Raw genomic sequence first — 138,860 nt, forward strand, 5'->3', positions numbered from 1 at the left:
CTTCCAATTAACAGAAAAAAGGAGAGGGGTTATTATTGCTGACACCAATGAAGTGATGATAGAGGTAGAGGGTTTATTATAGCTGATACCAATGCCAGTATCTTTATTATTATTGCAGCTATAACCAATGATGAAGACTTATTATTGCTGTATTTGCTATCAGCTGAATGCCACTTCCTAAAAACCGTTGCACAGCCCTGTGTGTGACAGTACATTAGTTCTGTTATGGTAGGTGAAAACTGGTAGTATTAAAGCAGAGGTACACACGTGTCTAAAGAGGCTCCCAAGCATGAAGTTTTCTAGAAGCGGGTTATTCATGTTATATATATTATTGTTCCTGATTTCCTTAAGGTGGAACCAAAGTTCCAGTTCAAATGTGTGACCAGGCAGGTCTTTATTGCAGAAAGGGACATGTGATATCCCTTCTGAAAAAACACATACCCACATGCCTAACTGCTCTCCTCATCTGTCTCTTCACCTGAAGCAACCTCATTTCCTTTTAGCCCTGGAACTGAATTAACTCCCACCTGCATGGCCACACAAGATGACCTAAGATCTAATCAAGGAAGAGAAGAAGATGGCTATGCCTGCAACAGAACAGGGACAGAATGTAAGAAGGGTTTAGATCTGCTTTAAGATCTGCATGGTGGTCACAGATTGAAAAACATGGGCAATTGATAATTGTCCCTCTTCTTGTCTTGTGTATACTTTGTGACTGTCAGGAACCTAAAAGTTCATGCGGAATTCAGTGCTATTATTCTGATGTGATCCTTCAACTTCAAATATAATTATCAATTTCATTGCACTAATCTGTCATAAAAGATATAGGGGGACAAACTGACTTTTCGGAGGGGGCAAATGGCATGTCGCAGCCTATCCATTCTGTTAAGAGGCTTGGATAGCTGGTGAAACATCTTTAACATTACAAAAACAAGTCCAGCTGAATGTGACTAACTACTACTAGATATGCAATGCCCTGGAAAAATGAGAGCCTCTACTGACAAAGTGGGACAAACATCTATGGAAATGCTTTTGTCTGGTTTTATGTCAACTTTTTCATTCGTATCTGCAGACTTATTCCAAGTTAGTGAGCTTTTTCATCAGAAATTTCAAGAAGGGTCAACAATAGCCATTATATTTTCCAGATTTTTCTAACCAATTTAATGTCAAATCTCCAAGCGTTTCTCATACAGACAAAATATACATTGTTCTAGATTTGTCAGATCTTATTTCTGAAACATTTGCTAAATGATTCCTGCTTGGAAAAAGAAAATGTAAGTAGATTTTGAAAGAAAATATGCTTAGAAGACAACAAACTGTAGACCAGAAATACATAAATGTAGTTTATTGTATTGAAACAAGCAATGTATATAGCATTAAAAACCTATTTAGTTTGCTACATGAATTGTAAACACATTCATATTCACCATAATAACAGTTTCATCCTGCAAATTGCTTTACATTTCTGTTGTCAGTTATATACATTAAGAGGGCACAGTGCAGACAGACTTTGTAGACAACACAGAAAAAATTAGTAAGTACCGACTGTAGAAAAAACAATATTGGCAAACTAATATGCATGTTTGGTGGGTGTGTTCAAAACATAAAACAATCTATATACATCACTTCTTAAAGGGTTTTAGACTCACACATTAAATAGCACAATCAAATACATTCTAACAGTTATATTACAAAATTAAAGACATTTAAAAGGGTAAATCCACACAAAAGCAACATTTGTAAGAGTTGTTAATGGATGCTGTGAAGTTAAAACTTTCTTCCTATATGTATGGGGAACTCCTGATAAAATTCACATATCCACAGCTCACAGTACATTAGTGTGGTAGTCAGTGGATAAGAGTGGGTCTTACATTGCTGGCCATTGGGAAGAATGTCACCCTTCCAGAAAGCCAAAAAGATCACTGGTATCACTTTTAACTGACCTGAGAGTCACACATTGCTCATTGATCAAGGAACCCAAGGCCTCCATGGGACCCTGGCTGAGAAACTCTGCGTCAATATCTTCTATTGACGCAAGCAAAAGAGTTTTGTTCCTTCTTGCCTTTGCCTAAAAAAGTAGAATCTCAATGGCCGTAGTAAGTGGGCAAAGCTAGGATGTCTACAGACCTATGAAAATTAGTTAAAAGGTGAAAAAAATATATAAAAAAATATAATAAAAAAAAATTGTGCCTACCTGCATTTTCTCAAATTCAAATTATAGTTTTATGTGGATTTAACCTTTAGGGAAATATATTTATTAGCAGACAAATACTTGTTTCTCAAATAATGTTGGAGAAGCCGTCAGTGACAAACCATAGGGAATTAGCTTGCAATATCTGAGCATACTAAAAATAAGCATAGCACATGTGCATTAAAGAAAACATGTCTACCATTTGCATTGCTTAAAAATAAGATTCCTGCAAAAGTGCCAGTAATACAACTATTTGTTTTTTATCTTTATCGGCCAGAAGCTTTGCTCCTTGTGCCTATCTGACTTTGTTTCACTTTGTAATCAGAGACTAAACTTTTCTGTTTTATGGACTAAGCTTGGTTTACCTGCTTGTACACCACCCAGTAGAAGTGTCTTTATTGGTTACTAGATTTCTCTTATTGGATAGCGGTTGAAGTTGGGTGGACATAGTCTGTAGGTACAAATAAATCCCAGGTAACAACATGCACAGAGAATAGTTTCCAAGCTAATAAAGCCATTCAGATTGCTTTAATGTCAAGACTGCATAAAGAGTAAAATGTTTTTAGCAAGGCACTAACAAATAGCATTAAAGTAGACAATGATATCTATTTTAAAGTCCTCCATAATGGAGTTTGCGTGATAGGCAAAAACCTCCTTTGCAGCCTTTTTTAAGCGGTAATGTTTTTAACATGCATCTATTGATCCTTTATCCACCGTGCTCTAAGGTTACTCCGTTGATTTGGTGTTACAGTCCTACTATTGGTATTTGGGTCAGACACTAAATTCTTACAGACAATAACACCATAAACAGGGTGAAAGGAACATCACAGCATGGACAATTAACACCTCTGCATGTTTGCTATGGACAAAAATATAATAATGTCCCAAAACTGATTATAGCCAAGTGCATTGGAATTGCCTATCTGAAAGTTCATCCAAAATGGAACTATGTCCAACACTCATATTACATGATTTGTCCATGTGTTATAGCAAAAATATACTGCTTGACAAAATTACTGTTGGGATTAAACCTGCAGAGCAGTTAGCGTTGCTTAATAGCCAGGGTTCATATTTTTCTAGCAACCTGCACGTCACAGCAAGCAGTAAGAAAGAACAGGTCTCTTTATCAACAAAGTGTAACAGAGCATTAGTAAAAATTTGAAGAATATTAAAGTCATCTTACTGGATCACTATCAGTGTCAGTATACAGTGCAGTATACAGTATAGAGACCTGCTGGTCAATGTACAACAACCTAGGACAGCTCAAACTGTCAGCATTTACTGGATATACCTCTTTACAGGAGGGGGTAACTAGGGAATAGGGATCCCCTATTACTAAATACTGTGGATTGTGAGATCTGAATGCAAACCAGTAATATTGATGACAATGATCTGCACCTTAAGAGCTATTCATCTAAAAGGAAAGAAGCCACAAGACAATCGGGAACATTAAAAACATGATTGTATTAAGCCAGTTATGATCCTAGTAAATAACGCTTTTTGCAAAATACCTTGAACCCCACAACAACAGTTTATAAATTATTACAATATGTATTTTGTATTTACACAAAGCTGCAACTTTAGGCAATTTGAAATAGGGCACCTTTGTCTTTAGACGTTTTTCTTGGCAGCTTGATTAGGTGTGACATGAATTCCAGGTTGTGAATACAGACAATTATTGGTTTCCTGGTATTAATAAAACCTACTTGAACCTTCAGTGTTGGTCCAGGCTCTAACGGAATGCTTAGAATCTGCAAAGCTAATATGGTATATGTAGATGTTACTAGGTGATATGGGTGGCTGATGAGTTCTTACTATTAGGAACTAATAGAACATTTACTCATATTAATAAGCCAACAAGAACTGTTTTTGTGGGTCTAGTAATATAGTCATTGTTTCTTTGCACATCTAATTCATATATAATGTACCACACTATTACCTTTATGGCTGAATATTTTAATGATGATGAATAAACATAACATCTAATTAAATATCTAAAGATATCAATTACAGTGTGAAATGTTTTTTTATGGTAATACCTGGAAACTCATCATTTAAGTTAATAAAAATAGGATGTATAAACAACTGCTTATTGTAATATAACCTAAGCATTGGTGAATATATAGATATTACTTATAATAGTCTAGACATTCCCAAGTTCTGACACAAATTAAAAATAAGACAGTTCAAAGTCACCAAAGACAAAATACTTGACAGATACCACTATGTTACTATAAATATAGTCTAGTACCATAATAAAGGTCCTTTTTCAAATTAGGCAATTGGCTATGGTATACATGACTCTTCAGTCTAAACAAAAAGTCAGATAATGTGCATTACTGATTTGTATCCCTGTACCAATCCCTATACATGCTTTCTATTTTTCTCTGCTGCATAACTGCCAATGTACCTTTAACACACATGTAGAAAATATGTATTATATTTTTGTTTGTTTTTTTGTTTAACAGCTGAAACAGATTTAAACTGATAATTTTTAAACATTGGGAAATATAAATACGAAAATGGAAAACCAACACACAATCATTTTATACTTCCAATCTCTAACAAGGGACCAGGTTGGCTGCTATGGGCACCAGCTTTACTTTTTGTTCCGGCTATCAAAACACAGTCCTTACATACTTGCATGCTGAAGAATAATGGGCCTGTTCCCCTCATTCAACTGAATAGTCACTGATTTAAAACATGCCTTGCCAAACACACTGTGCTTATGTACAAGCATTTAGCAACTTTAGTCACCTCAACTGTATTTTCAGATTTCTGTAGTGACCAATTGGTCCTGCCTTACCTTTCTTTAGATCACTAATGGATTTTTTTCTGTCAGTATTCTTGGCTTATCCACCAATGTCACTGTTACTAAGCAAAGCAAAAGAGTTTCCCTTTTCAGTTTCATGTAAACCCATAAGTGTAAAAATGCTTTGTGTTGCCAGGTTGGTGGAGTTGGGACCCCAAGACAAAACAGCTCACCACCAGTATGTTCTAGAGATATGACACGTATGGGTGATTCAAGTGTCAATATCCATAAAAATGTGAAGTGGTCAGACTAAATAGACCACTTGCTTATCTATAATTTTTCTTTATTTTATGGTTCTGCATTTTAATGTATGTCATTACACAATGATAAATGCTCCTTTAGGTAAAATCTGTAAACTAATAATGGCACTTGAAACATCTAATCAGATTTTTAGTCTGACATTTAGGATTGCATGGGGGTCGGGTGTAAATCCCTTTTATTACAACAAGCAATATATATAAGTACAGGTATAGTTCAGCTTTTCTGAAGCCAAGATAACCTTTTTATATAACATTTTAAAATAACTGAGAACATACAGAATTAAACCAATTTCTGTTTTACTATGGTAGATCATATTATAAAATGTGTGACAATGAAAGTACACAGTCTTAAACAAACATCCACCAACAGAGCTGACAGCAATGATATCAGCTACTGGCACATTAAAATTTATTGGAATTGTATGTAACAGCCACAGCAAGCTAAAAGCAAAGCTTTTCCTGATGACTCATGGATATGAACAGCAGGATTATTGTCAGCATTGAACTACTGCACAAAGGAGAGCTTTCATTACTTTCAGGTAGCGATGAATGTTGTAGTAATGTGATGGAAACAATTTCCCTTCAAAGAAAATATCCCCCTGTAGGTACTCCTGTAATTTCTCTATTCTTTTTGTTAAATTATTATGTTACAATTAATACTTTTTACTTTTAAATATTAGTAGGAATACTAGTATTTTTTTAAACTAACTTCACTTTTATGAGACCTTCTTAATTGTTTGCAGATTAAAAAAACATCTCGTAGCCAACCTATTACAATACTTTCTTATTTCTTTCTTATTCACATCAAACCATTGGGATCAATATTACACTAGGGTTGACTGGCCCAGTGATTGGAAAAAGGATTAGAACTATTATTGATATAATCAAAAGATCTTACCAAGCAGCAAAACCAAAATGGTTCATTTTTGGTAATTTTGTCCATGCTGACAGTAAAAACAATTAACGGTCATTTTTATTCTATCACTTCCACACTTTGTTCCATCCATTGGCAAATAAGCCATGTTTTTCCAACATCTGTGTTGGAATTTACATTGCGATGGCAAAGTTCTTGGCTGAACCCCATCAAGCAATACCCCAAACTCTTACCTAGGATCTGACATTCCGCAGATTTGGAAGGTCCTTTGATTTCTGCCAATATCGTCTACTTTTTGATCTCTCAAGCTTTTCCACTTTCATCAGATGGCATCCCACTAATTTAAATAGGAAAATTTGGTGTGCAGAGATGTAAAGCACACCAATTGAAATTTCATTTTACTCTAGCAGACTAACTTTAGAACATATTATTATATCTTCATATAAATTTCTGCATTAATGCAAGCTTAAAGAAAATGTTTACAGTGATAGGTTATGTGTGTGCTTTGACTTGAAATTTTTCAAATTATAATTTTATGTTCATCTGCCATCAGCTTTCCGCATTTGAGCTATGCAAACCCTTTCCCCATGAAATCTCCAAAACACTATGGGGTCTTTTATTAACTTAATGCAATGACTGATGATGAGCCGAAGCCCACAATATTCTGATTTTAGCATTCATCAGCAGTAGTCAGACTAATAAATTTAGATGCCCAACAGTTTGCTATGGACTGCAATGCAATATTTCTGTGCAATATATGACGACAGTATAAACATAAACTCATTAGGAGCCATCTTCTTTTGCATCCAGCAAATTGTCAACAAATTTAATTTATTTCCATGTTAATAAAAAAAATCAATAAATAAGGTGTAAAAATAGCTTCAGTTTATGGGAGCCCGAACAATATTAAAAAACACCAAAGCCGCAAGTAGGCAATATCATTGAATATGCCATTACTATAGAACGTGAAACGTTTGAGCTCTTAGTAAGAATGGAGAGGAACACTTAGGACTGAATGTTCTTTTGCTCTACTGAATATAAATATTTAATTGTATTTTTTATTTTCATACTTTTTCCTAGGTGACTTGTAACAAAATTTGAAATTCTGTGGCTGAAATCTTTAAAAAAAAATGCTTAAGACCCAGGCAACTGATTTCTTCGATTTCTACTTTTTCTGGTATTCAAGAGGACTTTTAATTTGCCATAATCTCCTTTAAGTTTTGGAACTTCTGACACCTGACTTTTTTTCTGTCTGCTTTCCTTGCAGTATTGGTTTATCATTTGCATCTCCGAATGACTAAATGATCCAGTGAGGTCCTTTGGATGGAACTGCAGTCCACTCAATGTACTGGCCCAGATCCACTGAGATTTGTCAGTCATAAAATTCACAAGCTCTGGTTCTAAGATTTTCAAGTTGATTTTGGCTACTGTTTGCTTAAAGCCATTTTCAGTTGCTATACAGTGATAAAGTCCTTGATCAGCGTCCTGGACAGAACGAATAAGAAGTCCTTGACCAGTTGAAATGATCCTTTCGTTTATTTTTACCTGTAAAAGAAAGATGAAGGATTTTAAGTTCAAGGCAAGTAAAAAGAAATAAAAAGAAAAACTAACACCACCTGAGAATTTTAAATTGGCATAGCCTCATCCCATGTCCCAATATCTGGTTATTAACCATTTTTTCAGTTTAAGCTAACTAACCCAAAATATAATGTTGCCCGTATCTACAGTGTACAATCAGACAGGGATTTAGCAGATAAAAAGATTTGAAGTATGAAATGAAATGTCTCTCATCCTAGTTAAAAATACATTTACATGGGATCGCCTATACCAGTGATTCTCAACCAGGGTCCTCCAGGAGGTTTGCTAGGGGTTCTTTAAACAATGAGCAATTTGTGCTTCTCAGGCCAATTTAACTGATACCAATAATCGTATTATTATAATATCTTAACATAATTCACACTGACCAGCTATATAAGAAGCATTCTTCCGACTGACTATCACGGTAATATATTGTAAGCTGTGAATAAAGCAGTCATAGTAGGGGTTCCCTGAAGACCTCAAAAATATTTTAAAGGATAAAAAGGTTAAGAAACACTTTATTACACAAACCACTGGGCATGAGTTATAGTTGCAGACTCTGCAAACAAGCACAAAGCAGCATTGCCTAGGTAGACTTCCAGTGACCCCACTCTCATCAATGTTTAATAAATATCATCAGGAACCCCAAATGTAAATACCATGAAACAAGACTGTCCAGTATGCTAATGTCATGACAATGAAGCTCTAATAGCATTACCCTGATATCAACTACTTGAAGGGTGCAAAAATACATTCTTACATTTTATATTAAACATTTGTAAATGCATTCAGTGAGAGTAGTGAATATATTTCTTTAAATCACCTGATTATAACCCACGGTGGAAACAATGGCTTTATAACAGTCTAAATGACACCAGAACAACATTTAGAAAATTTACACAACCAACCTGAATGATCACAGATCAATCTATATGTGTGCATAAAGACAGTTAGTTATACGGGGTTGAAGAACTATTATCCAGTTGGTGAAGAGATTTGATCTGAAGGCAAAATACATTGGCAAACCCATATCTTGTGGCTGATGGTCAGGGAAAATTGATTACATTTGAAAAGTTTTAGAGGTTTCTGACTGCATGAATGACTTCCTGACAATCCAATTCAGAAATAGTGTTTTAAAATAGCAAGTCTCAACCAGCCAGCTGCATGACTCTAATTATGTTTTTAAAGAAAGTATACTTGCCACCACTGTAAGGGGGCATTCTTTCTGTAAGGGGTTCTCTTAGATTCTCAGGAGTACAAAGGTTGAGAGAGGCTGTTTTAACAGTTCAAACACCTCACCTCAAAACACCTAAAAATATAACACCTGAAAACTACTAGTTTTATGGAAGAAAGAAAAACAGTATACAAGTGCTGTCACTTAACCACCAGCCATTGAAGTATAAAGGAAAAAATGGCAACTGGTAAATTGGTTGTTTTATTCACTGGAAATAAATATGTAATACCTCGTACAATGGTCTAAATTCAAAACATATCTATTTTATAGGATCATGGAAAAAAGTGCAAAGCAGAATTCGACTACTGACATAAGTGTAAAGATTCTGACTTTAAACTGTATATGCTGGAAGATTAAATGTTTGCGACCCTTCTGTACAAAGAACCTATTGTATGGTAGACAGGACTGACACGCTTAGTTTCACGTATTCCATCTGGTTCCAAATAGTTCTCAATCGTAACATTCACTCAGAAGATCGAAACACACTTGAATGTATTTTCCCCTGTAAAGTAAGCCAGTAACATTTGTTTCTTGGCAATCAGAAGACTAATTTCCAGACAATGATGCTGACATTGTCTAGAAGGAAAGTGCAGCTGCTGATTTGGGTCATACAGTAAGGTTAACAGCTCTAAATTGTAAGAATCACAAAAAAACTTCTATGGGAAATCAATAATAAAAGCAATTTAATGCTTAACTCAAATCTCAATGCAATTAAAATCAAAAGTAAAATTAGGGAGCAGCAAGTTATTAATATATTATTATTATTGTTATAGCATATATCAAATATAACCAGTTCAAATCAAAATATGTATCAAACTATAGCCAGTTTGTAAATGAATAACCTATATATATATATATATATATATATATATATATGCATTATATCTTGTAGTTTATTAGGTATAGTTAAAATAAATGTCGAAAACTATAAACAAACCCATACACGGTACCAATAACCGGGCCTATTATTAGAGCACTGTTACTTTGAATTACATTTACGTTTTCTATACTGAATGTCTATAATAGGTCCATGTTTATCTTATATGATGTTTCAATTGTGATCTGAAAATTCTTGCAGTGACAAATGTGCAAAACTTTAAACCAAAATCTGCACTGCAAAAGGAGAACAATTTCAGATTAAATGCACTGCACATGCAGTTCTCGGATTCTGAATAATATCAGAAGCATCTGAAACTAAACTCACAGTGTTGTGAATGAATGCTCCATCCTGCTCATTATGTCTTGGATGACTTAGTAATCACATGACTATGAACCACCAGTTGGTGAACTTAAGTTAATAGTAATGCCAATGCTGTGAATTTAAAATGGAGTTTGCAAGTGTTTCCCTAGAGGTGCACTCTATAATACTTACAGCTGCCCTCCCTCTAGACGAGTTCATGGATAACCTTTGAAATAATACTTGGACTTAAGAAGCTTGTCAGTAGGAACTTTCCGAAAGAATAATAAATGTGTTGAACTTGGTGAGTCACCTTCCTAGCACTGGATATTTGAGGGCTATAACTCACCTCTTTCCTTCGGTCATTATCCTTCTGAAGCAGCCACTTGACAGAGGCCTGTGGAGACTTTGAGCTGCACTCCAAGAAAGTTGTGTTATTTCTCACACCATACTGTATAATCTCCTCTGTGTTCCTGTAGCCTTGTAAGAGTAAAAAAGAAGAAAACAGTTCAAACTGTGCCAAACACATCCGTCTTCCAATACTCTTGAATATATTTAGCCATCTTGGAAAGGACCAAAGGAAAAAATATAATGCAGCCACATCACATGGGTGCAAACCTTTATGAGCTGGACAGCACCTTTAACTGAGGGCATATATCATCAATTATTACTGAACCATGACTTTACTCTGGAATAAATTAAATGTGAAATCAAATGCCAAGAGGAATGGAAATTGGAAACTATGCTCTATTTTCAGATTTTGTGGTGAACGCTACATAATAATTTGCTTTAAATTGGAAATACTATGCTCAGCCTCAGAAATAATGTCTTAAACATTTATAAAAAGCCTTAAAAGTGTTACTATTGTTTGTTAAACTGTTAAATAGTTTGTGGATAATGCACATAGCATGCTACTGGTTTTTATTTCATTTACAGTGGTTAGCAGTAGGATTATTGGCTTCTGGACTTTTGTATTGACTTACACTAAATATAGTAAGGCAACTGTACAGTCTGCAAGTGGTTGTATGCATTTCATTAAACCACATAAAGGAAACTATTCATGTGTACTAAGTAACACTTGCTATATTTCTTATTTAGTACTGGTGGCAATTTCATCTTAGCAGTAAAAATGACACTTTTAACTTTCAAAATTGTTGACTGTAACAGCACGGAAGAAAAGAGTACAAGTGATATGTCAGCTACATCCTAAATTAGAATCCTAAAAATAACCGGCAATTACTTATCCTGTTATTCCAGCATCACTGATTAGATATTTACTGCCACTGAAGGCATTCAACTTTAAACGGACTGATTCTTAAAATATAAAGTTTGGCTGTTTTACAAAGATTCATTAGCACAGTTCCATTAGCACTTCCACGTATGTGAGAGATGCTAAGGTCCATTCTGTTCTTCTTGCCAACAATCAGTAGTTTGATAGCCATTTTCCAGCAAAAGGATTTAGAACCGGGAAATGCTGACTGGTGTTGCATCTCCACTAATGTGGTGGCTTCCAAGCAATCATAACCTAAGTCTCCGCAGTACTTGTGCAGAAAACAACCAATAGCTGAAGAATAAAATGCTCTGTACTTGGGCTGGAATCTACCCTCTCATTGGCACCTGAACAAGGTGGTTTGGACACTGCACCTACCTTCTTGGCCTACCCACCTTCTTTCAGCAGATAATATCATTTATTAACTTCATGTTGTATATGAAATGAGAATAAGGTAGGTAAAACTAACACTAATAATAGATATATAAAATATGTGTACATTAAATGTCATTAGATTTCCAAGTGTTCTGAAACTACTCAATGAGCTAGTAAATATTAGTTATTGCTGAAAGATTTGGCCTAGCACTTAACTTACTAAAGGAAGTATAATATATTATAATTTCAACAAGAAAAAAAACCATATAAAAACAACATATTATTCACCTTTCAAGTTAAATCCACGGCACTGAGTAACAGGATTTCCATGTTTTATGTCCTGTCTCCTACTTCTCCTACAAAATAGAAGAACATCATTGGAGTCAATAAAGTTAATAAGTTAGTAATGTAAAGATCTAGAAATGCAAAGGTTTTAGTTAGCTTGAAGCTTTAGATGGTATGAATAGTGTTAGGAAATAGGTTGAGTGTAATGTTCAGAACGTATTGTTTAGGGTAAGGATCAATGTTTAGGATATCTGGGGACATCCATGGTTATATACTTGTACCTAGTGTATTCTGCTAGGCTCCTTCGGCCAAAAAGTTAACATGGTAAATTAGTAATATTAGACATTTGGAGCCACTTTATTATGAAGATAACCCTAGCTACACATATTACATAAGAATCAATGTTCATTATTATCTTTTAATAATTTAGCTAATTTAGCGTCTGTACAGCTGTCCTCCATTATGCTTGCTTGCAGCTTTCCAGTAAATGGTTTATTTGAAGTCTGACAATTTAATAGAGGGGGTTACTCTCTTAAAATAATAGGACCCCACAATTTCCAAAACAAACCAATGATTGGTGCAGTTATTTCATTGTTAAAGTTCAGCAGTGTGATGTCATCTTTGTTAACAAACTATTTTGTAATAATTTTTGATAACTATCTTAATTTCCATAGGATTCATTTCAGTTGATGCTAAAGAACTATTACTGCACTAGACCTCATTGCCCCAGGCCACTGTCAGAACTCCTTTAAACTCTAACAAAACCAAACTAATTGTTTAACCACCAGTGGTGATGTTTAGGTTAATCCTAATGCTGCTTTTTGTGCACATTACCTTTTCCCTGATGGATAAAATCTTGAACAATATTTTCCATCCCAGGCACAGTAGGGATCTCTGGCTAGGCAGCAGTCAGCGCAGGCAGTTCCATAGATATTGCAGCGATGTAAAGATACCTGAGTGACTCCTTCCTCTGAACTGACATACAGTTGTTGCTGTGAACAAAATGTGTATTATTAAACACACATACACACACTTAGCATTCCTTAATATTTAGGAAATTAGGAAGTTCAAAGATTACATTTAAAAATGTAAATATTTTGCTGAAAATAGGCTTTTGCTTTTGGCAGTTCTTTTTGCAGTGCATTGTTCAATGTTGGGAAAACAAAAGAAGAATACAACATTATTCTTTAATACAACTGTTTCCTATTTTTTTAGTGATCCTACAATTCTTGTGATATACACACCTCTGGTAGTTTGTAGGACTACTCTGCTACTTCCCAAGTTAGATTTAATGTTTCCTGAGCCAGCCAATGCTTACTGGACTAAAACCATACATACTCCGGTAACTTGTCGCCCCAGAATGATTAACATAAATTGTCTTGGATGACAACTATCTAGCATAGCAGTCCCCAATGCTGTTAAGCAATCTACTGTGCTGGATCAGTACATGTTGAAGTGCAGAAGACCATTGTCATTTTCTTCTGGAGGATGACACAATGGGGTGAAAATGGTACACAGCTTAGTGGGATGGTCCTGGTCAACTTTCCAATATCTCTTCTGCTCCCTCAAATATTTTGCATCACAGATCCTTCCCTTTCCTAAAATCCCCCCCATACAGATACCCCTCCTTTTAAATCTTCCAATGGAGAGACCCGTTGCAGTGACACCTGTATAAGATGTATGACATTTCCTTTCAGTTCCAGTTGCAATGTTATTTTTGTAAATACAAAGTCAAAACACAGAGTTTTTAGATTTTAATGTATTTCTTTAAAGTATTGTAAGATAGGGGAAAGGAATTATGTTTAAACAAATGCTAAATTAAAATATGGCCACTCTAGTAACTATTAGCGCTACACCTGTACACCTATGTGCAGCAAAAAAAACAGAATTAATTATTGGGATGACACTACATTTTAAATTCCACCTACTGAAATGATGTGCCTGGAATAAGATATATGTTTTCCTATTAATATAGTTCGGGGAATTAATTTTTCAAGCTCAGACTGTAATTATAGTCATCAGTTGCTGGCAAAAAATGAATTTAATCTGTCATGAGTAGTCATTAAATTAACAGAGAATCTTAGAGTTGTGTAATGCTAAGCTTGCGGGTATAGTTCCCACTACAAGAACATCAAATTAGATAAAGCTGTGTTGTGAAAGAGACATACAAAAAATTCAGGAACATCCAACATCAAGAAAATTAATGTGACTTTTACTCTACACAGTTTTGCTGCAAGTTTTAGACACAAAAATAAAATTCTATCCCCAATTTAATTTGAGCTACATTGAGGTGCTTTACCTTTTTAGAAGAAATCTTCATTGAGGTTACTGGAGCATGACTCTATATAATGAGAGAAAACAGCCTAATGAAAACTAAAGCCAAATAATATTAACATAAGAAATGAGGTTATGTACCTATAGCTACAACTATACAATAATAAGCACTGTGTACTTGTCTTTCAGGTCCAGAGGTTTCCCCAATGAAATCTGAGGCATATAAAAACTAGGAGAATGTAACAGAGACCCCTTTTGATCACCAGTAGCAAAAAATAGTTTGTGTGAGACAAACAACTGACACTGATGGGTTGATATACTAAAGATATAGAGAATAGTAACTTTTCAAATAAGTGTTGCTTTCACTGTGCTTCCAATGAGCACATCATCCTGAAACGTGGTGTTCAGTTATGATTAAGAGAATATTTTCCAGTCACTCATGGGATCTAATCATTTAAAAGAAGCCCCAGGTTTAACCTTTAAAGAAAACTTTTCCTTTACTGTTGTCATTCTTCTCTTGCCCATGGCCATTGGGGGAGAGATAACCAGAACTTCAAGGAATGGGCAAACTATCAATCACTCCCCTTCACTTATGTGACAGCGCTGGTGATTGAGCTTCTGGGGAGGGTGGACCCCTTTTGGGCTGAGGGTAATGTGAATTGCCCAAACTTTATTGTTTTAAAAAGTGCCTAAATGTGTTAGAAAGTTTTTTTTTGTTGTTGCCTGTGTTATAGAAGCTGGTGGCTTTTGGACAAATACACCTATGGATTTTAGTGCTTTTGGTGGAAAATTCTGGAAAATTACACCTATCCTGATAATTTCTTGTTCTGGTATCAAGGGAATAAATATAATTTATGTAGAGAAGAAAGCAATACCAAAAAAAAGAGATAATATATAACAGCATATTGCTAGGCATTGGGGGTCATTTTTGATATTTTATTTAAAGATAAAACAGGCTTTTTTTATTGTCTGCACCATGTAAAAGTATGGTTACATAATTGGCCATGAGTACCTTATTTGGTTTACGCATAATATTAACATAATAAAATATATTTAATCCGAATCATATTTCAGTAACAGCATGACTTCCATTGGTTACATACTAGTAAAAAAATCCTGTTTGCTTTTCTATGACAGCTATACACAGAGATAACCGAATTTATCTTGTCTGACTTTTCTAAGTCTGAATATGCTCACTGAGGTCATAGTTGTAGTTTACAAAACATTACGTTATTTCAAGGCCAGTTTCTTGTCTAAGTCAAACACACATTACAACACTACTTCTATAGTGTGATTTACAATGCCAAGAGTGTTAGATCAAAGCTGTATGTAAACATGTTCACTTTTAGAAAGAAAAGCTTGTGCCAAACCTTGAAAACCTCCAGCTCTTCCAGAATCAACTCGGTGCTTATGGAGCTGTTACCAGGAAGGACAACCACTTTCTGGACTGTTCCTTTGTCTAGAAGTGCAGAAAATACAAAAGAAAAGTATAAAGTATAAAACCTGTAATTTAAAATTTCAATAAATGTTTTATGTAGTAGGTGAAGCTAAAGCCAAAATCTCCCCTATGCTTTACTATATTTGCCACATCATTATACCACCTAGGAACAGGCTCCAAACAAAAAAAAGTACCTGAAATGGTTGAACTTTTTAGTTTCAAGTTTACATTTATGGGGAGCAGAATATAAGCTTTTAATTGCTATGCAAACTAAGAATATTCTGCACGACAAATCAACTGACTGTAAGCAAAATCCTTTTTTTTCATGTGTCCTAAAGCTCTCTTTGTGAACAGGATAGGACCTAACCATACACAATGGTAGCCTTTAGGAGTACTGTACTATGCAATATAGGGATTTGTGTTTTTTGGACAGATGACTTTCTTTTGACACAAAAGCAGGTAGTATATTTATATGGACAATAAGGAGTTAGGATTTCATACTCTATATTAGTGTTGGTCGAATAGCTCACTATTCGATTCGACAGCTATTCGGCCGAATAGAGCAAAATAATTGGGGTGGTCGAATTCGAATTCGAATCCCATTAAAGTCAATGGGAGAAAAATTCGGGTTTGTTTCAGCACTGTGTAGAGCTTCTACAGCCTCCAAACAGATGTAAAAAGATAAAAAAACAGAAACAAAATAAATAATTTAAAAAAAAAAAAAATTTTTTTTTTCCTCCCGAATTTTTGCTGTCGAATGCAGCAAAATTCGGTTCGGGTATACCCGAATTCGAACAGCCATATTCGGCTCGAATATAGGGACAACCCGAATTCGAACATCAACACTACTCTATATATGCCAGACTTTAATGGATCATAAACGTGAGGGGTGCCAGTGTGGTTACCTATGCCTGCTTTATTGGTTCAGAAATGTCACTGTCATCCCTGTAATCCCTGGCATACAATATACAATGCTGGAAAATACCAGTTAGACAAAGCAATTTTTATTGCAGTTTAACAAACCTTGACATGTAGAATGTCCTATGGCTACACCATCATGCTTGATAAGCCAATGCTCACAGTACTGAGTTTTTGTATTATGTAGCTTGTTACTCCTTTATATCCTATCCTATATCATAACCTAAGTAATGCTTGCCATTATATTTTTTGTTTCCTACTGTAAATTCAACATCTTATATCTACAACTATGCTATATTATAAAATATTGTACAGTATATGGTATAGGTGCCACTCTCACTTTAGCACTGGTGGATTCTACCTCAAACTTAGATGAAGAGAGTATGCTCTGGCAGAGACACCCCATCTCCAGCACACACATTGATCCTTCGCTTCTATGCATCCTCCAGTACACACATTCCTCAGTGTCCCTAGTCCTCCCCATAGAAATTCCCTACTAAGCCTGACACAAAGACTTATGCTGAAGAATAGTTTTGCAGCCCCCTCTCCCAGCAGGAGGAGGGATGGCTGTATTGGCAAGCTGGTATGTGAAAGTCTGTTGAGAAGCAATGCATGTATGGTTTAGGATTGTGTGTGTGCAATACTTAATTGTGTGTTATTTAATGAACAGTGTCATTTTTGTGTGTTGTCCATTTTGCCTGAAGCATGTCCATGCTCACCTAATGATGTTTTCCATACTGTGTGACCTCTCTGCTTCATCTCCATAGCTCTATATGCTCACATCATATAGGCACTGTTTTATAGTATTTTACAGAATCTCCCACTGATTGTGATATCAACTAAAATGACTGTATATAATCTGTCACTAACTATTGCACTGATGTCCCTGTATAATCAGTCGTGCCATCCTTTACACAGATTAATGTTACAGTATCTAATCTCATCTTGGCTGATGTCACTGTTCTGAAATTCCCACTGTCATAATGACAGATTGCGTTGTATATTAAGTGCTTCTATCTGTCACGCTTAATAATGTCTCATTAATGCCAACATGTTATCAGGACATCCTATACTATGTTCAGAGATTTAACACCCCCGTTTCACTCTTACACATTCTTTTACTGTAGTTATCATCTCATCAGACATTTATTCCATTACACGTACACACACAAAACACAAATCACATTTGCAAGTATGAATAGTGCATAAATTTAAACAAATGTTGCTTTGGGGCTGGGACTATTTTTTCCAGTTGTGTAATATCTGTATTTCCATGTCCATGTATCTGAACCCTTGACTATATCAATACTTTGTTTAAACAAGAACTGCAGTCAAAAATATCTGTCACAGTTTGCCTGGCACCAGGCTATCCAAACCAAAGCCTTCTGAAAGTTATTGGATCTATTCCCCTTGTGATTTTGGCAGCACTTCACCTCTTAATTCTATCACCATATTAGTCCACAAGCCTCAAAATGTCAGAAACCGTATAAACTAAGTTATCCTTGCTTGCTAGTGTAAAATCAGAACAGTTCATTTCACTTGTAAAATAAAAAGATTTTTTCTAATGTCATATTCTGTAAATTTAACATGCCATTTGCTGCATAGTTGAACAATATACTGGATTTTGCCAGAAGTCCTGTTACATTTTAAGAAATACAGATGCCATTGAAGTAAAACCAGAGGATGCTGTTCATGTAGTAACTGTCTCCATCACTGTAATTTAGTACACTTATCAGTACATTTGGATTTACACAAAATCACAAAAAAGTACTGCTAGATTTACCTAAACCTGGAAATTAGATTAATATGCTGCCAGGCTGGCAGGAAGTACCACTAATACATTGTTTCTTACTGGAAAAGACTAGTTTCCTTCTAGGTGCCAAAAATGCATAATCTCCTAAACTTGTTTAAAATATGTAATCAGTGTGGTGTTAAAGTCTCTTAATCAATCGAACCAGTTTGTGTTAGCACTGTAGACAATGTATGATTCATAGCCAATAAACCAATTACAGATCCACTAGACAGGGCTGATTTTAGAGTATGGCAAACTGGGCAAATGCCCCATTCCCCAACCTTCTCCTGCGCCCACTTCATATTTGCACAGAGCTTCAATTTGTCTAGAACCTCCCTTGCCACTAGAAGAACAGTTGATGATGGCTTTGAAACGTCTGTCCATTTCCATTGTCAGCAATTGCAGTAGTGCAAGGGTTTTCTGTATAGATCATACTTTTGCACATAGAAGGAGCAAGAAGCTATCAACAAGACCTGAATGTAATTCTGAAGTGTCTTCTAGAGTCTGTACATGACTATGGTTGTTTGGAAGTAGTAGAGATCGCCATAAGTAAATGTTTTGTGTACCAAGTAACGTTGGGTATTATGTGAATACTGATTCTATAAACACAGAGTACCTAGGTGTACTTGCCATTCCCCAAGTCTTGGTTTTCATATGTTGCACTGACAAACATTTGTAACAGTGGCATACTTGTTTTATAAATGATTTGGATTTAGGCTGTGTGTGTTACATAAATCAAGTTTTATATCATTTAATTCCATAGCTCTGCCCACTGTTCATATACAGGAAACAAACCTATTATATTATAACAAAGATTATTAAAGGGTAAGTTGAATAAACATTCAACTCAAAGTTTTTGGTAAAGGCTTGAGAATTAAACCCCTGATGGTTTCTCTTGAGGACATTATTTTAGAAATGGTTGTCTTCCTCATAAACCAACCCTGAAACATCAGTCTGTTTGCATGTTCCAAACAGAAGGTTGCAAAACATTACTATAATCAGAAATAATTTTCCACTCTACAATATCTATAAGGAAAGTAGATCTACCAATGCTCTTTTGCAAATGTATAAAAAAAGCTAACTAAAAGCTACCTCCTAACATTCGATAAATCTTCCACGTACCAAATTACATTTATTTTAATGAAATAAAAAAATAAATATTTTTATATTTGTAATTTTTCTCTTAAATAAAATCTATCAGATGCAGAAACCACGTACCATACCACATCTGTTACATACCAATGTTTAGTATTTAAAACTATATGCCTTTTGTTTATAATATATTTGAGAACCTTGTTTAGAGAAAAAAATGTTTCTTCTACTTCTTGTTTGCATTAAAGGATGTTAATCATTGTGCTACATTTGTGTGTAAAATCCTATGTGTTGAAGGGACTTCTTTGGAAGAAAGGGGATTATAACTGCTTTTGCAGAACACATAGCTTGTCATCACTTGATAAATTGTTGAGAAGTTCTTTCTACTCGAATCTTTTTGTGATAGCTATTCCATAAAACTTAAACAGTATGACACAGTATGATCCAACGCTATAAAGTTATCCAATAGGAATGTAAAGCTTAGCAGTGTTCTTATACTTTGGTACACACAGCAATAAATATGCCTAGCTAGCCATAAACCTAATGCAGCTGAAGATAGGAAATACACTCTTCACTTCATTCTTTGTCACTATCTGTTGTGGAATTACAACAGAAACAACTTAAATCCTTCTGTGATTAACTGCATTATGTAAAAAAAAGTAGCCAATACTGACATTGTTTTTATTGCAGGGAAACCTGCCTAAAATTAAAAAGTTCTCTATAAATGTAAGTATTCTGTAGTATCTCACACTCTTCATTTCATACACTTATATTTGCTGCAAATATAATAGTCGGCTCATATTTTTGCATAAAAGTTTCCCAATTGAGTAAAAAGCATCGTTTAACCAAACCTGGAGTTAGTTATGGATCTTCCATATTGTCTATTGTTCACTGATGGGACCTCAGTACAAGAAATCTCACCTACAGCAGGCACTAAGTCTAAAAAAAACATTTAGTGTATTCATTTTAGATTGCACAGGATAAAGGTAGGGTTGAAATAATTTTTGTTGGATATATGATAACTATAGAAGTAGGGTAGATCTTCCAGGTCCAACTGGATTTGGGGAGATATTGGGCATATTTTACGAATGTCCATTAAGCTGGGGTGATTAAAATAGGCTCAACACATTGAAAGGTTGAATTGCTTTCTTTCCTATAGGTCAAGTTCATACCAACTCTGTGCTGCTGTAAATTAGGTGAAAATGAAATATATGTATTTAAACAAACTTATAATGTGTCACTATGCCACTTTTTAAAACAAAACATACTTCAGTAGGGAAAACAAAATGAAGCATTTTGGCTTCTGCTCTGGAAAGAAATGCACATTGGTGAAACACATTAAAAAATGCATGCCAAAGCATGTTAACTCTGGTATGTTTAACACATGCCAAACAATGCTTCATAAAGGTTTTTTTTAAAACCAGTTCCCAACAGAATATTCTTTCCTTGTAACCTCCTGAAATTATAAAAGTGGAATCCCCTGAATGACCAGTGAACCAGGGGAATCCAACAAAGTGCTTCCCAGTTTGAGTAGGGATCCGCTGACCGCCTGCATTGCCTGGAGTGAGCTAACTTATGAACTCTCAGACAATTCAAAAAGTGAACCCTTTATACTAGTGCAGGTACTATACAGTATATATAATGTCCCTAAACAAATCTACAGTAGAATATATAACTGTAAGAAAGTTTTGGCACTGACAAGCAATGAGCTAAATTACTCACTTATTACTTACTAGCATATCATCCAAGTACTTTAGGATATTACACTATATTGGATCTCCAAGGGAATGTAGCTGTCTAGTAGTCTCGGCTGCTTTGTATAAACATCCAAACTCTATATTGCACAACATTGCTTGGTTCTGCAGTTTACAATATGGCAATAACAGGCCAGATCAAAAGTAGTAAATGGCAGAACATAAGAGAAACTTTCACTGTCTGATGTGATTAAAACTGTATTTCCATATGTAAATTTATCCTTAAATAAACTGAAAACTTGCATACTGTAAGCATATGTGTACAGGATGAACCTTGAGACAGCTACCAATCTTATAATTTTAAATGGCAACATATTATCTAGTTTAAACAACAAAACAGATGTGTGTAATGCAACATTTAAACTTGCCACACACAGAATACTGGCCCAATACTACAAATGTAATTCTAAACTGATTTAAAGAGACAGAATACCAGAAACAAACCAAAAGAAAACCTGTTATCAAGTTACATTGGAGTGTCTATCACCCAAAGCTTGAATTTGGAACAATAGTTCTTAGTTCCATCAGTTCTTTATTTTAAAAAAGGATATCTTTTAAGAAAATATATATTTATACTTTCAAAAATATAAAATTTGAGATTTTGCTAACGAACTCTATTAGCAATGTCTTTTTTTGTCCAACAAACAAACAAGGGAACTTGTAGAATAATCCAGCCTGTCAGCTAAAACACCTTTACTACCCAACCATCCAGATATGGTGATGTGTCATTTGTCACTGCTCTCCTTCTTTGTTCTTTTTATACCAAATGCATATTTACACATAACAAACGTTAATGATTAAATCATCAATGGCTAAGTACACACATATAAACATGTATTAAATCATAAATACTAATGTTTAGTACTGTTTACATTTCTCCTACCTGTTCCAAGAAATAGGACATGGTACTTTCCATCAGCTGCGTTTACTCTGTCCACTGCTATCTTTGTATACTTGTAGTCTGTTCCTGTCCTTACCAGAAGTGGCTTCTTATGTATTGGATAAATGGAGTTAAACATAAGTGGATGATTTCTTATAAATGTAACAACGTCATCTGGGAATTCCTTTGTTGTCAGTACGGTTGGTGTAAATGCACCTCCAGGACACTGCAGGGAAAAATATATTTATTACATCACTTCATACTTGTATTCTAGAAATGTAGACTCAAAGCAGAACTATAGCTATTGCAGAAATTTACAGATAATGTCCCTTCAGCAATAAAACAAACTTACCTGGCTATTCGCTGTCTTCTTTTTTTTAAAAAATGCTAAGTTGGGCATGGGCAGCTCAGTGAATGATGCAAAGTGGAACAACAGAAACATCCTCTAAAAGTCTATCTGTTGGACATGAGATATTCTAATATAAAATTAGGTTTCAATCCTGATTGTCTAAGATTAAAATGGAATAAAGAAGTGACGGGACTACTGCTCAGCCCTCTTACTATTGTATATTAATTCAAACAAAAGTGCCAAATCTTTGCACTGAGAAAAGTAAAAGCATTTCCTAGGTAGACTGAAAAAAGTGTTAGGCCTTCTGACAAATTGTATTTGCTGTCTCTTTAAAAGTTCAGCATTAAACCTTATTTCCTATTTGGTCATAAAGGTAGGAGGGTTGGCTGGGGGTGGGCACCGGCAGCAATGGTGTTCAACGTCAAAATTCGAGTTTTCTGGGTTTCAGGGTTACCACAGCAATAAATATCTATGTAACTACATGAGGGTGCCTGCATTACATTTATTATGCCAGGGGCTAAAAAAAAAAAAAACATCAGAAGACATAAAATGAATAACCAAGCACAGAAATAATATGCAGCAATTTTGGTTTTCCTCCTTTTTCTTCCACATGTCATAAACCATTAAAAATAATATAAAACCACAAAGATTTTCTAAGCCAATTTCCAACTTCCCCTTGGCATTACCAAACAAGAGTTGCTGTGAATGGCTATGGCCGTGTGCTGTTTTGTAATATGATTTCTAATTCCATGTTTGTTTAATTCCATGTTCCTAAAGGAAAGCTGCAGAATTTATGGAGGCTGCCTTCAATGACATCTCCTGGAAATGCTAGTTGTCAAACTATTTCAATGTGGCCAGATCATTTTTGCAATTTTTCACTATTTTTAACAACCAAAAGACCCACCAAACCATATATTTCCATCTAACATCTCTTTGTTAATTTGCAGGTTCTTTCAGAAAGGAGAAGAGTGTCTTTAAGCAGAAAAAGAGACCAGGAGAGAAGAAGCTTTAGCAGTAACAAGAGGGTTGCACCTCTATTTTTCTTCCTTACTGGATGCATAATTGACATTTATCGATGAGAACACCAATTGGAGAACAAAAATATCACAGTGTAATCGAAAAAAAGAAAAATGATCCTCAAATGATCATCATGATCGTATAAACTTACTGTTCCAGGCCTTGGGTATGGAATTCGACCCTGATAAGGAATCAGTTGGTGATTGGGTCCTTCTCTGTGAGCAAATGGTCCATTGAACACTGTCTGAATGTCAGACATGTGATATACACATACTGCAGATCCTTTAAACACTGAGCTAAAGAAAAGAGAAAGAAGAAACACTGCTATTAAAATCTATACAGTATATAGAGTCATAGATAAAAGAGACATGTAAAAATACTATAGTAATTATTATGTCTACTATTTGCCATTATTGCATACCACCAGCATAGGCACCCTGTAAAAAATTTTGAAAAATTTCACATGCTGTTACTAATAATTAGGGAAATATAGGCTTGGCAAATTAAAGTGAACTATACTTTAATATGAAATAATTGTAAGTAGGCAGATTGATAATTGCAAAAGGGACACACGATGGCAATCTACAAAAGAATAAACTGAGCTGAGCATTTACCTCTGCCAAGAATAAATGAATAACATCATTACAACCTGGCCAAACAAGATGGCTAAAGATCCTCAGGCTGAGGAGTAGAGGTAGAGTGTAGGTTAAAAAAAAAAATTGCGATCAGGCTGTCCCATTCGCAATAATCAATCTGCCTGCTCATAAGTTTTTACTAGTTAAGTTCCGCTTTAAAATTTTCTTGTCTGCTTGCAGGAGTATTCAATCAAGGCTGAGTGGTACATTTCATCAAATATAATTACCTGAAAACCCACTGTGAGTGACTCTTTGTCGATTAAACAAGCCTACATACAAATATCAATAGTCCTTCAATAAAATAAGTGATGAATTGTAATTTTTATTGAACCATCTCTATCTATAACAGGCAGGCCCTAAAATTTTGGAGCATAAAATTGTTAGTGTTATAAAGGACATGCAGTCAGTTTCTCGACAGTATGCTTTTGTTGTACCGTTTAATAAAAGAAGTCATAATTGGTTGCTCTACAGTTTTACAATATTTTCCTGCCTTCTGCTTCTCATAAAACCTTCCTATGTGATTTGTTTTTTTCTGGGTGCTGGATTTAAACTGTGCCCCAGATTTCAATTATTTTTCCCTATAAACTTGTCCTTGTATTTTCTCTTTAATGTGTTGCCCGTGCTTTAAAATCTAAACTCAAGAGGAACATTCATTCAACATGGCCTGTGGCACAGTTTGCCAAGGAATTTTATTCTCCCTTTTAAGCATGCGACAAAGCTTGTGTCTGGACACAGTAGCTTATTTCACTTTTTCTTTTCAGTTGTTTCACTTATAGGTGAATTCCCTCTAGGATTAAATCCACATGTCTAAAGGTTTTTATAACAAAACCTGAAATCCTATCTACTGGCTGGCAACCAGACCTCCGTTCTTAACAATTCAGTCTTTTCTCTACACTTTCTATTTACATTTGTAAAACTTTGGAGGCCTGCTCTCTTAAATAAACTCAAATTTTTAAACAGATACTGGAAAAGTACTGCCTTTTCTCCAGGCAGACACTGCTTAACAAAAGTAAAAACTAATACATTATGCTGTATATAATCTTATTATGAAGACCACACACAGCTAGAAGTATTGTGTGTAGCTGTCATGTCATTTATGTATTTGATAAGACTTCTGCACAGACTTCCATATGCACTTAAAGTAAAAAGAGAAAGGAAAAAAATGTATTTATTAAGCATTTTCCATAACATAGCTGGAAGGATGCCATGTAGCCCTTTTATATCTAATGACTGATGTTTTTATCCAGCCTCAGTATAGCTTTCAAGTGGATAACTAGGGAGACGTACATGAATGTATTTTTTTCATCAGAAAATAATTTTTTTTAAAGTGCATTTAAGATAATTATGCTGAAATGAAAGGGGCAAACATTGCTATTATGTATCGTATAAGTACTCTGAATGCCCATTTCCTACTTTTCCCACTTATCTCTTTAGAATAGATCATGGTATCAACAGACTTCTGTTCAAACTGCCAAATAAAACTGGAGTGTCGGCAGCTTTTGGAATGCATAAGTATCTGCCTAGAAACATCTTAATTATAGTGGACAGATAATATATGACATTTCACACAGCATAAGCCACCCACTGCTGAGGATACACAAAATCTTCTGGATGTATGAGCACAAAACACTGTTTAACAAGTAAAATGTTTGTAAATCATTACAAAGAAAGAAAACAAAAATGGAAAAGAGAAACTAAAAGGATAAACTCTTATATTCAGTAAGTAAACATAATTAATAAAAATAAATCCATAAAGAATTGCTATGACTATTGAATTGATTCTAAATGGATAAACAAGGCCTCTTGTTATGTATTATATCTGCAACACATAGACAGATTGCCGCATAAAAAATCCATTTTTATAACTAAAAAGATGCACTTTTACTGAAAATAAACTTTGTGCCTTTGATGACTGTTTTTTTCCATTGAGAGATGTAAAGCAATGCATACATAGTTACAGCCAGGTCAGGAGACATGGGTATCCCCCAAACTGTAGGCGTTTTTCATGGGAAGGGTTACATTTCTGAAACTATGGTATTGTTATGTAGGTCATTTGGATGCAAATAGGGATAAGCGGAGTATTTGTTTGGGTGCAGACACAAACTGTGGGTGTAATGATGAAATCACTATGTCCTAAAAATCACAAAGGACTTATTTATAAAAAACTGAAAGACAGAAAATTGTCTGAGTTGTCAGCCTCAAATAATTCCAGCTGTCGTCGTTCCAGTGCTGAACAAGGCAATGTGTAATTTCACTGTTTTCTTTGGGAAAGCAGGACATTTATGTTTGCTTATAGTAAAGTAGTTCCAATCAAGATAGGTGATAGCAAAATATGATTTATAGACTCACACAATTTCAACCATTCATAAAAAAACAATCATATTTTGGTTTACTGTTTTCACCCTTGTGAATTTCCATTGGACACCATTGCTTAGTCATTAGGTGGCATTATTCCCATGAGCATACAATGTTTTATATACTGTCACAAACTGGTAGTCCGCATTAAAATTTTGTTGGTTTCCAGCTCTGACCAGTGCACCCCTGAACAGGGTCAGGAGAAGGATCCCGCCTGAGGGGGCGCTATTGGACCATGCATGCAGTACGTATTGTAAGCTCAGGGCTTATTTTTCTAGACACAACCCACCCACTCTCCCATCAGAGGCTTAGACCTGCGATGGGAGAGTGAGGGGGTTCTGGCATTATGGGTAAAAAGGGGTAAATTTCTTCCCCTTTTGGTGACACCCAGCTCCCAGTGCATGCCCGGTTCGGAGCTGGTAAATTTAGTGGTTCGTGGGTCTGAAAAGGTTTGTAACCACTGTTATATACCATAATGAGCTAGATTGCCAGAATGACACTTATGTGATGCATAAAATATATTTTTCTGTTACAACTCTTCTATATCTGTCAAGCAACATAATTAGAAATATCACTGAACAGTCTGATCAATGCAGCTATTTAAGTTGCATGGTTGCATGGTTAACAATTAGGGAATGTCACACGCTAAACTAACTTTCAAAATAAAAAAAGCAAATCTTATGAAGAATCAAAGCAATGTAGTGTAACACATTGTAGTATATCCCTTATTGGCTTTAAGGAAGATCCAAAGATATGTTTTTACATTTTTCTACTGCAACACAATTCCTTATAGTTTACCTGGGTCTATTATTCCTGGCACCCTCCCTTCTCTTTTGTTCCCAGATCTGCTCCACCATACTCTCCTCCTCCACAAGCATAACTTTACCTCTCTTTAGCATTCAACCAAGAACATACTCAAAACATCCCTTTACTGACTGCCTGTTCCTATTTCTATTGCCAGTGACTAGAAGTTCCTTAAATCCAAACTGAAGTGTTTGTATTATCCCATTACTATGTATATTGTACTTGTACTGTTCTCAAGCTTTCGCCTAAAAAGATATATTTTCATTATGATTTATAAATTTAATTAAAAAAATTACCAATAGTAGTACCATACCTTGAGGTTGTGAAAATGCCATATACTAGAGTATTCCGAGGATTGTCTGCTTCCATTAGAAATACATCCTCTATAATAAAAAGTAAAAATGGAAGTTTACAATTTTTTAGAACATGAACACGATATGCATATTACAGACAACAGTATATTAAGATAATATAAATCTGTCTTTATTGATCACACTCTGGAATTGTGCTTTATATAGATTTGTGTGTAACAATAACATTATTATTCCATATGCTAAATGCAAGTGTCACTACTTGGATAAAATTAATTGACCTCCACAAATATGGACAGTGGACACTGACAAGCAAAGTGTTTATCTTTAGTAAGTATTTCCACACCCTGCACTCGTCAGTCCTAACCTCAGGGTTAGGTAAATGTTAAGCTCAGTGATCAGTAGGTGTTATATAAAATCAAACCCAGTAATATTTAGCAGTGCAGTCCTCTACAGTATTCCTGTAAGGAATATTAAGGTAACCATCTCAAGCTTTCTTAATATTTTAGGTTATTTACTGGATAACGGTCTATTCAACAGAAGCCAGGAATTAAAATGTGATATTCCCAAGGCAAGTATACAACTGCATTAACGTGGTACATTAAATGTATTACTGAACAATACATTTAAGAAATATCTGCAAATGTAAAATGCTCTAAATCCATGCAGAACATACGATCCTAATATTCATAGTGATCATACCCAATTCATCAAAATGGGTTTCAGTTCCATCATCATCCATCACTGAACACACAAGCCGTGCCTTTAAGAATGTTGTCCACTTGTTAACAAGACTTCTTTGTCCACCAATGTCATTCTAAAAACAAAACGGAAATAAGTGAATCTATAAGTAAAATGCCAACAGTCTCTAATTTTCAGGAAGTGATGTTTAAACTCTTCTTCTTAGCATCTCTGCTTTTCAATCTTGTAGCTAGAACAATGTCTATGAAGTGCAAATGTTGGTTTTTAATATGTTTTACTATTACTGACTTTTGACTTATGATTTTTTAAAACTGCTTCTTGATACAATATTTCTAAAAATGTAATTAATAACACTCAGAAGGAAGCAGACACTGCAAGAGAGATTTAAACTAAATAGATATAGGAGCATGAGTGCATGCCCTCATTTCTGCACTCATTAAGAACAGGAAATACACTTAAACTGTCCAAAGCAGATGTATTTAGTAGCCTTTATTATGTTATTGGGTCTGCTAGGAATAAACTAAACATAACCTACTGGGCAAACTCTTGCGATCATGGAGTGAATCTGCTTGGTGCTTCCACTGTTGTCAGTCAGCCTCTCTTTTAGAAAGAAATAAACTTTTGCATCATTTGGATCTGTTCCATCTGGAAGAAGCTGTGCATCCACAAAAATTGGTTCTAGAATAAAAATATTTCTAAATGAGTTAACCACATAGTTGTTAGGAAACCCTTTTATGTTTTTAAAAGGAAAATACTATTTAGACATACAAGAATCATCTCAGGAACACTATTAGGCAAACAACATGGTAAAATACACTACATTGGCAGTTGGTTGTTGGCAATCACACCTATACAAGCTTGTTGTACTAACCTTTAAAAGTAGGAAGGATTCTTCTGGGAAGAATTTAAGATTTTGGAATGTGTTGGGAGTATTTGTGCCCGGTCAGCTAATAGGAAATGTGTGAGATCAGTTACTGACGTTGGATGAAAAGCCCTGGCTCACAATCTGCATTCTGATATATCCGACAGGTGTTCCACCAGGTTTAGGTCAGGGCTCTATGCAGACTACTCAGGTTCCTCCATTCAGGAACAGAATGAAATAAGACCTTCCCCAAATTATTACCGCAAGGCAGAAAGTGAGCAACTGTCCAAAAAGACCTTGTAGGCTGTTCCCTTCAGGGAAACACTTGAACTCAATAATTACAAGACATGCCCACATACTTTGGCCAAATAGCAGGTGTGATGGGCAGAAGGTTTTAGGCATGCAGTACAATATAACTGCATTAGAATCCATTCTATTCAGACGATTCTCTATATTTATGTATTTTTCTGTTTAGAAAACACTCATCCAGTGATCTATTGCCTTCCATATTGTGGGTTATGGGGCTAGAACACCATGGACTAAAGAATCAACTGGATCAAGTAGCCTGATCATGAAAATAGTAATCAAACTGGTTGCTTGAAAGTGACAATATTTCTAAATCAAAGGTACATTTCATGCCACCTTGGTCACCCTACCAGACTATTGCCTCCTAGATCTTGGATTTTCAAATCTTAAACAAAATACACTGCAGTTCACTGCCATAGTACTTTATCTTTGTCTTAACTGCCCAGAAGAAAACAGTGAGGTGCTTTGGTGTCTGTGTTTTGGCAGTGGAAGCCAGAAAAATAGACTTTCCATTTGTTAAGGTCCACTTCAATGAAACAAAGTTTTCATTATGAAATTTTAAAAATTATACTGTAAGAGATCTTCACATTCCATTAGTTGAAGTGCCCAATAATGAACAAAACCTCTTTAAAACAAGTTTACAGGTTTGTATAGCTTTACATAATCACTAGATTTAACCCTAAAGTAATGCCCAGGTGGAGTTTCCTTTAAAAAAAAAAAGTAATAAAAAAAGCTTACCACTTAACCACTTTGAGTTGTGCTGATCAGTTCTTACAGCATTACGTTTTGTTAGACTTCGAAATATAGCTGAGTCGGTGCCCATGAAATCGATATACATTCCAGAAAACAACTCTTCATCTATAAAATAAAAAACAAATATGGCATTACCAATACAACTTGTGCATTTATTTGGAACTTGTATAGGCAAATGACTAAAACTCTAAATAATTTAATTTGTTGACAGTTTTTATTGAAACAAAGCATCTACAGATTGACTTTTTAAGGTATTTTTTGGTAACTAAATCACAAAAGGCTTGTGTAGCATTCTATCTATCTATCTATCTATCATCTATCTATCTATCTATCTATCTATCTATCTATCCCTCTATCTATCTATCTATCTATCTATCTATCATCTATCTATCTATCTATCTATCTATCTATCTATCTATCTATCTATCTATCTATCTATCTATCTACCATCTATCTTATCTATTTGATTTACCAAAGGTTACATTTTCCCTTAAGGTTGTCCTGGTTTTTAAACAGTTATTTTATTTTGGACTATGACATAAAAGGTATCTGTTACTATTTTATTGTTTGTCCATGATGCTCAAGACATCTGGCACTTTCCTCAAGCAATTAGTGATTTTAATGGTATGAGTGAACTTCTGCACCAATGTTCAATCCAGCAATAATATATCAATCAGGCTCTAAATCTTAACATAATATTACATGTCTGTGACCTGATATGTTATTTGTTCCAAACACAATTTAATCTGTTATCAAAGAATTTATTTTCATACATGTCTTTTCTTTTAACTTACAGTAACCCTTCAGTTACTATTTTCTTAATAACATTCATTTACATCCAGTGTTCCATGGGAAGTCTAGATTTCTTTTAAGCATTAGTGGGGTTAAAGGAAGTTTAAAGCTACAAGCCAGTGTGAAAGAAGCTATATAGGAGGATTTAATTTTACAAATGCAACCTAATTCAGGTCGAGTTAAAAAAAAAAAAGTCTGTCAATCTGAGCATTAAGCTGCGTACACACGTGCAATTTTTGTCATTGGAAAGGATCTTTCACGATCCTTTCCAACGACAAGGGGCTGCACGATTCATGCTCTATGGAGAGGGGAGGGGGAGAGCGACGGAGCGGCACCCTGCTGCGCGCTCTCCCCCTTTCCTTTCATTAGGATCGGATGTCGTCATCGTCCGTGGATCCGGCAGGACGGTCGTTCGGACGATGGACGACACCGACTGTACACACGGCAGATTTTCGCCCGATATTTGGCCGATGCCGATTATCGGGCGATAAAAATCTGACGTGTGTACGCAGCTTTACCCACAGGTTTTGAATTGTTCCCTGAATTTGGCTATTATAGGTTAGTTACAACCACAAAAACACCCAAATGGCAATTTGACAGATTCTACTGCTAATCTACTAATTATCCTGTTCTGAGAATAAATCTTGCTAGCCACTATTGTCTACAAATCTGTCTTGTCTGCACATCAAACCAGATATCTCCTAAAAGCATGTAACCTGCTACCCTGTCCTAATGAACTTGTAAAGGGGTCTCTAGGAACACTTCCTTGTTCATCTTTATTGTTGCTGAAAAATAGATCTATGCCATAAAGACAGAAGATGCCCACTGAATTCATTTTTGACTATTTACAGAACATAAACAGTATTTAAAGCCAACTCTTTTTAATATTCCTGGCCTTCACTGTCACTGGGACTGTGTGGAAGAATCTAAAACTGTTACTAAAATCTAAAAGTTGTTACCAGAAGGAATAGAGGGTAAATCTTACAATCTGGACTCCTTTTCCTGTGATAACTGCCACGTAGTTTAGAGAGCCCTCCTCTCTATTTGTATTCCACCTCCAAGCTAGGAAGTGAATAAAAATCTCTTCATGGCTAGCTATGGATGGCTTGGGAAAAAAAAAAACTTGACAAAGAGTTTGACCATTCTCTAACTAAAAATTACTAAACTAAAAAAATGTGGGCTTTGGATATACTTTCGCTTAAAAGTATCCGAACTACACCTTTACTTTCTGTGGAAAGCCATAAGTAGACTAACATATATGGCTGGTGTATCACACTGGGTAGAACTGCACATAGTTTTCTTTTATAGGCTATGCCAAAACAGGCAATAATGGCATGTCCGAAGCAGATAACATATTATCTGTGTGATTTCACGGTAGATCAAACCTAAGATTTAGCAGATTGATATAATGTACTTTGAAGAAGTGGCAACAGGAAGGGTAAATAGAGTATGTTTTCATTTAGTAGGTAAGTAATTCTGTACAAGTATCCATGTGATGTCACGGTCACTTCACACAATAGTCCCAATTAAATGTCTATTAAAATATCAGACAGGATATACAATGCAAAAGCATGCCTTTTAGACCAGCCATTTTTGGTAGTTTTGTACTGAGACAGATGGCCAATGTCATGCATACCTACCAAATTCAGATATCAGCTGTATAATGAGCTCCTAGTTACATTACCTTGCAAATGAAAACTCACACTTAGTGATGGTCACTAAACACAATTTTAATAAGTAATTACTTAATTTTCCTAATGATCAAATGTGTGATTACACCTTTATATAAAATGCCATTGATATGTGTTGCATAAAAACATAGGAAAACATAGGTGCTAGTTACTTACTGATCATAACAGAAACTGTGTTTACTTTTGGATTAAAAGAACATCTGCCTTTTCCAGATTCATTTTTGTAGTCGATTAAAAAAACACGATCCTGCAAAGAAACCATTTCATATATGTAAAAAATAATAAATAACTTGTATAACATAAATCTGGATAAAAGAGATTACTTTATATACCTATCTTCTGGATTTTCACTGCACATTTAACTGCTATATAACGATCGTGTGGAAATGGAAATCCCTAGTGATTTAATGTCACTGACTAGCTACAATGTTTAATAGGTTCTTGCAATCAAATCTGCAGCACATGCTTTTAAATAGCCTTCTGTTCTTTAAATTATGAATGGCGTCTTTGATTTTTAGCGTGACTGTGCAGAAAGAATGTTTCCTGTGACCTTTTTGTAGAATACATTCTTGTGCTGTCTACATGACCTAGTGCGGAGGACAGACTAGAAAATGCCTATCTATACATAATGGAGAACTGAAAACTCTGCAAAATATTGCAGCTATTTTAGATTCGATTTTAAATCAGCTTTTTTGTGTTTTTAAACAAAAGTGGATAACATGTTTATACTATGTTGCATCGATTACTATAGGAGTAATAATTTTTTATGTAATTTTATTTAAAACATTTGAATATTAGGTACATTAACATCATGTGAAAAGTATTACATTTAAAATAAACTAGAATTGTATATACTAGCATAAATTACAATTTCAATGCGTGTTTCTAATCTTGATCCAAATTTACATCACACTACACAGCCTTTAGTTGTGTCTATGTACCAACAAGCTTCTAAAGTAATGAAATGTGAAACCATGACATCATCATATAAATCACCTGTCACTACATTGTACTCTTCATAGAAGGAAATGGAGATGGTGAAAAATAGAATGAGTGAGAAAAAAATAATTGGGAAAAAAAGGATATAAAAAAAAGAAATAACAATGGCACTGTGACACACGGAGAGACAGGACCACAAGGGGGTGCTATGGCTTGCACGGAGATGGTGTGAGCCCTGAGAAGGGCCAAGGCGCAGGGTCTAAGCTGTAACCAGGTCTTCTCCAGAGCCTCTGATGGTGAGGATGTTGCGTGGCTGGTTACTGCCAGGTTGGGCACACCAAGGTGGTCAAAATACAGTACCAAATCACAAAGCAGAAGACACTAGTGGAACAGGGGCCACTGTGGGCACAGGAAACCCAGGAGACACTGGAAGCAACAGGAGGCACAACTCAGGGATATCCACAGACAGACAGACAGACAGGAAAACACTGGAACAGCACAGGGAAGTTGGCTGGGAACCAACAGAGTGGACAATGAGGGGTTAACGCAGGAGCTGGACAGCGGAAACACTGAATCAAGCACATGGTGAACAGGAACTAGCTCACAGAACTAGGGGCTCAGTACAATGGGGACACATTACACAAACACAGAGTGCAGTGTGTGAGCTAGCTAAATAGCCAGAACTGGTCAAGAGGCTAATTTATGATTGGCTGGTGAAGGTAATAAAGCTTGCTAGCATAGGCTTGCCCAGAGTCAGAACTGCCCGCATGCGCAGTAGAGACGCGCCTGCGCTTTAGGAAGGAAGAGGTAGTTGTGACAGGCACAATCACAACATATTGCATCATTTCAATAAAAGATCTTTTTCCCTTGGCCTTGTTCCTTTTTTGTAAAAAATCATTGAGGAATCTTTCCAAAGCAGCTGTGACTAACAGACATTGTAAAGCTATGTAATGAATGTATCTCCAGGTAAAATTATTCTTGTGCCTGAGAGGGCATCACCATTGGGATGAGCCCTGAGAAGGGCCAAGGCGCAGAGTCTAAGCAGTAACCAGGTCTTCTCCAGAGCCTCTGATGGTGAGGATGTTGTGCCGCTGGTTACTGCTGGGTTGGGCACACCAAGGTGGGCAAAATACAGTACCAAATCACAAAGCAGAAGACACTAGTGAAACAGGGGCCACTGTGGGCACAGGAAACACAGGAGACACTGGAAGCAACAGGAGGCACAAGTGACTCAGGGATATCCACAGACAGACAGACAGGAACACTGGAACAGCACAAGGAAGTTGGCTGGGAACCAACAGAGTGGACAATGAAGGGTTAACACAGGAGCTGGACAGAGGAAACACTGATTTAAGCACATGGTGAACAGGAACTAGCTCACAGAACTAGGGGCTCAGCACAATGGAGACACGCTGCGTGAACACAGAGTGCAATGTGTGAGCTAGCTAAATAGCCAGAACTGGTCAAGAGGCTATTTTCTGATTGGCTGGTGAAGGTGATAAAGCTTGCTAGCATAGGCTTGCCCAGAGTCAGAACTGCCCGCATGCGCAGTAGAGACGCGCCTGCGCTTTAGCAAGGAAGAGGTAGTTGTGACAGGCACAATCACAAATGATTGTATCATTTCAATAAAAGATCTTTTTCCCTTAGCCTTGTTCCTTATTTTAAAAAATCATTGAGGAATCTTTCTAAAGCAGCTGTGACTAACAGACATTGTAAAGCTATGTAATGAATGTATCTCCAGGTAAAATTATTCTTGTGCCTGAGAGGGCATCACCATTGGGAAGTATCCATATCACCCTGGCAGTGAAGTGGACACCTAGAAATGGATGCTGTACAAAGACAAAATACTACCTTAAGACTATAGATTTATTTATCTATAAATTTATATAAATTTATAAATCTATAAATCTATAGATTTAGGTAAGTATTTTTGATGTTTAGTTTTTGCTTATTTTTTTCAGTTAGACGGGGTGGAGGGTAAAGAGTGGGGTGGTGAAAGAGTGACAATTAAGAAACTTAAAGGCTTCTGTGTTCTATTGACTGTCTAGCGATCTCATGCTTTTCTTTGCCTTCCTGAAAGCTGATGTCTACCCTGAACATTCTGTAAAATAGTCACAACTTAAGATCATGTAATTCTTCTTCTTAGACATTTTGCACACACACTAGAATTAAAAAAGAAGTATGACTGATATGAAGAATTTTATGCATTGTACCTCGGATCTCCGGCCTCTGTTGACGTAAGTGCATATAGGACTGAACGCTCCACTTCCACAAACAAATAAGTGAGTTCGGTTGAAGCTCTGAATAACACGTACAAAATTACCACAGCCATGCTATAAAACAAAAACAAAAAAATAAACATACTCATATGTACATATTAAAATGCAATACAAATGTTGACTTATTAGTAATATTATAACTATATTGTGCAAACAGGATTGTTAGTATTATTACTTATCTGAGTATATACTATTTTTTGTTTTTTCATAGATAAAATAGACTACAGATGCCATACACCCCCTCCAGTTAACAGCTTGTCAGGAAGAATGTTTACCCCCCTGACACCAGAAGGTGATTAAAAAAGGTATCTCAAAAAAATAAAAATGCTGCTAATTAGCACAACTGAAGTCTGAACCTGAACTTTTTTGCTCGTTTCTATTCTGGTATAGTAGATATTCCCTGATACAGGAAAGTTTGATAAATTCATTGTGATTCGGGTAACTAGTTTTAAAGCAAATAACTAATTTTATGAGTAAAAGGCCTATTTGTAAAGAAGTGGTGATCATATAACAGATCACCATTTAATACTACTTAAAAAATGTGATCGCTACTTTTATTATTTCATATTTTTTTTAGTATTCTTTACGAGAGCAGAAAATATTTATCGGTGCTTTAATCGTCATATCTTTTTACCACTAAACCTACATACACACTTCCAATGGTTCTCACCCGATAATCGGCACAGGGCTGATATCAGACGGGAATCTGAAGTGTGTACAGAGCATGTCATTCCTGGCGGATCTACGGACGATGAATGACGAACGATCGTAATGCAAGGGAAGGGGGAGAGCGCGCAGCGGGCTGCCGCTCTGTCGTTCTCCCCCTCCCTTCTGCATAGAGCAGAACGGTGCTGTATGTACAACACTCGTTCATGCATCGTGCAGTGCATAGTCATTGGAAAGGATTGTGAAAGGTTATTTCCAATGACTATAGTTGGAAGTGTGTACGCGGCTTTAGTCATTCACAACTATTAGGCTGGCAAATGGTATCTGGTGTAACAAGTAAGAAGTATAGGTTTTATATATATATGTAGAAGCATATATATACATATTAGGCATTATTATATTATCACATACTAATTTTACTGGTTTGGTTGGCAAAAAAAGTTTAAAAATAAAAACCATTGTCTGTTTTCCAGCACTAATGTAAAAAAAAAGGTCAACAATCTCAATTTACATTCCATTAGGTGATAATATGTGCACTCCAGAAATATGTGTAAAAAATCCAAGCTTCATATTTACCGTATATTGTTTCAATGCCACGTTCCATATAGAAAATTAAATACAACTTTTTTTCACATAATAATTATATATACAGTATGTTAACATATACATATATTAACATATACAGTATGTTGGGATAATTTACCCAACATACTGTATATTCTGTATTTGCATATATACTCTATATTCTGTTTGAATATCCAGATTGTTAAAGCAGATAGCAGATGTAAATAAAACATGTCTACTAGGTGCTATTTGTCACATCCTTCAAGATAATGATGTAATTATCATTCACCCAAACATACGTGATATATTGCACTGTATCCATGGAACTATTCTGCTAAATTGGAATTTTATGATTTCCTTAGAAGAAGGAAAATTATACTCATTTTGGCTTTCTTCAAAGTCCTAGCCCTTCATAAGAAATTATCTGGAAATGTAATTGGAATTTTCCTAAGGTGAAATGCAAATGAAAAACCTGTGTGAAGACAGATGAGCAGAATTATCTGATTTCTAGGCTGCATACTTACCCCATGGAGCTGCACCAGGAATTACATTTGAACCCCAGAACTATAAAAGGATTTTTAAAAATTACATCCCTATTACATCCTCAGCAAAAATGTCCAAATAACCACATATTTATCATATGTACAAATCACAGTTTATTATAGCCTAGACTACAAGGGTCAGCACAGGAATTTCCATTCTCAAGGTTACGATTGTTTATGAAATCCAGCAAATACGCAAAGGTTGACTCCCTCTGTATTTAGATTAACACATTCACTAGGTATGGCCATTATTGTATACCTCATGATGGCAAATACCATAAAACAGCATATTTCTAAACTGCATAATTTTGGAATAAGGAAAGAAAAATTATCCACTCCGAGTCAACACCAACAAAGACAGTATTTTAAATCCAGTGTTGAGATACATGCCAAAAGGCTAATGCAAAAATAAAACAGCACCAACATTTCTGTGCTTAAAAGATAACCCATTACCTTCTTCTTAAACAGTGTGTTGGTAATATTATGTAAAGCTCTAAATAAGTATCCTGCATTTAAAAACATTTTATAATAACTGAAAGGCATTCTGCATGTTCCTATAATGTTATAAATACAATAATATATGTACTGTATAAATACTTTAGCAGTTAAACAAATAATCTGCAGTTCAATGCCTATCTGCTTTGGCACACATACAGTTATACTATGGATTCTGGCCAAGTATGTAGTGAATCCACAACAAATAGATTATGCAAGGGAGATATCTCTATGTTATGCAAAGCCTTTAAAACTACAAATGCCTTTTTAATGATCAAGTAACCCCTCAAATCTTTAAAACATAGTGGCATGGACAGAACCTCTATTTGACCGACCATTTAACTCTGGTGTTATCATCAATACGATTGTTCAAATATAATCCACCAATAGTGTACACACGCTAGATACGATCCTTTGAATGATGCAGGAAGAGACATGTAAAGGAGAAAGTGTACTGCAGAACCATCCATGATCACTAAATGACCATACACACATTGGATTGCAAACTATCGTCGCTCAATCAGATCCGCCGGGACGGTAGTTTGTTTCCAGCGACAATCCTCATTCGTCGGCGTCATTGGTCAGTCGTTGTGCACTTTTTTTGTTAACGATAATCGGACGATCGGTTGTTAGTCGTTCGTTTGCAACGATAATTATTGCAAGTGTGTACGCAGCTTTAGTGTCTACCAGGTTAGGTATATCAGCTTGTGATTGGGGGGTTAGGAATGGATTCTGTGTCTTGAAAAAGTCATATGTATGATAAGCCAGAGAGCACTGCATTACCAGTCTTGGAAGGTGTCATATTATCGGATAACAAAATGGAGTTATTGTATTATTAGCCCAGAGGTGGTAGTGAAGTATGGCTTTGGGAGGCAGGAATATTTTGGTATAATAAAGAGGGTGGGCAGAGATAATTAGTCTGGATGAAGATAAATTGTATCATCAGCTGTACAGACCATTGTACTAGGAATTGGGCAGTGGTGTTCCACTGTGCACACTATTTTATGTATACAAACACTAAAACTACAGTAATCCAAATTCCAGTAATTAGAATATAGCAAAGAGCACTATGCATGATTTACCATGAGTACTTCCTTGTTCGTAACAACCACAGTTCCCTGAATAAAAAGTGGAACACCAGTGCTGTTTTTGTGCACCATTATGTTACTAACAACACTAAACAAAATGTTTTCAGTAAATGAAGAACTTCAACTGCTTTGATAAGGAAAGTGTTTAAATGTGAAGCTAGTAGTTATTCTTATTCAACTGTTAAAATACACAATAAATTAACATTCAACTTGTAAAGGTAAAGATGTTTTACAGCTCATCCAAGCCATTTTTTCAGTTTCTACAAGAGTCAGGAAAATGCTGCAGCATTTACATCCACACAGGAAGAACATACACCTTAATCCGATTACCATGGAATGTACAAGGCAGATGTTGCTTGCCCAAGAGCATGATGAGAGGTGTGAAATCACCCAAGTAGAGATGTTAAAACATAAAAAATATAAAGAAAAATGTAAATGGAGTTAAGACCAACCATGCTCAGGTATGGTTGTTCCAGCTTTGGCCTCTTTGACACTTCTTTCAATAATTTGCAATAAAGCTCCAGAAACCACCCCTAACATCTGGAAAAAAACATCCTAACGCCAAAGAAGAGATTATGCATCTGGTACAGGTTGGCTTAAAAACTTGCATACCTCCAATCCTGGTCTTAGACAAGCGACATTTGCCTTCTAACACTGTGTGGTGATTGGAATAAATGTTACATGACACTCATTAGAACTGAAGAAATGACAAGCCTGGCTGAATGTGATAAACTACTATGTTCAAATGTTGAGTATAATCCAAATACTCAGGGCCATAATAGGAAAACACAGTTCTGTTGTAGGTTGAACCTAATCTGAATAAACCACTCTATCTATTCTACAAAGCTAATGTCCTACTCTTAGGACTCTGTTTAGACATCAGACATCCCCTCTTCCAGGTCCATGTATTTCAATGGTTGTAACTGATTCCCACCAGGCAATGTCAGATTCTCTTTTAATAAATAGACACCTTGGTGTTTCCTATATCAATCATCTTATTGGTAGATATAAATTCATAATCCTGACCATTCAGTAGCACAGAGCATTATCACTGTGGGAGAAGTTGGTTTTAACAGAAATGTTTGCCAGGGATAGATTACAAATCTGCTCTAAAAGATAATATTTTATCGTATGTCTAAGAGTAAACTGCTTTCATAAAAATAAATACAGCATGGATAAATAGTATAAATTATTAGTAAAGCTTAAAAAGTGCACGGGAAGTAAATGGGCTATATTTTATAATAACTGTCCACTGTTCAGTACATAAAAGTAAAGAGATTCAGCGGCAGTCATTTTAAAGCATATTTATAAAAACTTTAATGTGAAAGCACTTTAACATCAAGCAAGGCAATTAAAACTCCAACCTAAATCTTTCTCCAAATGCATTACATGTTTTATTTATTATACATCCCAAAGATTATGCTAATTTTGACTATTGGTTTATTTGGAACATAATTTAATATGAAATGTTTTTAGTTTTATTCTCAAACAAAAAACTGTGCTTTTCAAATGATGAAATCAGTCTGCCAAACTTGTTTGAAGTTGCATTCTGACCTAAGAAGCCAAATAACTCATAATTGTGGTATTTGCATGCACAGTGTACTTGTAAGCAGGAAACAGCAAGACTGGGTCATTTCTCATGTGTAAGTCATTGTTGGAAAATTTAATTAACATTTTATTTGATGTGAACACTTAAGCTCAAAACAAATTAAATGGTCTCTTTACTGTTGTACATCAAATAACAAATATACTGTTTAACTTCACAACGAGTTTTGATAAATAAAATAAAAAAATGGTATGACTAATGGTAATGAGAAAATATATACTGTCTGGTTTATGAAGAACTTTGCCTTTTCGGTATATATTGTAAGTAAATGCACTTATTACTTGTTATTATATATTATTATTCAATCATGTCTTTAGAGATATTTTGCCATCATCTGAATTCAGTAAAATAAAATCCAGTTCTGTTTTACAATCACATACATGTAGAGGAGCTTCATATAAATAAACTGTTAATAGTTATAAGTCTTCTGCCACCAGACCACATGAGAAATACCTATTACTTTGGCATATGGGGGAATGAATTTCAGTAACTGCCATCTTCTGAGAAGCCAACTGTCATGCCTAAACACTGGTACAAGGAGATAGGAGGAACATGAACCAAGGTAAGGCTAACCCAGGGGTATCTGGAGGACAGCAGCAGATTTTAGTTATGTAGAGTTTAATAAGAACACCCATTTGCAGGTTTTTAGTAATGAGCTGCTCCTTGTTGAGTACAGGATCGTTGCTAAATGTTCTTTGGTCATCCATTTACTTGGGCAGCTACAGCAGCTCTAGCATGCAGAGGTATGATGGGTTCAATGGTTCTTTGCATCACTATGTATGCCTGGGTCACAGTGACTCCCCTACCCCTTATAATCACTGTTGTACTGCCTGTCCCATTAAACAATTTTAGCTGGAGGCTGGGGAGGCAGCCTGACAGACAGGTGATGGAAGTACTTGCTGCTGATTTCTGCCACTATGGTTCCGCATTCTCAAAGCTTGCCCTAAGAGACTCACTGAAAGTGCAGGTCATGTTTTGACACACCACTGACCTAGCAGAACAGTAAAGCCGAACACTATTTTGTAAAAAAAATAAATAAATACTGTATTTATCTGGCCAATCACTTTTCCTATAATCTACAGATGTCTAACTGTTATAATAAAGCGTTAAAAAACCCCAAAGACAAAAATATTGAGAAACAGAAGATCACCCACTGTGAAATAATACATTTAGTGTGAGGTTCATTAACTTATTCCTAAAACAAACAGGTTGTATTCAAAAAACCAGAAGAATGGAATTGTTGGGGACTTCCAGACTTTTGTCAAGCAGACATAAACTATTATAGGCACAAATGATTTCTGGGACAGAAGATTAACTATAGCAGGTTGAGACAACATGTTATAGAGAATTCTGTGTATATAATTGATTGCAGTTTTGTATGAGAAAATAAATGTTTTGTATAAGCAACCACAAATGTACACAAGAGGCATATATAGTACTGAATATGATATTTACTAAACATTTACTGCCAGTAAATGAATCACTGACATTTAAAGAAAATGAAGCAGGAAAATACACCTGCAGTGATTGGTGGGGAATGTCTATCTATCTATCTATCTATCTATCTATCTATCTATCTATCTATCTATATATATATATATATATTCAGCAGGATTGGTTCAAATAAAAAGTATTGAGAGTAAAGAGTATTCATTGAGTATTTATTATTATTATTATTATTATTATTATTATTATATAGCACCAACATATTACGCAGCACTGTACATTAAATAGGAGGGGAGATATGGAATGGTGGGTAAGTAGTAAGGGTTTAGCAGACAGAAGAAGATGGGAAGGCAAGTTTGAAATAATGTGTTTTTCTTCTTTTAAAAGAGCAGAAAGTAGGCGCAAGCCAAATAGGACAAGGAAGACCATTCCAGAGAGTTGGGGCAGCTCTAGAAAAGTCTTGGAGCCATGCGTGTGATGAGGTAATTAGTAGGTCACTGGAGGAGTGAAGATAGCAGCTAAGGGAGGATTCATGAAGAGTACTCAATTGTGTTGCCATAAATGAACCAAATAAAATAAAAAAAAAAGCTGACCAATAACAAAAAAATTGTTTTCACTTTGTCACTTCAGCAGTAAAACTCTTTGTAAAAATAAATGATGGGGGTTTGCAGATTATGCTATTAAAAGGCCCATGAAAGATGCACAGTTGATTTTACCTCCATCCACATCAAAATATTGTATCTCCATAGGGAGACATTGTGAACAGCTTTCATAAATACGATCATGGAGGAAAAGAAAATATTTTGCTTCCTTTAAAATTACTACTTGAAGTTACAGGTTTTACGTAAAAGTAAAAACAGCTTCACGTGCATAAACAGACCATACAGTATGGGATAACAAACATACGTATTAATATTTATAAGAAACAAAGTACATTTTATAGGAATGTGTTCTGGAAATTTGTTGAAGAAATAACAAATTCCATCTGCTTTGGTTAATGTAAATACACATTAATTATATAGTGATGTTTGTAATCAAGGATTTGGACTTATACAGGTTCATTTGTAAATGCACGCAGTAATGCCATCACTCCACGGAGGATATCAAGTATGAACTACACCCTTTATTTATTGTTTTTTTTTAAATCTGGCTGCAAAGACCTCAACCTGACTCAAGCATTCCCCTCACTGACTTACTGTGGGATCTTTGCCAGCCATCTTGCACTCTTCAACTTTGTGTGGTGTAGCAGGCCAGAAAACCTGGTTGAAAAAGAAAACAACAGATATAATAACATTAGACAACAGCATAGATATAACACTTCAATTTTGTATGATCAGTATAATATTTTAAAAACATTGGTAAGTAAATAAGTAAAAATTCTCATTTAGTATTCTCTCCATTTTTATATTAACGCAGACACCTTAAGCTGTTGTAAAATGTGATTGGAATGTATTTTAATAGGTTCCACATGAGCTTAAGTTTAGTGTTTGAAAGGAATAAATGACAGATGTGTAAACAGCAAACTTGGAAACAACACAACACAATATAAAATAGACATTTTTTTACTTTTACTTATTGATCCTATCAATATAGTCAAAATTTTAAAATTAAGGTGCTAACAAAAGAAAAGTAAATGAGTAGATGACTGATCCCATTAGTATACTGCTGCTCTTTTACCATCTTGTCTACATACAGTCTATCATTTGCCAGGATGTGCTGTTTGGCATTGCTTCCTAACTCTCAGAACTAGATGGATACACATTTAAAAACTCTGGCAGACTATTTTACAATTCTATATAACTGTATACCTGAAGTCCAGATTAAATCCCAATGGATTGTGTTGCTTACCTTTATTTGTGGATAACAAAGATGCCCTAAATTTTATTGACCAAACATGCCAGAACATTGGCTAGAATACATATTTGAAGAGGCATGAGGGTTCCTTCAGCAATGGACTTTTGCTTTAAGAATATGTTTTTTTTCCTGGGGCTTTATTTTAGGCCACCCAGTGAAAAAGGCCAAATGGGCTGGTATCTGTGGACTTCATAGTTGAAAGCCTCTTAGTCCTAAAAATATCAGGCCATATGTTTACAGTGCTGGGGTGGTACTTACATTAGCGTTCTCCCTTCAAATCAGTGACTCCTCTTTGCATCAGACTACCCAACTTTACATCAGGGCCCCCTTTACATTAAAGTTCTGCTTTTACATCAGGAACGCACTTTTTATCATGGTACTACCTTAAAATCAGGAGTCCACCTTTAAATCAAAGTCTCTCCGTCTTTACTTGAGATTCCTACAGTCGTATCAGGAGCCCAGCTCTGTGTAAAGTAGTAAGCAGCTAGACAATGGACATGAGAAGGGTCCAACCCAGGCGCCCTGGAGTAAGGGATCGAACTTCTGCAAACCCTGACCAGTTGTTTAACTTAAATCAAATCCTTCTTTGTGAAAAGGAGCACTTTTGTTACACAAAAGCATTTCTTTCATTTCTGTAAATAATTTTTTGTATCTATATGACCAACCTATGAAACTGCTTCTAGAAAATAGGCTGCAAAACATAAACTATCATAGCATAATATCTGATTAACACACCTATTATGTAAATAGTGTGATATCTACATAAGACACCTACTGTGTAAATATGATCAATGCCACGCAAGGGAATTTACATTTTTTATTTCTTATTTAATAAGTATAAAAACAATTCACAATTGTACTTTTATAGGTTCCTAACCTTGAAAGTACACAATGCTACGCATTTTATTTTACTGGATCCACAGTGCTACACTACAGTGTTTAATATATAATTATCTCTTCCTGGCATTACTGTGTTTATTATCATAAATTTAATCCTTTACTATCCTCAGTAATATTAAACTATTGACCCAATAAACCAAAGTCATTTGAGGACAACACTGAGACCATTTAGTCATCAGAATCAATAGGCTGTTTATAGTTTATATTTCTGTTTTTAAACAATTCCAGAAGATGACTTCCAGGAACCTACATTACCATGTGTGTGTGGTTATGGTGTGATCAAATGTGAATAAAGCCATACATTCTGTTAGGAATAGTTCGACTCTAAAAGACTCCTATTTTCTCCTATACCATATATACATCCACTGAACTGTTTGTCACAATGCGATCCATACCCTGCACCAGGCAATGTTCATTTAATCAGCAAAAATAAGTTGCCCAAAATATTTCACCTATCCAGACAATGTTATAGTTGCTGTGGATTTTGTGTGATTTTTTCAACTCCATACACTGGTGTCTGATAAGTGTGTCAGTGCTATTGGATTATGTGACCATTCTATAGCTCATATGAGTGCTTATCAAAGTGTAACAGACTTACCCCAGTGCACCACAAAGATGTTCAGGTTCTTTGTAAACAGTTAATAAATGTAACTGAAAAATTAGTTGTTGTTTTTTACCTATATTCAAATTCCTTAATAAAATGAATAAAAGACTATTTTGTAATGAGATTGTTATTCACGGAAATTATGTTACTATACTAGTAAACAGGATAAATAGTTACTTGGCCCCTATTTGGAAACCATACCTGGTACCTATTTGCTGGATTGTGTTTTTTATAAGTTCCCTAGGGCTCCATGGGCCCAGGGTGAAATTGACCTTTGTGTAGTGTCACTGTTTCTTTTCTGCCACATGTTTTCTTGGTGGGCCAAATCAAGCAGCGCCAAAAACAGAATGTACTATATGAACTGCTTGAAATGAGTGATTTTGCATGGAGGCTTTCTAGTACTGTCCATGGTTTTATCTTTCAGGATACAAAAATGCACTGTTAACATTATTTGGCTTTACATTATTAATAAAACTAATAGATCTGTGGATACTCTTTCTAAAAGTTTCTATTTTAAATTTAATCTATTTTCTGCTAAAAATATCAACATGCCAGTTAAAACAAAGCCAGTATTGATCATTTAAACTAAGAAACATTATTAATAAACTGTATTTATATAGCACCAACATATTACACAGCAAATTAAATGGAGGGTAAGTAGTCAGGGTTTTAAGAGACAGAACAAGATGGGTAGACAAGTTTGAAAACATGGGTTTGAGCGCTCTTTTAAATGTGCAGAAAGTGGAAGCAAGCCAAATGGGATGAGGAAAACCATTCAAGAGAGTCGGTGCAGCTTTAGAAAAGTCTTGCAGCCATTCACGTGACAAGGTTATGAGTTAAGAAGTCATTATTAGGTCATTGGAAGAGCGAAGAGAATGGCTAAGGTTCTCTTCTTCTTTAGGGTCAGAAAGGTAAGTGGGACAAGAGCTGTGGAGAGATTTGAAGGCAATGCACAGAACCTCGAAATTGATTCTTAGGTGAAATAAAAGCAAATGAAGAGAACTACAGAGAGATGCAGCAGAAGAGGAGTGGTGGGAAGGATGGATGAGTCTGGCTGCAGAGTTCATAATAGATAGTAAAGGAGAGAGTTGGGTTAGTGGAATACCAGAGAGGAGGAGGTTACAGTAGTCCAGACGAGAGATGATAGGAGCGTGTACAAGGAGTTTGGTGGTCTCAGCTAGGGGCAGATTTTGGACATGTTGCACAGGTGAAAGTGGCAGGACTTTGAAATGTTCTGAATGTTGGGGGTAAATGAGGGGGCAGAATCGAAGGTGATGACAAGACAACGTGCCTGGGGGGAACAAATTACAGTGTTTTAACAGTTAGAAAAATGCCAGGGGGAGATTTGAGGGGGAGATGATGATGTTTTAGCCAGGTTGAGTTTCAGGAATTGGTCAGACATCCATGATGAGAGGGCCGAGAGACAGCATGAGACCTTATCCAGGACTGAGGGTGAAGAGTCAGGGGTGGACAGATAGATTTGAGTGTCATCAGCATACAGATGGTACTGTAAGCCAAAAGAGGATATGAGACTACCGAGAGGATATGAGACTACCAAGAGAGGATTGGACAGAGAAAAGAGAACCAGTCCAAGGACTAACCCCTGAGAAACAACAACAGATAGTAGAGGAGGTTGATGCTTTTGTTTTTTTTAAGGGTTTGTTTGACACCGTCAGGCATGTATTAGTGTCGTTAATTATAGCTGTCCCAGAAAAGAATGAGTCACTAAGAAACAAGGGATCTTGTCTAAACTATGTAGTGGGACTGTCTTTTTGGCATTGCTCAAGAGGGCTGTGTATGTGTAGATTGTGAGGTATGAATGCAGCCTCCTTTCAATGATCTGAAGTTTTAACTGGAATGCATAGAAAATTGCATATGGATTGTGAAGGTATATGGCATGACAATGTACAATAAAGAGGACCATTAGATACTTGGGCAAAACTCTTTTGTACACTTGAAGTGGTTCCCCTGCACTTTCCAATGGGTAAATGCTTGGGGATGATGCTGTAGGAGTATAACTAATTTAAGTCTTCACTCCCTCAATTAATACAATTGGTACCTCTGCTATTAAAAAAAATAAGTATAAAACAGCCAAAACAGTGTACTTATACCATTTTTTTTTGCATTTTGATGGAATAAGTTTTTGATAGAATAAGTTACAGTTAAATCCCTTGTTAAGTTTTTTTGTGCTATCTGTACACCACTAGGGAAATCTAACTTCACTTCCTGCCCAAGTAACAATTCTCCAAAACAGGATTTCGGTTTCGACAACTCTAAAACTTTGAGTTCTCCTTCAGTTTCTACCAGGACACATAAAGAGGGTATATATCCTGATTGGGGGTACAGACAATTAAAAAATATAGGGGTCTAACCTTCCCCCACTCTATATAACCAAAAAAAAAAGTTTGCCTAGAGCTATGCTTATAAGCTTGTATCTGGTCATAGACAATAAATGACAGTTATTTGCTGGGAAATACTGTAGATCGCTGAGATCACAGAAAAATTCCCCCACCACAAACATACACACATTCATATTGCGTATGCTCTGAATTTCATACTTTGTACGCCATATCCTGGAAAATGAAAACACACTGCCGTGGGTAAATGCATTAAAGAATCTAAATATAAAACCAATCTTATCTTATTGACTTACGTTGAGAGGATCATGACTAATGTTGTTAATGTTCAAAGACAGGATATGATCCTTGCTGCCCACATAGATTCTGTCCTGGTCTTCATCCATTAGCAAAATCCTGTAGTCTAGGGGACTTTGTGATATACTGTAGTATTCAGATGTCATTGTGTCTTTGAGTTCTGAAATAAAGGAAAAGAAAAAGATTCCTGTAAATATCATATGATGGTATTTATGATAAAATGTCACAAAAATAGAAACAAACTCTTTAAAGAGAAACAGAAAAAAAGACACAATAGACCTTATTAATTAAAGCTCCCCAAAGCTGATTTGCTGGATCACCCAGGTTCACTGATGAAAGTGTATCCTCTCCAGCATTAGAGAGCTTTAATAAATCAAGCCCGATATTTATTAACAGGAATGACCTGTAAATACCTATTTCATATTCAGGTTTGTGTATTTGAATACATCAGTTAGAAAACAGTTTCTTTTTTGTTTCTAAATAAAATAACTCCAAAAAGCAGCACATTACCCAGAAAAATACACATGTCAAGGTGCATTAACCTTTATCTCAGTTTATTTTTCATCACATCAACTGATTACCCCCAACTACAATGCCTACAATACCCTCAATACATTAGGAGTCCAACCTCCCATACTAAAAACTACTTTATTGCTGCAAAACATTAAACCTGTAAAGGAAAATTATAAAATATACATTGGGGAACAATTCTGAACAAATTTTTGTTGACTTCAATTTTTAAGCTTATTTACACTAAAATAGGTAAGCTGATTCTGAAAGTGCAGTTAGTATTCTTCTGTCATGTCAGGTTACTGTAAAAAAAACATCACAGAGTAACAATAAATCCTTTGTAGGAACAAAAAAAATTTAAATAAACAGTACATTCAAAATACAACAAGTTATTATCATTGTATGTCACATTTGTATGTTTTTTGACAAAAATGGAGGGTACCTTGTATCATAAAAACTGGATGGGATGGCAAAAAACTGGGGACATTTCTGGATTCAACACCCAAAAATTAGTAAAAAAAACAATTGTAAGATCCAACTGAACAAAAATGCATTCCCCAGTGATATATTTACCTTCCACCACAATTCTGCCCTACAGGATCTAGATAAAAGTGACATTGCAATCCATCTGGGGAGATCTTGGATATCATGAAGATTCCAAACTTCATCGATGCTCTTGTGCAGTTTTAGCTCATCTTTGCATGAGACCTAGGAGCATTTTTCCTATGATCTCCCCAAACGGATTGCGTTCTCACCCTTTCCAGTGCAGAAGCTGATGTTAAAAATAAGTAAGTAGGTTTTCCACATTTTGTTTTTTTCAAAAAAAATGTTTTTGAGCATTAATGCAACTCTTGAAGGGCTGGAAAAGATAGAAGGCCTGATGTATGAAGATGACCTTGTACGTTTTAAATAGGACATAACAAAAATAAAAAAAAAAACAAAAAGCATAAATATCAATTGCCAAATATTCTATGCATGCAAATGTTCTATGCCTGATTCACTGTAATATTCACATTCATAAATTTCACGGAAAACAGTCACTTTGAAGTTTTCCAGTCACTTTGAAGTTAAACAATGCTTCATACAGGAATATTTATTTACGCTCAGCTTCCTAAAGATAGATTTTCCTCTAGCTCAGTGAGGTGTTCCTATTTACGCATTTCCAGATTTTGAGTAAGCACAATTTGAGGAGTTCAGCTTCGTAGCAGCTGCAAAGGATTACGTCTTCCTTGCTGGTACTCTGCCAAGTGATAGTATGAGGTGGAAGTCAGGTCCTTTGTATATACTTCTACTTAGAAATTAGCCCTAAATTACATCATATTGTGGTATAGGTAACATTTACAAACAAATTGAACATTTGTAAAATCATTTCCTAGAAAAAAACAATGAAATAACAGTAAATAAGCACTGTACTGTACTGTACTCAGTAAATAAGTACTGCTCATTTTTTACTAAAATATACAGTGTGACAATATATCCATCTATCATGTAATATTGAATATGTATAACTGAGACATCTAATTAAATCACAAGATCATTAAAGGAAACCTCCAGTGACAAATATCTGCAAACTATTATTGTTGACCTTTAGCTGCAAATTCCTGGTTGTCTGTGATATTGCATTGTGGTTGACGATCACTGATCAAATACACCAAGAATTTCAGAACTTTAGATTTGCAAACTTGTTCTGACATAGTGATTCAGTTGTAATCTGCCACAAGGCATTGATGAACTGGGGACGGCTCAACACAAGTCAGATTTTCAATAGCTTGACTATTCATCGTGGGTGACAATCATCTGAAGTGTCTATATAACAGTGGACAGGCAGTAGGTGTACATGTGAACTATGGACCTGAGCTCATTGCCCGACCCTGCTGCTTTCAAGCAACTATACTCTCATGTCCATGTCTTTTTGTTTTTTTCTTTGTACTATATACACAAGCTTTGTCGTATGTTTCTAATATATATCAACTTATGGCATTAGTACTAAATTAGATTTACTAGACTTCCAAATGGTATATCTATTTTTAATCAGGACCACAAATATCTTACATTTTCGAGAGAAGACCTATCATGAAAACTATTTTACAAACCTTTCTCCTGTCAGACATCAGTGGACAGTAATGAAAGGAATGTTGACTTTTGCACGGATTGTGGAATTTTTATAGAGTGCGTGTTATGATATATAAAGTATTACATTACAACTACCTGGCCAGAACAGGAAAATAGTATTTAATTCCCTGAAAATCTCATTTATAAATAATGGTTATAGGGAATGTAGGGAATAGTTCTACAGCTCCACAGACTTTTTCACAAACTTTTTTAGTAAAATTTCAGGTTTGACGATGTCAAACAAGTTATCTATACTGGGTTTCATGAGGCTGGCACTGAAGAAGATTTTGCAGAAAATTGAAGTGCTAGTAACACCATACTAGAGGATGTGTGTAGTAAACATTTACTAAACAGACGGCTTTATTTATTTGTAGTGCAGGCATTCACTGCAACAAAATCAGGCCACAAGAATTTTGATGACGTAAGCAGCCAACAGTCCATGGATATTATTTTAAAGAACAATTAGGTACATACAAATTATTGATGATGCAATAATATACTAATACAAACTTGGTAGGATATAAACTTTACTATGCAAAAAAAAGAAAAAAAAAAAACTCAAAACACAAAGCAAACACTTCACAGTGCCACAGGGGATCTGTCATCCGACATATGTTTTGTCTTTGGTTAAGGAAGTGGTGATAGCTAGGCCTCAAACGACAGTGACGCATAAGAAAGATTACTCAACATACGCTGAAAATACCTTTCATCAAGAATGTAAAGCTACTGACTGGTCTACCGACCTACCATCATTTACTGTTCCTGCAGGACAAAGTTACAACTTATTCAATTTTATGGCTTTTATTCTGGTCTATTATAGCTTTATTAATTAAGCATTCATTCTTAAAATATTGGTTCGGATATTTCCTGTCAATCAGTATGCTGTAAAAGTAAAATAACATATACGTAAAGATAACTTTTTTATATTTTTGCCATTCGTATGTTTATTCAACAATAACATTATTAAAAGTATGAAAGTAAAATATATATAATTTTTGGACAAACAAGGCTTTTACAATTCATGAACAAAACAATTTAATGCTTGATTTCTGCTTGATCAGCATTCATTTTAGAAAAAAATGTGGTATTGTAAATAAAATTTGGACAGGGTCCTCTCCTCCTCAAGTGTCACTGTCTGTCTGTCATTTGCAGGCCCTATTTAATGTACAGCGCTGCGTAATATAACTGAAATTCTACTACTAAATGCTATACATTCATGTCACCAAAACGTCTTTACTAATATTACCTACCTGTAACCTAAAACATCTGCCACAAGGAAACATAAATTGTCAAAATATCTTACTTTGGAACTGTGACATGTCCAGACTGATAAATATAGCAATTTGCGACATACTGTATATTTTTCAACCAAGTCTGATTAGGGAATTTCCTGTTTGCACAACGCAGCTCATACTCACAGCAGAAATTCAGAGTATAACAATTTTTTTTTAATTTATACTCTTTATTTTTTATTGTTATTACCCATCCAACTACTACCATCCCCCTAACATCCCATGGCATAAAAGAGCCAAAAACCTCATTATAGCAAACGGCAACACTGGCTTATCAGAAGTTAAACCTTTAAGACCTTTTACATGGTCACCTGTAAAGGTGCGTACACACTTCCAATTTTTATCGTTCAAAACGAACGACGAACGATCGATTGGGCAAAAAATCGTTCGTAAAAAAGTAACCAACGACGCCGACGAACGAGGAAAGTCGTTGGAAACGAACGACCGGACCGGCGGATCGGATTGGACGACGATCGTTGAACATCGTTCGTGTGTACGGTCGTTCGTTGATCGTCCATGGTCTGAGCATGCGTAATGAACGAACGTTCGTTCACTTTCCTGTCATGCACATAGTTTCTCTATCGCTCAAACGATCGTATCTATTGTGTGTACAATATCTACGAACGATCGTGTCGTTATCTCTATGTGCAGGATCGGTGCTATACGATCGTTCGTAGATATCGTGCAGGATCGTTCGTCGTTCGTTTTCCAACGATAATAATTGGAAGTGTGTACGTAGCTTAAGAGTTTAATTTGTAGTGCCAATGACTAAGGTCACTTCTTATATTCATTAAACCCTCGGATCATTTATTTATTGCAGAACCTCATTTTTTGAGTTAGTGCTATTTGCTTAGTGCAGCAGAAGAACCCTTTTTGTCGGAGGAAAGGTTTATTTACCTATTATTTTTCCTTCTTTTCTAATTCCAATCATTTTGATAGAAAACTGCTTACTTCAGATTATTACTAATAATTTGTATTTATAAAATGCCATCATATTACACAGCGCTGTACAATAAATACACATTGTACATAACCGACAGATACAAGCAATGCCACAGGAGGAGGAGAGGACCCTGCCCAAAAGAGCTTACATCTAAGAATCCCCAAGCAAGCAAAGTGCTAGGCACTTTGTAAAACATATAACTGTGTTCTCCTTATTCTGTTTTTTATTTTAATTTTTAGCAATGTATGACAAAATTCACAGTAGTACCCTTATCTTTTTTTGCAATGGAACATTTTAGTTAATGACATATCATATAATCTCAACAAGGTTCTTTTTGGCACTAGTGCTTTCCCGCTTGGAAAATGCTCTGGTGTAATAAGTTCCATTCCTACTTTGGTGAATTACACAGAGCCTTTAACAGATGTTTACACTTAATGTGTGATATCGCTTTCTTACATTTGTAATACTACAAAAAGAGGGTTATTGAAGTTAAATGTGTATACATGTGATGCCAGTCCTAATTACCAGATGCTACAAAGGATCCACATCTATGCAGATATGAAATGCAAAAAAATTTAATTAATCCTTAGTATACTTGGTATGTTGTAAGGGATGGCTGAACATTTTGCCCATCTGTGTTAGCACTAATTAAAACATTGTCCTGATAATTCCTGAGCATTAAATTGTCAGTTTAAAAAAAAACCCCAGTATCATGTGATAAATGCCAAAGTGTTTATCCTAAGCTCCTCTCTATTACTCCTCCCTAACTTTTTCCTTCCATTGCTAGCACAAACACCCATCACCAAGTACACAAAAACAAGTATATATTACATGAATAATTAGAACATAATAAGACTGCAGACTATTTGTTACAAATTACATTTCCAACTTCTTTCTTGAGAAATATGTCCACAGCTGCTCATTTGCTCCAGTCTTTAGGTCACTTGCATTTTTTTTATTGGCACTGATTACATCATGGCATGATGGACAAACATATCGAGCATGCAGCTGTTCAAGTGATGACAGTATCCCATCTGTTAAGATGCTGCGAAGTGACTGTAAAACTAACTGTGTCTCAGTGTGATCACACCAAAAATAATAAGGTAGAAAGACATCCCATACTTTAGTTTAAATTTACTGTAATACTATACTCACTTCTCGTGTGAAAGAAACTGTAAAAAAGGGAACCATCAGACAAATAAAAAACAAGGTAGAATCCTGCAATGGAATTGTCATAAAACTGGGTTGAAATATCAGAGCCATTTATATCTAATTGGTGTCATTGTCTTAGGTCCGATCCTTAGTGCGCACTGGGTCTTGTTTATCAAGCTATCCAGTGATGCTAATTATAATCCACCTCACATTTCTGCAGGAAGGAAGGATGAGATCCGATTACCTAAATACTTTCTTTCATACCTTCCATTAGTTTTCGTGATTGGGATCAAAATAAAAAGCAGAACATTGTTAGGATACATTATTGCAACTTTCGCTGTGCTTGATTAGGACCCACAGGGGAGTCTCCTAGACATTTTCCCTGTAAACCATAATTCAACACATAATTCAAGTGCCTGAAATAGAAATTATGGAATTTAGCTTTAATTGGAGTTCTAGACTGTTTGGTTAGGAAGAAAACAAATACACTCGAGGTACATACCTATAGACAAAAAAAAAATCAATTTTGCAAATGCCAAGGCAAAAAAACAATATGCAGTACATTTCTGCAATACATACACATGTTCCCCAAGTTTCTGCCCCTTTAAGCTGCGTACACACTTCCAATTTTTATCGTTCAAAATGAATGACGAACGAACGACGAACGATCGATTGGGCAAAAATCGTTCGTAAAAAAAGTAACCAACGACGCCGACGAACGAGGAAAGTCGTTGGAAACGAACGACCGGACCGGCGGATCGGATTGGACGACGATCGTTGACCATCGTTCGTGTGTACGATCGTGTGTGTTCGTTGATCGTCCATGGTCTGAGCATGCGTAATGAACGAACGTTCGTTCACTTTCCTGTCATGCACATAGTTCCTCTATCGCTCAAACGATCGTATCTATTGTGTGTACAATATCTACGAACGATCGTGTCGTTATCTCTATGTGCAGGATCGGTGCTATACGATCGTTCGTAGATATCGTGCAGGATCGTTCGTCGTTCGTTTAGCAAAGATAATAATTGGAAGTGTGTACGTAGCTTTATTGTGGAAATGTAAATAGTTTGTAGTTTCCTATTATGTGATTGCTTTTTTCATATGTATGATTTGCAAAGATTAAGAGTTAAGCTATAAAAACCAGGGTAGATCAAGTATTAAATTCTTGCAGAATAACTGCTTACCAACTGTTTAGACAGGGTATCATCAACATAGGTGATAAATTGTTTTCAATCTGTCAGTTGATTTTTATTGTGAGAAATGACATTTGTAGCCACTCAATACAAAAACATATCATATCTCAAAATTCCCACCCTGATCTACAGCTGGAACCAGTGGTAAGACCTGATCAGTCTGGGGAGCTTGGACTACACCTTTGTGATCAATGGTAGTGGTGAGTCGGTGAGACAAAGCCTGCGTGGGGAACATTGCACTGCTCAAATTAGAAAGGCATCATACCATTGCACCAGGTCTGTTGTCCAGGAAAGCTCCTGTGTAGTTAGTCAGCAGATTGGCAATTATTTATTTTGCTGTATGCTTTTCCTCTCTGTTTTAGATGATACTTTGTATCGTACTATTGTGCATAAACCAGAACAAATGTTCCACCCCCAAAAAACTTGTTCCACCAACACAAAAAACCTGCACCCTGCTGTGAGTTTCAACATATATAGGCATAATTGTTTTAACATAAATACACATTAAAAAGAGTATCTACATCATTGTGATTGATTCAAATATATGTCGAAAATCTAAAAAAGAATATGCACCCCCTTTATGCAAAAAAAGCAAGACACATTTAGGCATGTAGGGTTTTGAAATGAATTTGAATTCGAAAAGTATTAACAATAATGACATCCTATTCAAGAGACACACAACATATTATTATTATTATTGAACAGACCTCTGATAAAACCTGAATGAAAATGAAAAAAACAAAAAGTTGATAACTAGACTCTTTATTAGGCCTTTTAGCCTTTGATTTTAGAGAAGAAGAATTGAGCCTATGGAAAACAGGACCACAAAGATTAATCACAGATTGAGCAGCGTGTTTTGCGGAAGCAATATCTATTCAGGTGAACCATTTGTCATTCAAAATTAAAAACATTTTAATGAATTGTAGAGCTGAATAACACTAGACAAAAGTACAAATAACACTGTAGAGTAAGACAAACTGTACAATCAGTTAGAGTATACTGTATGCATATACATTCCCTTTCAGCGAGATGCTGTGGCATGACATGGAGAAATGGAATCCCAGAACTAACATTGACAAGTTGGGTAAAGGGGACTGGCTGTCTAAGGTTGAAAAGCTGCCACAAAATTGTGTGGTAGCGCTAATCACTGGTAAAGGTTCTACCAGTTAATGCAATAATTTAGCTTTATTCCATATTTCCAGAACTTTTAAAGCATTAAACTTTTATATTTTTCTTTTAATTTTGGGAAAAGTGTGGGGAAAGAATACTTTTTTGCCAGGTCAAAAATTATATCTAGGGCCCCCCAGCAGAGATTTTCCTTAATAACTTTTCATGTGTCGCCTATATAAGAAGGAGAGGTTGTGTTTGTTATAGGACAGGAAAACACAGACAGCTAAATAAACGTTGTCAGATGTGTTATAACCTACCTCACCTTAGTGAAAATGTGTTTTTGTTTTTGTCTGTCCATGTTGGATTGTATTCCCATCACGTCCTGTTAGGGAGTGGGAGACAATCACACCAATAGAGAAAGAGAAGGCAATATAAATCTAAGAGTTCCCAAACTCTTCACTGTTCTATCCTAAATGTAATAAAATGTATTTGGCCTGAGCTGGTTCTGATTAAGCGAAGAAAAGTAAAGTATACTATACTATTTATTAGTCATTATTATAAAAATGATTTGAAATCCTCAAGTGATTAGGCACTTAGCAAATTTATTACTACTGTATTTTGGTGACAGTGATGGGAAAACTGTTATTTCTTAGGTCCAGTAATAGATATTAAACCTCTCCCTGCCAGTGTTTAGCATTTTCCTTTAAAGTAAGCCTTTCTATAACCCAAGCACATAAAAATTATTTATTATTATTATTATTAAAAAGTTACCTTCTGCTCCATTGGATATTTCAACTGCACTCATTTTATGTCAAAAGACATAAAAAGACATAAGAAGACTGACCTGTTACTGATAACAAAAGTTAAAATACAATAAACACAACCATGTATACCTCCTATTACCTGTCCAATGTTTACTGCCTCCCACACATCAATGATGTGTGACTGTCATTGGAAGTACATGTGATTACCAGCTCGAGATCACCTTGACTAGGCTGGGTAATGGCAAAGTGGTGACAGTCAACAAGAGAATAACTGGGTACCTGGGAACGGGAGTCACTGGGACTGGTAAACCACTTAATATTAGGCAACAGGTTTTGTACAGATCCCCAAAAGTTCAGAAGTATAAAACTTACAATGATATGAATTTAGATACAGGGCTTTGCACCCTAAACAAGAATGAGAGGACCATGTGGTCAATCACTGCACTAGTAAAGAAATTCTGTACCTTGTTGGCTGTAGTGCTCATAATCCCATAAATATTTTTCTATATTTCTTTATTAAAGACCAAAATACCAAAATAGGGTTGGAAGCAAAAAAGATACATGGAATACAGAATTAACAGAAGATATTGCATCAAACTTATGGACAAACAAAAAAAAGAATAAGGAATATTTTGTATTATTATACCACAGTATCAAAGAGAAAGATTAATTGGTGTTTTTTTCCAAGAATAGAAGAACAAAGAATGAGTTGAATAGCTGAAAGAAGAAAAGTGGGTGATCAGATACTGGGTGATAGATTGAAAGGGAGTGGGTATGGTCCCCTATTAAATGTACAGCACTGCATAATATGTTGGCGCTATAAAAATTCTGTTTATTATTATTTTTATTATTATTATTATTAATAATAATAATAATAATAATAATAATATAATTATGGAGGGAAGAAAGAATTTAAAAGAAATAGATGTAGGAGAACAAGGGTCCGTCCCAGTGAATCTAAAGAGCAGGAGAACTAAATAAACTTGGTATAATTCCATTATTGTTTTTTTTTATTTATTGTTTTTGACTAAATGAGTTTAGATATACAGATTATTATGTAAAATGAAGCCTTGCTTAGTCAGGTGATTACAATCTGCCTATGTGTTTAGCTCTCAGTTTATAAAAACTAAGTAAAAGCAAAATTACAGTGCAGTGTTTAAATAAGCATACTTTTATTACGTGAGTACACGTTTGCACATAATTAAAAGGATTAATGTAGGTCAATGTAGATGTAAGGCCTGAAATGCCAATGGAACTATATTTTAGGGATTACATTTATGCTAACTAGTTATTAAGTGCCAACTTGTACACAAACACATAGCAAGTAAAGTATTCCTAGATTTTTGTTTTCAGTTAGATCTCAAATAAACTTGAAGTGAATGAACTTTTAACAAATAAGTGAGCTTTCTCTACGAAAACCAGAGACCACCAACAGCTGTGATCCCAGAGGCGATACAGTTTCAGACTGTAGCTAGCCTTTGAAGACTCGCCCTTGTTTTTTTTAATCATCTAATACCAAACAACAGAGAATGAGCCAATAAAAATGCACTTGTGTTTAGAAAATTTTTCAGTGTGTGCTAAGCTGAATGCTTTTTACTCCTAGAGCTAGAAACATGGCAGCCAATGTTCACAGGTGCATTTAAAACAATGGACCCCAGAACATCAAAGCAGCATGATGTCTTGTTTAGGGAAAAGGTGAACAAGAAAACAAACTTAGTCATTTATAAATTAAATATAGTTAGGTTACCCTTCATCTGTAAGATTATTGTAATATTTTATGTGTTGTAAAGATACTGGACTGTTGAAGTGATACTGCAACTTCTAGAAAGAACTAGGAACAAGAGCACCCTGTGAACAGATTGGGAAATACTTACCCCTTCAGTGGATGGTGTGTCAAATCATTGCTCTTTTGAACAGTTTTGGGCACAGTGTCCATTCAGCACTTTTGGGTGGGTCAAATAGGGTGTCTCCTGTCCTCCAGCCAACCCTTACATCTGTACAGGTGGCAGTAGGGACATAGTGGTTGGGGGAAAGAACCACGTCACCCAGTGGAGGACACATTATATGTTACACCCAGAACTGTCAGAAAGCAGTGGTCCTGGATCTTTTTAAGAGAACAAAGATTTAGTACAGGACCAAATAGAGTATTTTAGCCTTTAACACATGCTGTTTTCTATGTATTTTATTGGGCTATGGGCTCACTTTTTAGATTTCTCAAGAATAAGATAACTTTTCAGCTTGATTTTAATTTTATGTAACATTTTTCAAAACAAACCAAACACACCATAGAGCAGAAGGGAAAACTCTATTAGGAACTGAACCAGGACTAGCAAGTGTGTGTTACTGCTGATTTTGTGTGATTGATTTATTTTATATATAATTAGGCAAAGCTGACACCACACATTTTGGAATTCAGAGTTGTGTTGTCATGTAAAAGATAAAGGCAAAATCATACTTACAGATTTACTGTTTTGACCTAAGGAATATGTCAAGAAATGCATACTCGGCTCTTATACATAGTATTTTTGTAGACTGGATTTTTTTGTGCTGTTCTGACAGTTGTCTTTTACTAAACAACTAAATCCAAACTCCTTCTCTCCAATAGCAAAGGAACTTATTGACTCCAAGATTAGAAATATATATAGATATATATATATAGCTAAATATGGATAGCTAAATTGATTATTTAGGATCACACGCCAAGTGTGCAAGACATGCACCAACTCTGAATTTAAAGATGATCAACAGCGTCTTTTTATGATTGCTGAAACAAATTTACCAAGGCACTTTAATAGTGTGTTTAAAATACCAAAAAATAGCAAGTAATAGATCTTAATAGTTAGGGTTAACACACCAATACATAAATGTTCCAATTAAATCACACACATACTATATTTTGTCCCTTCAACATTTTCTTCATTCATTCGATGAATAGGTACATTCTTGCCAGCTTATTTAAAGAAAAACACACCACGAATATGCTCTTAGAAGAAAATAAAACAATCACTCAAAATCAGTAGTTATTGTAAGAGTGTATATGTTGGACATAAAATTGTATAAACCACAGGCAGCAAATCAAATGAAGGGTCCCATGGCACCCCATGCAGATGTAAGAAGTCCTTCTACAAAGAAAACCTTATTAAACATATTCTTAAACTATGAAGGAACCCCAGACCTCCACCTATGTGCTGTCTGATGTGTGGCAATAGTGCGGATAATCAGAAACAAAATATTCTCATTCATGTCAAGTCCACTCACCCGAGGACCAGCAAACAATGCCCTGGGGGAAGTTCAAGGTTGGAATGTGAAGGAGGGAACAGCTGTCTCAATAAAGTAAGGACCGTACTCTATAACGGCCAGACAATAATCATAAGGAGTATAAAATAAAACAAACTTTAAGTTAAAATGTTTAAATAGAAGTCGTATGGGGGACTCATATCCGCATTATCTTTTATTTCGGAGCAGAAAGGTGATCGATCTTACACTACATGGCATCAAATAGCATTATAGTCTGCCACCAGTAAATCAGTAATAATTTGCAGTCTAAGTACTATTGCTTAGACCCCAAAAAAGCTGCTGATCCTTACATAATGTTTCACTGTTAGATGGAAGTGAATCCTTTTTACTCCTCGTTGACTTGTTACATTTGCGGCTATCATTTATTTCATTATGGACAGGCTAAATTAATATGCATTTTTCCTCTAAGGCACCTCCCAAGTTAATGCAACTTGGCAGCCACCAGACAATGTATCAGCCTTTTTATTAATAAAGGAATCATTTTCAACACATTTTAATTAAGACATCTAGAGCCAAAACAACAAGTTCTTTATGTGAAACTAAGAAAACACATGTTGCTCTTTGGAAAAATATTAAGTTAGCATTGGCTTCAAAACAATAGAAAGACTGTTTAAATACAAGAAAAGGAAAACATTTTCTCCCCTATGTTTGCAGTGATGTAGGTCTGAATTTGACCTGCTAAGGACAGTCTGAGATAACAATATAACACATATAAAAAAATATTTAACACAATGCAGTGCAAGAGATAAGTTACATTAAAATCTGAATACATGGATGATTACAGGCTTCATATGTAAAGAAAGCTTCACACTGAACAAATGTTGGGGATGGGGTCATTATCGGAGAAAAGAAGTACCACTGATTTCTTTCTTCTTTTTAGACTTCTTGTTATCTTATGACAAATACTTCTTTTTGCTGCTGTCTCTCTATGCATTCAGACAGCTGGACTGAATATGAAATTTATAAAGAGCTTTCTATTTTACATTTATATTTTAGACTGAATTTGCATGTGGATTACTGGGTTTTCTGAAAGTGGAGCACTGCAGAGGTAATGGTGTCGCAGTGTCTCCGTTCTTTAACTTTGTAGTGTGGTAAAGCAGAACTACTATACCTAACAGCTAAAAAACTGTTCCCAGGCATGTCTTTGATTTCAAAACGGACAGTCACTGTCCATTATGCAATAAAATACCCTTACCTGCCCTTACCTGAACAATGTTATACAGAATCAATGCAAACTCGTGTCTGAGGCACAGTCAGTGCATCTGTACCCCTATAGCACACTCTTGGGAGGAGGGGATAATGAATTTAAATTTATCTATATTTATAAATCAAAAGATCAGTTAAAATAAATTTGTCTTTAGCATGGGCCCGCTTGTTCTAGCCTTTACAAAAAAGTAAAATCATACATCTCACATATAAACAAATGGAAAGTGCAACTTTTTTTTTTAAGAAAAAATCTCTGTTTTTGTTTTCTTTGTAAATTTACTTCCAACTGCAACCACAAACAGAATTTTCAGTAGATCTGCGGACATGTGCCATTTGAAGTTATACTCAAATCTTGACTAATCTCAAGCTTAGCCTCCAACAGCATGCTTATAGGTTTCTCTATTGTCCAGGCGACCTATCAAATAAAATGAGCAGTAGTGAAAATAAGGAGCTTTGTTTTTCTGCTTTTTAGCAAATCTGGCAGCATATTATACAGTTATTTAATATTCAACTATATATGTAATTGTTGTATTAGCAACAGCTAGATTGTTCCTTGCTATGTTGAAGAGTCATTATGCACTCTAAACCTTAGAAAGGTGTGTGTATATTTATATATATATATATATATATATATATATATATATATATATATATATACACACACACAAAAATACACACACAAACACTGTGAATATATTCTATGTATGTTAACACAGGGCCTCTCAACAGAATCTTATACTGCTTGATTTTTGGCCCTTCCATAAACCATAAACCATAACTAACAATACATAATGGGAAATGCTCTGCCTTTACCACATTCTAAAAATCCATTTAAAGCATAAGAAAGTAATGTTTTATTCCATGTACTTGACTGATATGACTCATATCCCTACTCCTCCAGTAATGCATGTGTGTGATTTAATGGAAAATACATTTAAATATATAATTATATTTAAAACATTCTAAAAATACATTAAAGCCTAAGTTAAATCTGCCTAAATTTTGCCTTCCCTGAATGGAATCAATGAACAACACAAATCTGCTTTCATTATATAGCTTTTTTGAAACCTAGTGATATCATTGTTAGCTGTTTTGGCAGCAGGGTGATGTACATAGCTTCCTGGAAATAGAAATCACATGTGATACTGGGCATTAATGATGGAAATGGAAAGAGGAGCAGGACAGTATGACTGGGGGGAAAAGGCCTAGGTGATGATAGATTTCTATCAGCCAGGAAATAAGGTGGGCTCTGATTTGCTGCAGCTTCCAATGTACACTGTAAGATGCTTTTAGTGTGCAATTATGGTACAGAAGACGAGCCTTTACAACTGTGCAAGACACAAAGTAAGGCTGGAGTTCAGCTTTATCTGTTCTATGCTATAAATGTTAATGTTAATTTCTGCTTGTTATTGTAGTAAACATTATTTCACAGATAAACTAAAATAAACCCCAGAATCCTCACTCATTTTATCAGATAATCTTGACAGCATATAAAATAACATATCCCATATTAGTAACATAAATAAAATATATTCTATTACTTCTGGCACGAGTAATACAAACAACTAGTGTAGCAAAATGTACATTTTAATAAAGAATAGTGACTAAAAACACATATCAGGACCTACACCACTGTGAAATGTATAATAATATTAAAAAGCACAAACTGATAAGAAAAGGTATAAAAAAATTGGTTAAAGCCTTATTTATTTTTTTCGATATGTTTGATCTCCTGTGACTTTACTATGCCATTTTCTTGTCCTCTGATGTCTAAAGATTTAATTAAAAACCAGCTTGATACCATCAAACTCACTACACTTGGCACTGAGCTGAGCCTTTGAACTTAACTTTGAAAGGTGAAAGTCCCTTGCAATAGCTCACACTATCTGTATTAATCACTATTAGGCTTTTCCAAACAAACGGAAATTAAATTACAATGTTACAAAAGGTTTTCCTAAAGTAAATATACATTGTGTCCTTGATTATGGCCATGGGCATGTCTTGATTACCATATTTTTACATTTATGGTGCAAAGTCCTGATAAGTTAAGCTGAAAATCTGTCTGGTCAGAGGGGATAATGTTTTGCTGACAGCTGCAAATAAACTGTGAAAAGACAAATGTGTGGACAGTAAAGGATTTCCTTCACAGCTGGATGTTGAAGTGGCTCTTGGGCAGAGAAACAATCCAGGGCCTCATTTAGGCATGACCTCTATACTCCTCATCATAATCATCAATGCAGTTTATTTTCTATTAACAAGTCTCGGCCTCATCCAAATACAAAAGCTTCAAAGGAGTTTGGGATGTACAAAGGCAGCAATGGCACTGAGCTATTTTCCGGGCATTTTTTTATGTATTCAGAGAGCTCTTGCTAGCAAAGCACTTCGATGATGAATTCCCTGCAATGACCAACAAAAAACCAGTGCTGGGTTATTCAATGTGTGCTGAGAGTCTCTGGAGAGGCCAGAAGAATGTTCCTAGTGACGAGGTTCCAGGGTTACACCCAGTCACACGCCAGAGTGTGCTGCATGTGAGCTAAAACAGATTATTTGGCCATTATTTCCTAATATTTAGTAGTCTACTTCAACAGGAGAATTCCCTGTTTGCTTAGCTCTGACTAATGCAACAGTCAGTTTCTTAATATTATTCCCTTGTCAAAAATAACAGCTAACGCATACCATGATATAGTGTTTAACAGGAACGTGTAACATCATTCCCTAACTGTGGGGTGGTTTACTGTGTTGATGTTACTGGCCACAGTACAAACGAATAAGAAATCCCATTTTTACTCATACTTCTGGCAGTCCTGTTTCTGCTCATGAATTATAAAAATGTCACAGGACAAATAGCAATTTGGTATTTTTTTTATAATTTGGTGGAGCTTAGTCAAATTTATGTACAAAGCATCTTTGTGCAACAGAATTCACATTAAAAAGGATTTATTTTAAAAATATTAGTTGCAGTAATATGTAAGTCGTACAGAGCCCAAACTAAGGGCTTTTTGGGAGGTTGGGGATCTGCAGGGGGGAGGGGGGATTTAAGGGGACTAAGGGGTTTTACTGTGTCGGAGGAAGAGCCCTCTGCAGCTGAAGAAAATGGGAGGCTTTATGGATAGAGTCTGGGGAGTGATTTTTAGGGTTGGGGGACAGTACTGTATGAAACTATTGCAGGTTGCTGGGGCAAAAAAGCATTTGTAGGGGGAGATAGGCATCAGAGATTGCCCTCCCCCCCATTTTCTGTTTAGACCTACTGTCTGTAGGTACATAGGCCCTATGGGAAATTAATCTTCACCAATTCCTCTTCTATTTTATTTAGCACATGACTGGGAAAAGAAAAACAGGCCTTTCCCTTCCACCTGGTTGGTCAGCACTTTATAGTAGTCTGTAGCTATTATGCATGTGAAGAGGCATTGTTTAACAACTGGTTCAGTGCCTGGTGCTAGAATGCTCAGCAGACTAAGGCTGCCCACCCATTGTCCGTCTGCAAAGTGCCCTGAATACTAGCTCCTACATTACGTAGAGCTTCCTTCAGTCCACCATTCTTCATCTCAAGTTCCCTGATCATGAACCCCTGACCTTGGCCCCATTATATGTCACTGTTTAGACATTTATGGCAGTAGTTTCACCCATAACATTGTGTGTAAATAAAAAGTTGTTCAGACTGAGAAAAGGGTGCATGCAAGTGGCTGCCTTCTATCTCTGTGTATCATTTATAGGGACTTCCAGTGGTCTCAAACTTACATATACTATTCCTGGTAGTAAATTGCAAAAAGAGTATGGAGTATATTTATGTATATTTGCTTTTCAGTAGTAATAACATATTCTGAGATAAACTATGCTATTCTGCATAAAACATCATTTCTAATTAAAGAACACTTCTTAAACACTTCCCTATTTTTTTCCCTTCATAATATATGCAGTACAGGGAACGTTATTCAGTGGCCTCCTTCAATTCTCACAATCTCACATTCCTGGCACTACACATGATCTTGTGCGCACAACATCACCATGCCAGCTGTCATTGGACCATGTCCTTGGAAACCTACTTAATATTCACTTATGCCTGTGTAACACTAAACTTAAGTCTATCAGTAAACTCGCATTACTATTACATTGGAAAATGAACCTGAGCGCTCACAATTCGACTGTATTGTGGTTTTGTATCTAATTTTTAATAATAATTATGATTAAACAATACTATATTTACCAAAAAAGTTGTCAGGTCATTATAATATGTTTTATTAATATTCTGTATATCTTTTCGAGTCAGTAGGTAGAGTTTAAGGTATCTGTTAACATATTAACATACCTATATCTGTTTGCAGCCTCTTGGAAAAAAAAGTAGCTACACTTACTTCTCCAGTGTATCCATGTAGGAAGTCATAACTGTAACCTAGACTAGACTACAAACATGTATGTCTTAGCTCAGATTTGATCAAATCTGTCTGCAGGTATGCATTTGCACCTTCTTTTACTCAGTCTATAACTATAAGGCTAATTTTGTGACAGGTTCACTTTAAACTAGTGAAAATTGTAGATAAAAGCTCCCTGCACCTAGCCAGCGTGTTGGAAAAAGAGGACTTTTTATAACTGGAAACTAATTTAGATGCACTTGAATAGTTCATAATTGCTGTCAGTGGACAGTTCAATGACTTCAGCATTTAAACTGTGGCCTGCTTTAAAACAATCTGACAATTTACATTCCTTTCACTTCACCTTTCAAACACCTAAAGCTGTATGCAGATTTCATGTGAAATAACTTTTTTATCTTGTCTGGAAACTTAGCCAAGCTTTCAGCCATTGTCTGTCGCACTCAGCAGTCTGGATACTTACTGCAGACGTGTAGAATTCAGTGATCTCATCCAGGACTCTTAACTAAGGCTTTCTGTGACTCCTTAGTAGGTAGTGAAACCTGACTATACTGCTTTAAATGTTCCCAAGTCTCGTGTATCATAACTTGGCATTGGCTTAAACAAATAGCATTTCCATCTGAAGGGTTCTTATGGAAAGGTATGCTCTGATCACAACAGCAGAACACTGTACAGTTTTCTGAACTAATTACAGAACTCATGAAACCACTATCAGATACAGAACGTTGCACATAAAAACAACAATGATAATACTTCAAGATAATATAAATATGCTTGTACATGTTGCACATGGCCAGTATTACATTCCTGACTTACTGCATATCGGAAAATGAAAAGTCTTTTTTTGTAATTCAGTGTCTGGAATAAAATGTGTATGTGTGTTTTCCTCTATAAAAGATACCAGTGAGGCCTATTTTTTAATGCCTTAGTTGACACTGCTGTACAGCATTTCATAACTTAGCAACTATCCAGAAGTTATAGATAATATCAACCCAGAAATGTTTTTAAGCTGGGTGTGAAGAAATTGTAGTTGCGTGGCAGCCCCTGTATTGTGCTCAAATTCTTCAGTAAGCAACCAAAAACAGCCGGGTGGTTACTGAGAAGTGCCGGGTGGTGCACCCAGCTAAAAGGGGCTGTGGAGAACACTGGATATGATAAATTATTGATGTTTGCAAGGCTTGCCTCTTTAGCAATCATTTTTCTATCATCAAGCAATGCCAAGGGAGGATCACAGTGCAAAAACAAAGTCTTGATTTTTGGACATCAAAAGGCTTAAAATATTTGTGTTTTTACTAAATATGCTCATGTTTAAGTGAATTTGAGGTTGTCCTTTGAATTTAAAATTTCCAATTAGAACCAAGAATCAAGAAACCCTTTCAGCTCCTCAGTAGAGGACATAGGCCGCTAAGAATAATGTGGTGGTTATAGTTTTGAGTATGCATATGCCACCATATACATATATTGGGGGTATGTTAACTGACATTATTACGTGTTAATTAGGCTAAGAATACAATTACCCACATGCCATAGAACTTACTATATCTCCCAACTTTCTCCTATTTTGAGGGTCTGTTTCTTGTTTTGTAACCAAACTCCTGTGTTATTCTTTCCTCATCTGTTGCCCCTAATTTTGTGCCAATATAAAGTCCTTTATAAAAAAAAAATAATCTACCAAGAGCATTACCCTCTTCACCCAAGCTTAAATTATTTACATTTATTCTGTTGATTAGGTCTGGATGTATGGTACTATCTACTAAGTTATTCTGTTTGGGATCATAATGCTGACAAAAGGTTTGCGTGCATCAGATGTGTCCTTTGTAGAGCAAATACATGTATACATATGAATACCCCAGATTTACCATAAACATATAATTTATTACTTTACTTCATATCAGAAAAACAATGCTGTCTTGACACAGAAGCATACGACTTTGGTCAGCAGGTGGTCTTTATGAAGAAGAAACCTTTGCTGTTAAAAGTTGGCCGGCCGTTGCTTCTGTTTTTCCAGATGTGTGAATGGCCTGAAAACACTGTGATACTACAGATTGAATTTCTTTACAAGCTCATTAATAATCTTTCTGTGTAAATACACAATAATACCCACTGTTCTGGTCTCTACACAAGTGTAATATATGCTGTTCTGTGTCAAACCCTCACTAGATCCTCAGTCGTGTGAAGAAAACCAAAATATTTCTCTAGTACTTGGACACCAACTAGCTACAAAGGTTTTAAATACTTTATACATTTAAAAAGCTTTACATTTGTTTAACAGTTATGGTATGTGGTTAGGAGCCTGGGATTTCAGATGAAAGCAAGAATTGTACATTCTACTGGTTTGGTGGAAGGATTTTTGTTTGCTTTAAACCCACCTCATCGTAACCTGTTTGGATATTAATTTCACTTATATCTGCTTAACTCATAAGTTTAACTCTGAAGCATATATAAAAGCCACAAAGTAATACGCCATCAATTGAATACAAGCAGTGTAAGTACCTGATATTAACCCGTTATAAGCCTATTAAAGTCCCTGTAAAGCAGATCTCAGAGTAGGAAAAAGGGAAGCTGTGCAAAAAAGCCAATTAGCTCATGAGCAAGCAAGAAGAATGTTAACAGGAGAAAGAATACTGACTGTGAGATGAACTTATGTGATGTTTCTCCTTTACTGTACTAGGCTTCAGTTTTTTTCATGATTAAGTCCATGGTTTGAATGATGCTGGCCATCATTCAATCTGGAAAACTGAAGGCATTCAGTGGAACAGAAAAAATACTGTGGTACTGTTTTTTTTTTTTTTAGTATAGTTGTATTATTTTTACACACAGTATTTACACAGTATGATATATTTTGCATATTTTTAGTATAGGCATATTCCACATCTACTTTCAAACCTCCCTCTCCCCCTCTAGACCATCTCCCAGTGACACAGCCCGTAGATTCAGTGGTCCACGAGCTGCAAAAAGTTAGGGACCACAGCTTTAGATGACTTCCTACTGGCAAATCTCCCAAAACTGAAGCTCTTTATTATTTCGAGAGTCAGGGCAGCAACATTGCATTAATGGGAAAGATACCAAGGTAAGCATGTAGAGAGGAACAGGAAGGGATGGGGATAGGAAGAATTCTGGTGTTCCAAGTAGAAAACTCATGACTAAAAATGCTGCTTGGGATTTCAGTACACCAGAGGCAGCATTGTAAACCAACAATTGGAAATTATTGGTTTTCTGGTTTCCTCACAGAAATGGAGAAAACTGTGAGTATTGCAGAAGTGTGTTAAGAGATTCAAGCAATTTAGAAGCTGCGGATGTGAAGCAACTCAAATACTAATCATACACAACTAAAAGTTTAATGTCAAAGCTCTAAAAAGAAATGTGTGTTTTCGTACATGTTTTCTTAATTTAATATATTAAGTTGCATCATTTTTATTTTTTATGTATTTATATTTTATAGTTTTTTTTATTACAGCAAACTAAAAGTTCTGCCAGCCTGGACATTTGACAGTGGTGTTGGCAACCTTTGCCACTGCAAAAGGGTAAGAGGTAAAAGGTAAGAGGGATTAATAACAGCTTTTAGTGAACACTGGTAACTAGCAGATATACTGTCACTGTGATGAATGATGGTTATTTTTGGCACTAAGTGAAGAGTAGAAAGAAGTAATGCCAATTGTAGCAAACTTTGGCAGGAACAAGGGAGGAAAGCAAAGCAAAAGAGCGGGGGAACTTCCAGGTCATATCCTGAATTGGTTTGTTCTTCCCTATTAGTTATTGTTTTAAAAAAATATTTACTTGAATTTAAAAGTTTTACAAACATTTAAAAACACTTGATAAACAACAGATATCCATCTGCACATGATCATGGATAATCTGTGGAATAGACATAATTAACACAAGAAATAACTGAAACAGAACATCTCGCTAAGAACACATTGCAATTCTCCTTGAATGTAATACAAAGAATCCTGGAATTTAGTGACTTTGTCTCAAGTGGAATGCATTCCAATGAGTAATTCAAAGGCTGGCCAAAGAATTACTCGCATATTCAACACAGTTTCTGACACACCCTATTGGCAATTTTTTGATGGCATGAGGACAATGTAGCAGATGGCTTTACAGAAAAAAAACTAAATGCTTACTACATACATTAAATAATGTACAGGGATGCACATCTATAAAAGGCATCTGCTAAAGCTGGGTAGACACGTGCAATAATTGTCGTTGGAAAGGATTATTCATGATCCTTTCCAACGACTAAGGACTGAACGATGCATGAACGAGTGTACGCCAGATTCTCGTACAATATAGGACCTGAACCAATTATTGGACGTGTGTATGTAGCTTAAGACATGTTAAGTGAGAGAAGCTTTTGCTAGTATTACTTCTATTTTTCTCATGAATAATTAAAGTATACTGTAAAAAGGCAAATAGAGATTATAGCTATTTTGTACTCACAACTAAAAAAAGTTTGTGGTTTACATACACTTTAATAATGTGCACCACATGCAATTTAAAGGGACACCTACCACTCTAACCTAACACACACCTAACCTAACCAAGACCCTCCCCTCACCCTGGTGATAACTGATCTGTGATAACTTATCTCCCAAAAACAGTTGCAGCATCCCTTGGTATTACCATCCTAGTCCAAATAAATGTCCTTGCCACTGACTGAAGGTAGGGGGATATCAAAGATATCAAAAATATAAACTAATCCACTGTAGATAAATTGTTGGCAAAGTAAGCTTAAAAATCTCCTAAAACAGTGGTCGCCAACCTTTTTGGTTCCGCGGATTATTAAAATAAGCAGCTCCTGACCGCGCATGCACGGGGAGCCGTGTGTCAATCAAAGGGGAGAAACCTCCCACATAGTGACGTCATTGCGCCATGGCCCCGCCCACTCTCCCAGCGCAGATTTAAGCCTGTGATGGGAGAGTGGGCGGGTTATGTCCAGGGACACAGCCCGCCCACTTTCCTGAGCCTGGGACTTGTACGGGGACGTGTTCCATGGTCCTTCTCCTGACCCTGGTTGGGGGTGCAACGGCAAGAGCCGCGGACCCCCAAAATTTTCTCGCGGACCACCGGTTGGCGACCGCTGTCCTAAAACATCATGTGTAATGTAATATTCAGGCATTGACTGCTACCCCCTTGTATATCTTTTTACACTATAAAATGCTACATTTTTATGTTATAATGAATAGGAAAATATTTAAAAACTATTCCACTGAAACCTAATTGTTATTACTTTTCACTGTATTTGCTAAAAAATCATACAGCAAATAAAACAATGAGTGAGATTTAAAACTTACTCTTTAAAAAAAAACAGATGAGGAGAGGCAGATAATATGCATGACTGTTCATGTTATTGTCTAAATAGACTTGTACTAACAATGTAGTAATGTTACAAGGTACATTATACCTGGATCTGTTTTCCAGTGATAGTATTTGCAGAACAGAAATGTAACAAGTGCAAACATTCTTTGACTTACTGGCTTTTTAAACATTTTTCTAAGAATTAGCATACACATGAGCAACATAAGGAAGGTTAATACTAATTGATGGACTCCATATCAAATCCATAGAAGAAATGCAGTTAACTTTTAAAAGTTAGTTATCCTGGCTTTATGTGAAAAATTGCTATATGATATATTGTATAGGCAGGTGAAATACATATTTAAATACAGTCTATTTCTTGCTTTCGTTCCCACATGGATGCATTAATGAATGCATCTTTTTTTAATGTAAATGATTTAAAAAAATAAAAGATAAAAACAAATCCTAGGCCAAGCTTTGGAATAGAAGAATTGTAAATCACTGCTTTAGTTGTGTGTGTGTTAAATGAATGAGTGACCCTAAGTACACTTGGCAATAAACCAATAAAACAGAGGATTAAACATGAAAAACATCCCAGGCTGCAAAACCCATCTCCTCTACAACACTTTCCTCCACAATAACTCTGTTTGACTACTGGATGTTCTCAGCTATTTTGGTTCAATAAAACACCCAGACTCATTCACCCTGGAAAGATGAGGACATTCTGTAAATGCATGGCATCCTCCCCTTCCCCAGCAAGCATGGCCATGGAACCCTGCAGTCAGATACAATAATACAAGATCAATTCAATGTCATTCCCTGCATAACTGACGAACACCAAGCAATTGGGAAGAAGTTATGCAAACCCTGTGTTTCAAGTGTCCAGCCTGAAAATTAAAAAAAAAAATAAAGATTGCAAGGGGATTCTGGTGGAACCGGGGTTTTGTTTGGGGGATGAGAAAACACAGCCTGCAGTTGGGCTTTATCTTTTTTCTATGGTCATTTTATTTTTTAAATCTCTGCAGGCTCTCTTTACTTCATTTTCCTTTACTTAAATTAAAATAATATCTCCACAGTGGCAAAAGGTTACTTGTGGTAATGGTAAAAATGAAGCGTGCCCACTGACAGTGAGCCCAGTTTGAGTTAATACAGAGTTGATCACTGCCAGCAGTTTGGTTTTTGATTTGGAATAGATGATTTGTCAGTACACATAAAAAATGCACAAACTTTGCAGGAACAGCCACAATGAAGATCCAGACTGATTCTTACTGGCAGGCCTGGCAGCATTCTAGAACATTTAATCATATACAGGAATGACAACAACATGTTTTACAGGAAGCTCAACGCACCCCTGGCTTACTTGCCACCCTGACCTATGTTGGATATGCAGATATCAAGTGCTAGTGCCAGAAACTTCACTGCTTCATTTTTTTTTATTTTTAATATAATGCTGTTTAAACCAATTCCATTGAAAAAAACAATTACTATATGGTTGTGCTCTGAACTTGAGCACTTATAACATTTCATTCAAAGGACTGTGGGGGAAATAAGGATCATAAAAGCTTTAACAACAAAATATCATTATAACTGAAAGCAAAAAAATATTATGAACCACAAAAATAACTATTGCAAGGTGTTGGAAATCTGCACAATACATTGGATAAATCCGACTGGAATACAACATTCGAAAGTAGGATTACCGTCAAACAATCTCCACTTTGTATGCATTACCATTCCTCTCCAATACAAACAAGTTGACCATAAATAGTTTCATGTGTGCACATGCAACAAAATGACTGGTCCACCAAAAAACGAAAAAAAAAAAAAAACAGTAAAAATATTATATAGATTGCATAACATATTTCATGGGATCCAGTCTGATTTTTTATACCATTGTCTGAGAAAATACAACAAAATGTATTTCCATAAAAAGTCTACAGCAGCCAAACTATTATCTCTATATTCAGGAGAAGCAGTTGACAGAACTCTGTCTCTACAAAGTCAACTTTCCATGGGAAAGTAATTGCAATTCTCAGTGATTTTATTATTGTTCTGGTTATCTGTTTATGGTGGAAAGCTAGTTTTATTGTCATGCATCACTGCCTGTGAAAATCAAGTATTTTTGCTCCAGCAATATAAGGCGACTCAGTTTTCCTGCTTTACAATCCAGCTTCCTACAGCCATCTAAAAGACAAATAATACAATCCACACATCTACAAAACACAGATGCAATAGTCATGGTTGGCTGTAACACAACAATAGCCTTCGTTTTCTTGTGTACTTTACAATATCTGAATCCATCCTTTAAAGAGGTAGAAAAAAAAAGAAAAACATCTGGAAACCTTAGTATTATCATTTGTTTATTTTCAGTGCCAGACATTTCTTGTATTTGTGGTGAAGTAATGAGTACAATAAAGTTTGTTTACCATTAAAAAATAAATAAATAAAAATAAACAACATGGCCAAAGCTGCCATTTAAAGATGGGATAGTGGGGAAAGAGAAATCCAAGAGATCATGGCTAAAGTGGGTAAAAGTTTATTGGTATCTGGGGCTCTAATAAATGATTCACCTTTCCTTTCCAATAGTTTATCAGGCAGAAAATATGGGAAACTTTCCAGCAAGAGTTGTTTTACATTTTTATTTCTTTGTCCCTATGGCAGATTTTCTCTCACTTCTTATCTTTTAAAACTGCTGTGAGCATGACATCAAGTGAGGGTAAATCCCCATAAGGAAGCAAATTTAGTAGGTCAGTAAGGGTAAAACTCATCAATAAACATACAAATCACCAGATTGTATTTTGCAAATGTCTCCTATCAAAAAAAATAGATGGGAAGGATTCAGTGTTGGATGAATCTGCACCATTTTAATGTCTGATATGTTGTCTAGTAGTCTTGGCACAAATAGAAGCAGCAGCAGCTGACAAGCTTCATTTCCTGCCCCAAGCTGAAAACCTGACAACACTATTATTTTCTGCCAAACAGTGCATCAAAATGGAAGCCCAGGTGAAGAAGCTATTAATCTATTACTGGTGCTGTGTTTGCCTGGACTCTTTTCAAGAGCTATGGAAAAGCCATACATTTATGATGTCATTGCCTGGATTTAAAGTTTGAGCTTGAGCTTGACTGTTGAAATGGTTTAATGGGGTTTTGGTTAACACACATGTGATCAACCAGGTATGAATGATATATGGTGTTTCAATAGACTTAAGGACTGTAACTTTGTACCTATGACCTAAGTGTTATGCTCAATTTCCTTGCAGCTGAACAATACATTAACACAGATGTCATTATCTGTTCAACTGGATCCACTTACACTCTAAACATCAATGTATCCCAATAAATAGCCTGAAATAAGCTAATATATAATGATCAGCACTATTTTTAAGTAACCCACATCCATAAAAAATACATTAATAAGAGGTATAACAGTGTAGCTGTAGAAAAAAAATATATTTATAAAAACATTGGAAATCTTTATGAAGATTACCATTGTTTTTATCTGGCTACAATGATACATCAAAACACCATTAACAGCTATGGGAATGAGCAAACATGATTTATGATACATGATATGACAAGATCTTAGGTAGGTGTGTATTAAGTGCACATTATGTGTGTTAGCATGTGTGGGTTTATGGAATGTATGTAGATAAGTTAATCTGTGTGTGTGGGGGCATGCAATTATTACTACAGGGGTCACCGAGGTGTGGGGAAGGAATGATGATCTGCATGCTGCAGCAGCTCAGGCTAACTCTAAACCATCATAAACAAGCACTTTATGTGAATACAACCACAATACTAGGTTTTCCCTGAAAATGTTTTTTTTCTTTTTTGTGCAAGCACTGAAAAACCAAACACCCTGTGCAAAATAATATAAACAAAAAAGTGCACAGGGTGAATTAGTTCGGTCCAATCTCCGACACAAGGCCTAAGGCCCCTCCAACTTTGGTCACCTGGCCAAAAGCAAGTGATCTATTTACCAAAGCCGGGTCCATCACAGACAGGTCTCCTCCAAAGAAAAATCCCACTAGGACTGGGTTGAGCCAGACACATTTCCTTTCTACCTTTTAAGCCATGCAAAGAACAGCACCCAATCTCATCAGAAGCCCCGGTTCACGCTAAATGGTGATGAAACTAAATTTGAAATGATAATTCTGGATCACAACAATGATTTATAATGTAAACCCAAATCAGAAGCATGTCTGATATCATGAGAAGAAAACCATGATGGAAAAAATGATATTGGATCCACATCTAAAAGATGACGAAATATGCAATGGAATTACTATATCATTTTATCAACCTTATGATTTAAATTCAACTCTGAAACAAGGGAATGGCCTTCAAAAGACACAGCTGTTAACCAGCTCTTATCATTTTACAGAAATTATCCTCACTTGGAAGTACATCAGTTGTTACTTTTTCTGGTTTTACTTGTGTGAAATGGACAATAAAACTACTTGTTCTGCTATCTACAGTAGATTGATAAGTAGAATTAAGCAGGCTGTGCAATACCAAAGGAAATATTAAATATGGGCCTTAGCATTCGCATGCCCTATGGGCATTAGCATTCGGTTGTGACAAACACACATCTGTGTTACAGTTTTTACTGTGAATGGTTCAGAGATACTATAAATCTCTACTTTCCCTGGCTTCGGAAACCTAGATGTGTACTGAATGCATAACACTATTTCCTTTCTTTCACCATAGTAAAACAACATAAACAAAAGCTATACGTGAACACACACATACAATACAAGACCCCAGAGGCTCACTCCTAATTTAGCACATACACAGACTCATTAATGATGAGAAAGGTAATACTAAATATAATTTTGTAATAAGTGCATGGCCTTCAGCTAAAACATTGACCTAATAGAAAGTCATTTTAAAACTAACAATGGAAAGACTGATATTGGTGTTTCCTGATACGCAGATAAATAGTAACTTATAAAACTCATTTACAACAACTAGCTGCTGTGTACACATTTACGCACAAGAAGAGCTGTGGGTGTTTTATATATAAAATTATCCCTGGTTGCAAAGCATTTCTTCTCAGTTGAATAAATTTAAATGCAAATATTGTTTTTACCTAATAGTATCCAATACTTTTACGTTTAAGACCAATGTATACAAGCCAGGGTGTGATACCAGTGCTTGTAGGTCTACACTTGGATTGGCTTGGTGATAGCATTGTCTCTTGGAGTGGTAAGAAGCTGTGCTTAGACTTACAAGTTGGTAAAACATGACAGCCAGGGTCACTATTCCTGTAGAAGAATAACAAGATAAATTACAGGAAGAAAAGCCTAAAAAAGAGAGGTTGCTGTAGGAGCCTGTCCACAATGTAAGGATGCATGAGGGCTAAATACTCTTTGTATGAAATGCTAAGTACTCTAGAAAGTATAAAAAACTGAGTTTTTGTGAAATATTTCCCACACTCAGGTTTTATTAATTGTCTGCATGACTTACCATCATCAAAAAAGTTTATTCAACCATTCAGTCACTACAGTTCTCTACATGGGTATGATTTTGGTAATGTTTCAACCACTAAGAGTATGTGTGCGCTCTCACCTATAACACCTTCATAATGCTTCAGTAGACCTTCAAACAGTTACAGGTATCACTAGTTGCCAGCCTAATGAAACTATGTTCTGCCAAAGGCTCACACCAAACCATCCAAAGTAAAACTATCTGCACAATCCGCAAAAGCACAGTAAAAATATTCGTAAAATGCACCAAATGGAACTGCATTGTATGTTGGGATGCACGCAATAGTACATACTCCTAGGAACAATAAAGTATTTATGCAGGAATAATATTGGTCTTTCGAGCAGACTTGAGAAGTTAGCATGTAGTTCAACATATCAGCGATTAAGTAAAGTTTTGGCCATGAATAATTTAGCAAATTTTATGTTAAATGGAACTCCCTATTTATCTTGCTGGAAAACCTTTGTGAAAATTACCTTTCTCTAACTCACAATTAAGGGCTAATTCTGAGGTCCTGAAACCGAGATCTAAAGCATACTTACAGTGGATACGCCTGTCTTGAACCCTGAATGTACACCATACCTCAAAGATGTTTGCAATCACAGCTGTTACAGCCAGGTAAGTATGGAGGCAACAGATTTCCCATAAACTCCAATAAACATTTATTTTCTACATATGAACTGTCAGCTGAATCATTGCATATTTACCTTACAGCAGAAAGTCAGAAGGTGTTTCGTCATGGAAAACTGAATTATGCATTACAATTGCAAATATAATTAATCTTCATTTCATACAAAAATAGATGTTTTGAGCTAACACGCAAAGTTGAAAGAGCTACAATACATGATGGGTAAATGCCTGCTGACAGATCACTAATGATCCTATTTTTCAAATGGCCTGTCTGTTTTTCCTGCAACAAGATGTACATTTGCACAAACATTAGGCACAGCAAAAGTATTACAATTGTATGCTCCTAACAAGACAGGTTACAAATGATGCACAAATGTAATGATTAGACCAACTACTGGTCAATATTCTTAAAGATGGGTCAATTTCCCCTCTATCTCAAATCAATAACCCATTTAAGTGCAGCTGTTTTGTAAGCTCTTTGGCATATTCCTTAACAAATATCTCATCAATTTACAAACATTAGGAGACAATGCAGGATTATTTTCTATGTCACTTAATACATTTCTGTTCACTTCTTTTATGTACTGCTTTAGATATTTAAGTATCACCCTGAAATGAGATGCAATTTAGTAATTCTTTCTTTTTGAAAGAGAAGGTTTCTGCATGTCTCCTCATGATATTGCAAATCTGAACAAAAAGGGCCCATCCCCACTATATGTTGCTGTACCACACCTATGTCAAAGCATACAAAATGTTGTTGCTGTGTTAAAGCAGTCTATTTAACTTGAATAGACTTTCAGCAAACCTTAACACATTAAAGAAGTAAACTTCAGTGCTGAGCTTGGAAAAACAAGAACGTAGTGGTTTCTGAAGCTTCTTTTTATTTTAAATGTAATGAATAAAGAAAATGTGTTGCATCTATTGTAGAGTTCACTGACAAAGCCTAACAAAAAATGAAAGTAGTTAAACCTGTATAAAACTTCAGTTGTGTTCATTTTTACTTTATAGCCTTGTGGTAATTAATTATTCTTTATTGATACATTTCCAAGCAGTGATTAGAGAGTTCTCTAGGGTGTTTAACTTACAACCGGTAAAACACAAGACAACATTTTCAAGGGCTGCAGGCATCATGTTCTTTATTTGCCTAAGCTAAAACAACATAAAACAGGTAGATAAAAATGCCATGCAAACTATGAAACTGTGGTAAAGACTACCACACAGTATTACTGTATGAATACAGCTTCCTGATGATAATAATTCACGGTAAAGGTAATTGGAAAACTACCTATAAAAAGGACTGCATGTCAGCCATGGTTGTGATTTATTAAGCAGTAAGGCAAGGAAACGTGCAGTAAAGTGAACCAATGTTCATTTAGGGGATCCAATCAGGAACTAGTACAGCAAGTGAGATGACATTTCTCCAGTAAAGACAAACTCTATTTATTAGAGTGGGGATGGGTTAGGATATCAATCATATATTATTACTGTTGTTGTCAAGGTTTATATTTCAAGCTATTGCTTTTTATATTCATTCTCTGGAACAACAATGTAAAAAAGTGAATACACAACAAGTAGTGAGGTAGAACCCACTGAGTAGGTCAGAATAAATATTGTGCAATTCAGGTCAATTACTTTGATCTCAGATAAGTTTCATAGGAAAAGCTGTATTTTTTTTAACTGTGGTTTTATTACAAAGCCAGAGAAAGTTAAAGATTAAATTGACCTGCTAGTGAATAGAAATTCCATTCATGCTACATAAGATTCTGAAGAATTGGCAGCAAGATAGAAAAGAGATTAAAAGAAAGCATAACTTCTCCCTAGGGTAATACTGACCACAAAATGTGAAAAGGGTTTTGTGGCTACCAGCCTCTGGAGACAAAACATTTAATCCTCCCCAGTCTGTTACACAATCAACAAAAAATCTTGGATCCAAAAAAATAAATGAAGTATCTGTGTGTTGCGAGCTGTAATTTAAAGGCTGAATATTTTCTACAACAGAAGAATAAGCTAGGGCAGTCATATCTAATATTATTAAAGGATGAGAACCGGAGACTTGAATGAGAACCTGAGCTGTTTAACCACACAGTGATTGAGTACACCCTTGTTTTAGAAAACTTCCAAAGCTCCAGATTCCTAGACAGCCCGTTAACTGGTATTTTTAGAGTGTTTGCTTCAATAGAAACAATCTGACAGCATTACCAGAGTGACTTTTATTTTTATTACATATTGCACTAAGGAAAATGCTGGTGTCATCTAAGACAGATGCTTAGTTTTATTCCCAACCCATGAGTATAGCTACGTACACACGTGCAATAATGGTCACTGGAAATAAACGAATAATGATTGATCGTTCCAAAATCGTTAACAAAAAAGTGCACAATGACAAACCAATGACCTCGGTGAACGGGCAATGTCGCTGGAAACGAAAGACCGTCCTGGCGGATCTGTTTGGGCGACAATCATTCACTATCTATTGTGTGTATGGTCGTGTAGTGATAGTACTAACAGCTCTGGTACCCTGATTGCTCTTGCTGCCCTGTAGTATGTGTTCTTGGATCGCGGCTGTGCTCATCATGAATGAATGCAGCCGTGGGAATGATCCTATGATGATTCCTATGGTTGCATTCATTGATGAGCACAGCCGCGGGACTCACAATACCAGGAGGAGTACCATTGAATTGCAGCCGCGGTACTTCGCCTGTAATGATTTCCTAGATCTTCCGATGGGTCCGGGAAATCGGTTTGCCGAAATTTAGGAGACGCATCAGAAGTTCGAGGAAATTTTTGTCCGAGGCATTCTCGCTCATCCCTATTTGTAAGCAATGTTTATTTTTTTCAAAACCTTACAATGTAAAAACCAATAGGAAAGGAAACACAATAAATATGAGTGTTACCAATAATGTCACTGATCTTTCCTTCATTTAAATTATAAGGCCTAATATCATCTATAATATATATCATATAAATTAAAACACAGGTTTTCCAACAAATCAAACTACTATCAAATTATCAATCTATTCTTTCTTCTTTAACTAAAGCTTTAGCCTTCTAGAAAATGTATATTGCTGATTTAAAAAGCGTCATCAAGCTATTTGAAAAGAATTCCAAGTGACATGGAGTATGTACAACAGCACTACTCTGTGTACTGTGACCTCACTGATATGCATACATGCTGCATGTTATGGCACACATCCAAACTCATGATGCAGTTAATATAGAAAGCAAATACCACTGAGAAACTCCTGTGCTTGGAAAGCCATCTTATTGCTGATTAGCCATACCACTCACACACCCAGGCTTAACAAAGGCCATAGGTCAAGTGTATTCTGTCTTTGTACAGGAGACTTTAATGAAATTTTGCAATGTGAAAATACGCAGGCTCCTAATTCCTTTAATTATGTTGATGTGGGAAAAGTCAACATAACCTCAATGTATTTTAACATACCGTGATCTAAACTTTTTTCCTTCTCCTATACTTTCACGAATACATATTGGACTAAACAAGTTCTTTTACTTTTAATCAGTTTGGTTAATTGTAAAGTACTACACACCCATAGGTTTGTTTTCATATTCTTTTAAATTTAGTGCTGATACAAAAATGTTTTTTTTTTTTTTAATTTTTAAACTGAAAGGCCAATGAGATCATTCGAAAGGCCAATTAAATATGTACCTCAAAAAGCAATTAACCATTAGAATGCTTTCTTTCATGGTATGCTTAACAGAATACTTAGAACCAATTTTGTGTATAGATAGCAAAGATAAATGGGCCTTTAGATAGGCCACTAATCAGAAAAGACAGCCTAGGCACAAGAATGACAGTCTGTTGTTGAATTAGTAATGCCTAACTTGTCCAGACTAATGGGCTGTGCCAGATATGGCTGACCTTTGTCTCCTCTCTTGTTCTTCAGAACAATCGAACATGCAGGTCATTTATGAGGGCGTTTGACTCTCATTATACATATTCACTTTTAGATGTCATTGTAATTAAATTGTTGCATCATTTCTCACCAAACCTTTTTATGTATAAATGTTTGAAAAGCCAAGCACTGGTAATCTTAAAAAAAAACCACAATATAAAGATGTTTTTGTCACTACATTATGCAGCATAATTATTGTTGCCATTTTGGCTAGAACAGGTTCCAGTCTAAAACCTTTTTATCTCTTTCACTTATAACACCTCACATATAGAAAGCAGTTTCACTGGGATTTTTTTTTTCTATTGCTCTCAATAGCTCAGAAGACATAGAATTGTTCAAGCCCGTAATCCAATTTGTAGTATACTTCTTGAGACTCTTTAGAAGTAAAGGTTTCATTTCCCAAACACCTAATCCTTCCGATCTGCTTCTTCTAGGTATAAAAGGATAGAGTGTCTTTACAAATTTGAGACTTGTATAATATATGCCTACAATTTTTTTTTTTTACAAATTGTAATAGCACACACATGCAAGTCTGCCATCACCATTCAACACCAAAAAAACAAAAACAAAAACATACAACACCAAAAAACAAAACAAAAGATATGACATGACAAGATGTTTAGAATTAGAGGTTCTATAAAAATGTAATTCCCCTGCTTTGTTAGTAAAGCCTTGGCAATCTGCTTATTACCCACTCCAATTTGGTGCACCCAGAAGGTTTTAAGCATATTACAATTTTTATTTTCCTAGACCATTCAATTGTTGACCTTGGCTAAGTAGGAAAATGCATGGCTAAACAATTGCAGCCCCTACACATTAACTTTTACACTCCTCAGCTACTAACATTAGACTTCCAATAACCTTTCAATCTTACGGAAAAGCCTGGCCATTGTTGGTGTCAGCAATAAAGAGCTCTGAGGAAATGCTCGACTGCTATAAGTTAAAAAGAGGAGCATGTTCTCAATCACACGGCTTCTAGAAAACCAAGGAACCTGGGCTATAGTGTAAAATCAATAAAACTACTGAAGTGCTCCCTTGTGTATCCTTTTCCTATAGCCCATGTGAGTGCCTTGTTTGCACAGAAGCCTGTACATAAACTACAGCAACAAACAGGAACAGCAGAGAGAACAATGACAAATCTTGAGAGGTAAAGTTCACCAAATATTCCACACAATGACCTACAGTGGGAATGGACGGTCCTATTCTTTCCAGATCAAACAGACAATAACACCAACAAAGAGGTGTTTGTATATGTCAACACGTAGGGCACTACATTTAGAAAGAAAGAGATCATCTGTGTTGCATGGAGGCTGCCATCACTGACCCTGCTTTGCCAGCTGCCTACATGCCATACATTTAGACCCTGTGACTTTCTGATCTGCATACCTGTTTTAGATGAGTTACTCAGAATATCAGCAGGTGACTTCTATTATCATAAGGAGGTTGGAAAAAGTAACCCCCATGGTTCTATAAAGACAGGTTGATCTAAAACTGAAGTTATTTGAAGCACAGACAGACACATGCCTACGTTTGTCAGTGTGTAGGCAGTATAAATTCTACACAGAACAGAACCATTTTCTTTTTCAGCTTTCCTTCAAGTGCATAATTACGGTGTACTGACATAAGCCTTTGTTCTAAAGATAGCTTTGGCCTTTCAGAAGGAAGTTGCAGGTTAGACAAAGACTAAATGATGGAATTAATCAAGTGACTTGGATAATAATCAGTGTTACTATTCTCACTTCACCTTATGTGGCAGCAGACATAGCAGCTCATAAATATATTCACCAGTGGGAAGCCACTGAGCTGATTTTCATGCAAAACACACTCAATTTAAAAGAAGCTTTCTAGGCAGTTCTGGGGCTGTGTAAGTAGTAATTGGATGAATGGATAAATGAAGGTTTTAAAAATCCAAATTGGATTTGACAGACATTAAAGCTTTCTTACCACACATATTTTAAATGGCACACTTAGTTACACACAGCCTTTATGTGAAATGCACAAAGTATTAGTACTAAAGAAAATCACAATGGTATTTTTTCTATAGCAAGAAAAACACTTCCCAGATTCTCTAAGTGATATTATAACAAGTCAATCAGATATACTTTATACAAATTTCTTTACACAGGGCTATAACCTTTGGGAAGAATCATAACATATACCACATTGTTAAAAAAAATGCCAAACTACCATAGAACATTTTTTGATGTTGAACGTTTTTTTTTTTACAATAACAGAGGTACAAGAAGACATGACATTAGTTACACATTCATTTTTTTACTCTCTGTATTGGTAAGGATATTAACCAGTGTCCTTTATTATAATCTATTCTAAAGTCCACCACCCCAAGCCATGCATTCTAAACCTGGCTCCCTCTATGCCACATAGATGGTGCCATCACATCCTCAAGTCTAAAATTCAACAACATTCAACATAAAACCCCAGACAGGCAGGGATGGTGCAGCAGGTAGACATTATGGGCCTGACTTATGAAAGCTCTCCAAGGCTGGAGAGAATACACTTTCAGAAGTGAAGCTGGGTGATCCGGAAAACATGGAATGGATTAAAAACCCCATTTGCTAGCAAACATTTGGAATCCTGGACCAGATCCATTCCAGGTTTGCTGGATCACCCAGCTTCACTGATGAAAGTGTATTCTCTCCAGCCTCAGAGAGCTTTCATAAATCAGGGCCTATGTGAGTATGACTGGGGATGGGCTATATACAAACTCTAACATTTTAACCTGAATAGTCTCTTTATTGAACCAGCAATGTAATGATTCTGAATAACGTACAGATAACAGTGTCTAATAACTTGCCTGGTTGTGCAGTGTGGCAGAGGTATGGAGATTTACTGACTGGCTAAGCTGAATTATTAAACTTTTAGCAAATTAAATCAAAAACCAAAAAACAAGCCCATGCTGGCTTTCAATTCTGCCAGTTAAAAACAGGAAAAGAAGACACAGTGGAAATAGGATAATCAGACTTTTCAAAACTAGTAAAAAAGAAGAGTAACAAATTTTGTACATACAGAATTAATATTTATGGATCGATACCAGTGCTCAACCCAGAATTTATTTTGAGCTGGGTGGGAAGAAATTGTAGGCGGGTGGCAACCCCTGTATTGTGACCCAACTCTTCAGTAACCATCCAAAAACAGCCGGGTGGTTACTGAAAAGTGGCGGGTGGTGCACCCGGGTAAAGGGGCCTAGGGAGAACAATCCATACTATCTCTGGTTAGTGGTGGGTAATATTGTAAGAAAAATTTACTTGATACACACTGAACACTAGGTAACACCTAAATGTGACAACATATCTTTGTTTTGTCCATGTTCATCATTTCATGGTAAATAGATGTATGTAATCAAATGTCTAAAACTGTGGTGTTTGTATAAATAGGCCACAATATTTCATCCAGGCTAGATTTACCAACAACTATGCACTGTATATGGACTTACGTTAAGAGTCTTACTGAATGTACTCAAGTAACACAGGTCATGACTGTTAGTAAATACTGCTGAACTAATAGATCAAATCATACTCTATGTGGCCAGCCCTAATCCTTAGGGACAACCTGTACATTCTGAGATACATTAAACAAAGATGTAAGACACCAATAACCAATATACTTAAACATGTATTCATTTTAAAAATGTAGTTTAGACTTATTGTGAAGAATATAAAACTGAAATCATTATTTTGTTCTACGTTACTGTTCCTGAGCTTTTTCATTCATACAAAATGTAGATTTCCCCAAAGTGTATTCAAGTTTTAGGAATGTTTGTCTTTTTCATAATGTAAAACTGGATTTAATATTAAGCGGCAAGACACTGCCAAGTCTAGACTGCCTACTTAAATGCAATGTACACTATACGTCTTGTTATAACCTTGACTCCAGTCCAACACGCAGTAGCAGAAATATCAATCAAAAGCAGACATTGCAATGACTAGGCGTGTTATGCTAGCATGACTATCTGCTCTGCACTTTTACCCTGACTGTGATTTATACATTAATGTATAGCTCTCATTTCATATTGGATATCTACACATCATTTTTCACAGATTTTTTCATTGCTCAGAACTGACGTGTGCTGTAGTCTTTTTAAAATGATAACCAATGCTTTTAACCTTTGTAGACACAGATAATATATCTTACCATTGAATGTCAGGAATACTCTTGCTTGTGGCTGCTGAGATCCCACCACACAAATGGTATAAACGGACAGCCCAAACAAAACTTGGATCCCCACAAAGGCCATTTTGGCTAAATGTTACTTCCTTCTTTAATACCAAGCCAAGCCAACTGTAAAAGAAACAGATGATACAATGAACTACAAAGTTTCAAACAGCATGTAGTCATATAAGTTTTTTATGCAGCATTTGTTTATCGAAGGGGTGGGGTAGTAGGGGTATAAAGAATAAGTGATGCAAATGTTAAAGCTGAATTCATATATATCAAAAAGCTCTGTAATCATTAATTCATGACTATATGTACCTGAGTTTACACCTGCTTGCCCAGAGCGTCGCCATCATGTGTTCCTACAGGTAAAAACAATTAATCCTACATAGCAGAGCTGTTGTGTAAGAAGGAGAACCAGTACAAGAAGCCAATCAGATCTTGTCTTGAGAAGAAGAATGCTGACCGTAGGAGGAGACAGCAGAGTGATGGAAAAATTTGAACATCCCTGTGCTGATTCTTCTTGCACAGTCCATTCACTGGCTAAAGTGGATCTAGGTCAACGAGAACCAAAAGAAACATATATACCAATGCTGGCCATCAGACTGACGATATCTAACAGCATATTAATTAATTATTGTTCTAGCAAAACCTAGTTTTGATATTTCATCTTTTAATGGGCTAATTATTTTATCTTTTTTTTATTTCGCTGTAGTTCTGCTTTTATCTTAGTTAGTAAATAGGATGATGTGAAACTGACTACTCAATATTGTGCAGGGGCAGGAAAAATAAATCACTGGATTTTTGTTGGTACATTGGTAAACAGTTATTCACTAAGTTAAGTAAACATTCACTAAGTGAACAGCCTCCACTGCTTTAATAAATCAACCCCTACTAGCTGTTACATCATTTCACTATTGTCACACAAGTAGTTTTATCCATGAACTGTACCTTTTCTTAATAGAAAGTGCAGCATGCTTTCTCTTCTTGTTGAATAGCACCTGCTCAGAAAATAGAGATCTCTCTCCCCTTGTTACATAAACATGAATGGGAAGGGGGTGTCACCGCTGATTTTTTTAATGCACAGTTATCATGGGCGGCACGGTGGCTCAGTGGTTAGCACTCTGGTGCCAGGTTGGAATCTGGGCCAGGACACTATCTGCATGGAGTTTGCAGGTTCTCCCCGTGTTTGCATAGGTTTCCTCCGGGTACTCTGGTTTCCTCCCACATCCCAAAAACATACAGTTAGGTTAATTGGCTTTCCCCCAAAATTGACCTTAGACTGTATTAAAGATTAACATATATAAAGACATTAGGATTAGATATTAGATTTTGTGGGACAGCCTGTAACATGAGTATGGACTGTGTAATATGTCTGTTCTATAAAAATACTGTGTAACAATAATAATAATAATCAGAATGCTCCAGATAAAATCATAAGACCAAGCTATACGGAAAATAACTCCACCTGCTGGAAAATGAATCTCAAGGAATAGAAGCCAAAAAACTTTGAACGCAGAGTAAGTACCATGCGCCTGTGTTCCATTATGTCAGCTCATAACACATGTTATTACAGGATGTCTCAAAGTTTTATAATAAACAAATGCTACCTGTGTACTTAACATTCACCAAGTGTGAACAAGGCTGCTTGTGTTTATAATACAACATAATAAACATGTCTATAAAAGTGCACACACATAATGCCTGCCCCACATTTTTTCAGCTGTGATAACATCTTGTGGACTGTTCTTCAAACAGAAAGTACACATTAAAAGCTCATCATCTAAAGACATGCTAAGCTAAAACAAACTCAGTATCAACTGTTCAACCAAGATCCTTAATCAGTGGGATTAACATTCACCTGGTGTAATATTATTAGGAAAAATAATGGGGGAATGGATTGGTGTCATCGGTTTCAATAGGATAGGCTGGGGGATTTAATATCTACTCTGTATATATCTATAATCACATATACTAGCACTGGCACAATAATAAATGTCAAGGATTTTGATTTATGCACATGTGATCTATACTTGTTCTATACAGAGACATTGCTCACTTTGTAATTACAGTACATATAGAAACAGTAAGAAGAAATAAAATAGAAGGTTTGGATGCAATCTGATTTGGTGAAAGATTGTTAGCAACCTGCTCAGTATATTAGAGAAGAAATATTGTTACATTGGTCATTGGCCAAAGATTGGTGATCATGGCTCCCACCTCTTCTTATCCATGTACACTATTACTATGTCCCCCATAAAACCATTATGTGTCCCATAGTCATATATAATGAGTGAAGAGTGCAATGCTCCCAGGACAAATGTTCTGCATACTATCTAGATAGAAGCCCTGATAAAGATTCCTATTCCTTGTGTCACCCCTGTGTCCCCCAGCACTTTGTGCAGCTCTGGGTTGGATCTAGTCAGTGCAGTGAGATGCAGGTGCCTGATCCTAACATTCACTGCTACTGTCCCTACAGTCAGAGCAGATACACACAATAGGCAGATCATTCACACAACTTCAATGCTCAGCCTGACATTTCCACAATAGGAGTTTCTTAATAGCTTACCCAACTTTGGAAGAAATCAGAAGAGCTCAGCCATCAATCTTGGCTCCAACACCTCATGGATTAAGTGGCTGTGATATTTCATTGAGAGCCTTTTTAAAATCCCCAGGACCCAATTTCTTAGTAAATCTCTGCTTCTGAGTCGCCTGCTGGTTTGGTGTTAGAGACTTTGTAGAATAATCCCTTGCTGCTGAACCCTTCATACGCCTGGGAGCTCCTCTTTTCAATGTGAATGGAAAGTAGCTGAGGGAGAAGGAGACCTTGGTTTCCTATTACATAGCTCTAGCAGTGTCTGTAGCTGCTGCTCTCAGTCATGAGCCTCACACAGACTGAGATCCAAGCCAAGTACACATTAGGCAGAGCGCTAGAAGAGCTCAGCCACACCCTCATACACATGGAGCAATGACACTCAATAGGGAAATGTGCTGCCTGTGCTGGGACTGCTGGGCTATCATCCCCTGCACTTATACCTCCTGAAAAATATATTGGACTGTGTGCTACAAATATTTTATTTATGGCAAAGGGGATTTGCAAAACAAATGTGCAAGAAGAATGTAATTTTTCAAATATGTATGTGGCTAAAACTAAACAGTACTTTTATTATTTTACCATTCAAGTATTTTTTATATGACTCTGCTATGACAACGATGCTGGTTGTATTAAGTGACCCTGTCACCACTGTGCATGTAAAATACTTTTATAACGAAGAAGCAATATCCTTTGCATAGCTTGTGTGTTGGAACAATTTCACATTGCTTCACCTAGGCTGCTCCAGGTAACTGACCAATGTGCCAAATACTTGCCCCTTGCCAAATGACAGTGGTGCCAAAGGTGCTAGCATAAAAAATCAAAGCATGCATTGTTATCCATACCCCCAACTGGCCCTGATTTAGAGAGATTGTCCCTTTTTTAGAACCCTAATAATTCTTAGTTGGACTTCATTTGAGTTAAAATATATAGTCTTCTAAAAATAGTAATAATTACAAAGAAGAAATTTCAAAACTAAAGGAGGTCCACATAAATATGAAATGTGTATATGGAAGCGAGAAAGGAAAGTGAAAGACACTCAAGTGTTTATTCAGTGAATATATTTGTGGTCTAAGCTATACACATATGTGCTGTGCTAAAAAATCTGCAGATACAGATTACCTAGGATAGAACATAAATTTGTGCCTAATTTACTCTGTAGTTAAGCAGATATGTAAAGAAAATTTGATGTTCCCGATGTGTTTCGCCCATTGAAGGCTTCCTCAGGGGATTTGAGAGTTCAACACTAGATAACATATAATATACATATTTAAGATTCATGAAACATATCATGTGTGTCGAAAAAAGTAGTAATAATTAATAAAAAGTTTGTTTTTCAGTAAACCCTTTAATTTAGGTTTTGCATTGTTCCATTTTAAAATTTAAAAAGCACTTGCCAGTTTACCCAATCATTTTCTGCATATTTATTTATAATGGTCTGAAAATATGAGGAATGACAGAAGTGTGTCATTTGTATAAAAACTTTGAACTGAAAAGTGTCCCTCTTTCTTTGGAGAGAATCAGAGTGGTGGCATTTCACGCTCTCCCCCTCCCCTCTCCATAGAGCAGAACGGTGCTGTATGTACAGCACCGTTCATGCATCGTGCAGTCCCTTGTCGTTGGAAAGGATCGTGAAAGATCCTTTCCAACAACAAAAATTGCAAGTGTGTACGCAGCTTTAGTTGTCATTGCAATGAATGTCCCAAGCTGGAAGATGGAAGATATGCTCTTTATCCTGCCCCAGTGATACCTTAGAACTTTTTGACCTTCCATTACTTTCTGCTTGGCTACAAAGGTCAGCAGGAGAAAGGAAAACTTTTCCCAGTTTCCAGAAAGGGCACAAAGAGCAATAAAAATTTGAGGTTCATGCCTCTGGAAAAAAAAAACTTTTCCATCTATGCAGTGACCAGTTGAAAATAAGTTTTATTCTGCTCTGGCCACAGTTAATCTAGATATAATTGGTGAAGACTACTAGACTTTGGGTATGATCTCATCTCTTATGGACCAGATCTACAGTGGTTTGTTTTAAACTCCATGTTTTCTCCTTTTCTGCTTCATAAACTTTTTAAACTTTTGGTTGGTATATAAACAAATTGTCATTTTGTTGGCAGCAGTATAGCCTTTTTAAACAATTATAATTAAGTTGCAGCTATTTCTGGGAAGAAAGGAGTAACATAATCTGTAAAATGTAATAGCTTTGTGCATCTTTTCAAACTACTTTCCTGTGATTGTTATCTGCATTGTTAGTAAGCAATGGGAACACAATAGAGAATCTCTATAACCTGTACAAGGATGTTCCGAAATAATAAATCTAATATCACCCATCATAAGAAAATAGGTATTAAAGTAAATACAAAGTTGCTTATTTTGCATCTGATTCGCTAATTATATTTGTTATCCATAGTAGCCAATCACATGCCTTGCTAGCACCCTGCTGGCCTTTTCCACAAACCAAGAACTACCAGCATGCAAAGAAAGGGAAAAGTGATGATGTCAATAAAGCCAAAATAAGGTATGTAATGAAAACAGGGAGGTTTTAGTTAATAATTTTAATAGCAAGCTGGTGGAAGCAGAGCAAGGAGCCAATAAATGCAAGGGGCCTGGGAATATATTCAGATTAAAATTCAGCTTTAATTTAGTCCTCTAGCTAATGATGTGGGAACCTGCAAAATTGATTCTAGGATCCCACTGGGGTTCTTAGACATCTGCTTCTTTTTCACTCAAAAATTCTATGCCCAGCCTTCACACATCACTTTCCTGAGAGCTTGCTGCTATTGCTATTATATTCATGCGGGGACCTTCTAAACTAATTTCCAGCATCTCTTTGGGTCTTACCACACATGTTGTGCACCTTTGGGTTAGGATTTGATTTACTGAGCACCAGTTGAATTGATTGGCAGCATAATATTACAAAAGATTTGCATTCATTGTAAAACATATTAGATAAATGCTTAAAACAGGAGTTAACAGTAGACAACATTTACAATGTGTTTTATACACTGAGTTTATACAGTGATGCTATAAAATGTCTTACTTCCAACTTTCCATTGGAAATTTTCCCTTTCTGTAAACTCATACCTTTTATTTTCATTACACCTACAGGGAAACAATATTTTTATAGTCCTGAAGTTCTCTTAAGATATCAAACTCACACGGAACTGGTTCTTACAGAGACTGTAAAACAATTAAATGCAGGACTTAATGTTAGCATATTTTATGGGTTGAGTATTGAGGTGCCCATACATGGCCAAGTTTCTAGCAGAGCAGAGCTTTATCCCATTTTTTCTTGGAACGAGAATGGCCAGAGAAGTGAATAGTGTAGCTATGTGATACTTAAATAAAACAGCCAAAATGAGTAGAATAATTCTTCAAGGGGCCTTATTATGTCTACCGGGGCAGCTTCATTTTAGAAAAGGATTACTACAATTTGGCAGTTAACATAATAATAATAATTGCAATTTACAACATTTTATCCTCGAGAAAGGGCTCATAATATATTTTCAATATAATTCAGCTGTAAAGTACAGAAGTGTGGCTTTTAACGACTAACGTACATCTGGAGTGTCCTTTAATTTAAAATCATAAACTCGCTGAAGATCACAAGAGGGAGCTAAAAGAAATATTTTGGCATACCTGGGGGAGTGGGTATATCTGCCGTATTTACACATAACCTATAAAGTCAGGACAAGTACTGAATACTCTGGTATAACGGTTCATATATATCTGAACAAGTGTTCCATTGGGCTTTCTGAGCTGAAATATTGGAAGAGCACAATAAGCACTTGTGATATGAATTTTAATTCACAAAAATGTTAATATATCAGGAATATCAGGAATCATATCCGTATCAGCAGCTTTAGATTTTTGAGTTGACAAAAAATCCCCGCAATTAAAGCTTTGGAGATTTTGGAGCATCACAACGCCTATCCCGTCTAAGATGGCACAGTGTCCTTTACCCTTTCTTTATACCCTCTACGCTGCAGCGCCTCTTTGTGCCTTTCTTCATAGCCATAACATCCAGGCTATGAAAACTTTTCTTTATCCAGAGAAAAGGCTCAGCTTGCTACAACTGTAACAGAATCTATTCACACAACCCAGGATGTCAGCAAAGAAAATTGCAGTGTTGGAGAGGAAGAAAACAAAATTATTGATGTCCTGGAAGATGACTCAGACCTGTTAGAGCAATGCAAAATTCATATTCAAGTAAAAATATCATGAGAATAATATGGGACCTACCATAATTAACTAAAAACACTAATTGCATGGTTGTTATACCAAACTTCCGTAATACTCTCTGAGTCACTGACCCAAAACAGCTATTCATATAAGGAAGGTCAAAAATCCTTATCTGCATGCTTATTCCGGGTCAGTGACTCAAAGTATTAAATACAGAGGATGAGCCAGATAAAGTTTGGGTTTTGCATTAAATTTAAGTTTTGGGTATGTCCTGAAGCTTTGACTAATTTAGGGCCTGAACTACTGACAGGTATATCTAATGAGTTCTAAAGTTAACAATAAAATGCAAGCAACCATGTCCTTTATAGAAGAAGGGACAGCTTGTAAGTACTATCTTAGCTACATGGCTCAAAATATTAGGCATGGGTGAATTTTATATCCTAATACCAGAATGATCACAATGTTAAGAAAATAAAAAGGCAGATTTACGACCTGGCATAACATTCATACATACAAAAACCTGCCCCCTAACTCTTTATTGTCCATATATGTATCTTTCTTGCCTTTGTCCTAAAGTAATGTCATCTAATTCTCCCTTTTCCACAGTACAGTAGTTTTGGAAGCATCCATTCTGCATGGTTAGGTCATATCCTGTTCAAAGGGAAAGCTGTACAAATAAGAAAAAACCAATTTAATTATTTTAATCAAGTCAGCTAACTTTGTTTACCCATCAATTAGAAGTTCATCTCATGTTCTCCTTACAGCAAAAATACATTCCAGCCACCTATTTTTTTAAGGAAGCTTTTGTGCTTACAAGTTAAAACTGGTGTGGCAAATATATATGAGCCAAGATTTATCCTGCTTTAAAATAGTTAATTATAGTATATAAAACTGAACGTCTTCAGATATTGTAAAGAAACATTTAGCTTGCCACAGTCATGCGAAAGGAAAATGACCGGGGTTGCCTTCCTATTTCCTATATCCTTCTCATTTATTAGTAGACACAGTTGGTATAGAAAAGAATAGCCCACTATAACATTTCCAGCTGTATTTATGCATTCTATAAAAAATTCTGAGCTCAACTGCACCGTAGCTGCATATTTTTTTACCTGTGATCACTTCCATTTATTTTGATTAGTTCAGCAAAAAAAAAATTTCCTTGAACATTTTAGTGCTTGGTAGTGCAACTGAAAGCCAACAATCAACTATTCAGGCAGGTTATTTCAGATTTAGGGTTATTTAATTGCAGAAAGGACATTGCCTGCCTCCTCTGCAATAAAGGACCTGTCTGGTCATATTATTTTAGTTTTTTATATAGTTTTGCTTTAATGCATGCTGAATTATAGGTGTGTGAATATTTTACATATTTATCTATAAATGTGAATATAAATGTTAAAGCTATTTTTCATAAACCAACAGATTGAACAAAGGTTCTTTAATAAATTGTAAGCTTTTTTTTTTAATCAATTTACTGCTATATTTTGAATTTTGATGAGCACTGATAGGTTTGTTGTCTTTATGTGTACTGTATAACATATTCCTTCTATTTCTCTTATGGATATTAAGATACTGACAAGGTCAAGATGAATTGTAAACCAACCAGATGTTTTTATGTAGTTTCATATCTTCCACTGGCAAATGATCCAGTTTATGTACCAAGTTGAGTCTCTAAGATAAAACGTCTGGCTTACCTCTTATATTGAGAGATCCTTTGCAGATTGCAGGTAATCTTTTTCACATGCTTTAGAATTTTAACATCTGTTTCCTTCCATCCTACAGTATTGCATATGGCATATCTCATATCACATCATTTTGTAAAAACAGGCACTATACTGTCACTTCTGTAATATCAATTACTGTGTTTGCCTTTGTATCAATTTAATTTTGCATTTCCAGATAAAATCATAATTGCAGATTAGCCACTGATATGACTATCGACTTTGTAAATAGTGCTGCATAATATGTTGGCACTATATAAATACAAGATAATATGTATACTTATACTTTTTTGCAGGAACATATTGAATATTTACTATCTAATGTTTATAAGTTTCTTTATCCTTGAAAGGACAGAATGTGGAGTTACTGTATTCATCGATTTTTTCAGAAAATAAAACAGCCTAGGAACATAAATACAACAGAGATAATAGCTTAGAAATGTTTACTTTAATGTTTAGAAAATACCAATAGAACATTTACTCAGAAGAGGAAATAACCAAAGAATCTTTGATCTTAAATCCTAAGAGCATCACTCAGAAGCGAAAACAACCCAACTACATTAGATCGTAGAGCCTAAAAGTATTCAATCCTAACAGAAAATAGACAATAACTCAAAAGAAAAAAATGTCTTCCACGTAGGTTTGTGGAAATAGCAAAGGTAATACAGCAAAAGTTCAACTCAAGTCCACCACAAAAGCAAACTTTATCCCTAGTAGTAGTATTTGAAGTGACATCCCACTGTGACGATGCACCTTGAGAATGAGATGAGAATAAATAAGGGATAGCCATTCCACATGATTTCATTTGTTTTGCAATATATATTGTAGAACAAGATTTCTATGATCCAAGTGTTAGGGAAGAAGGGTTAGCCAGTAAGCTTAAATGCATCCATTTAATGCATACTTCTGAAAATGGCTCATCTACATGTTCATATCAATGTAAGAGTGCATGCTTTCCCATGCATGTTCAATAGCACACACATATGCATGCAAGCACATGCCCATTAGCTGCACTGGTACCAAGCAGGCTATTTTAAGTTTAGCATCCCACTGCATTCATGCTGAGTGATCTTCAGCTGCGCCTTTGCCTGACCTGATCTGTGACCTCATGGATGACCCAGCTTACATTTCTGACCTGCATTGGATTATCATTCTGCTTTTGACCTTGACTGCCGATCTTCTTTAACTGGCCTTGGCTTTTTCACCTGCCTTGCTCCTTCATATATTTTTGTATGGCAAAGCTTGCAAGTTACCATCATCAGCAATCCATTTGACAAAGCCTTTGTCTGCCGCTATCTTGCTACTAACCTTATTTCTGGAAGGTGTACCTGTCTGTGGATTTTGTTCCTGTACATCTGTCATCCCCCAAGTTCTGGTCATTCTCCTGCTTAATGGGAAGACTCCTTCAAGCCTGTAACTGCCCTGCTAATCAGCTCATTCTGCAGCTGCCAGGACTGGTGCTACCTGTCATGGTCATTGGGTTCATCCTGGCTGGGGAAGCAAGAGAGACTACCCTCAGGTAACTGTCTTCTTCATTTGGAAAGATAATTTGAGAGGAAACATGGGAATAACTACAAACTGACATTTTTATTAGAGTAATTTAATTCAACAAGACTTTTTGGATTTTTTTTTATATAGACCACATGCTTTGGAATGTAATTTTTCTTTATCTATTTATTATCAGCTGTGTGCATCATCCGCATGATATTTTCTATTCATGTTGTTCAATACATTCTTCTTTTTTGGCACAGGGTGATCAGAAGGGGATACATTGTGTCAATGTATCCCCTTCTAATCACTCTGTGTCAATGTATCCCCTTCTGATCACTCTGTGTCAATGTATCCCCTTCTGATCACTCTGTGTGTCAGAATCACTCTGTGTCTTTTTTTCTAGGTTTTTCTCCTTTAAAATTGGGTGCGTCTTATAGGCCGGAGCGTCTTATAGTCCGAAAAATACGGTAATTTAATTCAACAAGACTTTTTGGATTTTTTTTATATAGACCACGTGCTTTGGAATGTAATTTTTCTTTATCTATTTATTATCAGCTGTGTGCATCATCCGCATGATATTTTCTATTCATGTTGTTCAATACATTCTTCTTCAAGTCCATATTGTCTCAACTTTGCTGCTGTCTTTATCCCACAAAAGTATGAAGTGCATTTTTTCATTATAAATTTATTCTTACAATAAATGTTGCTACAGTTACAAAATATATTACTAGTCATGGCTTCAAAAAAACACAGCTGGGCCCCCTCTTCATACTTCCCAAACATTGTAAAAAGGTGTCTGTGTTTACACAGCGTCAAATCTTGTAAATATGTAGGTTCTTTAAATGAATCACTAATAAATGGTGATTGTTGATGCACAGATGTTCATCTATCCTTAAATAAAGAATAAACTACCTGCTTTTGGGATTTGTGATACACACAATGGCATGTACTTTAAAAAGGCAAATCTATAGTGCAATAAGCAAAAAAGAAAAAAGACATAGCAAACATTGAAGACTCCAAGACATGGCAAACATTGAAGGCAAACGTCAAAGACACTATGCACTATGCTTTATCCATTTCTATTGTATTTCTTTCTATTATCTGACCTATTCTCATAAAGATATACACAGCTGTAGATGACACTTTTAAATGTATAAACATAGTAGTTAACCTAGGAGATAAATTTAAATGCAAAAAAAGCCTGGATAAAATGGCGATAAAGCCAATGACAGATGAAACAGATTCCTAATATATTTCTCAAAAACATTTATTAATATCCAATTGAATTGAACTTTGACCAGAATCAATATCAGGCTTAAAAATGTCGCATAGAAGCTCAAAAATCAATAATTCTCAGAAGCAAATAAAATAATTTACCAGCGACTATACTGAGGTCTCTGCTTGTTGTAGTAATATAGAACAATATATGAAATCTATTGCTAGTGGTAGTATACTGTACTAATAAAATTCACATGTACTTTGCTGTTACTTCTTCTAGTTCTTATGAAAATGTATTATTAACATGGAAAAGCTGCAGAGCTTGCCTTTGGTCCAAAAGCAGCCATTCACTTCCTAATCAGGTTAAAAGTGCATAATATAGAGAGTAGACAGGGTAATCCTTGCAGTCCATTAAACAGGAAATCAGGTGGGCTTAGTATACCTGCTGCAACATCTAATATATGTTATGTGGCAGTCACAGGGTGCAGGGAAAATGAACTAACACTTTTCAGAACAGTAAAAAAAGAAAGTTAGGATCTCAGTTTTAGCAAGTGTATGAGAACACAGTATCATAAATTTATTTGCAGGCTGCGGTCATGGTTATTATTGCTCTTGCATGAAAAAACTACAAATATTATGTATAAATGTGTTCAATTTTAGGGATGGATTGCAGTTAACTGCTGAGCAAAGTTTCTGGCAAACTCTGTCCATTCACCATTTTGCATTACAGAAAATGCAAATGTTCATCCAGGGAAACTTTTCCGTCCCTGCCTGGCCTTTAAACTCAGGTCAGCAAGAATAAAATGGCTAATGTGGGGCCTGTGCCAGCCCACTTACTTTAAAAAAATGATTTTCCCAGCAGCCATTTTTCAGTGTTTTAAAATGTTTTAGAGAAAGCTAAAAGTTTAGGTAGGAAGAGATATGGACAGTTCCATACTGCCCCTTATAGTACTCCAGGGCAATACACTGCTCTTTGTGCATCAGTTGCTGTTTAGTGGGCTATCAGTTCTTGTGTACCCCCCCCCCCCTTCCCCAGGTTCATGCATTTTACTGACCCAATGGACTTTTTTTATGACTATGTTTTTTGTGAGTGAGTGTGTCAGCTATGTTTGCTTTGTAGGTGCTGTGCTCTTACTTTTCATTTTACCTTTTTCTATTGAAGTTTATTTATATTGAATTTTTTTTTTCATTTAATTGAAAAACAAAAAAAATTGTTCTTTGCTCTTTCCCTTTTTGTTGATCGGGCCTTTGAGGTGATTCATTTATATTCTGTTGCTGGCCTTTGCTTGCAGCAGGTCTCAGGATACTATTGTTAAATCAGTTTGAACCCATGCACCACCCCAGAAATATCAGGAGGGAGATGAGCCCCTGGAGGTAGTGGAGGGCGAGCAGGTGTTGCAATCCAAAGTGGTTATCCAGATGCACCAAACCATGACACAGACCATGTCTGCCTGATTTGTTTCGCACTGGCTGTGCTTTACATCCAGAGCACCCATGGGAGTGTATTGCCTATCTTTCTTACTTCACCCAGACACAGAATAGCCAACCTTTTAATGTAATTTTAACATTTAGATGAGTTGTGACTGCTTACACCAGCCAACTTGTGCCTAAAACCTTTGATCAGTTGTCTCAGCTCAAAGTAACTTTAAAAAATGTTTTTTAAATGCAGCAAACAAGATAGGGTCGGTGTTGATGTATATAAGTCAATTAAATTGTAATAGAAACCAGAAAATACACAGCCAAATATGCAGGTCCAGTGTACTGTTGTAAATACAAATAAAAGGGCCCTTTTTGCCCCCAAAGTGGGGTATCTGTTCATGTCCACCATAGCATGTCCATGTCCAACTTCTTATGTCATTTGTTTACCATTAGTATTTTGTATTGTCATTTTTAAGGGCCAAAAAATTGTATAGTTTGCCTCCTAATGACTTCGGTAAGGTTTAATGTGAGCCCTAAGTTCTCAAATGCTTCCCATTATTTACCCTGAGGATTGTCTTGGCAAGGTTTTGTTCAATGCAGGTATCTAGCTGTAAGCTTAAGCAGTGTTCTTGTGCACCTATGACTGTACATAGTGAGCTGCAGCTTCCTGCTATGTAGAGGTACATTTTTTGCCTCTGTTCAATGAAACCTAATTTTAGTTTTGGATATAATGAGTCAGGATTGGGAGCCCCTTTTGATTTTCTTTGCCATATGGGGCCCTGTGGAAGAGATTTTCCCTCACCTACTGTTACAATGAGAGTGAATTTATCAGACAGGAAGTGAGGGGAAATCCACAACAGCATAAAAGATAAGAATATTCTTATGGGGTGGAGAAGGGCTAGAGCCCCTTTTTTATATCTTGGTATTTTCTCATTCTTGACATTGTGAGGGGAAACATTTCTAACAGAGCACCAAACAAAATTAGGGATCCAACAAGGGTTTTATTCTCTCCTCAAACTGAAAACTGTTTTGGCTGGAAAAACAATTTATTAATATTGTGGTTGTTGTGCTCTTGAACAATTCTGATATTTAGCCATGTCTTCATTCATCACAGAATGCTACATACAAGATAATAGGCACCTAAGAGCCTCAGGCAGTGAAGTGGGAACAGGGGTCCAAGGGTTGCAGATGTGACCATGGGCCTGACCTGTCCGAACCTCTGTCAGCATGGACCCTCAGCAGCTTATGCAGGCTCTGACAGAAGCCATCATCTAATGCAGAGCTTGGCAATGAAAGACAATCATAGAAGATCTTTTCTGCTGGGTGTTTACAACAGTGAACAGTCAGGAATTACACTCACATGTGTGCTGCTGAGGGTCCACATTGACAGGTATGTGGGGCACTAGATGTGAAGGTAGTCCTCTGATGTAAAAGGGGTACTCCAATATAAAAGACTCCAATTTAAGGGGGGGACCTATATCTGAAAGGGGAACTCAGATCTAAAGAGGGGCTCCAATGTAAAAGGGTACTCTTATGTCAAGGTAAGGCTTTGACATAAAGGGGGTTCTGATGTAAAAGAGGGAATCTGATGCAAAGTGCATTACAGATACTAAAAGAGGAGCATTGATGTAAAGGGATAGACTCTGATGTAAATAGGAGCTCTTGATGTGAATGGGAGCTCTTCATGTGAAATGGGAACTCTTAATGTGAAATGGGGGAGCTCCTGATGTAACATGATCCATAACATACAAGAGGTATTGTTATTCCCATTGGGGTCCACTGATCTACAGCACATAGTTGTGGCTGAAGGTGGGGCTCAGGTCCAAATTCCTCATTGGGACCCACAAGTGTAGCTATACCACTGACCCTAGGTATTTTAAGACTGAACAATGTTCCTGACAGGTGCAGTTTTATTAACCACCCAAAAAAAGACTTCCAGTGGGCTGATTTGTTAAGCTCTGTTTTTCTTGGATTTACATACAGTTTTTTTTTAATTCTATCTAATTGTTTGTATACGTTACTATTCTGTTGTATTAAAAGAAAAAAACTTCTTATTCACTGCCATTAAGTCATAATAATTGTGCATTATATTTAAAATCATTTAGGATCTACGTCATGTGTTAATCTTCTTAGTGCGATCCTCTATTCTGATATCATTTTAACCTGATTACCGTGTTCCTGAGTCAAATGAAATAAAAATTGATTCTCTGGATATCTTTCAAGAAATTACTTCTTGTCAAGCTGGGAGCCAGCTATGTATATATTTTATGGGTACACAATGAGCTAGTTTTATACAGCCAAGAACCTAAAAAGAAATCTGTTCTTTACAGCAGTTTCAGTGCTAAATCAATAGCTTTCCATACATTCAGCATATTGTTCTCTGAGTGACATTTCCCCCAAAGCCAAAGAAAAGCAAGATCCCCTTTACAGCTCAGCAATAAAAGGTAATCAGTGATGGGCTTTCCTTGCACAGCTTTAACAGCCCTTTTGAAGAGCAATTCAGTCATGCATGACAAGCTAGTTGGACAATTTCATCACTTAATGAATGAATGTGACATTCACTACAAACCACTTCAAAGTGGACTTCTACCTTAAAAAAATAAAAGAAGAATGAAAGACCTTTAAGAGCTAGCCAGCCCCTTGTTATTGTATTTGTAACTTCCTCTAGGATGTTGTCTCTGAATGAAATTCTAAAATCCTATTTAAGAGGAAGAATACCTTTTCACATCAGCTCCCCTACATACATCTCTATTGTTTTTTTCACATTTGGCAACAATTGCTAACAGCTTAAAATGAAGATGTGCTTTAAAAAATATTTGTAATAAAATTAGCAAAAGTGAACTCTAGACAGATTTAAAAGGTACACAATACAGCATCTCTGCAATCTTTATTGTCAGTGGAATTTTGTTGCAAGCAGTTACGGAATATGACTTCCTATCACCTTCCTGCAGTTTATTGCACTGTCCATAGAGCAGAGCTCAGAAAGAGGGAGAGAGAACAGTACAAGAAGCTATTTAGGTGTGCTGCAGGGCTAACCTCCAGCATGTGTCACGGAAAGAGAGGCCTGTAGGAAGAAATTAGGCGCAGGGCCTACATGACAGGGTGTGAGGCCTAGCCCAGGAGTGTTAAGGGTTAATAAGGAAGTAAGGTTAGTTGGGGCTTTGCTAGTGTGGAGCGTGGGGTAGCAGGGGATTGGGCAAAGGACGAGTTAAAAGGGGGAAGACGGAAGTGAGAGGCCCTCTTTTGGAAGAAAAAGTTAGTTAAGTGTAAGGAACTTACCCATCCTGCGAGCCCACGGCGTCCCTGGGGGTCCCAGCCACAGAGGGAGACGCCGCTCTAGCAGGCAGCATGGCCGAGGCTGCTGCTCTGCTCGCAGCTTGTCTCTCTCTGCAGGCGGAGGGATCCGTCCTGGCCAATCTACTGTTCAGCCAGGCAGCATCCCTTGCATCCCTTCAGATGTGGTTACTCAAGATCCTGCTCTCAGCACTCCTTTGCATGTGCAAAGTAGTGCACGTCCTAGGGGTGCTGTGGGAAGAGGTGCGCGTGCTACAATGCGTCCCTCTTGTACCCCCCGAGGGCGTGGCACTCGGCTGCCTCGCCCCGGGGCGGGACGTAGTTAGTTTGAATTCCCTGCGGATTCAGTGAGTCTCCTATCAGACGGCGCCAGGTGGCGCAAGGTCATTTGTCACTCTGGCCATTTAAGGAGAGCCTGTCCTGTACACCATTGCCCGATATAAGCCTCTGTTAACACAGTGTGCTTGGGTGCATCCTTGTGTTGGTTAAGTTTTATCTTTTTGTCATCTCCATAGTGACCTGGTCTGAAGTTGACTCTGCTTGAACTCTGCCTGCCCTGAACTCGGATTGTTACTGACCATTCTGCCTGCTGCCAGCCCTGACCTCGGATTGTTCTTGACCTGTGTTTGCCTTACCCTCTTGTACTTTGCTTGTTTGGACTTTGGGTGGATTTTGACTTCTGAGACCTGCAGCCTGGTGGTTTGGGTGTATAACCGGGAGTTTGGAGTTTGATAACATTATGGATATTGTAGTTATGGTTATGTATTATTAAAAGGGGGGAATTAGGTTGTTGGTTAATTAGGTTATAGTCAATGTAATATGTTGGTGTTATAAAATCCCAGTTTATTATTATTATTATTATTATTATTATTATTATTAATAATAATAATAATAATAATAATAATAATAATATTGGAGCATTACGTTAAGTTATGTTAATGTATGCTTGCATATCAAAGTGAAAAATGTATTTATTTATTTGTCATTTATTTATTATTGGATATTTGTTTGTTAACTACTTGAATGGTTACATTTTTTAATGGTGGTTAAATAAACAGCTGCTTGCCAGCCAATTTAAATCCAAGATTGGTGTTTGCGTATTTAATGGTGGGGGAGTGGTTCATAAGGAGGTGTGGGGTTGGGAGGAGGCAGAGGTTTAGCATGTATCAGGTCAGGCAATGATATCCCAAAAAAGTGTCAGGGCCAATAACAGTAACTTCATCAAATGTTAAAGACTGTAGTAACCTAAGAAGATGCCTTAACTAGCAACCCCACTATTAACCCTCTAAGCTTCAACAAAAAAACGAATAAAATAATAATAAAAGTGAGGATGTAGAGGTAAGCCAAGCTATTGTAAGCAGGAAGCACAAACAGAAATCTTCTTGGCAGGGGCTACATAATAATGGCAGAAGTGGGGGAGTGTCCAGGCAAGGTCATTCCTGTGAAAATGCACTGTATATCTCCTACAATGAAAATCATAACAATATCTACATCTGTCAGCTGAAGTATAAAAAAATTATATTCCTGGAGAAAGATGAACATGCCCACTGCCTGCCTGCCATAAAAAAAACTCCATGAGTGCCACATGGGGGGGAGGGAAGATCCTAAATCATGTGTAAAGCCAAAACCAGAGCTCACTCCAAACCTTTACAGATATTTGTGGGGAGCTTGTTTGATTATTATGGGAAATAGTGTATGTAGTTTAAAATCTGTAAATATTTTTTGAACAGGATAATTCCAAATCATCTCTAAGATTATATAAATAGAGAGGCGATTAGGTGTTTTTCCCCAGGCAGGTCTTCAATTTTATACAGCTTGGCTGTATAAAATGCTTTATTAAATGGTGGCAAGTTTCAGCTCCCTATATGTTTTATAACCTACTAATTAGTTTATCTCTTTGGGCACCTCTTCCAAACTGTAGTATCGTGGGTGTTAAAAATTATTCATACTTTTTAAATAACTACTTTTCAGACTAGGATATAATATACGGCATTTATCTACTTTATTCTGTTTGATGTCCAAATAAGACCGTGACACTGACCTGCTGGCCAAGAAGAAAGCCTTGGGGCATTACTGCAGGACTAAAAGAACCTTTAATGGGGTATAAGTATTTCACAGGATTTTCGCCTAGGTCAGTAGAAGGCCACAGGTTTGGAAATTTAAGCATGACAGGTCATCCTTTGTCCTTATAATAAAAGAGACATACATACAGCCATAAAGTAAAAGGCTGCATATGTGCCTGTCACTGCCACTGAATATGTATATATCAGAAGGTTCAAAAAAGTTTAGTTTCGATACCTCCCATGAAGAAAAGAAAGATAAGAAGTTATTTTCAGTGCTATTTGACTACTGGCTACTCTTTTAAATATAATCTTTACCTTAAGAATGTAGTTAGCGAAGATTGGCAGCCCTTATTTTGCTTGGTTTTGTTTTGTCTGATTCATTGATGCCTACGACTATACATACATAGCCACTGCATTCCTAAAACAACCTTATTTTTTATAAAATAATCTTCATGAAATTGTATTAATAAATGAGTATTTTATTATATAGTTATCTACATTGTTAGACCATAATGTTAATGTTTTTATGGTAATAAGTCATGCCCTCCTTCAGGAAAAGGATGCAGTGTCAGAGAATATTGCTTTATTAGGATTGTCTGGTAGCCAGTTGAATTGAATTACCTGGTTGCATTCTGTTTTTCCCATTGTACAAAAAAATGAAAACAAAAGCAGATACAATACAATTAAATATTTAAATGGATTGTTTTCTTCCTAATAAAATTTTAGTACAAAGTTGCAAAATTACTTCTCCCTACTGCATAATATAATATTCAATGTGACAAGAAACTAGATGTGCTACTGTAAAAGCACATAGTTAGTCCAGTGCTAAAAATCAAAGCATACTCAAAATTTGCTAACAGTTATGGTTTGCTATTAAAGTTATGCTGCGATTTTCATTGCTTAGTGAAAAAGGTACATTTTTTGCATAGCACCTCTATAGTATAAAGGTCCCTTTAAGTTGTAAGAAGTTAATTTTTGGACATGCTGGAGTGTTCTGGATTTTGTTATTCACAGGTGTGATGGTTGGGCTACCTTCTGTAATGGGAAAAACCCAGCTTTACCAACATAGGAACCAATCACTGCTATGGTTTATGTACCTGTTGTACCTGGGCTCTAAAACAGGGTAAATGTATGGGACCTAAGATCTCATGACCTGGCTAGGCTGGGGTCTGGTGATTGAACCACTAATGGGATGAGCCGAGTGTCTAGTGGTAGAAGACTTAGCTTTAGCTAGGAGAAACCAAAGGACTAGATACCCAGAAGAAAGGTGATTTGGGACAGGAGCCTAATAAATTTGGAACTGTTGCTTCTTTCATAGCAAGACCCACTCTGAAGGAGAGATAATTTCTCAATACCTGGTATGGATCCTGCAAATATGCTAGAGTTTAGCTGTCATTGTTCACTGTGATTGATTGCTACTAGATGTGAACTGCCACTATTTGACACTCTTCCACCTCTTCCATGTGTTGAGTATAAATTAATCCCTTTAAACTAAGATATACAAGTCCCCATGATTTCCATGTGCCCCATTATAAGGAGGAACCTAGGGAAAAATTAGACAGCTCTTCTACTATCATTGCATATAAATAAAAATATATAATGGTATGTACTGGCTGGTAAGTATATGGATGGTATATACGGGTCGCCTGGGCTTCTCACCTATGCAATATGAGGGTCTGAAAGATTTGAATGCTTTTTGAAGACAACAATGTATTTTTTTTTGTTTTGGATCCTAATATTTTCTTTACTGGGTCTGGAGTCCAAAGGCTCTGTAAAGCTTCAGATGACAATAGGTCCTTATGGTTCCTGGTAGCTTGACTTTGTATATGTGAGCTGGGTGACTCTCTTTGCTGTGAGAGCTTGCTGCTGAGTCAAAGGCTGACTACAGATCAAATGCTAAATGGTTAAAAAAATGTGTTGTTTCCTTTGGGGAAACTAATAGGGGGCAACTTGAGGGTCAAAACTGCCATTCATGTTGTTAGTGGCTCAGAAAAGTAGATGCTTTGTTTGCTTAATTCAATTCAAGTTGTTGTACAAAGTCCACTGGTATTGTTCTGTGTTTACTGCCTTACTGAAAAAAGTTCAGGACAAACTTGCATGGACTATCCCTGGGACCCCCTGCCTCATCCATGGTTTATTGTTGCCAATACCAGTTGAACCTTTCCCTCTTACAATATGTATTGATATATTTGTAACAAAACTTATTCAGTTCAGCATTTCAGTAAAAATGCTTAAATAAATGAAAGCAAAGATATCTAAACTGCCATATGTCATACACAAAGAGGTACTAAAACAAAGATTAATATTCAGGTTTTGGATGCTCATACAACACCTGTTTATCATAAATCACCTTGAGCAGAAAAAAAACTAATTACAGGTTATCAGAATCAGAATACCTGCAAAATTTCAATTTTATTTCAATACAAGAGTTATTATCAAAATCAAGGATAACTGCAGTACCTCATTCTTTTTTTTTGTACAAGGTACAGTTAAAGGATTATGTAATATGCCATTATGTTGTTTTATGTGTGTTTCATTATAGTTTGCCTAAATGCACTTTATGAGAAACGTTGGGCAAACTTGCATGAAAACACTCTGTTGATGTTGCTATTATAAAATGGATGAAGTACAGCTGATATGCAGCTAAGGACATAAATCCAATAATACTAAGGACAAGAACTGGCAACAAGGCACATTCTCTCACTACGCCAAGCAACTTTATTTATTTAATGGTATCTTTTTTTCTACACAGAGAAAATAGCTTAGAGCTCTGTTAATGGCCACTTATACCCCAGTGAGGAAGGTCGCCCACAACTGCTTCTTTAATTGAAATAAAATTAAATAGTAAAATGATAAAAATTGAACATACAGGGAGCTGTAATTGGAAGACTTTCACTAAGCCTTTGCCAGTTTTATTATTTATCATTAAGCTAAATTTATACCTCTGCAATAATTCTTAAAGTTCATAGAATGGCTTCTGTATGATAGTCAAAATGAGTCCCAATTCCATTTAATGATTCATTCAGTGATTCACAAGCCTCGTAAAGTGAACAAAGATATGCCTATACCTTCCTTAAATTAGCAAGGTTTTCCTTTTTCTGTGCTGAAAAAACACCTCCCCCCCCCCAGACAATGACAGTGACAATGCTGAATTACACCACACTGTAATACAAGCATATATTTAGTCTGTAATGGTTACAGTAGACTATTGCCTTACTGAACTGATTTAAAATCATTATACATATACATCAACATGGCACATTTGAATTCACCTTTTTTTAGGTTTATTTGTAATCTAGCTTGCACAAAATAAATTGGCCAGCTATGGTCTCAATAATTTTGCTGCCAGATTTTGCTTCCCATTTTGTACCTCTGGGGGCTGAACTAATTTTTAATTTTTTTTTTACTTATACACTGCAGCTTTTAAATGTGCAAAGCTCTCAAAATAACACAAAAAGTGTAGTTTTAGGTGATAATATTCTTGGTTTTGTACATCAATGATAGTGGTACAAATGTTTATTGACACAATATTTTTTAGATGAATACACTATAAACAGCAACATATCCAAAATACTACCAAGATTACACACCCCATTTATCAAATGTATTCAAAGAAATCACAGATATCCAAATAAATTTACACCCAGCTTTTCGGTGTGCATTAGAAGCTGCACTAAGTCAGATGGAGCCTGTCTAATTTCCTGACTGGAGGGGAATCTTCTAGCCCATTTCTACCCAGCCTTACTGTCCCTGTCCAACCTCAATAATTCGTTTTTTACAGACACAGAGACTTTGGACCTGATTCATTAAAACTCTCAAAGACTGGAGAAGATATAGTATCATGGGTGAACCTTGGTGAAAGCATGGCTGTTTGAAGAGGATGGCAGGTTGCTGTACATAGATTCTCCAAAACATCAAAGCACCCTCCCAGCCCCTCTCTCCAACGATGATCTGACTGCATTGTATAGGCAAGCAAAGATACCCACTGATGACATCACTGGATCTAAAAGAAGATATACCATAAAATTCTAAAGGTTTCCAGCAAATCTGGAGTGGATTTCATCCAAGATTGTAAACACTTGCCATCTAATAGCAAATGATTTTTAAGAAATTCATTCCAGGTTTGCTGGATCACCCAAGTTCCCACATGATAGTCTATCATCTTGAAAAGCTTTAATAAATCAGACCTAAAGTGTGCTTTTGTCTGTATTTTTCTCATATACTTTAAAATAACACAGGTTAACAACCAATTACTGTCTGAGAGTGGATTGCCAGCTGTATATTTAATTTTTATACAAGAATCCAAAATACCAAAGACAATATGTTTGTAAAAGACTTTGGCTGCAATTCTAAGTCAGAAATATGGCAAGAAAATTCTAGTCTATATAATCTAGACAATTTAAAATCAGCCAATAACCTAAAATCGGGGCCCAGAGTATTTTCTTTTCTCTGTCGGCTTTCAGGCAGAGACATTTGTTGCAGAAATGGGCAGCTACAAGTGATTTCCTTTCCAGTTTGAAATGTTATTCTATAGTTATAATTGTGTGGCTTTATTAATATAAATATTCCAGGCTATTGTAGTGCGGTTGGTAATACCACCTAATTTATACTTGAAGGACAGTTTATACACTTCATATTGTTTCGTCTTCCTTGTACTGGCATTGAACCACTGTGGCAGGGAGTTTTGATATGAGTCAGATTTGGGTAAGCACATTCTTTGGCTTGCAGTATACATAATTCATTTTCTGAGGCTTACATATTTTCTAAAGAGGAAAATGGTAAGGCATTTGAGAATAATACCGTTACCACAACTAACATTATTATGTTTGCGATTGTTATAACAGAATTTTCCAGTGGCAGACTCACTCATGAATATGTTCTTTCTTTTCTATGGTATTTTATTATAACAGTTTTTCAACATGTACATGAAAACTTAAACTTTAATGAGCTGACGGTTTTCACCAGTTGCTAAAGCAGTTTGAGTTTATTATGCAACTAATATAAAGTTACAGCTTTAGTATTCTTAGATTTGGCTATATTTTTATATAACTTTAGAAAAATACTGTCCACTGTAGTGTTTTTACCTGAAACTGAAAGTTAAATCACAAATGCAATGTCCAAAAATACTTATTTTGCCTAAGCAGTATCCTTTTACTAATTACTTTTTTGCTTTAATTCCTTCTAAAGAAATGTGTCCCTGTTGATTGGTGTAAGGATTACATTTTCTTTTAAATCAGGAGCCTTGAACACTGGACCTCGGGCTGCTATTATCATGAGCTTTGGTGAATTAGGAAGATTGAATGATGTCACTTCTGCTCTGCTCACTGTTCTCCAGGCTGGAGAGAAAGCTGTGTTTGAGGACCTACAATGCAAGTATCACCCTGCGTTTGCTTGACTTATTTGATTGATTCATGCCTTTTTAGCCTTGCTGATTTTTGAATACGCTTCCCACCAGGAGAACAACAAAAGCAGCTCTAACATAAGGAAGTAAAACCCTGCGTCTTTATCAAGATGAAAACTGTCACATACAGACTTAGTGCAGAAGAAGGCATGGAAAGCCTATATTAGAGAAAAGATTAGCTGCAGGGAGTCTATTGGCAATACTAGTAATTAGTCCTTTTCTACTTCTTCTAATTGTTTATGACCTCTTTAAATAAATGTTCATTTAGACAAAATTATAATAATGACCCCTAATTTCCTAGTTTTACCTTCACTTTCCCATTAAAGCAGTTGTGCAGTGTCTGCCTAGTTCAACTTAGGGTTTTACTAACTAGAGCAAACTCTTTCTAAAGGAAAACATAGAGGACATTACTATCCTACAGCTGCCAATGCTAGGTCTCAAGCTTTTATGCTATCCTTCAAAACTTTTGGAATGTACAATGCAAAACAAGCATGAAGTCAGTGAAACCAGATCTTCTCATTTACATACTTGTTCAAGGTCAGTGTCAGAGAAGAGTGTCAGGGTCAACATGCCATCCACCATCACTTTTAAAAGAAATGGTATGAGTATTCATTGATATTTATGACGTATTGTCTTTTGGCCTCGGTGGCAAATACAAAACTGCCTTTGCTTTAGGCTTTCTTAATTCTTTGATCATAATAATCTTAATTAAAACTTTAAAGAAATTTTACTTTACAATTATACAATTCATTAAGTACCATTTTCAAAAACATACTGTATGCAACCTTATTCTGGAAATAAAATAACATTTCAATACTGTTTAAAATAAAATCTAACATCTAAAATTTTCAGATTTTGTTTATTTGACAAGCTATTATTTTAGCCAATATCATAATCTCATTCATGCAAAAAAGACACAAAACTCAGGTATCCTTAGTGTTCATCATTGAGTATTTTTACACTGCATTTTTAATACAGCTTTATTAAAACTTCTTGTCAACATTTTATTATTATGCAAATCAGTGGTAATAATGGGTCATGCTTTTAAAAGTACATTGTGTAGAAGTTGCTTAGACCAGACAGTAACATTATTATTTAATTACAGACTATTGCAAACTTCAAAAAAGTGCCGCATGTAACTTGAAAGCTACTTGCTTGAGTTGAAAAAAATGAAATATTCAAGAGATTGAAAAAACATATTCTTAGAAAAAGAAAGCATTATAGATCTTTCAGTTTTGGGTAGCACATTTATATTTAATTGACTAAAACCTCTGAAATGTTTCTCTTTAATAGAAAAAGTTTAACCTTAACAAACCTGCCAGTCATAATATTTTTTAAACATAAAGCTTGCTAAATTGTCAAATCGGGTTCTACAAGGTTATTTTGTTTGTTATATACTAAAATACTTAGTTAAACATAAGGAATGCGTTGACCAAAGGTGGCTGAATAAAGTGTTTCTTTTGTGGATTGTTCTATATTGAACTATAACACTGTATTTCTAGATGTCTTTGTTTGCTTAGACATGAGGCTTGGCTGTCTAGACACTTTTATAAGCTTCCTGGTCAAATTTTCCTGGTCATTTTTTCTTTTCTCTTTAACAGTTAGACACATACACAGCAGGGAGAGATTTACTTATAATCTTGAGTATGGAGAATATTGGTTACATTAATCTTAAGGAGCTAAATTTCAATTTCAATATTTTAGTGTGTGGTCTATGTAATTAGTTATGGTAATGTTAACTAATACAATTTGCATAATTGTCACATTGGTCACAACATTTTATGACATATTCCTTAATTCCCCAAAAAAATAAAAAAAAGGGGGCTACAAAATATCTTTGTGACTGTGAGCACACATGATGCAACTATAGCTTCTTTTACTGCTATGTATCCTTCCTATGCTCTGGAGTAAAAGGCACAGGTTAGAAAATAGTAAGATCAGCTGTAACCTGGGATAAAAAGATATTTCATTTTAGCTGAAATGTGATGCATTAAAACCAGTGTCTTGCTTTAATCCAAGTCTTGTCATTTTCAACAATCTGCAAGACACAGCCACAGGCAAATACACATGCTTTTTAAAGGAAACCTATAGATAGAAGTATATGTTACTGACCTCCACTAAAAAGTTGTCACTCAGGGAGAAAAGATAAAAGACTTGCATAGGGTAACAAGAACCTTTAAAACATTTATTTAGTAAACATATTGAAATAACTCACCACACAAAGTTTGCACAGTTTGGAAATTGAAATGTATGGAGTCACATAGAATTGGTGAATGATACTATTATTTTTTTTGCTCTGTATTTACCAATTCTGGTTTCGGGAACAGCAGCAATGTAGAAGACTTTTAGTATGCAGTGCAAAAAAAAAAATATGATAAATATAAGACAACACCAGATCTGACAATAAATGACCTAGGTAAGCCCATCTTTAACAGTGACTCCTTGCTGTTATTTATTTTTCTTAGATGCTGTGCTATTTATATACTACTATTAAAAAGGTGCTATATTACAGATTTTATGTACATTGTGTTGTGGAAGGTTTTTAACATCTTTGCTTGTAGGTGTCTTCTTCAGACATACAACACAGGGCAGCATATCCTACAAGTATGTTTTCAGAATGTGGAAATAAAACACACAGGAATATATTGTATATTGTGGAATAATGATTCCCAGGAGCCTTTGAATGACAGCTATTGTACTCAACATATCATCAACATTCAAACCATTACAGACAATCTGATGCACTTATGAATGTACTTTTTTTTGCAACCATGCATTTTTAAACCACATCCTTATTTTCTTTTAGGGTAATTTGTGACAGCATTTTGGAATCTCTAAATTGTCCTAAATTAGCCTCAATTGCTATCCAACCTTGCTACACCCATTGCATTCTGATGGTTGTAATTACAAATGATGAACAAATGTTTGTAGCTTTTACCAAACTATTTAACTAAGTGTATTAGAATTGTTTGTTGTGTGTGCAATAAATGTGTACAGGTTAATTTATTATGAACTTTCACAGGCGTACAAACATACCATTTATTCACCTATTGTACCACTGTCCTGTTACTAATAATGGATGGGGTATTAGCTATTGAAAATTTACAAACATTTGTTTAGTGTAGTAACTTTAAATTTGTTATATAGGTCACCACTAAAGCATAATTTTAAACATACGTATTATTTCTATTCTTTCACTGTAAGTAACTTTTGTTTTGTTTTGTGATTTTGCTGCCTATGTTGTCATGTTGTCAAGATCTTTCTATAATATAATATAATACTATCTAGAAATTAATTATGCATGTTATGTGTTAAGAAAAAGTTTCACACAGTCACAGAAATTTCACACAGTATTCACCTGTTTTTTCAAGTTATTCCTGTTAAGTCCTGTGTGAATGCTGTGCATTTCTTAGCTCTAAAAGAGCTAACAAACCTTAAAATTTGGGTATAAAAACTTTTGAGGCCCTCTTTTCTTTTTAGGGCAGTGTTTCTCAACCAGGGTTCCCCCTCACATGTTGCTAGGGATTTCTTTAGCAATGAGCAATTTGTGCATCTCAAGTCACCAGTGATCTTTTTGGCTGTCTGTAAGGGTGACATTCTTCCAACTGGCCAGCAATGTAGGCAAGTTCTGAAAGGTCTAAAGGTCCTCAATTTGCATATATCTCACAAATTCCTAAACTGTTCATCTTCTTTTTTTCATTGGAGCCAAAGTGTATCCTGACTTTCTTTCTTACCCCGACCCAACAATTTGTTGTTTAGATGAGCAATATAACAAATTCAATGACACTTCCAGTCTTGGGGACAGGCCCTACACTACCAGCCTTTGTCTTGTCTTTATTGCACACAAGTCTCACTGTAGTTTTATCCCATGCTAAGATCGTGGTGGATGTGCGGTATATTTGTTTGAATTAAGTATCTCTATTTGTGGCTTGGTAGTAGATCATGTGTTTAAAAATACAAAAATGGAATAACATATTTCACAAATGATTACAGATTTGTCATTTGTATGTGTTAGATTACTTTATTGCAATTGTTCTGGTTTTTGTTGAAAGCATTTATTTGCAGAGTACTCTAAATATGATTTGATTATTCCTACAAATGTATTGGGACACTAATGTATGTATTAATTTATTCTTGAGGGAAATGATGGTTTCAAGTTCAGGGACAAGTTATACCAATGTGATAGATTATTTCACACTTTAAGCTGGCACAAAGTCACAGGTCAGTGAAGATTTCTTTAAAGTGTGACTATTAGACTAACAGGTGTTGACTGGAAAGATATCAGTTGTTCATAATTTCTATTCTGGTCGAAAAGTAATTTGTGTCTAATATTCTTTAACTGTCAGCAAATTTTAAAACAAAACAAAGTTCCTCCTTTAAACAGTTCTTTGTATTTTTAAAAGGCTTTGATATCATATCTGTGGAACACAGTTCGCTGAGCAGCTAGCATTCTGGCCTTTGCAGTGTTGGATCCCAGGTTCTAATCTGGGCCAGGACACTATCTGCAAGGAGTTTGTATGTTCTCCTTTTGTTTGCGTGGGGTTCCTCCCACATTACAAAAACATGCAGTTAAGTTAATTGACTTTTCCTCACAATGGTCCTTAGACTATGTTTACCTCCCTGGCAGTATAAATAATTGTAAAAGCAGTACATTTAAAATCCTCATTATTTTAAATATCCTGCCTGGTCCTGCCTACTTACTCAACGGTCCAACCCTCTATCCTAAGATTCGCAAGCAGATGCTCGGCCGGCATCTGCTTCCCCTGGCCTCACGTCCCCAATGTTCACACAGCGGCACACAGATGCCAGCCGGCAATGCCCACTGTAGGAGGCCGCAGACATCGCATCCGAGGACACAGATCCACCCCAAGCCACATTTGGGAATACTGCCATGAATATGGTGGGGTCATAAGCCCCTTTGAAGGAAAGTTAGTGACATGATTATATACTTTGTAAAGCTTGGCATAATATGTCAGCGCTATATAAATACAATTTATTAATACACACACCATTCCCCATGTTTTGTCCTATACAAATGTAAGTACAGAAAAATATTTATTTAAATCTGTAAAAAACACTGTGAGCACTGCCTATTCTGCAGAGAAATTCCAATCAGTGTTATCAGCCCTGCCTAATTCATTTCTGCAGACTACAAAACAGAATAGACCTTTAATCCAACGTAACTGCACTGCAAAGGTAGATTTTTAAAAAATGTTATCTGGAGTTAAGCTAAGATTAGAAGACTAGATCAAAAACTAGAATTCCTGTAAAATCCCTTTAAATGTATATGTTTAATATTTATACACAATGGCTGCCGGTTGCCAGGTTTTAGCTGCAAAACAAGCACAAATCATCATCCCTCACATCACTTGTCATCACAAGTCTTCTAAATAGGCCGTACTTGTTTGTCCCATAGAGTCTGCGATGTGTTTTTTTGTGATTTCTCTGAGCATTGCATTGTCTGACCTTGAGATAAATTTGCTGGGACGTCCATTCCTAAGAAGACTGGCGACTGGCTTGAATGTTATCCACTTGTGAATAATCTTTCCCACTGTAGAATGATAGACTTCAATTTGTTTGGAAATAGCCTTATAACCCTTCCCAGATTGATGAACAGCAGCAAATGCTTCTCTAAGATCATTGCTAATGTTGCTTGGGGTAATTATTGAGTGACACCGGGGAACCGTTGTACACACATGCCGTTTGTTTCAGGTGACAATCATCTGATACGTGTACAAAGCTATGGCGCAAGGTTTTAGATACATTTAGGTTCCCATCAAAGTATGATGTTTTCTTGAAAAACACCTATGAGGGTCTCTATATTGAAAGTTGGTCTTGTCAACACTATTTGTTCCCTCTATGTTACATATTGAAAAGAAACCAAAATGGTTTCGTTTCTCTATGCTAATATCCTATGTTTTATGCTATTTAAATAACAAAATTTTATCTGCATACAATATTTGTATAATAATGAAACCCCTAATATCCAACAAAGGATATCCAGAAAGGGCTATTTAAAGCGACAGAACATCAGTAGCAGACAGCCTTGCAACTTACTGTGTCCAATGAAACATTAGTGTAAGCCAATACATATGAAATTACTGCAATGAGTCATTTATATTTGTTCATGAAGGTTAAAGCGGACATAAACTTCAAAATTGTTGGATACCTACGTCATGCATCCTGGAAGGCTCTGGGTGCTCCTTCTGCGCATGCCCAATGTCGGCCAAGTGCAGAAGGAGCATTTTTTTCAGAGATGCCGATTTCACGTATGCACATTGAGATCGGCTTTCTTTTTTTTCCCTTTACAGCGGGCTTTGTCACCCAATCTCGCATCTGCACAGTGCGAGATCGGGTGACGTGGCAAAAAGACAAGAAGAAGATGGAAAAGAAGATGGAAGATGGCGATGCCCGGCTCTTCTTCTGTGCTGGGACAGAGAGGAATTCTAGGACGATGCGGGGCCCGATTGAGGAAAGGTCCAGCGGCATTGAGGGATCTGCGGGTTTAAAGGTAAGTGTAATTTTTTTATTTAAAGTTTAGTTCTGCTTTCACATCAGAGCTCTGTAAATACCAGAGTTGTTACAACAGACTGCTAACTAGTGTCTGTAAGACATTTGAAAAAAGAAGAATGTATCCCCTGCTGCCTAAAAAAACACACATACACAGGACACACATGAAATTGAATAAAAAGAACCAAAAAATGAAATTTATTTGATTACAAACTATAATAAAGAAGAAAAGTATTGAAAAAAAACACTACATACACTCTTTAATAAGGCTGCATTACAAAAGTAAATGTTAGAATAAGGAAATCTGTAAATTCTGCATCAGTGCAGCACAAAATAAATGCACAGTGAAAAGACATTAGGTTCTATCAGTTAATAATTACATTTTCTGCTGCTTCAGGATTTACAAACTCTATTTAATGCACCACAGGCTTATGCTGATAATAACGGCCTTTTCTTAGTCAGCAGATATTAGGTGAACAGCTCATTAACTGCCAGGCTGCTCTAATTTCACCCTATAAGCACCAATACTGTAAATTAAGTGTTCCAAAGTTTAATCCTTATCACATAGTTAATAGATGTTCTTAGCCTTATAATTTAATTTAACAGATATTGTAAGATAAGCCAATTAATAAAGGCATTAAATCAAGAATTCATAGCTAAAACATTTGCAAAAAAATAATTATTGTCATGTTTTCTTTTTGCAGAGGCACAGCAACACCGCTACTATCTATACATCAATGCCTATGGATGAACACAAGCATAACTTTATAAAATGGTACTGCATAAAACAGTTGTAAAGGGAAAATATAAAATGGTTGTGAAGTGTTTGGTTAGGTTTATTTTTATATACTGTAGCATAGTGAGTAGTGTGCAGCCAAATTTAGAGGGTAGTTGGCAGTATTTAGCTCAGTGCCTAAGTCTCCTAAATGGTCTTGCTCACATCCGAGCACCAAGTGTGAGGGATAAGCATCAAATGCACTCCTTGCATGAAGGTATCCAATAATTAGGATTTAAAAGCAATCTGACACTCAAAACAGAATGTAAGGCCCTGGTCAAGCAACAGTACTCACCAGACACCAGTCCCCCAATGTAACGCCGCCTTCTTCACCAATAGTAAGCACTTGCTCAACCATGGGAGACTGGTTACGTTTCCCAATACACAGTTACCCCCAGGACTTAGTGCCCATGGGATGGTGAATGGGGAAAGGCTGGCAGAGGACCAGGAGCCCACAGATAAAGCAGTACTAATATTCTAGCGGAGACAAGTCCAGAACAGGCAGCAGAAGGTCATGCACAGATTATCCATCAACCAGACAAGGTACACAAGGGCAAGGCACAAGCAAAGTTGGGGTCAAAGGCAAAAGGTTGGTCCAGGCGGCATAAACTCACAGGGTCAGAAACAGGCAAGGTCAGCAATGGTAAATCAGATGAAGAACCCATCAGCAGGAAATTAGCCCAGGTTAACACTACAACAGGCACTGCTGACTAGGAGCAGAGAGTATATAAACTCCCAGCAGCCAATGACTGTGCAGGACTGAGTCAGGAGGCAGAACTAATCTGCCTCCAAAATCCCCTTCAGCTGTGCACAGCCTCACAGTGTGTGCTGGGGATGCTAATAAAATACATCATGCTACACGGCTAAAGGGAAGCAGGGGCTGCTGCTATTTCTTAGTTCTGTGCACTGCTGCAAATTACATCGCTGGACAGAATATGTTTGATACTGTGAGGGTGCATAGCACGGAATCGCCTGACTAATAAGCATCTCCTAAAACAGAAAAAATTCACCCAGGTTTTTCCCTCATTGAGGATCAGTTTCATCACAGTCCATCAGGACATAACATACATTTTAGTCTCCTGGCTCTCTCTGACAAGTGCTCCTTTGAGCTACTGATCCCGCTGACATCTTTGGGAGACCTCCCTAGCACTGCTCAAAGGCTTCACATAGCCCCAATGCCCAAGCCACCTGGCCTCTGACTCCAACTCCACCCCAGTCTTAAATACATGTTCTCATTTATCATCAGCCAGGTGCTTTCTAGCCACCTTCAATTTCTGGAAGATGAGTAGTGTTACTGGCCCACCCATTGCCAAATGAAATGCCACAAATCTACGGAAGAACTATGATACAGTACCTAATTGCATTCTTTAAGGGCCTATTATTTATCACCCAGCATTGACTATATAATTGTCCTCCATACTTTCTTTAGGGTTCTCCCCAACCCACTTCCCAAAAATGTGCATTATTTGCCACTGGTACTGGAAAGAGAGTTGTTTTCTATTGTAAATTGCCAATTTGCTGTACCCAATTTTTTTTAACCATGTTAGTGTAAAGTGTGGACTTTTTAAGGTTTGAACTTCAGGCTATCATAAAGTTTTTGTTACTGCAGATGAAAATTCTAAAGGATATCCATAAATGTATGATGCAATCATCAACTGACACATATTCATTATTCTTAACTGCAAAGAAGCAATGTGCAAACATTTATTGTGGCGATTTCAAGGCTGAAGGTCTGCCAGGCTTTTAATAGTGTCAGCTCCTGAAATTTTTGTATCATGTTCATGACCTGATTTTGGCAGCTCATCAGTTCTTAGCTAAAACAATTGCTAAAACGTTAGATATCTATGCAACATGTTGGGTATGCAGAGGCATTCAACACCCTTGAAAAACAATATCATGTGAATACCCTTTAGTTGTTTAAGTGATAATTTTTTGGAATGTCTCACCACTGTTGAGGGATTATGGTTATACTGGAGACCAAACAACAGTCCTTGTTTTGGTGGCATTCGGGTTCTCCACGGGCAAATAAATGCAAGCCCTAAAAGTCAGCAGGAAACAAGGAAAGGAAATTTGATGACTGACCATCTTTAGAAGAGTCAAACAGTACATTCAGAATACTACTCTAACTTGCTATGTTAGAGGAAACATGCTAAGGCAAAAATTTGGGGGTTTGACTGCATAGTTCATCCACCCTACTGTTTAGATCTTGCTCCACCCATTTCCAGGTTCCAAACCTTAAAAAAATTGAAAAGTTACTTTTGGAATAGTTTAGAGCTGATTGCAGTAACAGAAGAGTATTTTAATGACCAGACATTAGAATTTTTTTGGAAGGGTTAAATAAACTTAAGAATGTTATTTTACGTCGAAATTTTGAATCCTTAAAGAAAAATTGAAGTTAACAAATAATTAATTGCCAGAAAATTAATCAGCTGAGAAGATGGTGACAGCAGAAGAGGTTACGAAGAGCCTGAACCTGCCAGTGCTGGGCGCAGTAGCTGGTAAAAATGCCAAAATAGGCAAGTATGCTCATTATACTATTATCCTTCCAGCAAGTGCTTCCCCTCCTTTCACTGAAATCTGCCCCACAACAATTCTTCTGTCATTTCATGTCCGGCTGGGTAACTGCGCATATTATATAAAATGAATGTTTTTAAACCTGGCGTTGGTAATTGTACGAAAAAGCAACGCTTACTTGTGTATTACTTTCCTATATTACTCCTGAGTTTAGGATCGTTCACCTCATTCCATCATTTTTATATTTAATTTAATTTAAGCTCCATAAAGCAAGTATGTACTCTTGCAAATAAACAGCAATATTATTGATAATGTTGTGGTTTTGTGCTTTCAGTTGTAATATATGTTGTGACTATCCATTAGGTGAAAAGACTTTACATTCTTTTTATATTTATCTGTACTTACGCACAAAAGTAAAGCTATCTGATTGTCTCCCAATGTACATCAAAAAAACTTAAGTGGACCACTTACCTAGTATGCCCTAATAAAGAGATCTGTTTACGGCTGCCTAGTGCCCCTCAAATCTATGCTGACAGTTGTAGGCAGTAGCAATGTCATCTGACAAAAAGGAAAGGGAGAGGACAAGAGGTGGTGCTTCTGATGGTTAGGGGTAGGGATTCTAATAATCAAGGACTTGCTTGCAACATAGCCTGACTGCTAGGTAAGTAGAAACATACCACAGAAGATAATACCATTTAGCACATGCAATAAATTGCATGCTGCACGCACTTGCATGCTGTTATATTTTGCAACTTGTTGGATATTAAAATATATTCACTTACCCTTTAAATGAAGTTAGTATGGGTCTAACAGTGTTGCTGGTCTTTTTAAATATGGGGAAACTCCTTGAAATAATTTTCTGGTCTTTAGGGAACAGCTGCTATAACTACTATATCCACAACTCATAATACTTTAATATGGTGGTCAGTAAAAAACAAAAATGCTTGCAACACTGTTAGCTACCACCCTTAGCCAAAAAGACCAATAAAATCCGACTGAGCTGCAAGTCACATTCACTGTGCTCATTGCTCAAGGCACCCCTAGCTACCTCTAGAAGAACCCTGGTTCAGAAATACTGGTTTAACATATTTACTTTTCTTTCATCACACTAATACTGTTCTAATCTTTTCTAAAAGCTGAAGCTTTGTTTAGAACAAAACAGCCAACACCATATTTATTGTAAAATTCTTACTATCTATAATGTATATGTATTCCATTAGTACTAGCCTACTGGTCAAAACTGCAGCACTAATGCTGGAAGACACAAATGTATTGGCTTTTACATGTGTCATCAATGCAATCAAATCACATTCTTCATAACTCTCATAAAATTTATCTACTGTCCTGTTCATAAATGCCTCCTAATATATCCTTAAAAACATCAATTGTTCTTGGTGAGAGCTATCAGAACGACAAGAGGACAGTTTGCAACTCTATCAATGTAATGTTTGATTAAGATAGTAGTTGAAGACAAAATCAATGTACAAAAACATTGCTGTAACTAGACATAGTTCGTTCAACAGCTGCAAATAGACAACAAGACTTTTTGGCACAAAAAATAAATACAGCAAAACATCAGCCCAACAAATGCCTATAACTTTGATACCTTGCATCTCTTAAACTGAGTTTTTAATGCAGCTTGCAGTTTCAGGGAGCCCAATAGTAGGCTATATCCACCTGCAGAAGAAGGTCGTGTGCATATGAACAACATTTCAGAATACAGAGTATAAAACAAGCTAAAAATCTCCCTGCATTTCCTTGTCGAGACTCCACGACGTAGCATGAAATCAGTCAATGCCTGGGAACTGGTAGGCTACATATTTTTTCACAGTTTACAAATCCTAAACACCGTACATACAGTTAGTATTAGCCAGTATATAAAGAATCTTGGCTTAACAAAAGTAACACATGTTAAAAAAAAATTGGGAATGCATGTAAACAGAAGAACCATGGTAAGCTTGCAAATCAGAAAAAAAAGTCCAGGAACACAAAAGGGCCCAATTACAAGGAAATATGGTTTTTAAACATTTAATAATATATGACTGTGATGTTTTAGCATTTTTGGCACTACTTTGAATTGTGTTTGATTTACTAAAGGAATATGAGCTTTAGTAAGCAAAAATAACACCTACTAAAAATGTTCACTTAGAGAAGCTCTGCTATCTTCAACTATCCAATCATATGCAACAAAACTTTTTTTCACATTTCCTTGTACAAGTGTTGCAAAGTGAACTTTTTCCACATTCACTAATCTGCAGGAAAACTACATTGCCAGGATATACGCTGTATATTAATTAGGCAGTTCTGTAATAGTTTGTTTCATTAACAGTCTGAAATTATTCTAACTGCAAAAATAACATTTGTTGCAAATGACAAATTAAAATTTTCCAGTGATTAGGCAAATTGTAGCATTTAATATGCGTCAATTGAGCATTTTACTTTCAGGAATCAAGTGAACACTATATTAACTGACTTATCTCCCATCTGCTGGAGAGTGATATCCAGATGGTCCATTGCCTGAAAGTGATATTTTCATGGCAAGCCTAGACAAACTGGATTATATATATATATGTTTTATCTCACAAAAAGATTGACGTTTATGCTCGACATATGAAATGTGTATTTTTCTTTTTGCAATAAAGGAGTGCAAACAACAATAGCTGATCAAAGTTATCCAATCAGATGTCCCTTAACTAGGATCATACTACTTAAGATATAATCTTGACCATTTGCTTCTTTAATGCGCTTTGCATGTTCAAATTGAACTTTGCACTACAGTCACACTTGAATACAATTTCAAATACAATCCATCTATATATAATAAAGAATGTATTCTTGGATATTTTGTGCTCCTGCTGATTTGAATCATGATATATGCATAACCAATACTGTTGTCTGACGTCTATAATACCTTACCTGTTAATTTTTCATTTTTGGACCCCACATTTTTGTTAGTAAGAGATGCAGATGTCCATGATTGCAAATTGTCCTCTTGTGTTTTGCCCATAAATGAGTTGGTTTCTCGATTTGAAAGGTGTTTGTTAATTACCATGGTCCACTGAGGGTGGACACCTTATTGTCAGTCTGATATTAACCAAGGTCTGTCTTTATCAGGTGTTGATTTTGCCTTGTGATATGGTTTTGATGTATACTTCTTCTTACCCTATGACTTGATGTCTCCCAGTCTTAAGCTACGTACACACGGCATCGGCCAATTATCGGGCGAAAATCTGCCGTGTGTACAGTCGGTGTCGTCCATCGTCCGGACGACCGACCTGCCGGATCCACGGACGATGGATGACAGCCGATCGTAATGAAAGTGAAGGGGAGAGCGCGCAGCAGGGTGCCGCTCCGTCGCTCTCCCCCTCCCCTCTCCATAGAGCATGAACGGTGCTGTATGTACAGCACCGTTGATGCATCGTGCACTCCCTTGTCGTTGGAAAGGATCGTGAAAGATCCTTTCCAACCACAAAAATTGGCAGTGTGTACGCAGCTTTAGTCCTTGTGTTGAATCAATCATAGTTACCAGCATTTACTGCCACCTGTCAATGCTGCACCAGCAAAGTAAGATGAGGAAGCAGGAGGCAGCAACCTGTACTTTCAGGTAATAAGAAAAGAAATCCAGGGCACATTCTATTTAGTGTTAGTATATTACCTGCTATTTTACAAGACAAGCAAAAAAAATAATCCCTTCATGCATATTTACTGTTAAAAGATTATTTTTTTGACTGACAAAATGTTAAAGGGGAGCTAAAGTTGATCAGGCAGGGAAATATTGCAGAAGGGGACAAGTGTTGTCCTTTCTGCAACAAGCATTCTTACCTGGCTAATCGCTCTGTAGAACTGTCAAAAACAGTGAGCTGTGCATGTACATGTGCATGCTTCCCCCGCGCCTATGGGTTCTGCATAAACTCCTTTACACCTGTGTGGGTGTTATGTCATCCCAGAGCACCCAATCAAAATGGCTGGAGTTCTTATCTAGGAAGAGAAGAAGGAAGAAGAGGGGCAAGATCCTGTGATGGAATAGGGACTAGTGAGTATTGCTTTGTTTTGTTTTGCTTTATTAGTAGTGGTTATTATTATATGTATGTTCCTATGAATCCTAGAGATTCTGTATCGTACAGTAACATTGAATATCATTTTTTTTTTTATTTTTAATGAAGTTGATCCCAAGGAGCATTGTGTAGATTCCCTAATCCCTAAACTTAGTAAATAATCAATTTAGAACCATCTTGTATCAAATTCCACACATTTCAAATGTCCTAGTTCTAACAGAATCAATAACTTGATAGGCAGAAAGATGCCCCATATGCTCAGCTTCAAAAGCCAAATGTTTTGCAGCATTCCAGCTTTCTCAAGACCTCAAGTGCTGACAGCCTTGGACAACTAACCCAGTCACCACATGTCTGAACACACGGTTCTACAACAAATCTAGTTTGATGTTTATCCGAGCAGATCAGTAAAAATGCATTCAGTTGGCATTGTACCATTAGTGTTCTTTTTGCTAATTTTCATTAGCGTTAACATTTCTTTCTTTCCTGTTATGGTGGTAATACAGGGATGGGGCATCATTAGAAATCTAAATGTAAGTTAACTATTCTGCTGTTTTCCTTTATACTAGAACGTGAATATCTAGCCCACAAGATTTTTGTAAAATGGCATGTACATGGTGCATAGGGCACTGTAGAAAGGCAAAGTATATACAAAAATTTATATGATGAAAATATATACAAGAATTAGTATATGTCCACACTGCTAATAATATATAGAATTTATATGACCAGGAAAGACTTTTTTAAAGAAATATCAATAAAATATAAAGTTGTCCTAAATCTGCCTGAATTCTGGACTGTAGAAATTCAAAACCATCTTCAAGTCTTGAAAGTTGACCACCTGTTAATATATCAATGGCTTCTTGGCAGCAATGTACATCAGGGAATGCTGCAGTTGTTCAGCTTACAGCTCATCAGTACACACAAGCAATTTTAAATGGCACAGCCTAAAAAATACTGGTAAAGTTTAACACAAACTCTTGGGATGAACGTGGATATCTATTTCCAGAAGGCAATAAAATATTTTAACTTTGTGATGTGGTTATTTGAAAGCATATTCACTATTGTAGCTGTTATAGCAGGAACCCCCCTAGATTTGTACCTCTTCCCCACAATCCTAAACTTTCCAGAAATAAAGACATTTTGATTTGGTTCTTTTTTGTTGTTGCTGGAATTAGTTAAATAGTTACACAATTTTTTATTTCAATCAAAGAGCCTAGTTCTAGGGATAACAGTCTTGGCATGTCTTTTATTTTATAAAACCAGAAAATCGGCCAAAGTTTAAACCACCAGCTTCCTCGCTTTTGTATAGTATAATACATGAATGATTATTTCTGACTGATTGGAGTGCCAAATCTTTTCCTCTTTCAAAATAAAGAAAGATGTCTATATGGCCATGATTTACAACATAGTCAATTTCATTGTTGTATTAGAAACTAAAATCTAGTGTAAGAGACCGACTCAATACAGAATGTCAGGAAATATTACTAAAATATTAACTTACCCATTACAGGGTTATGCTCAGGTCCATTGTCAGGGCAACTTACAATGACTCTGCAATGGAGGAGCTAATATACTGACTTTTGGAGTGGCCAATGTCTCCATCATTGGATTTAATCTAAAACTGTAGCCACTGCAGTAAGACTCCATTTGCCCATTGACAAACATTTTCTTCGAATAACCATAACTTTGTGGCAATCACAACAATACTGTGAGCACCCAATATATCACTTGACTAAACATGGCAAAAGACCTATCTTCATCAAAAGTTCTAGATAGGCCTTTAATCAATACTCATATTTATAGAGTTTAACGACTAACCAATGTCAGATGGTAAGGTACAGAAACACCAACAAAGTTGTAGCAAAGAGTGAAAAAAATATGGGAGGGTAGTAGTCCATTTTTCACTCTATAAAAAATTTGTTTAATCCACCTTCATTTTCTTTACCCTGTCTTAGAAACCTAAAACAACAGGGTGATACATGTGAATTATCTGTACTTCCTATACATGTTTCCAGTAGTCAAGCCTCCCTTTCCTAAAGATCATTTGGCTTTATTCAATATTCCTGGACATTCTCCCCACTATTCGCTGTGGTTCCATCCTCTAAACTCCAGGGCTACAAGTAGATATGTATTATTATGTATGTATTATGTGTCTTATATTAGAGGGTTGTACATTTTTATTGAATTCACTATGCTATGTGAAAATTCCATTGCTGAGTGATAATTCTTTAGTGATCAATTAGAGGTGAGATAATGTTCCTTTTTTTCTAGGTCATACGAGATTGTATGTTATTGTAATCTTAGGGCATCAGATGGAATACTTTTGTTGGTGGAGAAGGGGCTTTAGGGCTTTTGAAAATTTCAGGAGAACTACAGAATTACTCCCGAAAAATGCAAAAGGATGTTTCCCTAAGTGTGATCTGACATATGAAGATATTGATGCCATATAACCAACTTTTTAAAAAATAAATAAATTAACGTAAACAAGTTATAGTTCTTTGAAGTAACTTTGTAATTAAACAAATCTAGTATTTTGAGATAAGTTTAAGTTTAAGATAGTTTAAAAATGTATGTGGTTGTAAATACTTGTTTTTTTTTTGCTGTTTATGTCGCTTTAGGAACTAATGATGAATTGTCTTTTTCTTACAATGACAGGTGGTTGACAAAATAACCTTTTATGCCCAGAGGTAATTTTTCCCTTGTTGATAGGGGAATAGCTGTGCTTTAGGACTAGCATCATCCCAGAAGTCAAACATAATCCAAGCTAACAGTTGTTAGGCGTATATTGACCTTTTGTTACTGCTCATTTGCTTCAAGCAATGAAAAACAAAGGGAGAAAGCCTAGTATTTAGTTTCATGGTAATAAGTGTAAATTGCTAAATGAATGGTTTTATGTAAGCCTCCATTCCTTGCTATAAATGCCAAAGAGAACTGCTTATTTAAGGATTTTCCAACTAAGGAAGTTATAAGATTGTATATAGTTGTTTATTTATTGTAAAACATATTATTGATCAAATCTGTGTTTGTTCTACAAATATAATGCAACTACTAGGGGTACTATATTGTATGACCATGCAATGCCATCTAAAGATCATAGACAAACATAGAAGAAAGTTAACCAATAAAATCTGCTTTTATCATTGTTTTCTGTAATATGTGTGAATCCATAGTTAAGGAAAAACATCATAATATTGATATGATCCTATATGTGTATATAGGCCTCAAATACATCTGGAAATTTTGTACCTATTCTATATGAGCACTTCGCCTAACCCAGTAGTACCGTTAGGTTGGGTAGGATGCTGCAAACGTAGCAAATAAAGAGAATAAACCGGAATGAAAATAGCTAAACATGATTCTGTTAGTTCACCAGCTGGTATGAAATATGGGGGGTGGTTGCAGTTGTTCTTGGCTTTATTAAAAAAATGAAGAATTTTATCAGGAGACATGTTTTATCATTATTTGTGACCTGCAAATTGATTGGTGGGTTTTTAGGCCGGGACTTTTGCTGTAGAACTATGTAATGTATTTGCATGTTTTAGGTTTCTTTTTTAATAAGGAAATCTTTCAGTGGTTAAAACTATAGTAGTTGAAAGTTATCTCCTCTTTTTTTAAAACAGAGACTATTGATAACCAGCTATCATTTAAATATTTAAAGTTTTTTTGAGGTATTTTAGCTGTTCTATAGAAAAAAAGAAGCAAGACTATAATAAAATATAACAAAATCATTTTAAAATTATTTTTTAAATTACAATAAACCAAAGCAGTAAACCTTGATCATTTCAAATTATTAAAACATTACCCCATCAATTTTTAATACTTTACTTTTGTTTTCAAACATTTATACTTTGCTGCAACAAAGCCCTACCCTTTGATCATATGGAGTAAGTTACATATTAATTTACAATGTACACCCTACCTGTGTACACATTAGATTAGGTTTTTCTATTAAGTCTCATATGGTTTTCTAATCATACTTATCATCATTAAAAGGCACACAGTGTCCTGCCCCTCATTTGCTTGAAAATCATAAAATATAACAAAAGTCCTGAAATACTTTGAATATCAGAATTGCTGCAATGTTATTTTGACCCTCATGCGATCAAATACCTATACATCTGGTCATGTAATCTCTGCTAAAAAGAATGATGACCTCTTCTGAACTGTAAACCCTTCTTCATGAGAACTTTGCATCTATGTAGTCTACCCAAATCCACACTACAGTGTATATTAAGTCAATTTAACTAAATAAAGTACCACTTTGAAGGGTTTGCCTTATCCCTCCAATCTGTATAGGACATCTGTCTGAGTGTTCTATAAGCTTTACATTTCAGTATTTATTAGCAAATCGTATACATACTTTTCCAAAAGTGCATTGAATCCAACAATGTTTTACCAACTGACCTCTGATGAGGTAAGAAAAATAAATTGTCCTGATTTTAACTTTTTATGTACCTATTTAAGTTGTTGAAGAACCTTAAAACTTACATTCTTTTGCAATGACATTGCACACTTGTCCCTGATATCTCAGAAAAAAAATGGTATTTTACAGCAATACAGTGCTGGAATACATCAGTATTATTCAGATGTAATGGCTTCTAGCAAATCATGCCACAATGTGTAATCAAAATGCAGTACTTGGAATTATTGCTGATTGAAACAATGCTATATCAAACTCAAAAGATTTATTTTACCTATATAGTGAATTTGTCAACACCCAGTCAGCTAAAATCATTGTCCTTAAATACAAATAATTAATTCTATATAGAATTGTATAGTTTTACACTCATAATTGGTAGTAATGCTGTTACTGTTGACCTTTTAAATAAAATTATTTGCATGGCTATCTCTAGCTTTAACACATCATTAAGCCCAGATAAGGCAAAAGTATGCAGCAAGAGACCCTAGAGTTGATTTGAAACAGCACTACAGGTAACTGGGAAAAAGAAAGCTGGGTAATGGCCAGGTATGTATTCCTTGCTGCACAGATTTCCCTTTAAAGCGACTCTGTTGTTTAAATCAGATTATCTCAAAATATATAGAGCTCAAAAAGCAAAGGGGACAAGGGAATGACATTATTTTAAGTCATTTTCTAAAGAGACTTTAGCGAACACATTCTGTGCATTATAGTGGTGCTTGGGATGGGGTGCAAGAGTGAAATATTTTATTTTTCTGGGACATCATTTGAGATATATTTACTTTAAAGGCTGTTGTCCATTCTTTTTCTATATGTCATACACCAAAAAAAATCATTGCTTTGAAATTTTGATTGTGAAATTAAATATCTATATGCAAGTTGAAATAAAATTTTTACTGGGGGCTTCATATGTGCTATGTTTCTTCTCCTCTTTAACTGGTCTATATTTTGAGTTTGTTATGATATTTTATATGTTAGACTTGAATGTACATTAATTTAAATGACCTCTTAGATTGTAAGCTCTGTTGGGCAGGGTCCTCTTCTCCTCTTGTGTCATCTATCTGTCATTTGCAACCGCTGTTTAATGAACAGTGCTGAAAATTATTAATATTATTATTAATACTTCTTTTCCCATCTGAACTTTGGCATTTTCACCCTGTAGTGAGTATACTTTTTTTTAACTCTTATCATGAATAGAAGGTGCTTTTTCTGGATTACAATATATTTATTATATTTAAAAAAGTAGGCTTGCTTTTTTATGTGCTTTGTGCTTTCTCTGATATATAAGTGGTGTGGTATTTAATGCAAGCCACATGGTTATATAGAGGCAAAGCTGGTATTTTGTTTAACAACAGTGCAGCACTTTCTCGGATTATTTTCTTTTAAAAGTTTAGGTCAACTAGCTAAACTCATCCTTTGTTAACCTCTAGAACACACTGCACTGCTTCCAATTATAGCCATGATTTATCAGGTTTTAGCAGTTTCATGCTGGATTAAATTGCACTGTTACATAATTTGGCTGGAATAGGAATTTGAGATCATGAATACTTAAGAATGAAGTCATTGGTGCTAGTTGGGAATGGACACTGCTCCTCAAAATGTTAACATAAACTATCAATATTTCTTTACCTGCACTTTATGTTTGGCCATCGCTGCAAATTAATTCTACCGAAACAAAGCATGTGTTTTTTGGAACACAGTACCTTTTTTTTTCTTTGTACGTGCAGATATGCAGAAGATATCTCATGATATATCACTTGCATAGATGTCCTGATGGCTGATAAGAAAAACAGTAAAACAGCAAATTATGTTACCTAGATATTCCTATTGTGTAATGTGTTTAAGGGGCTTAAATGTCAAATTGCCTAATCCACATCAATTTGTGAATCTTTTCTGAAATCACAGTTTTTGATCTGTGAAGCCCAAATGCATTTATGGTAAAATATGCAAAGTGACTGCTATTAAAAGGAAAGTATAGCATATTTTCTGTAAGTGGCCACTTTGTGTAACATCGTTGCATAGCCCAGACACCTTCGTGCAGCCCACCTGGTCTGACTTACCTCTGTCACAATGCTGTAATGATTTGTGGTGGTCAATTGTATTTAATATTTTTTTCTTTTATGTTTTTAAATAAAATGTTATATACATTTTTTTATTGACCTCATATAATCTTTAACAAATACATAATAAATACAAGAACAGTGACCCCTACAGCAGTGGCTTCCTGTCCTTTATTTGTCTGATTAGAATCCCGGAAGGAACTATCTAATAAGGTAATTCCCTGCTCTGGCTTGTTCATTTTTGTGTCTTTATTTCAGCTTTATCTATTATGACCTAATAACGCTAGGCTTAAAAAAAAAAACACTTGTAAAAGGGTTTAACATTCCACTATTGGCTGTATGGGAGATGACATAATAATGGCATGTGATGTTTGATCATTTTCTGCCTAAATCCAAAAAAAAGGTGTAATAAATGTTTTTTTTTTACTTTTTTACATTCTGCCTATATAAGATATGGAAGATATTTACAAAATCACTAGTTTCCCTTTAATTAATTGAATCACTTATTGAATTGTTGATGGTATATTCACATTTTTACTTTTTGGCTTTTGGTATTGTAACCAGCATCAAGTTATGTAGTCTAGGCGATAAAACTCAATGTCTTTTAACAACTATTGAGAAAAGATTGGTCACATAGGATTACCCAGAGGTTTGCTCTTTGAGAAAGAGCAGCAAAGCTCTTCCATTGGGCCTGATTTATTAAAGCGCTCCAAGGCTGCAGAGGATACACTTTCATCAAAGAAGCTGGGTGATCCAGAAAACCTGGAATGAATTTGGTCCAGGATTCATTACATTTGCTAGCAAATAGCAAATGACAATAAGAAATCCACTCCAGGTTTGGTGGATCACCCAGCTTCACTGATGAAAGTATTTCCTCTCCAGCCTTTGAAAGCATTAATAAATCAGGCTCATTGGGTAGCACTACAAAACAGAAAGTCCACATATATATTGAGCAACTATGACCATTTCCATGTTCAAACACAATTACAGTTTTAAACAAAGTAAATCACTTACACATACAAATATATTCATTAATTCTAAATCACCAAATATTTTAGTGTGTTTATATTAACGTTTATCCAAACTTTCAAGTTTACAAATGGTGTCATGGTTGGTTATATGTTCAGTATCATGACACATTCAGATCTAAATGGAAGCAAAGATAGCATTGTTGTCAGCATTAAATACAAGAGTTTTGTTCCCATTTAGGTGCATGAAATTCAAGATTCATGATCATAACAAGTCACATAAGGTTCCTTTTGCTCAGTCAACATAGAGCCGTACAAAATTATTTAAAAATACCTAGCCTGCAGCTTCTTTGTTACATTAAGTGTCTTCAGGGATGCTCTCCTGTTATCATAAAATAAACATCATGTTTTATAATGTAGAAGCACAGCTGTGCCAAATAATTTGTACTGCGCTTTAATATATCTTTTTTAGTGCTTGCTTTAAAATGACTATGATATAAAAAAACAAAAACAAATATAATAAAATATTATATAAAAACTCGATTGAAGCACATAATATGGAGCAATCCATGTGATACCCTCCTGAAAAATGTCACCAAAGGTCTTGGTATGAACTTTATAGGCTATGACCTGTATGCCCTAAATCCTAATCTGTCTATCTAATAATGTGCTTCGTTCAACAGCACTACAAGTTGAAATAATGAAATATGTGCATAGGAGATCACAGATTCATCTGCTGGTTAAATTATAGCCTACATAATATTCATTTACAATGTACTTGAATAAAATATAAATAATTTTCAATTGTTTTTTCTATCCCTGTTTATAGTTAGCGGAGAATGAAAATATTTCCAAAAAACACCATATATTCCTCTGAAAAATATCTGGAAAGTGCCCTAGAGAGGTATATTCACACTGACATCGTCCTTCCAACCTTCCACCTTCCAATCTTAACCAGATATCCTGTCATCAGTCAAATGTGTGTTTCCATTGTATTCAATATCTCACTGATTATGTTGGGAAATGGAGAAACAAGTGATTTTTTCCTGTTGCTAAAAATATTTGTATTTTTAGCTCTGGTTCTCAGCTGATTTCCTATCAGGTTTACTTTATTATCTATGAAACAAAGACCAATATAAAATATGATATTGTATTCTGTTATGGAGGACAAATGATTAGCTGCATGATCTCAACTGATGTATTACATATATTAAAATGGTGATCTGTAAGTTTTTTAGAGTTTCGATTAGATTTAATAGCAATGTAACTTTTTGTAATCTGCAATCTAATTACTGATGTTTGTTAAAGCATCTGCAAGGCAGTGTATTGTATAGGTTCAGATTCATTGTTAATGACCCTTTAAAAAGAAACACACACAGAACATTTATTTGGACATATTCTTTTTAAAAAGGATGTTATGATAACAAATATCCAGTTTTATACAGCGCTGACATGTTTCACAGCACTTTACGAAGTTCATTGTCATATCACTAGCACTAACTGCCCCTCAAACTTATGTCATAGTCATATGTAATGTAGTCTAAGACCAATGTTTGAGGGAAAGCTGATTAGTCTAACTACATGTTTTTGAGATGTGGGAGGAAAGGGAACAGAGTACCTGGAAACCCATGCAAATACAAAGAGAACATACAAACTCCTTGCATATAGCATCTCAGCCAAGTTTCAAACCTGTAATCTATACCTATGAAGGCCATGGTGCTAGCCACTGAGCCAGCTGTGCTGCCCGATGTCAAATAGAGCTCAAATGTGCTTTTAATTTCTCCACCTTGTTACATTGGAGAAACCTTGAATTAACTTTCAGATTTTAGGGAAGCACTGCTATAACTACTATACCCACAGCTCACATTACAGTACTGGTGGTCAGTATAAATAATGTCACCCTTACAGATAGTCAGAAAGATCATTGGCGTCACCTAAGAAGCACTTACTGCTAATTTCCCAAGGAACCCCTAGCAACCTTTGGAGGGACCTTAGTGTTCCACAGAACCCTGGTTGATAAACGCTGTCATAGAAGGATGTTTTACTTCTGTCTGTTAGCTATGTCCATGTCTCAAAAGGAGAAAATCATAAATCTACATTTTGGCTTAAAATGTGCATAGGGGGTATAATAAACCAAATTGTCTGTCATATTTTTTTCTGTCTGTATATTGGTTTCCCGATGATGTCCTGTGTCACAAGAATTCTAAGAGACATTTCCTGAATGAGCACAGACAGCTGGGATAATATTAAATATTTATGACATTCAACTTCACTGCATCTTCCAGTAATACAATACTTCTTTTTATCCAGCTAATGTAAACCCAAAATGGACAGATGGAAAACATGTTACTTTATCATTGTCAATGATATTCAGGAATAAAATGCTTTACTGACTTTTCGAAGCACAAAAATATTTTAATATTTGCAACTTAAAAACTTTGCTGAGCTGATCCTAGGTTCCCAATCCTTGCCTTGATCTGTTTTTCATATTAATCAAACCCCAATCAAGCATTCACTTCTCACATCTATCAAAACCATCAGACTTTCACTCACTTTATGTAGACAAAAAGGGGAGGGAGTTACAAGTGTTCAGAAAGAGAAGACTGGGGTCAACTTCTAAAATTCATACTTCCATCAATATCAACTATGTCTGTGTCTGTTCCCTACAGCCCTAGCCTATCACTTCCCAGAAAACACTCCACAATGCTACCAAGACTGTTCAGAAGAGAGCGCATCTTCAGGGATTGCCCAGAAATCAGTCTTTGGAATACAGTCTTTAAGATGATTTACGCGTTCCTAGGAAACCTAATACCCAAAAACTCACTTGAAGCCCTACGCAACAAAAATCCTGGTGGACTGCTCCTGATATACCTCATCATTGTTACAAGCCAGACAACAGCTGCAGAATGTAAATCTCAATCAACTCCTTACAGCTTTCAAAAACCGCTTAACCTGGACAATGATCAACGGAAAGTGAAAAATTGCAATCCTCTTTGATTATATTCCAAAATAAATGTTACAAAAATGTATTAATAAATCTTTATTAGTAAATTGAAATTTGATGTGTGTACTGCAAACCCATGTTAGTAAACCTAACAAATAGCAAATGACTTTTAAAAAATCCATTCCAGGTTTGCGGGATCACCCAAGTTCACCCAATCCCTCATATTTCACACCCCTCTCCTACACTTCCTTTATATTACCACTTTTCCATATATACATATTTTTTCGCTGATATATTTAGCCTTCTTCCTTTTAAAACTCTTTTTAGCCTTTATCTATCTCTAACTGTTTTCAACCCTTGCTATACTATTATTCATTTGTTTTTGCCCTAAACTCACATGTAATATGTTTTTATTTTGTTTATGCTAATATATATATATATATATATATATATATATATTATTTATATGTATTTAGTATGTATGTTATATGTTATTATGTATATTTTTATGTCCCTAGTAATACATAATAATATAGCTAATATTTTATAGTCTAGTTCGCTGTTCACATTGAATATGGGTACCTTTGCAGTTCTTGGGCTCAAGCAGGGAATCTGACATTCCCTCGAACATTGCCTGGTGGGAATGAATAACTGTCAAACACATGAACTTGGAATGGAAACACATGAAATGGTCACATTTTCGGCTTTAAAAATGGAGCTATGTTAGTTTATATTTATAAAATGTAGCATATCACTTGTGAAAACCATGGAAATTAGAAAAAAACAGACTACAATAAAAGCCAGACCAAAGTTCTAAATCTTTTCTGTATCTGTATCTTAAGAAAAAGCATGCTTTGGCTTGAGCTGGGATTTGAGTTTAAATAATTTATTGTATAATGTCTGTTCACATTGTGGCTCCTTTATAAAAGATAAAGCAAATGAAAAATGGTTTTAAATTGCCACTAAAAGAATATCAGTTGAAGGTATTGGTATAACTTTTTCTTGCACTACTTTTTATGTTTTTTGAATGCTCATAAATATGTATATGGCTAAAACAAATACTTCAGCACTAAGATAAGTAGTCTTAGCCCTGAGTCCCATGGGAACATCTGCCGTTCCCATTTCTTCATGAAAATATTGAGAATCTCAGGACTTGTTTAGCGTTGTCCCTCAATATTTCCCTTGTGAAATATTTATGTTTTATGGAGAAATGGTGGCTGTAAACATTGTTGCTTCCCAGTTTTGGAAAGCAGGCTTTTATGTTGGGCAGAAAAAATCAAAGCTGTCTCCCTACCACCTGTAACACATCTGGAATATAAACAGAGAGACCTTATCAGGTTGTCACTGTGTTTGCAAAACATTGATTCTAGTGAGAAGACGGAGCCAGTGGGTCATGAGAATGCAAAGTCTGACAGTCATTGTTGCTTGTTTTTGTTCTCACAGGTAACTTGAGAGAGGATTACAAGTCTCATGTGTCCCAGGAAAGTGTCATATTTTCCTGTCTGTCTCAACAGCGTTTCAAAAGTTCAGATTAATAACCATTAACCAATTATTCAATATCCCCTTGAATATAATGTTTCATAGGCAAAGCAGCTGAAAAAAGAGTGTCATAGAGCATCCCATATCTGTTACCTTATACAGAAACCTTTATACGTTACAATTCGCATGATGATCACTTTCTGTTTGTGGGCAAAATAAAGCAAATTTAGATACTGTACTGGCACAGAAATGGCCCATTGACCATTGCTTAGAATGCCCAAATAATCTAAATTTTCCGAAAAAAACTAAGATTTTTTTTTTATTGCAGCCAGTAGGCATGATTAAATAGCGGGAAGGAAAGAAGGACCATTCCAGATACTGGAAACAAAGAAGAAGTACGGAAACAAGTAAAAATGGAAATAACCTGCTGTAAATCAGCAAACAATTGCCTATATTTTAAAATAGGATTAGCAGCATATTAGGGGTATATTTATAAAGAAGTGAATCTGACAAATAACAGAAAAAAACATTCTGTTATCTTTTTTTTTTTAAACATTCTTTATTTTCATAAAAATTTCCAAACATATAAAAATTACAGTAACAAAAATGAGCAAAAGGAAACAAGTGAAACAAGGAAGGCACACAAAAACAGTAAATTGCACATTTTACATAAAAACCAGAAGAAGTGGTCAGATTAGACATAAAGCATCAAATCAGCAATAAAATGTATAGGCATAAAGGGCCATAATAAAAGGGCCGGTCGAATGCATGGAAACACATAACGAGACTAGTAATAAATAGACAGCCTCAGACTGAAAGAGTCGGGTCCAGTCGGAGTTTCACTATAGTAAGTCCAGCTACCCCATGTGGCATTGAATTTTTCCTGAGTACCCCTTAAACAAGCCATAAGATCTTCCATCAGCGTGATATCGTTTACTCTGTGGAGCCACATACACGCAGTCAGAATGATTCTGTTAGTTATATATTTTCTCTCTTCGGAATAGACTCACACAGAATTCTATTTTTACAAAAGTTCAAAAGCTCCTTGCACCCCTTTTAAATAATCTACTAATTTTATAGGATAAATGTAGAGTACTACTAGGCCGTCTTTTTTTAAGATTCGAATGGCAGTAGAAAAAAGTGTTAAATATTTGTGCTATTGGCTAGCCAACCTAAGATTTATTCACCATTCATCACTTTCCATGTCAATAGACACCCAGCCTATTAACTTGGGCTGTAATATAAGACAACAAAGGCAGACTGTTTATCATTTTTTCATTTTAAACAGAGTATCTTGTTAGTGTTTTACATTCTATGAAACATATAGGTATTGCTAGGACTGTAACCAGAGCATCACATACTTCGGAGTAAGGTGAAATTCAGGATATGCAGCAGAAACAAGATGCTAGGAAGCAAACAAGATAACAAGCTTGACCTAATTTGTTACTGTAGAAATAGCTGTGTTTAAGCATCTGAAGAAAGAACTGTCTTTTGTTGCCCTAGGGCAGGGGTGTCAAATCTGGCCCCCAACGTCCTTTTTTTAGCCCACAAAGGATCCCTTAATATGAACGACAGCTGGCCCGCTGCTGCATTGAAAGAGCGCTGCTACTACAATTCTCAGCATCTGTCGCGTCTATAGATCAGCGGGCTCTCTGCCTATGCATGGCCCCGCATTGGACTGTTTTATAGATGCAAATAATGCCAGGAATTTTAGTAGTGGCGCTATTTCAATGAAGAGGGAGTTTCAGCGGCAGGCCACTCATAAGATTTAGCCCCGTATTGGCAGCGCCTGGCATTTCCAGCACTCCCCTCAGCTGTACTTTTCCCTGCTACTACAAGGCATGGACTTGAATGGTTGGACTTTAATAGAAGAATATGGTTATTAATATTGTTAGCCTGTGCACAAAAGTTACCATTGAAGTTTAACTCCGAAGATTTTTTCTTAAATTAAATTAAAAAAAAATGTATGCCTCTTTCTCTATTATAAGCTTGTTCCAGATTGAATATGAAGCAAAACCTCACATATGAAAAGGGTTTATATCTAATGGGAAGAAAACATTTCCTCAATTGTTTTCAATAAATTTTTAAGGTTGGCCCACGACTATGTCTAAGTTTTGAATTAATGCCCACTGTTTGAGTTTGACACCCCTGTCCTAGAGAAAGGACAAAAAAATTACTATTTACCACAACCAGTTCTTAGGGCCTGGTCTGAAATATGTGCTAAGCTTATGCTTTTTATCCGTTTGCTGCCTTAGACTAATCTAAAATTGGACTGTTGATACATGAGAATAGATGATCCATGATACAAATTTAATATTGGAATTCATTGTGATTCTATATATTCTGGGTGCATCAGATTTTCTTTTTCCATTATTATTCTGATTGCATTTCTGTTGGAAATCGGAGATTTTAGTTTACATATATCATTTATAGTATTTAAACTGCAAGTTGTTTTACTATACCCAATTACTTGATCATTTTAATAGCTTTATTCATGTAAACATCATTGCAGATTATAAACTTGACAAAAACAGACTAAAAGGTCACTTCGGAATAAATCATTTATGACATGCAGATTATAGAACTAATGCTTCTAGCAGAACTTTTGGGCTAATGCCATCCCATTAACTACAGCCAGTTCCTGATTAAAGTTTGAAGGTGTTCACCTTTTGAATTTGGCATGCTATTTAAGAATTCCAAATTCACTAAATTATCAAAACATTTTAAAAGGAAACTTACTTGGCTTTTAAGAGCAAGTTTCAACATATTTAGATAGTAATTCCAAAATTGTTTTTAAATCAGTATGTGTGTGGGCCTATAACTGGTGAATTTGTTGAATTAGTGCTTATTTTTCTAAGACTGCTAAACATTTAAGAGAGCTTAAGTGAGAATTAATAATGATCTGATCTTAGCATCTTCAAACTTAAATTGTTGGCCTTAATTACCCATGACATATGTTAGAAATCCATTTGTGCAAAAATGGTAAAGCAATACTAGCTCTTTGTCTTCATTACAAAGCATTTTGACCATTCACACTTTAGGTATGCTCCTAGTAATTTTATGTTTATAGTATAGTAGTTTTGTGAAGGTTGGTTGCTATGAAGGCAGCAAGAATTTCATTGAAATAATAAAATATATAAACAAATGTTCACATTATACAGACTATATATATATATATATATATATTTATTTATATATATATATGTCATGTGCCACCTACCCTGTCTTTTGTAATAGCAAATATCAGACATTTAGAGCTAACAGACATTATAAAAGCTAACTCATTCAAGGTTTGCATTTACAAACTGTGTTCTATTTATAGACACTGTGACGCACAGGGCAAACACAGTTCCCATTATTGGGTTATTCATTTTACAGACCTGTCTTTCAGTTGGAAATGTAAGTTTATTGGCCCAGGGGGATGTAGCACAGCAAAATAATACATGTGGTTTCCAGAGACTTTAATTACTGTAACTGTATAATTAGTTAAAATTTTGTGTAAAAATGTTGTTTGTTAGATGCTTCACTATCCTTTATTTCTTTACTAGTATGAAAAGGTGTTTTGATGAGTTCATACAGCATTATTGACCCTTAGTGAAAAAAAGAGAACTCAAACAATAAAACTGTTCTACACTACACTACTCTCTGGTTTACCATTGCAGCTTACCATGTTACTGCTTTACCTTCAGCATGTTTATTATAGAATAAATAAGCATTATTACAATATTATCCTAAGTGCAAGCAGTTAACAATGTTAGCTGTAAACTTCTTTACTTATGAGTTACTGAAATGAGTGACTCCAACCTTATTGATGCCACTGCAGTGCCCATTTTACTATATTTTATATTGTACTGTAGTAGTGATTTAATGAGGATCTAGAAGTCCCAAAAAAA

At 35.8% G+C, this 138,860-nt stretch overlaps 1 protein-coding gene across 1 annotated transcript; it reads right to left on the bottom strand.

Moving 5' to 3' along the window:
• Positions 1–1,330: 1,330 nt before the first annotated feature.
• Positions 1,331–88,768, bottom strand: SEMA3C (semaphorin 3C). The gene is made up of 18 exons (XM_072401740.1): positions 88,442–88,768; positions 85,852–85,998; positions 48,418–48,578; positions 43,603–43,665; positions 35,934–36,053; positions 32,938–33,028; positions 30,284–30,403; positions 28,913–29,055; positions 28,378–28,492; positions 27,678–27,747; positions 23,722–23,866; positions 22,208–22,430; positions 15,701–15,789; positions 14,356–14,397; positions 12,891–13,048; positions 12,060–12,127; positions 10,476–10,606; positions 1,331–7,682 (listed from the first exon to the last, which is right to left on the bottom strand). Exons 2-18 carry the CDS (start codon positions 85,952–85,954, stop codon positions 7,272–7,274), a joined length of 2,253 nt encoding a protein of 750 aa, XP_072257841.1. The 5' UTR covers positions 85,955–85,998; positions 88,442–88,768; the 3' UTR covers positions 1,331–7,271.
• Between the last annotated feature and the right edge of the window lie 50,092 nt (positions 88,769–138,860).

Source organism: Pyxicephalus adspersus, chromosome 2 (assembly GCF_032062135.1).
Source record: "Pyxicephalus adspersus chromosome 2, UCB_Pads_2.0, whole genome shotgun sequence".
NCBI lineage: Eukaryota > Metazoa > Chordata > Amphibia > Anura > Pyxicephalidae > Pyxicephalus > Pyxicephalus adspersus.

What these genes read in the sequence shown, in the direction of transcription:
- SEMA3C (XM_072401740.1), bottom strand. Translation starts at nt 85,954, where the DNA reads ATGGCCTTTGTGGGGATCCAAGTTTTGTTTGGGCTGTCCGTTTATACC. An exon ending in AAGAGCTGGAGGTTTTCAAG is followed by an intron (nt 14,398 to 15,700) that starts GTTTGGCACAAG and finishes CTCATTATATAG; the next exon opens with AGTCATGCTCCAGTAACCTC. An exon ending in TTTTATCCATCAGGGAAAAG is followed by an intron (nt 12,128 to 12,890) that starts GTAATGTGCACA and finishes TCTATTTTGTAG; the next exon opens with GAGAAGTAGGAGACAGGACA.